This window comes from Spea bombifrons, chromosome 6, assembly GCF_027358695.1.
Source record: "Spea bombifrons isolate aSpeBom1 chromosome 6, aSpeBom1.2.pri, whole genome shotgun sequence".
NCBI classification, from domain to species: domain Eukaryota; kingdom Metazoa; phylum Chordata; class Amphibia; order Anura; family Pelobatidae; genus Spea; species Spea bombifrons.
Genome location: NC_071092.1, coordinates 46,375,070 through 46,505,006, shown reverse-complemented (window position 1 = coordinate 46,505,006; position 129,937 = coordinate 46,375,070). Strand labels below are relative to the sequence as shown.

Sequence of the window (129,937 nt, the reverse complement as noted above, 5' to 3'; positions counted from 1 at the left end):
TGGAAGCAACACGGGATTTAAAACGTCCAGTAAAATCTTTCAACGTTATATAGCTAATTTTCATTAATAAATCATATAAATCTGCATCAATCCACGCGAAAATGGAATTAGGTGATACTTTGTACTAGGCCAACATAGAGAAATAAGCCACACAGGCTTTTGGGATCTCAGAGGCCTTTTTTGCACATGGAATTGTGTGTAACAGGACCTGTCATGTTACTATTGTGTTATTATAATATGTTATAATTATTAATATGTCTTTGTCTCCCAAGAGCGATTTGGACCTTGTTCTTCATGATCTGGATGTTAAGCTGCTCCTTCACATTTATTTGTCTCATTCTCTGGGACAGGACGGTCCTGTCTCTTCCAGGGAAGATTATTCAAGCTGTTGGTGAATGATAGTCGGGAAAGAACCCACCATTGACCTTAAGAGCTCATTCTACTCGGAGCCAAAGTGGCGGAAAAGGCTGACGCTGCTCCTGACCAAATACGCGAAGGTCCTGCTTCTCTAGGCATTATGGATGTTTCCTCTTCCTCCTCCTCGGACACGGCCTTCAGCAGTCCAAGCGGCAGTCGTTTCCTGATTCCAACCCTCTGTTATCTTGCTGCACAGGATGACGAAGGAATTGTGAATTCTTACCTGGGAGTTAATTTTCCTTGTCTATCCTTTCCCACCCAATACATTATTTTTATGCCTGTAGGTCTTTATTATTACACTGGGTGTATAGGAGGGGATGGTTTTTTTCCCCCCTTATAGCCATGATCTTCTTGTCATTCCTCAGATGGGAGACTCGCCTGTGCGGCCAAAGGATAGATGATGAAAAGGGATTCCCAGGTGTGAATTTGCAATTTTTAGCCAATTAAGTAAGAATCTGCCGAAGAGGTTTCACGTGTGTATGGGACACAGGATGACAGGATGCAGTGACTAAGAGAAAAGTAACCAGAAATAATTAGATGAAATACTAATAAAGTGATTTTCAATAAAGGATAAAAGTCTCGCTGACTGTCTCAATAAATTCTTCTGTTCGGTTTTTACATAAGAAGCTAAAGGGAAGGGATCATAGTTTAAAAAAAAAAAGACGTTAAACTTGTATGTTTACAAAGAAAGATGTTCTTAAACTCAGTGAAGTAAAAGTGATAAATCCATGGGATACACAAAGTTATTAAAAGTTCTTCTGAGTGTTCTGGCAGAACCCCTAGCGGATTTATTTAACGTGTCATTGATATGCGTCATGCCAGAAATTGGAAAGTTGGCAATTGTGCAGGAGATGTGTTCTGTATTCCAGATCATTTAATACACGGTATGCATGAATTTAATGCGCAGCCAGGATTTCCCCAAATCTCCCAAAATAGTGCCTCTCTGTGGAAAATAACCAGACTCGTCGTCCTCGCCGGCCTCTTATTTGAGGTATCGTGGTCAGGTCACATCTCCGGGGCACAAGCTTGGCTCAGAGATGTGGTTCTGAGGTTAGCTGATCACATCGCGGTCGTTAGTCATCTCTTGTACATTTTAAAAGAAATTTAACCTTTTTTTTTCCTGTGCGAATGGAACACTTTAATGCATATGATAGCTGGGTGGTCCCGTTACATTTTTATATGGAGGAATTTGCAGAATCACCCCCACCCCCCCTGCAGCCAACTACTGGACCAAAGACATCAATATCCTATCCTCCTAATCACTTATCAACAAAGTGAACCATTCCGTGTAATTATCCATAAACATCCACTAGATGGCACCAGTGAAAACAACAATACTAAATATTTCCCAAATAAATGGAAGAAAAGGCTCGGCAGCGTTGTTGTTAGTTCGCTCTCTTTTTTTGAGGCTGAGTTTCCATTCGAATCTCCCAGAATCTATGGCTAACATAACCTTCGTAGTATTGGAATATGACCTTACAATAATCTACGTATACGATTTACGCAAGTAAACAGAGCAAGTAAATCAGTGGATGCTTTAACCCCTTCGCGACAAAGGGCTCACAATGTATTGTTTTTAATGGGTTTAAGGACAACCCATTATACTTAAGGAGTTAACTTAATGATATCTCGTCATTTTTTATTCTAACACCCTTGGCCGCATTGGCCATTTTTTTGAAGACGCTTCTCATTTTTAGGTGTTGTTCCCCTGTATCATCAGCATACCTGAGAACATCCAGGGTCCAGCTGGTTGCACAGAGCATAAGTGGAGGGGTATGACGTGGTGACAGGGGCTGTAAATAATAATGGTGCCCGGTAAAAATCAGAAATATTGGTGCCCGGTGTTCCACCCCATACTCCTCCTAATGCCCCAAAAGCCGGCAAGGGCCCAGACATGGGGAGCAGGCTGTGGGGGCCAATCAGTGGTCCTTTGGTAGATCAGGGATGCTGCCCCCCCCACTTGCCTGGTCTCCGGTACTGGTTGTACCCCCAGTTGGTGGCCGTGATTTGCAGGGTATATTCCCATATATAGGATCTAAATGGGATTTGGGCAACTGAATTATAGGGCATTTGACTTGGCAACATTTCCAGACAAAAACTTGCCAGCCTTCAACCCAGAAGTGTAATCAAAGACACCCTCGCTTACACATCATGCAGGAGATACCCCATGAAGATTCAATATATTTTCCAATAATAATCATTTCTTTGTATTTTAGGAAATATTTATATTTCTTGAATCTTTCCTGTAAATATTTCCTTTTAGGATACGGTCATTATATTTCAATTAGCGGCGTCCACACGGACAGAATTGTGCAGCTCTACGCCTCGAAATTCCGTGGCTCTGTTTCACCCAATAAGTATAGTAAATCTGGCTGAGATTAAATGAACTCTTTGCAAAAATAAATAAAGATAATCAAGACCATGCACTTATCGGGAGGCTGGCTCCTACGTGGAACGAGTCTGATTAAGGCTCTCTTAATGTAACCGTGATTGCGCTCACTTCCAGGACGGACTCCTTGTAATCAGGCGGTCACGTGACCTGCAGCGTAAACATCTTCCGCTCCATGTTTACATGTAAATGGCTCCAAACCAAACATCTTATTCTGAGGGTTCCGACGCCAGGCAGAAAGCCGAGATACAAGGAACTGTAGCGCTTTGATAAAGGAAGGCTGTATGCATCGCCGTACTTATTGTTTTAATGTTTCAGTGACAACTTGTTGTGCAGGCGCTCAAGGAGTTAATGCAATCTTCAACTAATAACTCCTTTCCAATCATCTGACCTGCCCGCACTGTTTGTATATTAAAACAACCACAAATGGTCTTATCACCATAGCAACCAGCAGAATGGTCCGATCGTTTGGACCATGCCATCAGACAAGTTGCACTAGAATTGCTTTTTTTATACATAATCTTGATGGGGATGGAAAATCAGACGGCAAGCAAGAGCCATTTGGCCCATGCCCGCTGCCCTTTGCTCTAGCTGCTTTCGGCCCTCGCTTCTATATCCGTCCCATAAACACTTAAAAAATGCGTTCCCTTTATTAACCTCTACCACTTCTGCTGGAATGTTGTTCCGCCCTTGATGAAACTCAATGGGCTGAAAAAAAAATAGAAAAATCTATTTTTGGGGTTAGGATCCCAATCGAAAAGTATGAAATGTTTGTAATTGTTCCTTGTTAGTACTTGAGTGTTACATTCGCAGCATTGGATTCACGAAACCAACTCCTGCATGCCGATGAGAAAATAATCCATACCAATCAGCGATTAGCGGAAACAGCCGAAGAACGCAGACCCTGTTTATTCCTCATTATCTCAGCCCAGAGAATGTTCCGGGTAAAGAGAGTCCGATCGATGGTTACTGTGTTTGAAATCCGTTTATATGTCTCAGTGTTGGTAGAACACGGACGGAACGTCGCAGGCTTAGGACACATTTTCGAAAGGCCCGTGAAAGCTTGTTTATTGAGCGAGGGTTGTCGGTTGCTAATAAAACAGGCGGGACGGCCCCACGACGTCCAAACGTTGGCTATAACTTTCAGAATTGTCCTGCCAACACCTACAACATTTAACACATAACTATAGGGAGCGGGAACGCGCCCATCCGAAAAAGAATGCAAGCTCTCCGGTGCAGACGTAAGGAACCACACCGCTCTATTACAGCCCCACAGCCTGTTCTAAAGAGCTTGCAATCCGTTTTATCGTTGTGTGTAACCGCCTGTGCCTCTGTTTTGTAGGATCACACTGAGATTGTGTTTAGAAGTTATAAAAAATGCCATCCTCCGTTACATAAATAACAGTTAACTGGTCATAAAATCATACAAAAGTGTCCCCCCCCCCTCTAGACCACGGGTTGTCCTTTATCCCATTAATTACAATGCATTGCGAGCCTGTACATGTACGGGCTTTGTCGTGAAAGGGTTAATGTACCCCATTAGGACAGAGCTGTCACAGAGACAGCTGATATTGCAAGAGAGCGTTCTGTGTGCGCATTGTGTTACGTGACCCCACTGCGTTCCTGCCCCCCCTTCACAATCGTTCACAAAGTATGTGAAAAATGACTGTTTATGGGAGTTTTAGTAAAAGCATTAAGTATGTAAAAAAAAACCCAGAAGTTCCGTTAAGGAGATGAAATGAGATTCTTTGCACCGTATAAAGAATAAGCCCTGGAATAAGAGTTTAGTAACAGTAACAGGGAATGATAGAAAAGCTGCTCGGCTGTCGACGTTTTACGAGTTCTTTCTCTGGCGGTTATTAAAAACCTCTCTCTGTGTCACATGATGAAAAAAAAAAGATCTTTCTCTCCAGCATCTGATGTTTGCAAACGTCTCTGCGGCTCTTTATATTCTGAGGAGCCTCTCCGTGCCAGTTAATATTACTAAAATATATCATTCTATCCACAAATGTGTAAACGCAAGTTTGTTTTTAATTAAACTAATTTAATTTAATTTAAAAAAAAAATGTCTTGTTTTGCCACAGTTTATTGGGAACCCTGGGAGGGCAGAAAGTCGATGTTCAGACAAAAGTTGCTATTATTTTTAGAGTATTTTTCCCCTTTTTCCGCCTCACGTTCAAAGATGGCCAGCAGTCAAATGTCTGGAACGAAACAATTTGTGTCATTTTCACATCTCCTCCAGATTCAATGTGAACTACCGGTACTTACTATGAGATGAAAGGGAAGGAAACACCACCGCCTCATCATCATCATCATCATCACCATCATCATCATCATCAATTTTAACCAACGACCATTCATCTGGTGAAACATGTAATATACGCCGTCTTCTTCTAGATTGTAAGCTCTTTTGAGCAGGGGGCCTCCTAACCTTTTGTTTCTGTAAATCCAAATTGTTGGATGATGTACCGCTTGTTATCTTCTGGTTGCCCATTGTACAGCGCTACAGAATATGATAGCGCTACATAAACCCATAAATAATATGAGGTGCTGTCTCGCTTGGCATGTTAAGCCAATAAACAGATCTGTCATTGTATTTTCTCATTTGAAGGTTTAATTATATAAAAAACAAATAAAAGTTCCTATGGCAACAACTTATCAATGGATGCGTAGGTGTCACATGACAAGTATTCTCGAGGAACAAGGCTAGGTTATGAAGGGTCCATCCCAGTGAGTGTCTCCTAATTTAATAGTCAAGCTTGCTGCACCTAATGTATAATAGCGACTTTCTAGAGCTTGATCCATTATAGGCTCCACACAAATGTCGCCCTCTGCTGATCAGGAGGGGAAATGCGTGAGCCCAGCCGCTCTGGCTACAAATACCACCCCCTCTTAACCTTTTGGGTCTTTGTAAGTTGTTCATGTCAAGAAGCGTGTGTGGCAAATCTAGCCTGGCTTGCGCATGTGCTTGGAAAGGAGCGCCAACTCAGCCACCTCTAATTCCATCTCACCGCAACACCCCTACAATCCACCAGCCGGCAAATAAACCGCATTATCTGATCAATGGGAAATAAGTGACTTGGTGAAAGGGGGCAGCGGTCAGATGGAGTAACTGGAAGGAAACGTGGTGCCTGATGACAACATATATGAGCGCAGAACATCCATGTGCTCATCCGTGTGCTCATCCATGTACTCATCTGTGTACTCCTCCATGTACTCCTCCATGTACTCATCCATGTACTCATCCATGTACTCATCCATGTACTCATCTGTGTACTCCTCCGTTTACTCATCCGTGTGCTCATCCATGTACTCATCCGTGTGATCATCCGTGTGCTGCTCCTTCAGTGCAAGATATTAAATCCCCTTTTCAGTTACGCAAAGCTTCCTTTTAGAGACGTTTTACTTATCACCTAGGAATCGTGTGCACAAAATGTATTATTCTCAGGCTAAGCGTGACACTGTTATGTGATGCACTACTCATTATGTCATTATTACCTTTTGTACGGCGCTACAGAATACGGCGGTGCCATATAAATCAATAAATAATACACCAGCGGCTTTGAAGAAAACGACTTTTTGTGCGATCTGATATTATATCAACAAAACCTACGCATTATTTCTCCCTAAATACCATATAATAAAAGGCTGGAATATTTAAAAAACATTTATATAAAGAAAAATGATGAAAACCTCTGCATTCATCCGGCTTTCCCTAAAACCTCCTGGCGCTTTAAGGCTTCGCTGAATGTTTTTTTTTTTTCCCATCTAATCTTTTTTTTGATTTCGAAATAAAAAAAAAAGAAATCCAAGCGAAGATTAGGAATGGTGCGGAGGAAGCGATACAAATAATGCGTTGTGTGGCTTCCAAGAGGGTTCGGAGATAAGAGGGGAAACATTGTTTATTGTTTTAATATTGGGAGGCAGGGAGGAGTCTGCAGACACAGGGTAAGTTTTTTTTTTTTGGTGTTTTTTTTTTTTTTTTTTGCACAAGGCACATTTCTCATACTCCTCAGGAAAGCCAGTGTCAGCATCTGGCGGGGCTGTGGAAGAATGCAGAACCACCCCACTCGAGACACAACACTCAGGGAACCGCATGCCCACTCTGCAAACCCAGCAGATCCAGCCACGCAACCCTAAGGTAAGGAGAGCTACAAGCAAATCCCCCCCCCAGTGCTCAGTGGGTCTGGCACTGCAGGGGTTAACACGGTGTGTTGCCAGGCTTTGGTGGGGTTTTTTTATTATCATCACCCCTCCACCGGCACTGAAAAGGTTAAGATCTTGCCCAATGCCCCCTTCTTAATGTATATGGAATTTTCAAATTCCTTCCCCACTCGCAATCCTGGCAAATTAACCCCTTAATGGAAGAATGGATGTTTTATATATAAAGGCTGGAAATATGGTATACTGGCAGGGATTTTGTGTTTTTTTTTAAAAAAAGGATAACTCCATCTGCTTTTTTTTGTCCAAAAACACTATTTCCCCACTATTTAGGATCTTTGTTTTATTTTATACAAAGGGGATCTTATAAAGACCCACCGTGGGCCCCCTAATGGGAAACATCTGGATCCACCGGGGTCTTCTGCGGTGCTTCGTGCCAAATGAGTCCGAGAGATGCCAATGGCATTTACTATTCCTGATTCTACATCCCGAATCCAGAATATAAAGATCTCGCTTTGGATCTGGAGGCGTATTATTAAAATCTGCTGGGTTCTGGGGGAATAAAGGTGTTTTTTGGCGTAAAAAAAGAGGTGAGTCTGCCAAGAAGGGAAGGCGGTTTAAATGGCTCTTAACAAAGGGAAACTTTGCTTTTGATGGTGGACTTCAGGAGTGGTTTGGTGGTCTTCGATAACGAGCGGTCCATGGAGGACTTCATTTTATTTTGTTTATAATAATAGAAAAAAAATATATAATATAAAAATATATAATTTTGTTTTACCTATTTTTTTTATCTTCAATTTTTACATTCATTTTGAGATGTTTGATGGCGGGGGTAAAACAATGGGGGGTATCGGCAGAACACTGATGCTTGTTATTGCGGCTTGTGGTATGGGGGCTCATGTTGGAGCCCCAAGGGGTGGGGGGGATCTGCAATAGGAGAAGCATTGTTTAAAAAGATTGCTTTGGGGCATGAAACAGAAAATCTATATTCTGAAATGTGTTACGTCAAGAATTTGTTTTTATTTTTTAACAAAACATTGCTTGTTGCACACAGAGAGATGATGCATTTTGGTGACTATTTCTGTACTTTAGGGCCACAAACCTCTCAATGAGGATAAAACCGATCGCGTAATATTGTGCACCCACCCGGCAGTGCGTTACGTGGCTCCCAGTGTGCCTGCTCAGATTGTGTCTCGTAGTTTAGGTTACCGTTATAATTTATACAGGGTCCTGGCTGTTTCTGACGTTGGTTTAAGGCTCAGTGAACGAAGCGACCCGCGCCTTGGTGGCTTTGAGGATCTGCAGAATTGATGGATTCTAATAGTCAGGGCAATGTCTCGTTTTAGACTTTGGGGTATATTCACTAAACCGGGGGTGAATTTTGGCAACTTCGCTGTGCATTATAAAGCGCCGCCCCCCCCCCTGGTTAGTTAGTCCTCTTGTCCTTTCGCTGATTTAACCATTTCCTTTTTACAGCCAGTCAGATGTTTCGATTCTTCCCAACTATTTAGTGAATAAATCCTCCGTATCACTGCTGCAAACTTAACTAAATTAGCATGAAGGGGGAATAATAATGTGGTGTTTAATTATAAAAAGAGGATCATGGGAATTATAGTTCATCAACAGCTAACGTTGCATACATCCTGTGTGTGTCTGTTTTTTTGGTCCCAAATCCATTTGTCCCATTTTTGCGCCACCATGCCCCTCTTTCCTCCCCTGATGCCCCCCTCTCCTCCGCTGATGCCCTTTTTCCCCCTCGATATCACTCTTTCCTCCCCCGATGCCCCTTTCACTCCCTCGATACCCCTTTTTCCTCCCCTGATGCCCATTTCTCCCATAGAGACCCCTCTTTCCTCTCCTGATGCTTGCTGGGTATAGGGGTTCTACTGCCCTAAAAGCCCCGATAATGTGTATAGAAACAGCAGGAAATAGCTTTATAAATTAAACGGGGTAAATAAAATCCATTATTCTTCTTCTAGATTTAATTGCAGAAATAGCTGTGTTTGGTAACAAAATTGCATAAAATATTTTGGAAAAAATCCCACTTCCAGTCACACCCCCAACCACACCCCCAACCACACCCCCTATATCAAAAGATCATTAGACACATGAGGGGTATGTGTGTGAATTTGCTGGTTTTCCATCATATATATAAAGATACAGCTTTTTCGTGCGAGCTTCTGGATTCTATGGCTGTAATTATATTTATTCTATCCGCATTTAGCTAGAAAATATTATATTTGGTGTTTATTTTGACAAACACTGCCCATTAGCCAAACTTCCACCGAGATTGTCTTCAGTCCTCCTTGTTCTGACTTGAAGTCACAATGTGGCCCTCAAGGCCACCCCATCATCACACGTGAGATAAACAATGTTCCGTTGTATCAGACCTGCCCTTTCCCAGCCCCCACATTACTGGCTTTGTGTATGAGACAACAATGTGTGTTTGTGTACACGATGACTTCATAAAACACAACCCATAGGTGATGGTGTACGGGCTCCGGTGAGAGGTGGCCAGCATCCCTCCATTTATCTCCAAGATTCCAAATTAGAACACTGTGCAACCAATAGGAGGAAATAAGAGCAGAGCTTTCTTCTCCCATTGGCTGCGCAGAGTTCCGCCTCCTTCGAAACCTTTTTTACCGCTGTATCCTTGCGCTTGAGTTTCCATTCCCCCAAAATGTTGCCATCTTCATTCTACTTTTCTTACTTTGTTGCTTATTTAAATGTTCAATTAACTGTAGCGCTTACAAATAGTTATTTAAGGGACTCTCCACTCCAGTGTCCCAGGCAGCTTCCCGAAAATAGAATGCGTATTAAAGAACTTGCGATATTTAAATCTAAAAAAAAATAAAAAAATTCTTACCTGCAGCGCTCCATCTCCTCCATGGTCCATAGTTTCCATAACATCTCCGCTACAGCAGAATGCATATGAAAGCATTATCTGCGTAACCCTAACCCTCTGTGAGTACTTTAATATGTATTCTTCACAAATAGAAATTAAAAACTCATCCGAGGGAGAAGCTGCAGCCCTGCAGATGCCCTTCTCTTCTTTTGTCCAACGATTCTTGCCATTAATTGGCTGCTTGAAGCCAACAAAAGAGCTGGAACTGAGCCCACTTGACTCTTTCCAGTAACCCACCAACTTCTACGTCAATATTTTGGCAACGGCCCACATAAAAACCCTTTCTGGTGCATATACATATTATATATATATATAGATACCGTATATAGATATATATATATATGTTGTATTTTTAACTATTTTAATAAATGGGATCTTTAAGCCTTTCCATAATGAAAACCTGGCTTCTCGATATTTAATTAACGTGCCCAAATTATTGTGCCACCTATAATGCCAGCCCACAATATAATGCATCCCATTATAATTCCCATTGACTCACCCCTTTATACAGTCACACCTCGAAAAATAATATTTTATGTAAAGCCCACGTTGTCTTTGAAGGAAAGCCAATGATTTGGTAAATATATGAAATTATTTAATATAAAAAAAATAAACAGGTGTATATTATTATACCTAATAAATATCTCCTAACAATTACAAACGCTGGTAAAAGAAAAAACACAAAAAACATACAGTAATAAAAACACATAAACATAATAAATTCATTTGATATTCATCTGTGTGAAATTCTGGAATTTGGTAAATGTGACCTAAAACAGAGCCTGAATTCTTAGCATAACCTCACATTAAATATGTTCGAAGATAAGGTATTTTTTCATCGATTTAGAATAAAACCCCCACGCATTTCGAGGAATTGTTTATATTTCAGCCCTAAAATTTTTCTTTCCCTTTCCACTGGAAAAATAAACTATGTTCGGATATGATTTATTTAAAAAAAAAAAAGGATTCGAGGAACAAAAACATGTTAACCCGAAAAAAATCCTGTAGATTGCAGATTTCCTCCGCACAACGAATAAAAAATAAAAAAAATAAAATAAAAACATTTTTATTATGTTTTAAACACATCTGATGTAATATGAATCAAACCGCAAAAACAGGGCGGAGAAGTAAGGTCAAGTATACTCACGGATTAATAAAATCAACATGGCATTTGTTTGCCTGATTTAACCCTTTTAGGGAAAGGCAGGATTTTAAAAAAAATATTTTCTTATATATATTTTTAAATCAGAGGTGAGAGGGGCTTCTAACTAAAATTTAAATTAGACCACATGAGTTTGGCTCTTAACCTGTACAGTGCCCACCCCGGCTGGCAATGACAGGGTTAAGACCACCCACCTTTAATTCTGCACCATCTGGTGTTCATAACTCAGTGAGTGACACATTCATTTGCATGGCATCTACATACAGACATATATATAATATAATATAATATAATATATATATATAGCCTGCTGTGACTATTTTATAAAATCATTTGTTTTAACTGTTTGAGAGCCAAGTTCACAAAAGTCTTAAAAAACAACAAAATAACAATTGTAGATAAAACTATATACTTTACATATTTTCCATGGTATAACGGAAAGGTTCTATGTTCTATGTTCTTGGTACTTAAGCAGTCTTTATGATGATAGACAGGGCCAGACTAAGGATGAAGAGGCGGCCCGGGCATTTTAAAGCTGACGGCCGCCAAATGACCTAAGTGTGGCCGACGGCCGCTGTATCGGCGCGCACCACGGGGACAGCGGCCAATCAGGGAAGAGGTTGTTGCCCTGATGCGCGCCGAGGCTTCGCCCTGATGCCGAATTGCTCCAGGAGGCTGGGGTAACGCAGACGGATCACCTGGGGGGAAAAAACGAAGAAAGAAGACGCGGAGAACGGGAAGAAAGAGAAGCTTTGTTTGCTTCATTGGGGTCGCTTCTTGTTTTCGGACATTCGTACAAATCAACCAAACTGGCAAATCTTATTAAAAGTAGAATTCCTAAGAATCTGAACGCACAAGTTTATTGTTTCCAGATGATGCGGTTGTTTTCCTCCATGTGATCCAGCAGCTATTTCCGCCATTGATTCCCATGTACCCAGTTGGCAGACCTCGGTGGCTTCCTACCCGCTGACCTCGGCTTGTTGTGATGACCCGAGGGCTCGCGCTCAGCTGCCCGGCTCTGATTTAGGAGACAAACTGCAGGCGATCGGCCATAACCCCAGCTCCGGGAAGTCAAGAGATTGTTATTAGCGGGAGACTTTGGGATCCCGCCGCCGGACATCTGTATCGTTACGCTTTGATTCCGAGCCACCGAGAATAAATATTATGGAGTGGCCGTGTCAACGTTTTGACCTAAATCCAAAGTACAAAAAAAGAAGCTCTTTTTAAAAAAAAAGAAACATTTCAGAGCGTAAACGAACTCCGCGCCGTCCGCCATAACTCATTATTACATTAATCGCCATAAAACACGCATCTGCCGAGGGCTGGCTGAGGGGACAGAACTTCTGCTAGCCGAACATTTCATTTTCACTTTTATGTAACTTTTACCCCCTTTCGTGCGTCAGAGAATTTTATTTACTGCAAGGCGAGTCAGACAGCTGCCTGGGGTGTCTGGATCAGGGGGCACCGGCAGTCACGATAGATACCCCCACCCCCCTAAAGCCGCTCTGGTACCTGAGAGGTGGGCAACAAAAGATTCACCATACATGGGGCAATTCACAAAAGATCCGTGCTTATTCTAGGCCACCCTAAATGTGTAAAAAAGACATGGCGTGAGTGTACTCGGGGCAACAAAGGGGCAACTAAGGGGCTACTTGCCTGGCATTAAAAAAAAAAAGAGCAATTTGACCCAAATGACCTGCCTGCCCTGCTTGCTGTAAGAGCTCTAACCTTGCTTGGCCCTTCACCCTGTCTTATACGCCTATCCAACGCTATATAATACTTTCTATAAATCACAGTGGGATCTATCTACTAAGCGCAGCGCTTTGAATAGAACGAGATTTCACGGACTTCCATCGTGGACCATCTTCAACGAGGGGCAAAAGAGACAGTGGCCCCAGACTCTGCTTACCCAAGCTTACCCTAGGGGCCCACAGCAGCTGTCCCGTTGTAGTTTTGCGTGTAGCGTCAGGGTGCGTCCTCCTCGCTCATGGCCCATTCTGTGTTTTTTTTTGTGCATGCGCAACGTCAGAGCGTGAAAGAAGGTCGTATCACCGCTGGCCACCATGCATCAGAGCGGGCTTCTTGGGGCAGGTACTGCTGGGCTGGGGGGCCCCTAGCCGGAGGGACACAGTTGGAGTGGCTTACCCCTCGCTCCATTATGGTTTCCATGCCAGCTAGTGTTGTTAGCCAGTTAGCGTTGCAAAACAAATTCTTAAAAAAGTTAGAATAAGTAACGTCTGGGTAAAATGACATTGGATATTATTTATTGTTTTATATTATTTATTGTTTTATATAGCACCATCAAATTCCGTAGCGCTGTACAATGTACAATATTCAGATAACTCGTGCATTTCCTGTATGGATCTAAATAGGTCTTTGCAATTTTCCCCTTAAAATAAATAAAAATATATAATAATATATATTTTGGTTGACTCTGGACTTTAAAGCCAAGTTCTAAACATTATTAGAAATAAACATGCAAGTTTTGGACTTCATGGTTAGGACCGGGGGCCACGTAGACAGAGGTACATATTATTATTATTATATATTGTTTTATATAGCGCCTTTACATTCCGTAGCGCTGTACAAAGAGTAGACAGGACATAACATGTATATAACATAACAATTTGACTTACAGAAACAGGTGAGGAGGGCCCTGCGCACAGGAGCTTACAATCTAGAGAAAAGCATATGAGGTCCCTTGCCCACTGAGCTTGCAATTTAAGCAAGTACACAAGACGGGTCTCACGCAGCCCCCCCCCGTGGATGAGCGTACGCTCACCCTCGAGTCCCAAGTTCAGGAACGCGGCGAACGTTCATTCACAAGACGCCGACGCAAAGTCCCCGACCGCGAATCGCAGCCAAAATAAACATTTCTGTTATTTGCGTTGGTGACAAATTAACCGGAATATTAAGAAAACGAGCAGCAGACGTCGCGAGCAAAAAAATTATAATTTTAAAACTGTCAAGAAAAGGTTATTTGGCCAAATTACATTAAATCTTCTTTTATGTTGCGTTTCCCTTTTAATTTAACACTTTATAGACCGGATTTAGTAAAATTGCTACTTTTTTGCTTCTTCTCTTTAAATGAATTTTGTATTTACATATATCTATATAATTATTACGATTATTTATTGTGTTATATATAGCGCCATCATATTCCGCAGCGCTGTACAATGGGCAAACAGTACATGACAAGTACTATATAACATAAAAGAAGGGGTGAGGAAGGAGGGCCCTGTCCCAAAGAGCTTACAATCTAGAGGTATATCTGTATAACCTCTATATATTATATTTATATAACTGAAGGAGTGAGGAGGACCCTGTCCCAAAGAGCTTACAATCTAGAGGTATATCTGTATAACCTCTATATATTTACATAACTGAAGGGGTGAGGAGGGCCCTGTCCCAAAGAGCTTACAATCTAGAGGTATATCTCTATAACCTCTATATATTATATTTATATAACTGAAGGGGCGAGGAGGGCCCTGTCCCAAAGAGCTTACAATCTAGAGGCAGATCTGTATAACCACTATATATTATATTTACATAACTCGAGAGACGTTAAACGCCAGAAGAAAGAAAAAACATTGTTTCGGGATCTGTCCAGGAAATGGATTGTCTGACCTATTTATGACACGGATGGGTTGTTTATTTTTGGGGGAAATAATGATAAAAGAGTCGTTCTCAGACAAGCAGAGGACTTTTATGTAAACGCCGTCCGCCTTCCCATTTTTTATCTTCCGCTGGGAAATTAGTCATTTTTATTACCCCTCTTATATAAATGAACGAGGAAATCGATATGAAAGCTCCCCGGCTTTGATGATTTTAATAATTCTTTGGAGCGATTATAAACATTTTTTTTTGTTCCGTTCCAAGGATTTTCGCACAGCTGCAGGGATCGTCCGAATACCGGATCTATTCCGTAACCCCGAATTGTTGCTGAAACGGAATATATTTTAACTAAAACTTTCCCTTCTCTTCGCTTCATTTGAGATTATGTTCTGGACTCAGAAAATAAATTATTTGCACAAAGAGCTACCGTGCGCTCGAGCATTTTTAACCCCTTAATGACAAAGCCCGTACATGTATGGGCTAAAAATGCATTTTTCAATGGGTTTAGGGACCGCCCATTGTCCTTAAGGGGTTAAAAAGCCTTAAATTCTTCTGGCTTTAAGCTGTAATACCTGCAAAGTGTCCCGGTTTAGTGTGGCCAGTCCCTCTTAGAAACCCCAATTCCTGGGCCTTTGCTCTAATGTCCTTTTCTAGAAGCTCGGAATGTTTTCTGAGTGTTTTACATAAAATATTGTATATTATTTCTAAATGCCTTACTTGGCTACATGATGTCATTGTGCATTAGGAAGGACCAATGAGCTTCGCCGCTGTGAGTTGGATACCAGGGAACTTTCTGGGTTTGACCCGGAGTCTCCGAGGGAAGTCCTGCTTCTCCGGGACTCTGGGTAGGTTTCCTCTTTTTCCAGGCAGGGGCTGCAATGTTTGGCCACGCCCCATCCCACCCATTTAAAGCTTCTATGTGTTGTTCGCTCCACCTCCACAGACAACTAGCTCCGCCCCCCATGAAGCCACGCCCCAGAAAAGAGAGAGAGCTCCAGATAGCCTATGATAGGAAGTTCCCAGTTAACCCTGTACAATGTATATATTATTTGGGAGATTTTGGGTTTATTAACAAACAAACAAAAAAAACAACTCGCTGGTTTAACTATATATTCAAAATATATCTGGCATTTTATTGAAAAAAATAAATATTATGTGTATTAGGAATAAACTGGACCAGAAAAAAGGCAAAAGCAGAATTTTCCACCAAAACATGCAAAATAAAAGAAGCACTTTGGGAAATCCAGTTTGGAATTAAACTTAAATTTGAGTATTTAAAAAAAATCTGCAAGAATCCATGTAAGAAAACCCTCGTTCTTGGAAAACTTTGCACATCATGATTTTGCCCGTTTTCCAGCCGTGGCGCTAAGGAGCGATGCCAATTTACGGATAAAATATGCAAAACACGGCACTGGAACATCATCCGGGATACAGAGCGGAAAGAATTCCCACCGACTAAAAAACTGAACCATCTATCCCGTTACAGCCTCCTGACTGAGATTCCAAAGGCACTTTCCGGCTCAGAGTCATGGGAGTTAATGCCTTAAGCGGCTGCGTTTTCCAGATAGAATTTTCCAGAATGTCGGAATTCTGAAGGCCGGAGCAGCGGGATAGAAAGTCCGAGAGTAAATTCCATATCCTGGAAAACGGGAACGACCCGGGAACCTCTCTGTAACCGGAGTCAGCGCTTACCTGGCAAGCGACCGATCGCGGCGTTATTTAAGCCTCTCGTTCGTTCCAAACAACTGTAGCCGGAGTTGTTCTTGGCTCGCCGGCAAAACTCCGATTACTTCCAGAAGGCTTTCGATAGGCTTGGCTTGTAACTGCGTTCACATTCCGGGGCCGTTGGGGCCGATTGAGAACACGGCACGACATTTCCTTTAAAGAGATTCCCCAAGGAGCCTGGCCGCAGCGCTCTGTACGCATCACACCCAAACCGAATGACATGTGTCCCGAGTCGTCATCGGAAGTCACGTGACATATTATATCGGGCATTATTTTTTTACGGGATACGACACCCCCACCCCAAAAATAACCGGTGAAAAAAAAAAACCCAATATACAAGTAGAGCGTCGGTTCTACCCTAATGTTCTGCTTATTTTTCCATTAAAAATTCTCCCGCATTCTCCCCGTCTTTCTCTACACTTTATGGTTCTCTATCCTCCATTCCGCCTAGATTGTAAGCTCTTGCGAGCCGGGTCCTCTTCCCCTAATGTATCGGTTCATCTCAGTAACCCTGTACATTATATACATTGTACAGGGTTAACTGTTGAATGTAGGGACTGTAAGAAGCGCTGCGGGAATTGTTGGCGCTTTATAAATAAATAATAATAATAGTGATAATAATAATAGTAATAATTATAATAATAATAATACCCGCAATAACAGCAATAATAATATAATAACAGTAAAATAAATACACTGAATCGAAATGGGAACATAAATCTATACAGTATTTTAGTTTATTTAGTCGTCGGTGTCGTCTTAGATTCAGGAGCCGGATGTCTATCCCATGCATGTTTAATACCCTCACTGTATTACCCTCTACCACTTCTGCTGGGAGGCTGTTCCACAAAAATCATATATGATAAGAGCGTGTTTCGTGGTGTATCCAGTCTGTGGCTGATGGTTGTATGGGGGGGGGGTAACTTAATTAAATGTAGGGATGGCACTTGTATAAAAATGTTGCTTAAAATCCATTTTTTCCTCCTGCCCCCGTTACACTTTTTTTTTCCTACGTGTTTAAAATCAATCAACGCGTTATAAGGTGAAAGCAGACGTGTCGCAGCGTAATTAAGCTCATTATACGCTGAAAATAAACGCGCTTCATGCAAATGAAGACGGGGAAAAAATAGCATCTCTCTCCTGCCGTGAATGATAAGCCGCGCTCGGGCAGCTGGCGGAATATTTATGAAGCCAACGACGTAAAAATAATTCTGGGCCTACCAAAAAAAAAGAGGAAAATATCTTCATTTCGACTAATTTTGAATTCTCGTTGACGGCCCCCCTGTTATCTGTGCCCCCCCGTGATCTGTTATATGCCTTCTGCTTCATCTGCTCTGCCGGGTATAACAGCTGATCGATGACATTTATTTTTTAACATTTTTTTTTATTTAATGCTCGTATGATTCTCAAAAAAGATGGCATTCTGAAGCTGCTTCCCAAATCTGTCAGATAGCAGAGTGATTTGATTATTATTATTATTATTTATTGTTTTATATAGCGCCATCAAATTCCGTTGCAGCGGCCATGCCTCCTCCGTGTAGATACTACGGGGGTTATCTTAATTATTTCCCACCTAGACTGCTGTCACCTTCTGGCCTGCGGGGCAGGTAAAGTTGAGTGACCCCCCCACACACCCCAGCTCATCCCCCTGGAATTAACGAAAGCACTAGCGCACACACACTCACGCTAACACCCATCGCACACACACTCACGCTAACACCCATCGCACACACACTTACGCTAACACCCATCACACACACACACTCACACTAACACCCATCGCACACACACTCACGCTAACACCCATCGCACACACACTCACGCTAACACCCATCGCACACACACTTACGCTAACACTCATCGCACACACACACTCACGCTAACACCCATCGCACACACACTTACGCTAACACCCATCGCACACACACACTCACGCTAACACCCATCGCACACACACTCACGCTAAAACCCATCGCACACACACTCACGCTAACACCCATCGCACACTCACGCTAACACCCATCGCACACACACTCACGCTAACACCCATCGCACACACACTCACGCTAACACCCATCGCACACACACTCACGCTAATACCCATCGCACACACACACTCACACTAACACCCATCGCACACACACTCACGCTAACACCCATCGCACACCCACATTTTTTGGCTTCCTATAAAACATTGAAAGTCCTTAAAAATCCCCCTTCGCACTGCCAGTGCTCTTCAGCTCTCCATTCCATTCCATCTCTCCTCTCTGCCGTATCCCTGCAAGCCCTCTACACCCGATCCATAGTGCTTTCTGCTCCTTTACCAGCTGCTGCTCCATCCCGTCTACAGACGTCTCCCTCGCCGCCCCGCATCTCCGCTCGCCCTCCCACCGAGCTTCACCTCTCCATAACCTTAAACGCAAACTAAAGGAACACCTTTTAGGTTTACTCTACAGTAACGTACAAACCTCGACATGACATCAGAACATGCGCACAGACACGCTTACCTTCCTGGATCTGTATGTCCACTCCCTACTCCTAATTAGATTGTAAGCTCTTAAGGACAGAGAGCCCCTTTGATAATGCATATATACTGTATATATATATATATATATATATATATCTGTGTGTGTGATATATATTTATTTGTATTTTATATATATATATATATATTACATATATTATTCTCCTTATGTGTATACCATGGGAACCGCTATCTTGACTTCCTTTTCTCAAGTTCTGCATAATTATTCCTCCCCATTAAGCTATCTCCCCTATTGTTAAGTTGCTGGTTGCTGTTGATTGGTTCAGGCAGCCTTTGTTCTAACTGCAGAAAAAGTTTGACTCACGTTCACTTAAACTTAAGTTTATTTAAACACAGAGCTTGTTTGAGTTAAAGAGCGGGCGCCCTCTCTGGCCCTCGTTCGGCCCGTGCGGCCCGCAGTCATGTAGTAAAGCACTTTATCTCTTAGCGGAGATAACGCTCTGTTATTTTAAGGTTTGAGAGCCCAGGATGAACGAGGATCTCTTGAAATAATTGTGTTTTCGGGAGGAAGGATTTTAGCTCTTTTTGGGTTCCGACCTTTTCAAACTGCAATCATCTTCTCAAACACTCACATCACTGACAGCCGGGTACAGAAATCCCACTTATCTGCCCCAAATAAATGGCTCTGCCTGCTTATCAGCCGTTTGTTTATTACTGGAGTGGGGCAACAAAAAAGGCTTCTTGCCTGGGGTGCAACTTGGTCTACAACCAGCCCTGGGCGGATGGATCTTGGGGCACGGGGGGGGGGTTGGGGCACGGGGGGGGGCATTTTGAAGCAGATGTCGTTATTCACGATCGTTTGTTATAATATCTTGGATTTCTCCAGAAACCCGAACTTTCTTTAAATCCCCGTTCTACGCATTTTTCTTATCTCTGCACTTTGGGCTTTTGTGAAATATAATTACCGTCATTCTGAAGGGAAAACGTTCCGTATTAATTATCGCTGGGATGAAATCTTTCGCGGCTTTTATACTCCTCCTGGGCTTGTTAATCGAGGAATTTTTTTATTTATTTTAATGGCAGATCCTAAAATGAAAGCCATTTATTTCACGTTTTCAGGGCGAGACCGCATTACCCTTCGCCTTGTCAGTTAAACGTTCTTACTCCAAATGGGTTAAAGCCTTTTAAATAGTAAAATGCGGCGCTCCTGGCGCTTGAGGGGTTAATTCTCCTAAACTGAATGCCTTCTGCTCCTGCGTTTCTAGGGAGGCGACTCCTCACAAATATTTGACGGTCGCCCAAATTTCATGCCTTACAGAAAATTGTGTAAAAGGGCTAAACGCGTCTTTGTTCTCCGATCTCGGAGGGGGTGACCCGCTGCTGCGTTTAAAATGTTTAAAGTATCTGCGCAGAGCCTCGCTGCGTCTCGTATTCATGTATTTCCTAAATATCAGATGTTTGGATCGTAGCAAGCGCTATTACATACCTCCCGAGTGTCCCTGTTTAGGAGAGTCAGTCACTTTTCGAGACCGAACACCCCTTATGCCCCTCTCTCCTCCCCTGATGCCCCTCTTTTCTAGGAGGTCGGAATGTTTGCTGGGTATGAGGGGATCGCAGGGTTCTACAGCCCTAAAAGCCCCGATAATGTGTATAGAAACAGCAGGAAACGGCTTTATAAATTAAACGGGGTAAATAAACCCCATTATTCTTCTTCTAAATGCCCCACTCAGTTACACAAATACCCCGCAATGTGCATACGTGGGAACATCCAGGCTCTAGCTACTTGGAACCCTCACTCTCTGGGTGGGCGGAGTCTACTGATATCAGTGGGCCCCAATCGCAGGGAAATTTAAAATAGTAGGACGCAAAGTGGGCGGAGAGTGGGCGTGCCTTGACTCTGCCCCTACAACCTAATTATTCTCTGAGGTGTCCCGGAGAAGCAGGGATTCGCAGAAAGTTTCCAGGTATGGCAATAAGGCACAAAGCCCAACCCCCAGCCACACCTCCAATCACGCCTCCTAAAACTATATATATGAATATGAGCGACGATTGGTTGGGATTTAGGAAGATACATATATTGTTTATGTTATTTTCGGAATGTATACATTCCGTATCGCTTGCTTTTATATGACTGTTACTTTCAGAGATTCGCTGGGATCCGCGTGTAAAATATAACACTTTTATTATTATTATTATTATTTATTGATTTATAGCGCCAAAATATACCGCAGCGCTGTACAATGAATCTCGTTTCACCTGCTCAGGACTTTTACATTGATCAATAAACTGTATCCACCGCGTTTCACCCGTAAAGCACTTCTGTGGGGTCGATGGAGAGACCGGGACATCGAGCGTCAGCTCCCAGCGGCCGTTAATAAAACAGACCGCGGTGATGGATGGGCTCGTCGTTAATGGGATCCCACTCGCTGCCGACGCCAGCACGTTCTCCATCTTATTACAGCTAATAAATCCTGGTGGGTTTGATGCTAACGAAGGAAACGCTGCGCCATCGCTGCTCTAATAAAATGGATGAGGCTCTGATCAGAGACCAATTTAAGGCTGTAAAAAAGAAATCACTGGCCATAGAGGGGTTAAAGTCCTGGTTGTTCTACTGAAATAGAATGTTTAAAGACATATAACAAACAAAATAACCAAAATGACCAAAAGTATAAAACGGTCGACGTCCTACGCCTTGGAAGATGGGGGGAGGGGAGGAATATTCTTTATTATAACAGATGACAAGGAATGGTGAGAAGTAGAGAAGAAGTAATCGAGCGGTTGGAGAGGTCACATGGAAGTGTTGGCCAACAAAGAAGGTCTATATGGGAGAAGATCTTGCCCCATGGTTGGGCTTAAATGGGCACCATCATTCCACTACATTTTTTTATAGCAGAGGATCATGGGTAGATGAGTACTTTTTCTTCCTAAAATATTAGGTGCCGTTACTAATGATTCTGTAAAAAAAATAAAGTAGCCATACATATACACACACGCCTTCTCCCTTACCCTTATATACACTATCTTTTACCAGAACACAAACTCACTTCTGCCTCCTGCTTAAGCATCAACCAAATTCCCCCTCTACCAAATTCACAGCCTCCAAGCTGCCCCTCCACAGCTCCAAGTCTTAATCCCATTGTACAGCGCTACGGAATTTGACGGCGCTATATAAAACAATAAAATAATAATAATAATCTCTCCACTTTCCCGCTATCCCTCCTCTTTATATTTTTTTCTCCTCTTTTTCTCTCCCCTTTCTCGCTATCATATGTCGCCATCTCTACCTTTCCCCATCTCCTTAGGTCTTGTGGAGGGAGCGCAAGGTCTGACCCTACAGACCTCTGTTTCAGTGCTCTCTCTCAGTGTGCGCGCCTTTGACATCATACCCTGGTGCGCATCTCAATAGCCGGGACACACCGCCAAGGAGCTCTGAAACCGAGATCCATATGGACAGACCTCGTGCTTCCTTCATTTTGGACCAGTTAGAGGGAGATCCATGATCTCTCCAACCACCCCGGCTCCTCTGGGGCGGGCACTTCAGGATGACGGACACCAAACACAGACGCTTTAGTGGATCAGTTACAATGTCTGAGCCTCCAGGTTGATGCCTGCGTATCGCCACGCATAGAGGAGGAGTAAAATCTAGACAGGTCCCTTTCTGCTGCTTCTTCTCAGGGGACCTTCTCTAGATTGTCCTCTGGAGGAGATGTTACAGAATTCTCTTTCTTTAACAATCACTTTCCTTTTACAAACGAATCTCTTCTTCCATCAGCCCCGCGATGCAGAAGTCATACTGAACAGAGTTAAGGAAATTCATATTTTTTGCTGAGTGCTAATTATGTAAAATCGACTGAAACTCAGACGTCTTTTGTGAAATTTCCAGTCTCTAGAATTTTCTCTGTTGAATTTTTTTTCCATAACCTTCTGTATCTCCCGTTAATAATTAAACAAACCAACTATTTTTTTTTGTTGTTGTTGTCCCGACAAATTCACCAAACCTATCTTTTTTTTTAATATCCAAGCATTCCGTTCCCACGCGTCTCAAGAAACGATGTTTATAAACAGAACCTCGTCTAAACAAATAACAAAAAAAGGGGGGGGCGGAACCTTCACTTTATGGACCTTTTATTCAAGTTTTTTTGCAACCCCCCCACCTTACTATTTTTTTATTTGCACGTCTGTGAAGGTCACTGATCACCTGACCGCTTGTAGCTAGAAAGCCCGTTTTCTGTCTGCTGTAAACATTCCGGCACGGATCTCCGGCGGAGACGTGTGTGTGCGTGTGCGTGTCCTGCGCGTTTCGGATCATGCAGGTAGGATGTTTTTGTCTCTCCACGATACATATTTTTTGCAGATATTGAGCTGTTCCTGTGAATTTTTTTTCTCCCCGATCCCACTTGCTGCAATGCAGGAGAGAAGGAGACAGCCTCCGGCATATCGACGACGTTTTAATGAGGAATTGCTGATTTTTTTCTCTCTTTTTTTTTCTTTATTCTAATTTTTTTTTTTATGTAGTCGACGACTAATTGCATCTCGTTTCCTCGCTGGCTCATTAAAAATCTCTTTTATGTGTAAATGTTATATGATCTATGCTAATGTCTGTGATTAGGGAGCCTCTGCTCGGAGAATATAAAGTGTTAGATCTTTTCCAGTCAAATTTTTATGCTTTTTTTATTTTTTATACGTTTTGTGTCTTCTGTTTGATCAATTAAGTTTCATCGACGTTCTCTCCCTCGTCCCTACATCTTCCGCTTGCATTTCAGCTCAGACCGGGGGGGGGGGTCTGGCAGACGCTGATTTTATTAACACGCTTGACATTTAATTTCAGACAGGCGTCCTGCGGTTTACAGAACGCGCATCAGTAGGCGGCCCCCGCCATTGGAAAGATATTGGACTGTAGCTCTCGTCACCCTCAGCCAGCCCTTAGTCTGCGTAGACTGTTTAGACTACCGACACCTGACATAATACGGCACATTTTATCAGCAGCTGCCAAAACTGATGTTATGGATGAGAGTTATGGGAGTTAGAGCGTGCACAAGCTGGACCCTGCTTTACATTGAGCATAAAAAAAAGAATATTTAACGTATAAAAACTATAAAAAAACGATACTTATTGACAAACGACTCCATTCAGCGAGCGACGGGGAGGGGGGTTCTGGGTGAGATTTTTTTGTATAAAAAAAAAAATACTAAAATAATAATATTAATAATTAATTTGTTTTCACTTATCTTGGTAAATGTGACGCTGTCAGTAAATATTATCGTCAGCGACCGGCAAGCCTGGGCTGTCGGCGAGTTTATAGGTCACGGACAGCCAAGAGGTGGCTTTCCAAGTGTTGCGTAACGTCGGCTTGCGTTGTAATCAGCCGGCGGTCTGCGCGCGGTGCATCATGGGAAACTCGCTGATGTTGGGACCTGTTCGCTACCCCTGGTGCAGATCAGACCATACTTTGGAGTAAATTGTTCGAGTTTCATGTCTCTGTTTTGAAGGAATGTTAGGAAATTTTAGTTTATCGGGAGAGTGATAGATAAGTGGAACAGCCTCCCAGCAGAAGTGGTAGAGGGTAATACAGTGAGGGGATTAAACATGCATGGGATAGAAATACGGCTCCTGAATCTAAGACGAGACCAACGACTGATTATGTTATAGGGGTCGCAGCACCAGAATGTATAATATGGACCTCAAGAGACCCCAAACATTTTCCCCATGATTGCAGAAATCTAGTTACCGGCCCAGGAATCTGTATGGTGGGATAAAACCCAGACATAGATTCTGTTGGGAACAGTCGGCTTTCACTAAAATGTTTCTTTTGTTTATTTTCTTTAGTGTAAAAAAACTTCAGTATAAAAATGTGAACCCAAACCTCTGCGTTCCTGTGAGCAGTAATCGTATTGTATTGCAGCGTCTCTCCGTGATGCGTTAATGGTATGAAGCGACTTTATATATTTTTTAATATCTTCTCTGCAGGTCGCCCGCTCTGGCTTCACGCTGTGGATGAAGGATTCTAGATAGATCTCAACGCAGACCCAGAATGGAGAAAACAAACGGTATGGCTTTTTTTTTTTTTTTTTAAAAAGGCTGATGGTGAGAGCATGGAATGGTGATGGGGAGAGCATGGAATGGTGATGGGGAGAGCATGGAATGGTGATGGTGAGAGCATGGAATGGTGATGGGGAGAGCATGGAATGGTGATGGGGAGAGCATGGAATGGTGATGGGGAGAGCATGGAATGGTGATGGGGAGAGCATGGAATGGTGATGGGGAGCGCATGGAATGGTGATGGGGAGAGCATGGAATGGTGATGGGGAGCGCATGGAATGGTGATGGGGAGCGCATGGAATGGTGATGGGGAGAGCATGGAATGGTGATGGTGAGAGCATGGAATGGTGATGGGGAGAGCATGGAATGGTGATGGTGAGAGCATGGAATGGTGATGGGGAGAGCATGGAATGGTGATGGGGAGAGCATGGAATGGTGATGGGGAGAGCATGGAATGGTGATGGGGAGAGCATGGAATGGTGATGGGGAGAGCATGGAATGGTGATGGGGAGCGCATGGAATGGTGATGGGGAGCGCATGGAATGGTGATGGGGAGCGCATGGAATGGTGATGGGGAGCGCATGGAATGGTGATGGTGAGCACATGGAATGGTGATGGGGAGAGCATGGAACATTTAATCCCATGTTAATGTCTGGAGATGTTTTGTTACACCATTGTCAAACTAATTTATTGGTGAATATTGGTTGCATTGTATTTTTTCCTTAAATACCATAATATGACACTAATTTCTGGGGAATAAGCTAACGTGCCATTTTTCAGTAAATTTTCTGCTAAATAAGAACATCCCAGCTACATCTAAATTCCATGGCGACCGACCAGAAATCAGCCTAGAATGTAGGCTTTGATGGCAGCCAAGAACCGCTGGGTCCATCTCATCCACGCATTTCTGTAAGATCTCAAACCTTATTGGCTCGTTGGTCTCATATTCAAGATTCATCATTCCCATCCCATACATGTTTCAATCCCCTCGCTGTATTACCCTCTATCACTCATCCACCTCCACTATCCTTCATTACAGGTAAGCCCCTTAGCTTGTATTTTCCATATATATACATTAAGGCCGCTGCTATCATTCTGCAGTCTTGACACACAGTTGACCCAGCGATGAACCCTCCATGGGGTCTGGAACGGGGCATATGGGCCTTAACTGACACCATGACGGATGCTTCTTAATGTCATTCAACCTTCTCATTACATATTGTGAGGGTCAACCAGGAGGCCACCGAGCGGAAGGAACAATGGCCGTGTTTGTGATCTGATAGGATGTTGGACCGGGACAATCTAATTTAATAAAATATACAGCAGGAGCTCCGCATTTATGTTATAACTTATCATAGATTTATAAAAATTCCAACTTATGGAACGAACAGAACCCGAAGATCCTGAAGAAGGAGAATGAACCCCGCTGGACCCCGACAACCCCACCGAACCCACATAGTGTGATGTGTATAAAATGCTACATGGCCAAAAATAACATATTTTATCTATAACGAGAACTCACAGAATGTTTAGTTTTTAGGGCAGATCCTCCAAACCTTCAATCCTCCAAAATAGGAAAAATCAAATATTTATTTAAAAATAGTACCTTACATATAAATTTATAGAATATCACCCTGGTAGTCGAGTCAAAAGAGTCCTGTAACCATCCGTGTATAAAATCAGATCACCAATCCACGTTCACCCGCGGCGCGTTCCACTTTTTCCCAGCGGGATTCGCAGCCATATTTGTAAAATATATCAAACACAAAATACACTAAATATCTTTCAGACTAAATCTGATAAAAAAATAAATGAATAAAAAACCCTTTATCGATAAATTGTGATTTCTAGTTTTACAACAATGTATGTCACCATAGCAACTGACAGAATGAAAAAAAAAACTAATAAAGTACAAATAAAATCCAAGTAACTTTATTCAACGTTACAATCAGGTGTGGACAAACTCTCCGAAAGTGGACCCAGCTCAATCTACCTACCCCTGGTTACTCTCTACCCCTGGTTACACTCTACCCCTGGTTACTATCTGCCCCTGGTTACTCTCTACCCCTGGTTACTATCTACCCCTGGTTACACTCTACCCCTGGTTACTATCTGCCCCTGGTTACTCTCTACCCCTGGTTACTATCTACCCCTGGTTACTATCTGCCCCTGGTTACAATCTACCCCTGGGCTACAATCTACCCCTGGTTACAATCTACCCCTGGGTACAGTATCCCCCTGGTTACTATCTACCCCTGGTTACAATCTACCCCTGGTTACTATCTACCCTTCCTTACAGGACCAGCTCCCACGTTAGGCAGAAGATTAGCGATAAAGCGCCGGGCTCGGGCAGACATTATTTATCTGAATGTTTTTAGCGATCGTCTGGCTGTTAATGATGTCTGCTAATGAAATGCAAAGATTGTGCCGTGCGTTGAGCTCGGGGCTTATTCTGCAGCAAAGGCGGCTAATTGTACGCGGGGGGGGCATCTGATTAATGTGCGGGGTATTTGGGAATAATATTGCTGACGGTTACCAGCGGGGAGAGACTGGCGATGGCGGCCGTGGCAATTTAATCTACCGTCTCCTCTACAATGTATTCATTTTATTAGCTTTTTATCAGCGGGCTCCGACACAGATAATCGCCATTAAATGTTTTTTTCTGACCATTTTAATCTTTTGTTGTCTTTCGTAGGCGAAGACGTTCCATCGAAGACAAAGAAGAATGAAAACCGCATGTCGTATTCTGTGGAGACGCCCTACGGGTTTCACCTAGACCTCGACTTTCTCAAATACGTCCATGACATCGAGAAAGGAAATACCATCAAGAGGATTCATATCCACCGGAGGGCAAAGCAGTCCAAATTTAGCACCCTTCCTCGTAATTTTAGCGTGCCGGACAGTGGCTCGCAGTATTACAGCTCCACCGCCAGTCGGACTTGGAGTCCCAACAGCTATAAAGCGGACGTAAAAGATGGCGGCGCCATCACACCGAGCGAGTCGTCCCTGCGCCTTCGGTACGTTCATGAGCTCAACTACAGAAGGAAAGATAATGCGCCGGATGCTCCCAGGTCCGTGGGAGACGTCTGCCCTGAGGACTTCAGCGGCTGTAGAGAAAGACCCCAATTTCTGAGAGCAACGAGTATGCCGGCGACCCTTCCTCAAAGCACAATGTCTTCCGATCACACCCAGTACCTGAAGCTTCCACAAGCGGTCAACAGCCACGGCGAAAGCAGGCAACAGCACTCTCAAGAACCCCAACCGCCATCGCATACAGGCCCCCATAACCAGATCGCCGAAGCTCTTACACGGATACAGGACCTCGAGAACCAGTTAAAAGCCATTCCGGAACTGAAGAAGACCATATCGGTTCTCGAAGGGAAGAATAACATGCTTAGCACTCGGTTAAAATCTCTTTCAGGACTCTTCACAGATAAAAAGGAACGCGACGCTCTGGAATTAACCGTTTCAGAAAGTGAACCCGGGGCTGGAGCCGTGGCCGTGGGAAATGGAGAAAGTCTTGGACAACTGAGCTCTCCCGAGTTAAACGACTCTGTGTTTTCAGGTATAGAAAGACAGATTGCGGATCTCAAGGACCGGTTACGAGACAGCACGAGGGAGCTACAAAACCTTAAGATGTTGGTGGAGAAACAAAGTAATGACATCAAAGCAAAGGACGCGCACATTGGCGACCTCGAAAAGAGGATAGGCGAAAAAGAGGAGATTATCAACTCAGGGCGAAAAGTAGAAGCACAATGCAGAGATATCGCAGTGAACACCGAGCGGGTACAGATCAAGGACCTACAGGAGACATGCGACCAAAGCATGCAAGTTAACGTCATGGTGGACACTTCCTCGGTGGGATGCGGTGAGATGACAGTGGATCGAGAAGACTCTAGGTTATGTGAGAACTGTGAAAGAATGAAAAACCACAAAGGAGAGGCTTCAGACCAATGGATGGAGACGTATATTACAGAGGATCCCATGAATGATGGACATTTGGTTTGCCTGGAAGAGGAAAGAAAGGAAGCCATAATAAGTGATGGAAGCCAAGGTCGTACCGCGGATGACCTGCTGGAGACGCATGCTGGCGGAAGTAAAGCAAGTGGCTGTGAGCAAGTCCAAGCTGAAACGAAGGACTGCCCAGTGGAGAGCCAAGGTCCACCCGATCCCTCAGTAGGGAAGTATGTCCAGAGGATCCAGGATCTCTTGCAGGAACAGTGGACGTATCTTGAAAAAGGATCCCCAGATCTAGCGAGTGCCGTGAAACAACCGGCATCAAAGCTCAGCTCTATCTATAATCAGCTGGTGAACACCCTGGATTTACTATCATCCGTCTACTCAACGCAAAGCCCATCGGAGAAGGAGAGTTCTCGGACGGGAAGCCAACCGTTGGGTAAGCAGAAAATCAAGAAAATATTTCTTCTTTTATTACGGCTGTTAAAGAAAATAGTTTAAAAACATTTTAAAAAAAGAGTTTTTTAGTAATACGTCCATAAATGAAACTATAAAACTCAGTCCCAGATGCTTCTAACATGAAAATGGTTAGCCTGAATATTATTATTTTTATTATTATTATACTTTAATTATTAAGCGCTGTACCATTTAAACGGGACGGTTAACACATACATAACAAATATACATTTGCACATACCGGCACAACAGGGGTTGTGGACCCGGCCCGTGAGCTTGCAATCTAGCCTTATGACGCTTTTATACGAAGTTTCTGGCTACGCTAGTGAGCTGACGATCTAAAGATGGCCGGCTTAGAATGTCCGGGTTAACTAATCACCTTCAGAATTTTGACCTGACTAATGATAACGGCAGTTCGGTTGTTTAGTTAACTTCTCGTCCGCTGGGCAATCCTTCTCAGTTTACAGAGATAAGGAAAGAGCGTTTTCTTGATTTATATAACGAGAGGAGCGAGTGGGGTGGAATTTAAGTGAAACGCGCAATTAATTAGGAAATTCTTTCCATTTATGAACTCCAGACCAAAAAACCTGTAATGTGATCAGCGTTTCAAACAGCTGAGACTTACTTGGCGCTCTTTTCTATGTAGCTGGCAGACCGTGATACTAATTGTATGAAAAAGCGCTGGTTACAATTGGACCTCGCGGGGTAGAAAATAAACAGCTTAGTCCAGAGCCTTTAGTCCAACTGAAGCCCCAAATTATTATGAAGTTTTATTACGGTTTAAATTGGAAGCTAAAATTGTTTTAATATCGTTTTTCTAGCTGGGGGAAGGCTTTTCCCGTTGCACTCTTTAGTTCCTTCTATGCAGCACAGGATCTCCCTATGTAGAAAAAGGCAAGTGCGATGAAAAATTCCTTCCCCCGACTCAAAGTCAGCAGTTTTTTCAGCTACCCCCAGTAGCGACTGTTACCGTCCTTATTTATATGAACACCTTGTATTTTTACAAATTTCTACCCGATTAGCTCCAGCCGAATACACAAAATAACTGGAATTTCTGCTATTTCTGGCTGATAATGGATTTGTTCCATTTCCTGTTTGCAGCAGAAGCGTCCCCAAAAAGTAGCCTGAAATCCATAATGAAAAAGAAAAGCAGCAGCTGCAGCAGCACAGGTGGTCACAAAACTCACACCAAGAAGAATCTCCAGTTCGTCGGGGTCAATGGTGGGTAAGCATCGAGAGGACACCAAGCAGTGTGACTTTGTAAAGAATTTTCCGTTTTTGTGTAACTTGCATCCTTCTCATGGCACCCAAACCCTGGAGCCCCCTGCGGAACAGACTCTGGTTGGGGATGATGAGGCTTATAGTCCGACAGACACCGGACGGAGATCTACTCTGAAAACAGTTAGGGGCTTTACGGTGTCCTTCCTTACATCCCCGGATATACGCAGCACTGTACACGAAACCTAACAAAAATATATGTCATAGCCTAAGTGTTTTTGTTTAAATCTTTAATATTTTATCCTGAATCTGACAGATGTCCTTCAAAGCCTAAAATTAACAACGCGTAACCGTGTCGTCTCCGTGCATTTAACCTCGTGTGAAAACTATTCATTTTTGGATGCCACAAAGCGGATAAGATTTTTAAACTTTAATATAATAACCTTAAACTGCAGGGGTGAACTAGAATCTGTCCAGAGACTCCAGACATCAAAAAGTAACTTATTTTAGGTAGAAGCTGCAGCTACAGATCAGTAGCTTCCCTGCTTCTCCGTGGTCTGACGATTCCCAACACTCAAGCTTCAAGCGGCCAATCAGTGCTGGGAATCGTCAGACCACAGAGAAGCAGGGAAGCTACCGATCTGTAGCTGCAGCTTCTACCTAAAATACGGTAAGTTTACTAGTAATATCGACGCTCATTACTAATAAATGTCGACTCCAATTTCATCCAATGTGCGATCAGAGATCTTTTTTAACCAATTAGGGTCTGTATCGGTCGACAACACATACCCACCCATGGGGTAACATGCCGCCTCACAAATAATTCAGACAGAGACTTGGTGAAACAAACCTTTATTTATACAAAAAGCCGTTTCTGCGGCTCAGTATCAGAAAACATAAAATATATCATTTATTTATATGGAAACACAGAACCTGTCGGCAGGTCGGCCCCCCATTCGGCCCCCGTCTAGTCGCCCGTTTCTCCTACTGTAACAACTCAAACATTAATCAGTCGTCGGTCTCGTCTTAGATTCAGGAGCTGTATGTCTATCCCATGCATGTTTAATACCCTCACTGTATTACCCTCTACCACTTCTGCTGGGACGCTGCTCCACTTATCGACCACCATCTCAGAATTTAACGAATTCCATACAAGTTCCCCTCACTTTAATGCAGCATAGCCAGGGTCGGGGTCTTTGGTCTGCAGAGGAAAAGGGCAGAGAATAAAGTGGGGTTCCTTTATACTGAGTTCCCTCCCGGGTCTCCCCCAAACAGCAGCGGATCCCGTCTAGAGCGAAAAAAAAGTACGGTAATTATCTCTGTATAATGGATGCTACGTCGTGAGTTTTATTTTTTTTCCCATAATTTCTCATTTTATTGCTTCCTATTAAAGTTTCATCTTATAAAAAAAACCACGCAAACTTTTTTAGGTGCTTTTTCAGTTTCTACGGCAACGTCCTATCAGCACTTGTTTTTATGTCACATGACAGCTAAGGATTCCCTGACATTTTAATGAAATCATTATTTTTGGACATGAAACAGTAATCGCTGCGTTTAGTTACACAAAATCTTCAATTCAGCAGAGTGAGTGGAACAGCAGCTTTACCACAGAACCAAACGCTTAAAAAAATACAAAACATGGAAGTTTGTATCAGGGGCCATAGGGGCAGCTCTGGGGGTCCAATTTCCCAAGAGAGAGAATCTAGATTTTCTGTTTGGTGTTTGGCTCTAGAACGTCACTAATCTCTTCTGGAATGTTTGGATTGTTCCGGTTCTTTCCTCTCTTTTTATATCTCGTTCCGGTGTCCTTAGTTACGAAACCACATCGAGCGAGGACTCCTCGGAAGAATACTGCGCCCCCGACAACGAGAAGGAAGAGGCTTCGGCCCCGGCGCGCCCAGGCGATGATGGCAACAACCGAACGGACGACGCGCTAGAGCCGGACCCGGAGCGTAAACCGGGAGATTCTGCGGAGTCTCCGGAACCCAACGTGTCCGAGACCCAACAAACCGCACAAAGGTAACCGCAGAATGTATCGCTCGGGGAGTCACTGGATACGCTGGGAACGCGAGCCGCGAGACCTTTAATGCAAAATTTACACATTAGATCACGCAGCGGCTTAGAACGCGATACCCAGGATTATAACGGTCGGTACGAGCAACTCTATTGGTCGCGAGCAGGGGCTCCTCTGCCATCAACCAATGAAGTGCAAGCGCTGTATACAGAAATATAACCCCCAGCGCTGTATACAGTAATATAACCCCCAGCGCTGTATACTGTAATATAACCCCCAGCGCTGTATACAGTAATATAACCCCCAGCGCTGTATACAGTAATATAACCCCCAGCGCTGTATACAGTAATATAACCCCCAGCGCTGTATACAGTAATATAACCCCCAGCGCTGTATACAGTAATATAACCCCCAGCGCTGTATACAGTAATAACCCCCCAGCACTGTATACAGTAATATAACCCCCAGCGCTGTATACAGTAATAACCCCCCAGCACTGTATACAGTAATGTAACCCCCAGCGCTGTATACAGTAATAACCCCCCAGCACTGTATACAGTAATATAACCCCAGCACTGTATACAGTAATATAACCCCAGCGCTGTATACAGTAATATAACCCACCAGCACTGTATACAGTAATATAACCCCCAGCACTGTATACAGTAATATAACCCCCAGCGCTGTATACAGTAATATAACCCCCCAGCACTGTATACAGTAATATAACCCCCAGCGCTGTATACAGTAATATAACCCCCCAGCGCTGTATACAGTAATATAACCCCCAGCGCTGTATACAGTAATATAACCCCCAGCACTGGATAGAGCAATATAACCCCCAGCGCTGTATACAGTAATATAACCCCCAGTGCTGTATACAGTAATATAACCCCCAGCGCTGAATACAGTAATATAACCCCCAGCACTGTATACAGTAATATAACCCCCCAGCGCTGTATACAGTAATATAACCCCCAGCGCTGTATACAGTAATATAACCCCCAGCGCTGTATACAGTAATATAACCCCCAGTGCTGTATACAGTAATATAACCCCCAGCGCGGTATACAGTAATGTAACCCCCAGTGCTGTATACAGTAATATAACCCCCAGCGCTGTATACAGTAATATATAACCCCCAGCGCTGTATACAGTAATATAACCCCCCAGCGCTGTATACAGTAATATAACCCCCAGCGCTGTATACAGTAATAAAACCCCCAGTGCTGTATACAGTAATATAACCCCAGCGCTGTATACAGTAATATAACCCCAGCGCTGTATACAGTAATATAACCCCCAGCGCTGTATACAGTAATATAACCCCCAGCGCTGTATACAGTAATATAACCCCCCCAGTTTTAATATTAAACCATTTAGAAGTTTTTTAAGAAGAAAAATATTAAGCAGATAATACAGCAGTTGGATCCCCAGTCGGTTATCTTAGGTGAAAAGTTTTGGGTTTTGTGTGATGAGTTTTTTAGACGATGTTATGTAATAATCTGTATAACGGGCCGGACTCTGTTACATTGTTGTTTGGAATCTCTGCTCGTATGAAGTTATTATTTTTTTTACTCTTTGCCCCCGAAGCTGCAGGTTTTCAGCGTATTTTGTAGAACGCGTTGCGGATAATACTTTCCATTTGTGTTTTTCTGGCTCGCGGGGGCCGCTGTCAAAAACGTTTCTATTTTTAAACGTTTTAATGTCAACAAAGAAGGATTTATACAGATTTAACACTTTCACCTCCAAAATTCTGAGGTCTAAATGCCTGAAGATCGGCCCCATTCGGCCACCGTCTGTCCGATTCTCCCGCATGTTGAAGACTCCAACCTTATTCAGCCGTTGGTCTGGTCTTAGATTCAGGAGCCGTATGTCTATCCCATGCATATTTAATACCCTCACTGTATTACCCTCTACCACTTCTGCTGGGAGGCTGTTCCACGTATCTACCACCCTCTCAGTAAAGTAAAACTTCCCTGCATTACACCTTAGCCTTCAATCCTCTAATTTCCATCCCTCAGGCAATGAATAGGTCTAAAAGCTGGTTAACCTGTTTGTTGCCGGTTGGTTTTGGCATAGTCCCTGCAGGCTATTGATTGAAGTTGACATTTCCGCCGTATCTCTTGTTCCTCTGCAGATTCGTGGTGAGCGACTCCTTTCGTCATGAATGCCAAATACTGAGCAGTCACCTCGAAGAACTCCAGTCTACAACAGACAACCAGCTGGTGCGGTATCCTTGCTTCTATTCTGTTACTGGCAGGAATGTTACATTGCTGATGTGCCGCGCATGTTAAAGCCGACACAGCGCTCGCGTCTCTCAACCCTTACGTCCAACGACCTTTCTCTTAACCCCTTGACTGCTAACGACGGCATGGTGCCGTCGCTAGCAGTCCCAGTCAGGTGCTAACGACGGCACCATGCCGTCGCTAGCACTCTCCTACCTTGATGGGGGTCTGTGGACCCCCATCACCACCTACCCCGGCGATCTGCCCCTCATTTTGAAGGGCATCACTGGGACCACCCGATCCGGCCGGTGACGTTGCGCGTAATGACGCGATGACGTCACCGCGCAACTTTATTGAAAACTGACAATTGTCAGTTTTCACGGTATGGGGGCATGCTGCTTAGATGCCTGTATCTCAGGCATCTGAGCAGCTACAGACCCCCAACATATACCGTTGGAAAGGTAATCGCCTCACCTTTCCAACGGTATAATGCTTGTCAAAAAAGTATAAAAAATATTATGTTAAAAAAATAAAAATGTACAAAAAAAGTAAAAAAAAATGATTTGGGGGTCTCTAAAGGCAGATAAATAAAGATCAAAGTTGCCTAGAGACCCCCAAATTAAATTATCTAAACATAAACTGGTTTAACTTTAAAAAAAAAAAAAAAGTTTAAGTATTCTAGCTAAATGATCACTGTGGTAGCCAATGTTACCACAGCGATCATATAGCTATAAAAAGTCACATTCCCTTTTTAAAAATGGCCGATACTAAATTTTAACCCCATGATCCCTTTGATCATGGAGTTAAATTTAGCCAATGGTAGAGGAAGGCAATTTTTGAAATCCAGAGGAACTGCAAAAATCAGCCGTATAGCCTGTAGTACGTAAGTTAACCATGTCATCCCTGGAGCCCCTTGCATTTTTACTGCAAAACTTATTTTTGCTGTAAAAGTGATTTTTTTCTCCCTTTACGATCATCTCTTTGGGATTGTAAGGGGAAAGAATGGTGTGTGTGCTTCTGCGAGTGAATGTATGGAAAGTATGGTGTGTGCTTCTGCGAGTGAATGGAGATATGAAAAGCGTGTGAATGGTCAGTAATTAGGGTTGAAGCCTTGACGTGGCATTACTGCTCACGTAAGAAGTTAAATTATGGCACAAAAAGTACATATTTTCAAAAACTACACCCCTCGGCGCATCAAATGAGGGGCTGCGTGTGTTTCTAGGACAAACCTGGAGTGCGCAAGACACAAATGAACATGTCGTTATGGATAGAAAAAACATATTTTCTAGCCAAAGCGACATATTCCATCATTATCTGTGAACTTAACTTTTGTCCTAGAAATACATGTAACCCCTCATTTGAAGCTCCAAGGGGTGTAGTTTCTTGAAATGTGTACTTTATGTACCCTAATTTAACTTCCCAGATGTCTCGACCACCTTAACTTCAGATATGGCAGATTGGAGAATCTTGTTAAAAAATTGTCTTAAAACATTTAGGGGTGATGGCTGCATTTAGACAGCTCTAGACAGCTGGGAAGTTAAATTATGGTACATAAAGTATATATTTTCAGAAACTACACCCCTTGGCGCATCAAATGAGGGGCTGCATGTGTTTCTAGGACAAACCTGGAGTGCGGAAGACATAAATGAACTTGTCGCTTTTAATTTTATTTATTTTTTATTTTTATTTGTGTGATATTCACTTATTTGTTGTGCAAGTCAGATTTGTGATACAAATACAAATAAGACCTCATTTGCTGCGGCTGGGGGTGTAGTTTCTAAAAATATATAGTTTTGTTGGCATATTTTAACATCCCGGGCAGCTAGAGCTGTTTAATTGACGCAGCCATGCATTAAATTTAAAGATGAATTTTGTGATAGTCTTATAAATTTAACTTTTAGCAATAAAATATTAGAAAAACACAGTCTATTGTTCTCAATGTCTGTTTATTTTAGACCGGGTACCTACTACAAATATTTAGCAACACAGGTTTTGATATTAGAGTTTAGAAAAATAACATTACAAACTAGTTTTTATTGAGTTGGAAGTGAAAAATTACACTTTTTCCCATTTTTGGTTGTATTTTGCAAATCTAATGAGACATACACATATAAAAATGGTATATTTGGAATCTGCTGGGTGTGCTGAAAAAGACAATATATGGTTTGTTTAGTTTATTCCCAAGAAATGTACTTGAAACGCCTTTAAACGTGAGATGCACCAAAATGCCGAAAACTAGCTTAGCACCAGGGTGTGAAATGGCTTAGCAGCCAAGGGGTTAAACAACCTGATTGAAGGCTGCATGCCAGGACTTGGCCACAAACTCAAGCCTTCCTAAAATGAGCCTTTAAATAAATGTAGAGTCCACATTTTATGTTTAAATCATTAATAATCTATATAACAAAACCTCAGAACAAAAATGAAATCCGACGAGGAAAAGCGAGACCATTATTCTGTAAATTGGGTTTTGACTGCAGGGTTCCTCGTTATTCTTTAGCCGTGGAGATGACTTCTGTATAACGATACAAAAGGCTCCATTATATTTACCGGTCTGCGGGACCCTCTGGGGGGGGCTCGTCGGTTAGAATGTTCCTTTTATTAATTATTTTCTAAACCTCATTTATTAAAACGTGTAATTAGCCTCCTCCGGCACGCGCCGCCGATTACCGACCGAACTCCAATTCTACAGCCTCATCCCTCTCTATAAATCTATTCGCTCTCCATCACACTGCAGATATCCGCCGAACTCTCGTTTAATTGCATTCATGTCTTCTTCTTACTTTACATTCCTCTTTAATATTTGAGGATAGTAGTGAATAAGATGCATTTCTGGGCATTTCTGTAATAACATTGATTATGGCAAATAGTTTATTTATGGTATTTTAAGAAAAAAAAAATATTATTTTCTGCAGTGTAACTAGATTGCAAATATTATTGAAAGAATGGTCATTTTTCTTAAAGTTTCTTGGATGATGATGATGATAGTGATTATTATTATTATTATCATTATTATTATTATTATTATTATTATTATCATTATTATTATTATTATTATTATTATTACCGTATTTGCTCGATTATAAGACAAGGTTTTTTTCAGAGCAAATGCTCTGAAAAATACCCCTCGTCTTCTAATTGGGGTCGTCTTCTAATCAGGCTTTTTCTTTTTTTCCTAAGTTAATATTCAGATTTTGGGGGGTCGTCTTATAATCAGGGTCGTCTTATAATCGAGCAAATACGGTATTATATAGGACATTCTGCAGTATATATATATATATATATAAAATATGTTTTAGGTCCAGATGACCTCTAGAAATGATATATAAATATATTAACCCCCCTATAAGTATATCTGATGGGAGCAGCCATATTCCTGCTCCCAGGATCACCATGATTGTCCTCCCTGTTATCTCTCCCCTACCACTAAGTTTCTGATTGTTGTTGATTGGTTACCTCTTCCCTGCTGTTAAGTTGCTGATTGGTTCAGGCAGCCTTTTTGAGAGCTCTTTCGGTCAGGAATTTGATAAGATAATGCTGGTCCTGCCACAGGCTGCCACCCATCTCAGCTTCCTGACCAGAGACCCAGATGGCAGATTTATATGTTTTTCCCTTTATTTTATACGCATTTATCTTATGTTGAACATTTTATGAATTTTTTCTGTATCCCTTTATGCTACATAAGGAGACCCCCAAGCCGCTCGGTTACTCTGCATCATGGGAGTTGTAGTCCAGAGCTGCCATGGCTGTGGCCCCCACTTCTCTTTGCTCTCATGGAGCAGGGAGTTCTCGCTCGGACCGTTTCATGCGTATTCTAGAACTATGTTCCGCGTTGGGGTTTTATAAGGGGGCGCACCGTGCTTTGGCGCCAGCGGGGTTTGCGTGGGGGTTGGGGATGTTTAAAGATCTCCATCGTGTTTTGGCAGAAGAGACCTGGTGACGTTTAATCTCCGTGCGATTGTTCTTGTAGAGACAATCCTTATACACCGTCTGCCAGGAATGGTTCCGAGTCTCCAGCCAGGACTCCTCCAGCCCGGATCTGGTTGCTGTGTATCTGGAGGACTTGGAGTCCGTCAGCCCGCGGCTCTTACAGATGGTGGTCAACATCGCCGATGAAAACGGGAACACGGCCCTTCATTACAGCGTTTCGCACTCCAACTTCGGGATCGTTAGACTCCTGCTGCGGACAGGTAGGGGAGGTCTCATCAGCGGCTTCATTCCTCCTTCCCTTTGGATAAAGTCAGGGAGGACTCGGCGGTGACTCTGTGCGGAATTCTTCATTCCCCGAGCTGCCGGCCAAGTTTTTTGCCCTTTAGAATCCGACGCAGAAGCCTCAGCCGGACGCCGGAGCAAACTTTGTAGCTAATGAGGTTTTACTGATCCCTGAGGATTTGGGCAGAACCGACCCGGTCCGTCCTGCGGAGTTCAACGTCTGACCTGCCTGCTGCTCGTTTCATTAATAAATGTCCGTTTAGTCCCACGAAACCAAACGTTAAAGTTTGTCGTTTTTGCCCCATAATATAATGTTTTCAGGCAGCTGCATATCAGCCGTTTGTATGATTCTCGCTCTGTTATCTGATCCCCGATCTACTAAACCCCCGACTACTTATCATACTGCCTGTGGGAAACAATAGAATGGCTCAGCTTTAATCACCCAGTAGGACTCTCTGAATAATGAAAGTCTATGGAGGAACAGACTTCATTAGCATCGCCATAAAGCATCAGCTCAGTGTGGTGTTTGAGCCGGGAAAGTCACCCAAAATATCACATGACTGACAGCACCGGCGGCTCCAGGTCTGCAGATAAAGGGAGTTTATTGGAACAAAATGAGATAAAAAAACAGAGTTTTGATAATCTACATTACTGTATACAGCGCTGGGGTTGAATATCGAATATTAAGCATGTTTTATAAGTTAAAAATACTCGTTTTTAGCGAACATTAAATCCACGCTGCAGCATTTGTTTTTGTACACTTGTCGTCGGGAGAGGGTCTCGTATTATCGAGCGTCTCGGCCAGATGTGCTCTTAAAATCTACATAAATGCTGTAATTACTCTCCAGATGTCGGGGCCGCTTGCCGGCGCCCTACTGCTTCCTGAATCGCCGCCGTTCACAGGCTGCAGCTTCTTTAATGAGTCTAATTAACGGAACGGAGGAGAAAACCGCGGATAAAAAGCAATTAGTTAACCCGGTTCCTGAAAATTTTCAAGAGGCAGCTGTCAGAGACGGATCTTTAGGGTTCTCCACCTCATATGCTAACTGAAAGCATTTTTATCTTTTTTTCTTTCATGAATTTCCCGTTTTTCCTCCCCAGGCGTGTGTGATGTGGACCATCAGAATAAAGCTGGCTACACCCCGGTGATGCTCACGCCGCTGGCAGCCGCAGAAACCGATGAAGATATGGAAGTGGTCCTGGAGCTTCTGAACAGCGGAGATCTTAACCTGAGCTCGAGCCCGGTATATATATATATACTCATTCGTATTATTGGGGGTGCGCTAGCCGAGGGGCAGCCGGCCAATTGGCCGCTAATGTAATTAACCTATAAATCATATGATATCCAATAAGTGCTGGAGAATGAATGACTATTTTGGGGGCAAAGCAGTGGAACTGCAGCAATCCTCTTCCCCAGAAATGGTATTTAAAGAGCGTTTTATTTCCTGGTTTATTGCGCATTTTAGTGAATATTTGATAAAAACGGAGATTTTTTCGGATCTGGCTGAAATATGTCCGGAACTATCTCCCAATGTGAATAGAGAAAGGGGGTCTATAGAGGAGAGGCGGCGGCGGGATTCTTGTGTTATGATGTCATTAATATGGATACATAGAAGATGATGTCACGTGGAAATGATACCAAGAGGCCTTTCATATGTTCGGATAATTTATTCTAATTCTAGTTAAACGGACCCATTTTTGTTACGCAGCTGATGAATTCCAGACATTTTCCAAAGAGCTAGAAATACAAGTGAAATTCACAGGAAATCAAAAAAAAATCTGTTACTTCTCTGAAAGAAAAAAGTTAATGTTTTTATCGCAAAATCATTTTTGAGATCTTTTTCTACCCCGTTTTTCTTTTGCAGTCTTTTTTTCCTTCTGTTCTAATCTTTCATTTGCTCGTCTTCTTACACACAAATATATATATATATATATATACACACACACTGCCGGTCAAAAGTTTGGGGTCACTTAGAAATGTCCTTGTTTTTGAAAGAAAAGCACATTTTGTCCATTAAAATAACATGGAATGAATCAGAAATCCAGCGCAGACGGGGTTAATGTTATAAATGACTATTGTAGCTGGAAACGGCAGATTTTTATTGGAATCTCTTCATAGGCGCACAGAGGCCCTTTATCACTCCCATCACTCCTGTGTTCCCATGGCCCTTTATCACTCCCATCACTCCTGTGTTCCAATGGCCCTTTATCACTCCCATCACTCCTGTGTTCCAATGGCCCTTTATCACTCCCATCACTCCTGTGTTCCAATGGCCCTTTATCACTCCCATCACTCCTGTGTTCCAATGGCCCTTTATCACTCCCATCACTCCTGTGTTCCAATGGCCCTTTATCACTCCCATCACTCCTGTGTTCCAATGCCCCTTTATCACTCCCATCACTCCCGTGTTCCAGTGACCCTTTATCACTCCCATCACTCCTGGGTTCCAGTGACCCTTTATCACTCCCATCACTCCTGGGTTCCAATGGCCCTTTATGACTCCCATCACTCCTGTGTTCCAATGGCCCTTTATCACTCCCATCACTCCTGTGTTCCAATGGCACGTTGTGTTTGCTGATCCAAGTTTAAGTTTAAAAGGCTAATTGATGATTAGGAATCCCTTTTGTAATTTATGTTACAGACAGAAATCTCCTTGTTTTCCATGAATACAGCTCAGTGACCCCAAACAAACAGCAGCGTACATTTACGTACACAGAGTACCGCATCCTCCACTTCCCTCCTTTATGTTCCTCGTGACTGATGGTGATTGCTGCGCGTTGCGGGACCCGGTCGTATTTACAGGTTTGCCCCCAATTAGAACGCCGGGGCTCTGGAGAAATTTCATCCCCGCGTCGGCCCAAATGGAGCGCTGTGAGGGTCAGACTGACCTCCGTGTTTGTGGAAAGCCTCGTGGGTTTAGGTGAAGCTGTAATGTATGGCGGCTTTATGTCCCCCAATGCAAATAACCCCCTGCGGATCGACGTATTCCATCAGCAGTTTCTTGTGGTGTAGTTATTACATGTTCCCGTTCCAGGGCGGACAGACGGCTTTGATGCTGGCGGTCAGCCACGGACGCTCAGACATGGTGAAAGTTCTGTTAAACTGCGGCGCTGACGCCAACTTACAAGATAAGGACGGGGAATCGGCTCTGATGATGGCCTGCCAGCTCGGCAGCTTGGAAATCGTGAAGCTCCTGGCCGCTCGTCCCGAGTGTGACTTCGACCTGTCTGACCAGGTGAGAAATGCGAGTCCTTCACAATGATGTCATCATCGTCATCACCGGCGCTTCTTCAACTACTTTTATCTTATTTTAATCTGGCAGAAAACAAAAATTTCAGAAATATTGAGCTGTTTTTTTTTTTTACCCCAGTTGTAGTTTTTGCCCCCGTAATATAATGTTTTCAGGCAGCTGCATATCAGCCGTTTGTATGATTCCCGCTCTGTTATCTGATCCCCGATCTACTAAACACCCCGACTCCTTATCATACTGCCTGTGGGGAACAATAGAATGACTCAGTCTTAATCACCCAGCCAGACACTCTAATGAAAGTCTATGGAGGAATGGACTTCATTAGCATTGCCAAAAAGCATCAGCTCAGTGTGGGGTTTGAGCCGGGAAAGTCACCCAAAATATCACATGACTGACAGCAATGGCCGCCTCCAGGTCTGCAGATAAAGGGAGTTTATTGGGTTTCTTTAAGGGTAGAAGGATGTTGATTAATGGTTACATTGTCTCTTCTACCCCCAGTGCTGTTTTTTTCCTCCCCAGTATACGGTGCGGCTCGGATTCTCCTGTTATTTGTAATCACAGAATGTTTTTATTTGTTATTCCGATGCTTTTTCTGCTGCAATTTTGCTGTTAGGTTTGTAGCTCAAAGAAATGTAATTACACGCACCGGCGCCCCAGCACTCTCAGCCGAATAATATTACCAAACATTTCATACTCACATAATACGCCGGGATTTATAACGAGTGCCGGGAATTCAGGGCCTGAACATCAAGGTGAAAAACAATGGTAACAATCTGTATTTCTGTCTGTTACCAAAATTGGTTTTATTATTATTAATTTATTGCTTTTATTTGTCAAACGCGACCGCTTCGGAGTGGTAAAGAAGTTTTACTTTACAGAGAGGGGGGTAGATAAGTGGAAGAGCCTCCCAGCAGAAGTGGTAGCGGGTAATACAGCGAGGGTATTAAACATGCATGGGATAGACATTACCCAGGGGTCCCAGCTCCAAAATGAGTGAAACGTAAGAAACGCACCCAAAAAATAACAAAGCTTTTTATACGATCGGAAAGGACAGCGGTAACGGTTGGGTAATAATAGCCAATGCCGGGAATTATTTTCTGCTATTTTTATTTTATTTCTATATTTTTTCCTCTCTCTCCCTCCATCATGGAAAAAATATATATTTGCCATTTTTCTTACATTTGGTATAATGCAAGATTATATTTTATTGAAGGTTAATAATAAATAAAATAAAATGTTTTGCACAAATGATAATAATAAAATAATATTAATAATAATAATAATACATTAATAATATAAATTATATATAGATATATAATATTTTGATTGAATAAATTGTATGGGAATTGAAATCTACTTTCGGTTGGCAGCGATTCAGGACACAATTTCCAGAAACATAACTTTCAGGAACAGGAACTTTCAGAATCTCTCGCCCCCCCCCCCCATAACTGTTTAACTCTTTAGTTTCAGACAGACGTCAAAATCGGAAATTATTTCTAGTTTTCAAAACATAGCCGCAGGAAAGAAAAAAAAACAAGTTTTACATTTATTTTTTAGGTTCCTCTCAATTCCAGATGGAATCCACTTTTAACCCTATGGGTGCTGGAAACAACACAAGGATAGCGTGAAAACTGAGAATTAATCGCGTTCTTTGTTGTCCTTTTTTTCACGCAGGTCGGGAACACAGCCCTGTCTATTGTTCTGAATTCTGCCCACACCGAGATCGCCGAATTTCTACAAGCCCACGCAGCCCTCCGCCATTCCAGCCCCCCCACGGAAACCGAAAAAGGAACCTAATTGTAAATAGAATTTGGGAACAAAAGCCCTTTTCTCCGTCTCTTCGTCTCACGGAGCATTGGGGCCGATTCTTGCATTCTTTTTAGCGAAACTATTTGCGATATATCTATACGTTTATACTCATATACGGCCTTTAGAATAATCCATTTTTGTCGTCGTTTCATATGCAAATTTTTTTTTTTCCATTGGCTTCTTCGGAAAAACGATAATCTCAGCGCAAACACAAAAAAAAGCAGCTTTACAGCATTTACACGATTAATCACCAAGCAACGTTTTCCAGAAAAGAAAAAGAAAGGATTCTCTTTAAATAATCGCAGATCGTGATCAATGAGCTCTCCCCGAAAGAAAGGGAAAAAAAGCACAAACCGAGATTTATACGGAAAACGCTGAAAAATTGGGATTCGCGCTGGAACATGTTTTTATTATAAAAGGAACGGCGTTTTATTTTATTTTTAGTGAAAATATTTTCAGGGACAAACAAAGTATTAAATGGATCTTTTGTTTGATACATTCTTACCCATAAAGCACACAGAGCTTTAAAAAAAAACTATTAAGGCTTTTATTAACACTAAAAGCGCCAAAGGCTAATAATTCAGGTTTTAAATAAAAAAAAAAAACTCTTGTCCCGGCCAAGTAGAAAATAGGAAAAAATGTTCATTAGGAACACTAATTAATAAAGCACATTCACTATTACTGAATAAAAAAGTTCAAAAGCAGGAAGGATAGCATCCCCTTAACCCCTTCATGACAAAGCCCATACGTGTATGGGCTCACAATGCATTGTTTTTAATGGGTGTAAGGACAACCCATTAAAGGGTTAAAGGCCTTTTTTTAGCTTCTCGGCTCTCAGGTGGCGACGCGTCCAAAAATAATTAAAATTCAGCATGTTTAAAAATAAATAAGGGCACTTTTCTTTAGGGGAAGCTGCAGCTCCGGAGCTGGAGTGCAGTACCCCCTCTGTGGCCACTGATTAAAGCAGCCAATCATATGAACTTTTAAAGGGACCGTTGGCTTTCATATACATTAAACGTGTCTGGAATGTGCGGTATTTAAGCAGGTATTTTTTAAGGTTAAAGTCGTTAATAAGAATAAGCCGAAGCACAACTGATAACGGCGAAGAATAAATCCCGAGCTCAGCAAATCACGAGCGAAAATCCAAAAAGCACAAACATTCAATATTTTACCCAATTGTTGGTTAGGAAATACTTTATGAAATGTTGAAAATGTTATTTTCTTAAAAAATAGAAAACAGATTTACAAAAAAAAAAAGAGAGAACACGGCTGCGTGTATCAATGCCGGATATTCTGCCGAAACCCAATAACCCTTTCTGTGCCGGAATACGATGGCTCTATATAACGCAGTAATAATAATAATTATTAGGACCTGCAAATAAATGGCTTTCCCGCTGATACGAGGGAAATCTAATCCGTCCTAAACGCCAAGAAATAATAACAGAGATCTGATTCAGAAACATAACTGTAGCAGAAGATCGGAAAACCAGGAGAACAAAGTTTCACGATGAGAGCCTCTCGTAGGCTTTAAACCACCGGGCCGATGGATAGTCCGAGCCTATGGATAGTCCGAGCGGAGGGATAGTCCGAGCGGATGGATATTCTGGGCCGATGGATAGTCCGAGCCTATGGATAGTCCGAGCGGATGGATGCACGCGGTGTCATTTGGTTTGGTGGATAACACCGTGTTCTAGGAGCTAGCGCTCTCTGGACGGTCAGGACATGAATTTCATTAGGAAGAAGCTGCATCTACAGCACTCTGCGGTCATAAAAGCTCTCCAGAGACTCCGCTCATCAAACTCTTTCGGAACAAGCGATCTCGCTACAAACACGCGGGTCCCTGTACACCGGGCGCATCGATCTGATGGAAAAGGCTCTACCTTTATAAAAGATAAAGGGCCCTAAAGCGCGGATACCGAGACCTGCGATAAACACAGCTAATTGAGAGTGCGTGCTGTGCCTTAACGTTGGGGGTAAACTGAAATGTTTAAGTGAATTGAACAGGGGCAGCTGGACTGTAGAGGTCGTTTTTTCGTTCAGGACCACATATAAAGGCTGTGAGTATATGTATCCACCGCTGTTCAAATGTTTGGGGTCACTGAGCTGTTTTAATGGAAAACAAGGAAATTTGTAAGTGACCCCAAACTTTTGAACGGTAGTGTATATAGCCCCATAACTGCACATGGCACTGTATATATATATATATCCGTACATCTTCTCAAACCACTTCCCGCTCAGAAGGCTTCTCAAGATTATGACATTTATCAGTATTCTCCGATCTTTTTGTTAATGGTTTTCAAACCGACCTGTATTTGTATTCTGAAAAAAGTGAGTTCTGCAATAAAAAAAATACATTTTCTATTAGGCTGACATTCTATTTTAGAGACGAGCTTCCGAGAGAATCAACCTCCTTGTATCAGGTGAAAAGCAAATGATAAAGGAGGCTGAGAATCTGGAAAGCTCGTCCAGAAAACAGAATGTCAGCCCAATAAAAAAGATGTATCTGTATCTCAGTACTTCTACCCCAAGCTACATGTATTACCAACCCTATTACCCCAAGCTACATGTTCTACCAACCCTTCTACCCCAAGCTACATCTTCTACCAACCCTTCTACCCCAAGCTACATGTTCTACCAACCCTTCTACCCCAAGCTACATCTTCTACCAACCCTTCTACCCCAAGCTACATGTTCTACCAACCCTTCTACCCCAAGCTACATCTTCTACCAACCCTTCTACCCCAAGCTACATGTTCTACCAACCCTTCTACCCCAAGCTACATCTTCTACCAACCCTTCTACCCCAAGCTTCATCTTCTACCAACCCTTCTACCCCAAGCTTCATGTTCTACCAACCCTTCTACCCCAAGCTACATCTTCTACTAACCCTTCTACCCCAAGCTACATCTTCTACCAACCCTTCTACCCCAAGCTGCATCTTCTACTAACCCTTCTACCCCAAGCTACATGTTCTACCAACCCTTCTACCCCAAGCTACATGTTCGACCAACCCTTCTACCCCAAGCTACATCTTCTACCAACCCTTCTACCCCAAGCTTCATGTTCTACCAACCCTTCTACCCCAAGCTACATCTTCTACCAACCCTTCTACCCCAAGCTACATCTTCTACCAACCCTTCTACCCCAAGCTACATCTTCTACCAACCCTTCTACCCCAAGCTACATCTTCTACCAACCCTTCTACCCCAAGCTTCATCTTCTACCAACCCTTCTACCCCAAGCTTCATGTTCTACCAACCCTTCTACCCCAAGCTTCATGTTCTACCAACCCTTCTACCCCAAGCTACATCTTCTACTAACCCTTCTACCCCAAGCTACATCTTCTACCAACCTTTCTACCCCAAGCTGCATCTTCTACTAACCCTTCTACCCCAAGCTACATCTTCTACTAACCCTTCTACCCCAAGCTACATCTTCTACTAACCCTTCTACCCCAAGCTACATCTTCTACCAACCCTTCTACCCCAAGCTACATGTTCTACCAACCCTTCTACCCCAAGCTACATGTTCTACCAACCCTTCTACCCCAAGCTACATGTTCCATCTTATCTAATACGCTGTAATTATTCGTAGTTTTGGTTGTTCACGCCTTTAATCTGCAATATTTATCGGCACATTCTGTCGCAGAAGCTCCTGCACTTTCCTTCGATATTCAAACCTTTATTGGACTGCAGATCGTCACTAAGGTGCCAAAGGTTTCCTACATGATATATTTTTTATGTTTTATGTCAAGAAAGTAAATCAATAAAGTGTATGTATCTTAACATTTGTGGTCTTATTTTTACCAAACCAAGATATTGAAGGCCAGTAATATTTCCTGATGTTACTTTTAAACCTTTGCCCCGTAGCTTAAGAGGTTAACAATAAGCACTGCAATTAAAGTAAAGTCCGACTGAAATTTGTATATCTTTCCCCGATTTCTTTGCTATAACCATTTTTAAATATTTTTCCTTTAAGTCATTTATAGAAAAAAATCCACAGAAGTCCGTATTGTTTTATGCAACAGTTTTATTTAGAATTTTTAAGCCTATTAAAATATTTCATCCACTTTATTTGTTTACAGAACGGTAAAAACAATGATTTTGGCTTTCCACGGAAAATGATATTTATTAAACCTCTAATCACAGAGCGGGTCACCTGAGCGAAAATAAGTCCTACAACAAAAAAACAATGGTTTCGGGTATAAAGTGAAGGAGCTGAGGGATCGGGGGTCCGCGCGGCACGAGGGGCGCCAACAATTCCCGCTTCGTCGCTTCACGTTCCGGGCTAAGAGGAATTTGGCAGAATCACTTTGAAAGCGCAGTGGGTCGGCCCTTCCGGGTATTGCGGGTATTAACCCCCCCCCCCGATGCAGCAGAATGCAGCACATGTGCAGCTGAACAAACGGTTTTGGGAGGTTTCTGGATAGCGTTCCTGAAACTTGGATTTTTACATAGAAACTTACAAAAAAATTATAATTTTATCGTATAATCGTGAAAAATGTGTATTTTTTCAGCTGAAAATGTGTATTTTTTCTGATACACAATCCAGACTTTACCAATAAAGAAAAGCTTACAACAATTTGGAAGTTAGAACTTCTATTCCTGACTATTAGCGTTAGAGTTCTAGACTACATTGAGACTAATGGCGGATTTTGCCCCAAATGGGCTTATTATTATTATTTTTTATTTTTTGAGAACGTTGAGATAATTGCGTCCCGTATTTGCTAACATTTCCTAGTAAACACAACCACTTAGCACCTAGAATCATGGCAGGTCCAATGGGAGCTGAGCTCAGAGGATCGTATCGATATTAGTAACTCATCTTGGTTGTTCTAAGTTCTAGATTCTAGATATCAACAGATACCGAGATTTGGCAGAACGTCTGTTTGGTATTTTTGGCAAACAAAACATTTCGAGAACAAACACAACGTATCGGGCGATCACCGGGACTGAATCTAGAACCGCGCAGCTCCGTCACAATGTAGCAAAAAGGAAAGAATCGAGCCCCTGGGGGCTGAGCTTTATCCCGAAAAACCGCGCTAATCGATGAAACGAGGAACAGAAAAGTCATTAATTAGTCCGCATGATCACGTGATTCCGAGAGTTAAAAATAACAACTTTACGCAAAATAACGAACCCGGAACGGTCAGAGCAGCAACGGCCGAAACATACAAAGAGCGGAAACATTGGGTTATTCTGGGTAATATTTTTGTCTCGGATACCCCTATACATTCACCTATAGATACATAAATATAGAAAGATTTCAGATTCAATTACATTGTTTTCAATACATATTAAATAATTTGCGCAGTGCTGGATTTTAAAGATGTTTTTCTCAAAAAAAAAAAAAAAAGCTTTAATGCCGGGGAGCGTCGGGTCTGCAGAGGATTTCAGGTTTTACGCTCTGTGTGGAACATGTAAGACGCAGATAATGAATTCCCGGCGGGGGGGACTGATTGCAGATGCCCCCCCCCCATTGGGTGTAATGATGCTACGGCATTAACAGGGTGACAGAGGCCGCAGTCTGCAGCCGCTGGACTCGATTTACTAAAGTGCTAAATTTCTGTTAAAATCTGAAATTTATTTCAGATTTATTTCTGGACGGCAGAATAGTGAAAAAAAAACAAAACAAAAAAAACCTGAAATTCTATCTGAATCCCCCCCCCCCCGAGTCACAGATGATGATTATGTTGTTCCGTCTGTATCCGGGGCGGCCAGTGTAGCTTCATGGCAGAAAGAGGATAATGAGAATTGCAGTCCTAAAACATGCTGACGACTGCAATTATGAGCTGGCTAGGAGTGATGGGCTGGCTAGGAGTGATGGTAGTAGTGAGCAGACGGAATTACCACCTGCTGCCAGTTTGCTAACCTTTATAAAAAAAATCAGTACCCAGACCCGGAACGTATTTAACACCCCGAGTGCCAGATAGGGAGAAAATACACCGATTGGTTTTACCTTCCAGCATTTAAAGGGTAAATAAGCAAAAAATAATAATAAAAATAATAATAATAATAATACAATTACTGAGCTTCTTTGTTAGTGCAGAAAATCACTTAAAGGGCTTAATATTGACGGCAAAGATTAACCCTTTCACCCTGAGCAGCAGCTTTAACAACCAAAGCCCAAAAATTCAAGAAAAAAGTTAACAGAATAATATATGACGTTTACAGCGCCACGGATCACTTTACGGCCGCAGGAAGACATCGGAGCGTCTGCGCTTTACTGCGGATGGAATAAAAAGTCTAACGAACGCTACAAACAGCGACGTTTCTAATGCATTTGCTGCAATTTTTGACACTTATGATCCGAAGCAGAACCGCCGCGCGCCGCGGATAAACTGCCGTTTAGTGTTAATCGGGGCGAGCCGGGGCACCGCCGGTAAATCTGGGCGTTACGACAGCACGTGGAGCGTTACGGCCCCTCTCTGGCGTTTTAGGATGGCCACCGCTTCATCGTGAGTGACGCCCTCCAGGCTCTCGCCGTTCACAGATAAAATCTGGTCTCCGCGTCTCAGCCTCCCGTCTGCGGCAGCCGCTCCCTATAAACGAGAGGGAAGAGCGTGGGTTAAACGGCGGATCGGCCCCATTCGGCCCCCGTCTAGTCTCCCATTTCTCCTGCTGTAAAGACTCAAACCTTAATCAGTCGTTTGTCTCGTTTTAGATTCAGGAGCCGTATGTCTATCCCATGCATGTTTAATACCCTCACTGTATTACCCTCTACCACCTCTGGTGGGAGGCTGTTCCACTTATCTACTACCCTTTTTGTAAAGTAAAAAGTGCCTCATTCTGAACCACATCTGAAATGTAATTGCCAGGGAACTCGTCCACAGCCCCACACAAATATCTGCTGCCTCTCTTTTCTCTGGAACATCTGTGTTTAATTATTAAAGGAACGGTTACTGTAACCGAGGACGCGCTGCGGGTTTTAATAATACTTTTATTGTTAGAGCTGAGTTGGGGAAAATCCTCGCAATGCGTATAACATCTGGTGTCTGTTATACATAAATCCGCGCGGTTACATCGCGGGACACGGAGGAAAAGTCACCGCAATTAATCATCCCGGAAGCCGCAGATCATTATTAACCGCTTGTGTGCCAGAGAGATGCACGAAACAACCCGCTCTGCGTCAAACACTCACCGGGGAAGGATTATTATATAGATTATTACATTCTGTTAACAGGGGGCGGGATCACCCCATTGTGTTAACAGGGGTTAGACCATTACATTCAGTGAATGGGGGGGGTTAGAGCATTATATCATGTTAATGAAGGTTAGATTATTAGTGTTCGCAAACAGGGGTTACATATTCTGTTAACGAGGGGTTACATTATTATAGTCTGTTAACGAGGACAGATATTTAATTCTGCTAATGAGGGCAAAATATTACATTCTGTTAACAAGGGTAGAATGTATTCTATTAAAGGGGTGAATATTATTATGTTAATAGGGGGGTTACATAATTACATCCTGATAACGGGGGTGGTTTGGAGGATTACATTTTCTTAAAGGGGGGATATATTATTATATTCTGTTAAAGGGGGGCTAGAGGATTACATTTTGATAACAGGGGTTAGATTTTTACATTCTGTTAATGAGGGCGGTTTGGAGTATTACATTTTGTTAACCCCTTAATGACAAAGCCCGTACATGTACGGGCTCAAAATGCATTGTTTTCAATGGGTTTTGGGACCGCCTATTGTCCTTAAGGGGTTAATTACGGTTAAATGACTACATTTTATTAACAGGGTTATATTATTATCTTTTGTTAAAGAGGGCGGATTATCTTCTGGGTTAGATTACTACATTCTGTTAACAACGGCAGATTATTACATTCTGTCAATAAAGGTTAGATTATTACATTTTGTTAACAGTGGGTGGGATCACCCCATTGTGTTAACATGGGTTAGACCATTACATTCAGTGAATGGGGGGGTTAGACTATTACATTATGTTAATGAAGGTTAGATTATTAGCATTCACAAAGAGGGGTTACGTTATTATATTCTGTTAACGAGGGGTTACGTTATTATATTCTGTTAACGAGGGGTTACATTATTATATCCTGTTAACGAGGACAGTTTATTTCATTCTGCTAACGAGGGAAAATTATTACATTCTGTTAACAAGGGTAGAATGCTATATTCTGTTAGGGGGAAAGATTATTATATGATGTTGAGGACAGATCGTTTCACCCCGTTAATGGGGGAGATTATTACATCTTGTTGACGGAGGGCAGGATTTCTTGTTTGTGTTCGCACCGAGCAGCAGGTGAAAGGTTTAACAGAACGACGAACTGGAGAAAACATGAATCCATCAAATATTTACCTTTGAAAATATTGTCTTGACATAAATTGGCAGGTCTCCGTGGGGGCTTCCGTAGCCCCCCACAATGCTGAACCCAAGCCCCTCTGCACCTTTCTCCAAATGGATAACTTTGGGGACGGGGGATCTGAAAGACAAAAGAACATTAGTTATTGTCGTTCATTTCTTAAGCAATAAAGTAGACTTTACCCAGTTCCTCATTCGACACGCCGGGGTCCCGCCGCTGGGCGTCCAAAGGAGAATCCTTTACTTTTATTACATAAAGCACAACGTTCCGGAACAGAGAGCCTTTCCAGGGTGCGGGCGACGCGTCCGGGTCCCGGAGGGCCGAGAGGAATCCATATGCTTCACACGAAAGGCGGCTGGTGCCCGGACCATCTTTGTGATGGACAGATGATTGCGCGTTGTGAGTATGAGTGCGTGAGACACGTTAGGGGGTCTCCTGCGTCTCCCCTGATCTATGCGCTAATGATTGGTTATAGAATCAGACGATACTCACTCTCCTTCTTCTGAGTGTTGATCGGAGGTCACACTTTGACCCGGGGACATACTCTCCAGCTGGCTGGCGATGGCGCTGATATTGGTGTCGGCTACGACCTTGAACAGAACATACACAAGAATATTTCTTACAAATAGAATGACACACCAACGTGGATCCGAACGGCGGGCAACAAGGATCCAGGATAAATTACGGATATCAGCAAGGCCGAGGAAAGAGCCGGGAAATTGACCGGATTACGCTAGTTCTGCCCAGATTTCCCCGAGATAACCCAAATATCCCCTAAACAGCGGCCGAAAAGCAAAAAGCACAAGGTGTAGGTGGCTTTAATAGATGAACGTTTTACTAAATGTTACAAAACCAACGGTTCCTCTTTAAATACGGTGATGAAAACAATGAGGGATCTCGAGCTCAGAGATGACTTTGTTGGAAATGATAAATAAATAATCCACCTTTACGTCCCCAAAAAAGTCTGATACGGAGCATTAAAGGAACCTCGCTATCTGTATCATTTCTTCGGCAATCTAACATTCTGGCCTCCAGAAGATGATTTCATAAAGCCTTTCTTGGTTTTTTCCCCCCCGATTATACGGGAAGACGACAGACAGCTCCGATTGGTTTTGTGTTGGTTCCTCGTCGGGTATCCCGCCGCGTTCCGCGAATACAGCGAGGGCGCAGGGAGTCATCATCGCCCGCCACATCGTGTACGTTTGCCTCGGGCGTCTCTGTTGGTTCATTCGAAGATTCCCTCCTGCTTTCCCGTCATGAACTTTCTGATTATCTCAGCATCAAAGAGAAAGAAAAGTGTGACCGAGACTCGCTGGGGGGGGGGATTTATCCGTCATAAGTCTTTGTTGTGGAATTACTCCTGTCTGGTAGAGATTTACGGCGTCGAGAAGACCGTGGAATTCTAATGTACGAAAAGCAAATAATGATGAGACGGCAGGAAATCGAACCCCGACGGACAATGTATCCGCCTAGTTATTCTCAGGCATATCTGTCGGCTGGATACAAAATGTTTGTCATTTACGCGTTTCCCACGGAAAGTATATTTTTGGCCCCAAAAGTATTTATTCTATCTGCCGTCACCTGAAACATAGACAGTCTCACATTCCACAACGTGGATCACATTCTTGTCATTGACGGCATCCAGAGTAACCTTTTGAAAAAGAAACGATAGATATCTAACGATGTAAAGCACGTTGAACACCAAATGTTATCGATTCCCGCGTGTCAGGCCGGCCAATTACTCCGGTTTCTTCCTTTCCGTTGAAAGGATTGAGGACACGATGAACGCGCGGTCGCTCTTGGCTCCTGAAGACCGCAACGAGACAGCCTCCTCTTATCTCATCCCAACACCTGCGGACGGCCGATGGAAGCGACGCGAGGCGGCCGCTCATCTTCCATTTCCCAACAGCATCTGTACGACCCTAAAGCGCTCAAACAGGCTAATAATCAGCCTATCTACCCCAGCGAACACAATTATCGGCCGTCTCACTGCGGTCGGCGCCTCTCGTCAGGAAGGGACATAACCAACAATTCCGTCGTGATCGATAAACTAATACATTTGTTTACTTTATTCCTCGGAAACGGAACATAAAAAAATTATCTTCTAATCTAGTGGTGGAGGGATTTAAACATCCGCGGGACAGACATACGGCCCCTGAATCTAAGACGAGAACGGCGACTGATTAAGGGGAAACGGGCAGTTTCGACGGGCTGGATGGGTCCGATCTGCCGGCCGGAGTCGATGTTTCTATACGCTGAGTGGAGATATACAGAGACTCGCGTTTATTAAATGTACGGTTTAATAATACGATCGCGGAGGCTGCTACAGTGTATCTGGAGAAGAAACTTCTGAGAAACTTCCAGAAAGCGTATGTAGCTATTCATCGTTCACTAAGTTGGCCGGTTAAAAAGGTAACAACTTCGACTACAACGTATCGCATCCGCATCACCAATAGTGAAACGCTCCAATGCATATATATACCTTATCATTTAAATAATACATAGTAACCTACATAGTTGTTACAGTTGATAAAAGACCGAAGTCCATCAAGTTCAACCCTTCTACCGATCCTTCTTGCTTTTGATCCAAAAGGACCCCCCCCCCAAAAAAAAATTAAGCTATTTTTTGGATTTTGCCACTCAGGGGAATAATCATTAGTGACTCCAAGAGGCGATCAGATTTCTCCGTAGATCGATAAGCTCTAAAATATTAATTTATTCTATCACTTACAGCCCTGTATACCCCGAAGAACAATGAAACCGGATATTGTAGGTTCTTGAGGTTCAGCCGTCTTCAAGCGACGCGTACGATGAAGATGTTAGCGCGCGGCGCGTCCGGCTGTGCCGATTCATTTCACGCCGGCCGGTTCGCTTATCAGCCGCACTAAACACTGAATTTGGAATCTGTTCTTAAGGAAAGTTTAGGGGCCCTGGTGGGAAAAGCCTGGATACCCGCAATGAGCTTCCCCACCAATTACACCGAGTCTCTCCGAGACCTCGTTATCTCCGCTCCCCGGCTGGCTCTCTATTAATCTCCGTACCTGCAGGATTATCGAGCCGTACGCGTTCTTCAATATATTGACGACGTTCGAATGAGAAAGCCCGTCCAGCGGCTGCTGGTTGATACTGACAATGCGATCCCCGACCTACATGCGCAGGAGGAGAACAGAACAGGTATTACAGACAACACGAAGCCTCAACAGTAATTACGCCTTGAAGGTAGCGACCTAATATGTGGGTGCCGTAGGCAGGTTAATAGACATCACTGAGTTGTACGCCTGCGCGGCGGTGCCGTTACCGCAGAGGTCTTTTCTCAGGACCGCATTGCAGTTGTATAGGAGCGCGTTTAGTATTTAGCTCTATACTCACTTTTAGTTTGTTGCTGCGCGCTGCCACTCCGCTCGCTTGTATCATAGCGATAAAGACAGGAACGTCCCCCAGCGGACTGCCCTTCCCTCCAGCTATGCTGATCCCAAGGGCGTCATTTGGCCCCTGTCAAAAAAAAAATATTCTTAGGTGATAAGTCCCAATAACGATAAAAAAAAAAGGATTAAAATAATGCTCATTTATTCTCTGCGCTTACCCTGTTTATCTCCACAATCCTGGGTTCCATTTCGGTTCCTGTCGGGATAAAAGCATTTCAATGTATACTCGACGCAGCGGAACCGGAACGCGCTGTAAAACCCCACAGAGAAGAGGCGCCTTCTAGCAAACGGCACGGGTATTACAAGATCATCCCACCGGTCGACTGACCCGATTCTCTGCAGCTGCGTTTAGGTACATTAGTATAACAGGCACTGGACATGCGGGGGTTAAACCCGTAGAGTAAGATGTGGCATTAAAGAGGGTACTATCACCAGACCCAATCTCATCGGTAGGAAAGTCCTGGTTCTAGAACTTTAGATATTACCTGAATTTCTTTGAGAAGAGTCTGGGGAGGATTTCATGGAGCTAACAAAATTTTGTAGAGTGGAAACGGCTGGAGCGAGCGATGGCCGCCCAGGAGATGGAGATCTCTGCCGACTGACCTGGAAACATACAAGACCCGTAGAATAATTATAAATGTCCCGCCTGTATAACCATTTAGTTACAGTCAGCTTAGACTAGTATTAAAGTTCCGCACTAGTCTTATGTTCTAGAGAAATGCATATAGGAAACCCCCTCCCCGGCCGCCTCTGCTGAAAACAGGAAGCATACTTGAGTACACTTCCTGCTCGTGGTTCATTATCATTCTCATGCTACTCAACTGGAGCTGAGCTTCCACTGAAATCAAAGGGAGTAACAGCAGCCAATCACATGCAGGTTATTCTTGTAAACCTCTCTTCTGTGCTCGGTGGCATATTGTGGCTGGGGGTGCTAGCATGACTCCTGCCCCCCCACCACTGACCTCCACGGCCGCTGCTGAGGGCCGGGATAGGACGTCATATGGTGGCGCACTCCATTTGAAGGCCAACTAACTTTGCTATGGAGGCTGGGCTGGCTACGCACCCAACGATCCCAACTGGTCCATAGAGAGTCCCATCAGCCAATAGAAAGGAGGTAGGATGTATAGAATTTTATGGGATTGGGAGGGTTCTGGGCACAGTAAGAGTTAAACATTCCATTGCGTGTAGATGGAAGACGATGAATCATTACGGGTCACCTTTAAAAGAAGCTTTTTAATGCCATGTTAATAAACTATTTTAAAGAGGTAGATACTAAAGTCTGGATAAAACGGGGTTATTTACATGCACTTAGTGATTCTAATATTTCTCGCTGCTACACGATAGAATTTAAAAACATTTCTGTGCCGAAAAAAAGCCTGAGGTCTCCCCAGAAAGATCAAAGGATCCTCGCGAGGCAGAGCGCGCATCTCTACGGATTCTTTATGGTCTGGAAATCCAGACGGCGAGACCTCTGCATCTCCGCGAAAGGCAGACGGAAAGGTTTACACTGCTGAACCGCAGCAACAGAAATAAAATAGCGCGACCTTTTATTAAAAAAAAATAAAAATAAAAAAATTATAAAAAAAAAAAATATATATATATATAGCATGCTTAAAATCTAATTAAAATAACGTAAATAAGATAAAAATAAAGATCAGTTATTCCTTCCTAAAAGTGATTTGCGCACATTCTTAGTTGATGTTAATAAACATTATTTACAGAGAGAATGTAATCTTTCGCTATGTTTGGGAGAAGTAAATGAATGAGACGGTTTAACGATCTCGGTGGAGTGAAACCATATGATTGTCTCTCAGTCAGAGGGTTTCGAGGCTGTGCACACGTTAGCACACCGGGTAGTAGCGTGTGTGCCGATGTTAGATAATCGATGGTTTATTGTTCCTTGGTGGATAAAGGAGACGCGTTCTGCCGTAATTCCTATTGATCCAAGGAACGCCGAGATCCGAGGCATGAAATCGGTGACAATTACATTAAGACTTCACCGGCTCTGGGTTTTTACGATGAGCAATTATCTGAAGAAGGTCGATAATTCATCCTTTCTAAGTGAAGCGATGGTCCAAGGGACAATCCATGAATAATGGTCGATAAAGCACATCCGAAGTGCGCTTCGTACCGCTAAACAAACAAAAAACTCTGTTTCTTAAGCTGAAAATATCCCTAAATGATATAAAATCGGAGAGGGCGGCTGGCTGGTGTTGCTCTGGGTCAGGCTTAGGGGCAGCAAGCAAGGTAAATAAATTCCTGGCTATGACATCATATGTAAGGGAACTGCTTCACCGAGACCTGAACCGTACGCAGGCGCACACAGGATAAATGAAGCAATTCTATAATATCGTAAAGATAACAAAACCTCACTAAAAAGACGAAAAATCTGCCTTCCTACCCGCCAGGAGGAACGGTTCTTGCTTACAAGATAATCCGACACAGAGAAGGAAGCCGTTCATAAATCAGAAACAAACAGAGTCTCCGACCTGACTGCCTTCGTAGGATTTTCTGGATGACGGCCAAGACCCGACGCGCAGTCTTCCAATCTCCAGATGCACGAGTCCTTGCGCACACTGACATAAAGAGAAGAGAGAGAATCCAACACACTGAAACATGGACTATACCGGCCCCTTTTGGCCCCCGTCTAGTCGCCTGTTTCTCCTGTTGTAAAGACTCAGACCTTAATCAGTTGTCGGTCTCATCTTAGATTCAGGAGCCGTATGTCTATCCCGCGCATGTTTAATACCCTCACTGTATTACCCTCTACCACTTCTGCTGGGAGGCCGTTCCATTTATCTTACCTTACATTCCATCTAAGCCTCTGACTCTTAACATATGAACTGTGCATTATGAAGGGCCGGCCATAATGAGCTCTGCTGGTCGCATTTAATTCTCAATTAATGGTGCTGTTCCACCTTCTCTGCTTATTGTAAATTTTTTGTAAATAAATGCTGCATTAACAACATCCCTGGTGTCTGCCGACAGAGGAGGGAACGGGGAAGGGGAATACAGAGTGAATTTAGGGACATTAAAGAAATGGTTCTGATGATAAAAATAATTGTATTCATCACCAGATCTTTGAAGCGCATCACGAATACTAATTAATGGCGACTCGAGGCTGGCTTTGCCGTCCTTCACATCAGCATCCTCCTCCAATACACATTTAAACCAGGAGCCATTTCTCTTAAAGGTAAAGTGTTACTTATTATTAATATAATATCGTACGCCGTGCTGTCTGGCCAGTAAGGATATGCCTTGGGGCAACTTCTATTCTCTGCGCCATTTTACCTCACACGCCGAGATCGATTCCCCAAATATTCCTCCAATCCCCCCCCCATAAATAATCTCCGACGTCTTCCGATACCTGGAACACAGTCACAAAGTTTGCTCTCACCTTTAAAATGGCGGCGACGACTTCCTGCGAGGCGATCCGCACGTCCTCCCCATTGACCGAGAGGATCTGGTCCCCCTGCATTAATCTCCCGTCGTAGTCCGCGGCTCCTCCTTTCACGATGTCGGAGATGAAAACTCCGCTGCCGTTCCTGGGAGGGAAGGGATAGGAGATTCGTCAGGGACCACGAAACGCCCCGTAGGATTTATACCTGTAACCACGCGGTGCAACGCGGCACATATAACCAGCTTTACCGGCCTTTATAGACGTCGAGGGTCATTAGTGGGATACTTTGTGACAAACACCACCAGATATCAGTAAGCCATACGTGCCGAAATGTATACGTGTATAATGCGCGTGTTTTGCTAATTTAGGGGAAACGGCGTACCTTTTACCAACAATGCTCAGTCCCAGACCCCGGCCGGCTTTCTTCTGAAGTTCCACGTGGAAGGTCTCCAGGTTCTCCTCGTCTTTGTACTGCCCCTCATCTCTGTACACCACCAGCTGGACCTTCTGCGGAGTCTGCCGGAGCGCAGTGATGGCTTCCTCGTGAGACGCACTTCTTAAATCAACGCCGTTAACCTGCGACGGCAGCGGCCATGTTACCGTCACAGCCCCATTTAGCAGGCAACGTTCAGGTTTACGTTCTATACCAGGGCTGTCCAGCCTGCGGCCCTCCAGCTGTTACAGGAATACATCTCCCATGCTCCTCTATCAGCCCCTTAGCTGAAAGAGCATTATGGGAGATGTAGTCCTTCAGCAGCCGGAGGTCCGCAGGTTGGACAGCCCTGTTCTATACCAAACCTTTTCTGATAAATGAATAATATTAATGTAGGAATAATAAGCCGCGCTTGGCCCCGTGGGGTATCACTATTATATAGACGCATTAAAGGGAAGGTTTACTGTCCCTGATCCCAGCGCTGGAGCGGAGGGACGAGGGGCGAATGCACATAGGAAGATTCTGGAAACCCCCCCCCATGCATTTGCCAAATGAGATGCCCTGGACATTTAAAGGGATCGTATGCTGTGATATGCAATAAAACGATGGCTGGAGAGTCCCTTTAAGCAGCCGTTTAGATTCTCCCCTCGGTACGCGGGATCGGCAAGAACCATTTCTATTATTTGCGGGGACCCCTGAATAACCGGGGCTTCTGACAACTTATTTATAAGGCAGCGCTGACGGCTAATACGGGAAATCATGTCGAAGCCGCGGTGCGGAGTAACATCTGATCTGAAAGATAAATCTCGCTTCCGCGGCTATAAATCCACACAGCGGACGCGACACTCGTTCCCAAACGGAGTTTGCCTTCTGCGGCGGAATAAAGTCTAATACGGTTACACGGGGAGGATGTGGAAGTAAAAGGCTTGATCCGTGTGATTGTGTGGGTACGAAAAGGCAGAATATTCAAATTAAATTATTTTAATAATAAAAAAAACCTCAAGGATCTGATCCCCGGCCCAGAGCCTCCCATCCCGGGCTGCAGCTCCTTCTTCATACACTTCATGGATCACGATGGCTTCCTGGCGGAAAACAGAGAAGACGATCTAAGAACCAAGCGCAGGCGCGTAATAATACTCTGTATCTTCACCAAGACGTCGGAGATACGGTCAGGGGGTGATTAATGCGTATAGGGACCATAAAACATACATACTTTATACGTACTTTAATATGCATTCTTTAAAAGCACCTATCTTAGGGAGAAGCTGCAGACACACAGCTGCAGCTGCCCTCCTCCATGGACTGATAATTCTCACCACTGACTGGCGGCTTGAAGCAACCAATCAGAGGCAGGGCCATGCTCGCCTTGGAATCAATGGACATCCTTTCCTTATCGCTATAGGAACCTATAAGGATATTCCTGTTGATTGGACCATTCTGTTGGTTGCTATGGTGACAAGACCACTTTCTCAAACATCGCTCCAGAATCCCTTTTGATAAATGACTCTTTAACACGAGGTTTAGGACCTCGTCAGAAACGCGCTACAGACCCGCAGCGCAGTCCGTGAGGAGACCGAGGAGTCCGCGCCACGTTTTATTCACGTGGCGGAAGGCGTCTCTATGTACATAACGCATTCTTACAAGCGGCGTGTCTTTTCCACCCACGATACTGAGCCCGAGGCCCGAGCGGCCCTTGGAGATCTCAATAGTCATTTCTTGGCCCGGAATGACGGGACACGTCGCGGGATCGAAGGAGACGTTCCCTAAACAGGAGACATCTGTGTCAATTACAGAGACGTAAATATAATATCTATACAGTGTATCTATTTATAAACATATACATGGCTACAAATATATCGATCAATACCTCACTGATTTAACTATACATTGTACAGGGCATCACACTGATTTAACTATACATTATACAGGGCATCACACTGATTTAACTATACATTATACAGGGCATCACACTGATTTAACTATACATTATACAGGGCATCACACTGATTTATCTATACATTATACAGGGGACCAGCTCACTGATTTAACTATACATTGTACAGGGGGATGGCTCACTGATTTAACGATACATTATACAGGGCAGGCTCACTGATTTAACTATACATTATACAGGGGCATCTCACTGATTTAACTATACATTATACAGGGGGCCGGCTCACTGATTTATCTATACATTATACAGGGGGGCGGCTCAGCTTTTCCTGCAGGAGAAGCACCTGGGGTTGGACCCTCATAACGCAGAATGAGGCCAGGTATATCATGATTTTATATGTAAATGTAAATGTTTGTCATGTAAGAGAGGCAGCGGTTACACGGGGGCAGCGAAGAGATCATACTCTGGCTGACTATCTCGGGTTCCGCTGCTGCGTATGAAGGAGCCGGTGCCCGGTGTACGTCCTGGGGCAGGAACGGGACATTACTGCTCACTGTGGATTGCTTCAGCTGGCTCACAATCTAGGAAAGAAAAACAGAGAAACGGCCTGTAACAATGTATCTGCAGCAATGGCATTGTACCGCGCCGCAGAATACGATGGCGCTATATCAATCAATAAATAATAATCAGAAGACATATCGCAGAATCACGTATACACGAGCAACCCTGATCCAAAAGGCAACCCAAACGTTCCACTGATTGCTATGACGACTGCACCGTTTTTATCACATGGCACCAGAAACGTTCAATAAACATCTGTGTGAGAGAGACTTCACATAAACTGCCGTCAGTCTCAGGCGCTGGAGTGCTGGGGGTTGAAGTAAATACCGTCTGACGCCTGAATCTTACTCCGTGCCGTTACCACGTCTGCTCCCCATGCATTGATTGGACAATGAAGCTTACACATACATGACCAACATGTTTACACGCAGCCCGTCATACCTGGTCCAGCACGTTATTTTCGGCAGGGTCCAGCACCTGCTTCCTAAATCTGATTTTAGTTTCCTGCAATAAAACACGTGAGATTTTATAATAATGAGGCTGTGACTGAGTGGCCTGTAGCAGTCCCAGGGGGCCGAGAGAAATCACGGTTCCTAGATACAGTGGCCCTCTCTAATCTCCTGGATGATAATGAAACACAAAGACAATCACTTTTTCTTTTTTTTGACTTTACTGAGAGTGTGGTAGATAAGTGGAACAGCCTCCAAGCAGAGGTGGTAGAGGGTAATACAGTGAGGGGATTAAACATGCATGGGATAGACATACGGCTCCTAGGACTGATTAAGGTTTGAGTCTTTACAGCAGGAGAAACGGGGTACTAGACGGGGGCCGGATGGGGCCGATCTGCCGGCGGGTTCTGTGTTTCTTGAACGTCTATTGTCACCGTCTTTCTCTATAACGCTGTTGTGTTTACCGCTCTCCCTGGCTCGGGGGTAATACTTTATGTGCAATAGATTTCTATTATAAGGAGGAGACTCCCGCCGCTCCTCACCTCAGCCTCTGTTATGAGATCCTCGATGCCGGCGTCTTCTCCTCTGTTGGAAATTTCCGGTCCGGCCGTCTCCTGGAAATGAAGATTGGGTTAATATCCCCGGCAGGTGTTAATACGGCCTCCAGCAGAGAACGAGGAGACGAGGACTCCGTGAAAACCGATTACGTTTTCCCGGCAGCGATAAGATTTTATTAACTCGCCGGGAAACTCGGGAACAAAACCCAGGATGCAGAATTAATGCTTAATATTTTTTTTAATCATTTTTAAAATATTAACACAGTTAAAAAAAAAAAAGAAAAGTTACTGAGAGGGTGGTAGATAAAAAGAACAGCCTCCCAGCAGAAGTGGTAGAGGGTAATACAGTGAGGGTATTAAACATGCGCGGGATAGACATACGGCTCCTGAATCTAAGACGAGACCAACCACTGATCAAAGTTTGGCTAAGGCAGACGAGATGCTCCAAATGGTTATCTGCCACATATATATAATCTTTAAACTCCATTCTAAAGGTTTGGGGTCACTTAGAAACGTCCTTGTTTTTGAAAGAAAGGAAATTTGGATTTCGGATTCCATTTCATGTTATTTTAATGGATCCGAAATCCAGCGCAGACGGGGTTAATGTTGAAAATTACTACTGTAGCCGGAAACGGCTGATTTTTAATGGAATCTCTTCAGAGGCGTACAGAGGCCCTTTATCACTCCCATCACTCCTGTGTTCCAATGGCCCTTTATCACTCCCATCACTCCTGTGTCCCAATGGCCCTTTATCACTCCCATCACTCCTGTGTTCCAATGGCCCTTTATCACTCCCATCACTCCTGTGATCCAATGGCACGTTGTGTTCGCTGATCCAAGTTTAAGTTTAAAAGGATAATTGATGGTTAGAACCCCTTTTGTAATTATGTTACAGACAGAAATGTCCTCGTTTCCCATGAAAACAGCTCAGTGACCCCAAACTTTTGAACGGCCCGGTGTATCTGAATTGAAGCAGCTGTTCGGAGGAATTTTCGGCAGAAATCTCCCAGCCAGCGAAGGTTAAATGAAGGTTAAAAACGTTGAGGCTGATAAAGAAAAAAGGGAAGAAAAGAGAGGGACCGGAACGCTGCGTTCTCTCACCTGATCATATAACGGGGGGCCGGCCGGTAACGGTGGCGGATTAATGGCCATCTGCAGAACGGCATCTTTATTCCTGTTAAAATATTCACATTAAATGCGTAGAAATCACTTTAATGGGAACTTTCCTCAATCAGCTTCGTGCTCGGAACGTTCCGGAAAGGCTCGGTTTATTTATATGTTTCAAAGGCTCCTCCGCGAAAATTAAAATCCTATCACACACTGCTGCAAATGCCAGACTCTAATAGATTGTAAGCTCTTGTGATCAAGGTCACCTTCTCTGTCAGCACCAGTATGTCTTTAATTGCATTAATCAGACTGTCCTCTTTGAATTTTTATGTTGTTAATCTTGACTTTTTTTTGTAACACCGCTACTACGTATTAAAATGTCAAGTAATTCCAGATTTTTCTGTTAAGGAAATATATAGATTTTTAATTATTACAGTCGGATTATTTAGGTGTCTGCGCCGCGTACTCCTTATCTACCCTCTTGGTGTCTTAAAAAAAAAGAATATAACATATTAAATTATTGCACATAAAATATATTTATATACATATATATAATTAAACCCCTCAATGCACTTGTAAGGGGGACAAAACGAAGATGTGAAGGGGGTCCTCAGCTATCACACGCAGTAAAGCCGATTTAAACTTCTCTGCACGACCTCTATATAACGCGCCGATATCCTGCACATTTTTTAGCCGCACTTTTTAAGTCAGACACAAAAGGCCGCGCGTGAGGACGCCGGGCAATTTCACAGCCGACAAAGCCGACCAAAATCAAACAGGAACTGGAAGCGGCTTCTCGCCGAACTCACAGAGAGGAAAATGAATTCGTTACGCGGAACATCGACTGAGACGCCGGGAAACGCAATCAACTCCACATCACAGCGAAACCCTCTCCCCAAACACCCAGATCTTCAGAGGGCTGGGGGTTATATTACTGTATACAGCGCTGGGGGTTATATTACTGTATACAGCGCTGGAGGTTATATTACTGTATACAGCGCTGGGGGTTATATTACTGTATACAGCGCTGGGGGTTATATTACTGTATACAGCGCTGGGGGTTATATTACTGTATACAGCGCTGGGGGTTATATTACTGTATACAGCGCTGGGGGTTATATTACTGTATACAGCGCTGGGGGGTTATATTACTGTATACAGCGCTGGGGGTTATATTACTGTATACAGCGCTGGGGGGTTATATTACTGTATACAGCGCTGGGGTTTATATTACTGTATACAGCACTGGGGGGTTATATTACTGTATACAGCGCTGGGGTTATATTACTGTATACAGCGCTGGGGGGTTATATTACTGTATACAGAGCTGGGGGGTTATATTACTGTATACAGCGCTGGGGGTTATATTACTGTATACAGCGCTGGGGGTTATATTACTGTATACAGCGCTGGGGGTTATATTACTGTATACAGCGCTGGGGGTTATATTACTGTATACAGCGCTGGGGGTTATATTACTGTATACAGCGCTGGGGGTTATATTACTGTATACAGCGCTGGGGGGTTATATTACTGTATACAGCGCTGGGGTTTATATTACTGTATACAGCACTGGGGGTTATATTACTGTATACAGCGCTGGGGGGTTATATCACTGTATACAGCGCTGGGGGGTTATATTACTGTATACAGAGCTGGGGGTTATATTACTGTATACAGCGCTGGGGGTTACATTACTGTATACAGCGCTGGGGTTTATATTACTGTATACAGCACTGGGGGGTTATATTACTGTATACAGCGCTGGGGTTATATTACTGTATACAGCGCTGGGGGGGTTATATTACTGTATACAGCGCTGGGGGGTTATATTACTGTATACAGAGCTGGGGGGTTATATTACTGTATACAGCGCTGGGGGTTATATTACTGTATACAGCGCTGGGGGTTATATTACTGTATACAGAGCTGGGGGGTTATATTACTGTATACAGCGCTGGGGGTTATATTACTGTATACAGCGCTGGGGGTTATATTACTGTATACAGAGCTGGGGGGTTATATTACTGTATACAGCGCTGGGGGGTTATATTACTGTATACAGCGCTGGGGGTTATATTACTGTATACAGCGCTGGGATTTATATTACTGTATACAGCGCTGGGGGGTTATATTACTGTATACAGCGCTGGGGTTTATATTACTGTATACAGCACTGGGGGTTATATTACTGTATACAGCGCTGGGGGGTTATATCACTGTATACAGCGCTGGGGGGTTATATTACTGTATACAGAGCTGGGGGGTTATATTACTGTATACAGCGCTGGGGGTTATATTACTGTATACAGCGCTGGGGGTTATATTACTGTATACAGCGCTGGGGGGTTATATTACTGTATACAGCGCTGGGGGTTATATTACTGTATACAGCGCTGGGGTTTATATTACTGTATACAGCACTGGGGGGTTATATTACTGTATACAGCGCTGGGGTTATATTACTGTATACAGCGCTGGGGGTTATATTACTGTATACAGCGCTGGGGGTTATATTACTGTATACAGCGCTGGGGGTTATATTACTGTATACAGCGCTGGGGGTTATATTACTGTATACAGCGCTGGGGGTTATATTACTGTATACAGCGCTGGGGGTTATATTACTGTATACAGCGCTGGGGGTTATATTACTGTATACAGCGCTGGGGGTTATATTACTGTATACAGCGCTGGGGGTTTATATTACTGTATACAGCGCTGGGGGGTTATATTACTGTATACAGCGCTGGGGGTTATATTACTGTATACAGCGCTGGGGGTTATATTACTGTATACAGCGCTGGGGGGTTATATTACTGTATACAGCGCTGGGGGTTATATTACTGTATACAGCGCTGGGGGTTATATTACTGTATACAGCGCTGGGGGTTATATTACTGTATACAGCGCTGGGGGTTATATTACTGTATACAGCGCTGGGGGGTTATATTACTGTATACAGCGCTGGGGGGTTATATTACTGTATACAGCGCTGGGGGGTTATATTACTGTATACAGCGCTGGGGGGTTATATTACTGTATACAGCGCTGGGGGGTTATATTACTGTATACAGCGCTGGGGGGTTATATTACTGTATACAGCGCTGGGGGGGTTATATTACTGTATACAGCACTGGGGGGTTATATTACTGTATACAGAGCTTGGGGGTTATATTACTGTATACAGCGCTGGGGGTTATATTACTGTATACAGCGCTGGGGGTTATATTACTGTATACAGCGCTGGGGGGTTATATTACTGTATACAGCGCTGGGGGTTATATTACTGTATACAGCGCTGGGGTTTATATTACTGTATACAGCGCTGGGGGGTTATATTACTGTATACAGCGCTGGGGTTATATTACTGTATACAGCGCTGGGGGTTATATTACTGTATACAGCGCTGGGGGTTATATTACTGTATACAGCGCTGGGGGTTATATTACTGTATACAGCGCTGGGGGTTATATTACTGTATACAGCGCTGGGGGGTTATATTACTGTATACAGCGCTGGGGTTTATATTACTGTATACAGCACTGGGGGGTTATATTACTGTATACAGCGCTGGGGGTTATATTACTGTATACAGCGCTGGGGGGTTATATTACTGTATACAGCGCTGGGGGTTATATTACTGTATACAGCGCTGGGGGTTATATTACTGTATACAGCGCTGGGGGTTATATTACTGTATACAGCGCTGGGGGGTTATATTACTGTATACAGCGCTGGGGGGTTATATTACTGTATACAGCGCTGGGGGGTTATATTACTGTATACAGCGCTGGGGGGTTATATTACTGTATACAGCGCTGGGGGGTTATATTACTGTATACAGCGCTGGGGGGGTTATATTACTGTATACAGCGCTGGGGGGGTTATATTACTGTATACAGCGCTGGGGGGGTTATATTACTGTATACAGCGCTGGGGGGGTTATATTACTGTATACAGCGCTGGGGGTTATATTATTGTATACAGCGCTGGTGGGTTATATTACTGTATACAGCGCTGGGGGTTATATTACTGTATACAGCGCTGGGGGGTTATATTACTGTATACAGCGCTGGGGGTTATATTACTGTATACAGCGCTGGGGGGTTATATTACTGTATACAGCGCTGGGGGTTATATTACTGTATACAGCGCTGGGGGTTATATTACTGTATACAGCGCTGGGGGTTATATTACTGTATACAGCTCTGGGGGTTATATTACTGTATACAGCGCTGGGGGTTATATTACTGTATACAGCGCTGGGGGGTTATATTACTGTATACAGCGCTGGGGGTTATATTACTGTATACAGCGCTGGGGGGTTATATTACTGTATACAGCGCTGGGGGGTTATATTACTGTATACAGCGCTGGGGGGTTATATTACTGTATACAGCGCTGGGGGGTTATATTACTGTATACAGCGCTGGGGGGTTATATTACTGTATACAGCGCTGGGGGTTATATTACTGTATACAGCGCTGGGGGTTATATTACTGTATACAGCGCTGGGGGGTTATATTACTGTATACAGCGCTGGGGGGTTATATTACTGTATACAGCGCTGGGGGGTTATATTACTGTATACAGCGCTGGGGGTTATATTACTGTATACAGCGCTGGGGGTTATATTACTGTATACAGTGCTGGGGGGGTTATATTACTGTATACAGCGCTGGGGGTTATATTACTGTATACAGCGCTGGGGGGGTTATATTACTGTATACAGCGCTGGGGGGTTATATTACTGTATACAGCGCTGGAGGTTATATTACTGTATACAGCGCTGGGGGTTATATTACTGTATACAGCGCTGGGGGTTATATTACTGTATACAGCGCTGGGGGTTATATTACTGTATACAGCGCTGGGGGTTATATTACTGTATACAGCGCTGGGGGGTTATATTACTGTATACAGCGCTGGGGGGTTATATTACTGTATACAGCGCTGGAGGTTATATTACTGTATACAGCGCTGGGGGTTATATTACTGTATACAGCGCTGGGGGGTTATATTACTGTATACAGCGCTGGGGGGTTATATTACTGTATACAGTGCTGGAGGTTATATTACTGTATACAGCGCTGGGGGTTATATTACTGTATACAGCGCTGGGGGTTATATTACTGTATACAGCGCTGGGGGTTATATTACTGTATTACTGTTTTGCTATCTTGTCATTGATTTAATCACTAAATTCAGTTTTCTGATCTCACAGATATTTTAATATTTAATCTCTGACACAGAAGGTAGACATTTAATTTTAATAAATAATATACACAAAGTCTTGAAACGAATGAAATCTGATATTAAATGTCTTTAGAAACTTATTGAAAAATATAAAATGTTAGAACATCAAATTTAAAACATCAAGTAAAAAAAAAATCATTAAGGACGCCGAGAACGGGCTTCCTTATTCATATTGTGTGTTATGTGATGCGCTACTCGTTTTCTTCTGCCTATTGTACACCCCTGCGGAATATGATGGCGCTATATACAATAAATCTATCATAATAACGGATAGGACCTTGCAAGAACCTTACCTTATAAGCACCAGTTTCATCCTCGAGGGGGCCGCTTTGATGATCGCCGACGCGTTTTGGTGGCTTTTTCCAAACAGGACTTGGTTGTTCAGCTATAAGACAGCATATTTCTATTAGTCAAGGATGTGACCTCGCTTACACTTTGGAATTTAGTGATTTCTGGGTTTTGCTGGGATGTCACAAGTAATATATACAAGAGAACAAATGGATCCATGAATCCTACCAAGTGCCATAAAATAACAATGAAAATAAATAATAATAATAAAAATAAATAATAAAAAATAAATAATAATAACAATAAATAATAACGATGAATCATAACAATAAAAATATAAATAAATAATAACAACAATAAATTATAACAATAAAAATAAATAATAATAATAATAATAAAAATAATAGTTAATAATAATAATAAATAATACATTATAAAAATAAATAAAAATAAATAATAATAAAAAAAAATAATAACAATAAAAATAGTAATAAATAATAAAAAATAAAAAAATACAAATAAATAATAAATAATAATAATTATATTCCAGCCATAATATGGCTTTTTATGCACAGAATGGCAGAGAGTCCCCTTTTCTTGTTCCCTTTGTAAATTCATGGAAGGATTTACTCAAATCCCCTCCCCATTCATTTCCCCGCTCCAGCTCTTGAGCCCAACAGAGCAAGTGAGCTTGCACTCTAGTCTAGGTTGCTTCGTCCGATTACCTTTTACTAGACCCCCGATGACGGCGCGTACGCACAGAAACACCCTCTTACCTCTAGGAGCTCATCTCCTACGAGAATGCGGCCATCTCTTCCGGCGGGTCCCTCCGGGTTAACGGCCACCACAAAGATACTCATGGTAGAGCGGTCTTTGTTCCCCGCCAGACTCAGTCCCAGTCCGTTCCGATCCTTCTCCAGTTCAACGATAAGCAGCTCGCCGGGGAGCTCGGCGTACCGCTGCCGGATCCTCTCTGCCAAAGAACAGAGCAGCTGTCATAAAACTCTGTATTAAGCCTTTTTTATTATATAACGTGGTTTTGTGCAGAAGTGTACAGCGCTGCGGAATATGGTGGCGCTACATAAATCAATAAATAATATTAAAAAATAATAATAATAAAAACAATCAGTCTGGGACAGCGTGGATCTTCCAAAGCTTCCATTTTTACACCAATAAGAGGTTACGAGTTTTGTATAAAGGGCAATTCTGGTTCAAAGTTTTAAAGGTGAATCACAAACGTTCCATCGGTTGCTATGGTGATTTCCCCACGTTTATCACTTGGAACCAGAATTTTACTTAATACACAAAAATGTTTATAAAAAAATATATATATATATAATAAAAAAAAAAAAATAATAATAATACGTAACATAAAAGAAACATAACAGAAACTAAGTGTTTCTGAGAATAAATATACTTCTATATGATGGAATTTTAGAGATTACTGAAGAATTAACCAAAAATGATGAAACTATGAGACGGAGCGCAGCTGTGGGTTGGTAACACTGCGGCCGGAGCCGGACCTGGAGGGTAAAGGGGTGAAAGGTGCAGATTTGCTGCTCTGTAAATGATTACCCCGGCTGCATGCGCCGTATTACTGAGCGCCACACAGACCCCCCGTATCTGCTGTATTCCCCGTGACTCCCGCTGGACGCAGAGGACTCGTTGGTCTCGTGTAAACTGCTGCGCTGGCCAATTACCCCGCGGGGAGGACAGAAAATACAAACCGCTAGCAGAAGCTTCTTAATAGATGCTTTGATCTTCTTATTGTTTAAGGTGAGACGCGCTCCCGAGAAGCGCTGCGGACTATGACAGCGCTATATAAACCCATTACATAAAAAATAACAATGCAACAAAAGCCACATATGCATAGACAACAGATCGGCCCCATTCGGCCCCCGTCTTGTTGCCCGTTTCTCCTGCAGTAAAGACTCAAACCTTAATCAGTCGTTGGTCTCGTCTTAGATTCAGGAGCCGTATGTCTATCCCATGCATGTTTAATACCCTCACTGTATTACCCTCTACCACTTCTGCTGGGAGTCTGTTCCACTTATCTACTACCCTCTTGTTAAAATCTATCACCCTCTCTGTTACATACAGACATTTCAGTACCGGGCAGGACACAAAGATAAATCCTTAAAGGAGGAGATCACTGTCTGCTACAATAAGTCTCTTCCAATCTGAAGCTCGGATAACCTGCGCTCGGCTGGGAGTGATCGGCAGGAGGTGGCACAGAATTAATTCTGTCCCCGGATATCTTAATTTATCACCAACGTTAATTAACCCAGCCTAAGGGAGGACATTATATTTTTTTGCTGCTGCTGCTTTTTTGCATTATTGACTAATTCTTTATAAATTGAAGTCAGGGTGATGTCGGCCGCGTCCGACGGGCCGGCTCCGAGCCGCGGGCTGAATGTCAATGGCTTAGCAAACGAGAAAGGTTAATGCGACGTTACAGGGAGCCGGTAATGGAGAGAGGGGGGAGCGGGCTGCAAACGGAAAGGATAGCGCAGAGCGTGATCTCCGCCAGTCTCATTAAACCATCAGAGCCGCCCACAACGCCAGGACTGGTGATAAACTTCACTTCCTATCCGCCTGGATGATTATATTCAGCGAAGGCCGCAGGGCCGGGCTCAGATGTTCTTAAATAAATGGGTAATATCACCCCCCCAAACCCATAAACTTCAGAGTGAAACTGCAGCTTCAGAGCTGTAGCAGAACGCTCCTTAGTGGTGGAAGGTTGAAGCAGCCAATCAGTGTCATTCGTACATCCGTGTATTAAATGCTGTGTTTGGATCATGATTAATGGACTATTATCTCTCAGGGAAGCATTGATCTGCGTCAGAATTTGACAAAACATTATCCAATCAATTTGCTGCCCTGACACCCCCCCCCACCAAGGCCTGAGCCAATCAACAACAATCAGCAACTCAATGGGGAGGAAAAATCACACAGATCCTGAGAACAGGACGTTAAGGCGGCTGCTCACGCGGCATACAGGTTTCTAACACATAAATATATTTATTGCCGTATGTGGGAGCTCTCAGGGTCTGCCCCTGACTCAGACTCTGGGGGTCTCACAGCCCGACTCCTTCCTATTCTCCCCGCTGCGGTCATATATAAGACTTCCAATTGGTGCTTTTAGCCAGTACATAGAATCTTCCTGATGGGCTATTAAAGGGTTAATATTTCAAGGGTCCCAGGGTCCGCTCAAGAAGAAAGTTCCGGGGTCCGTATGCTGCATTTATATAAAATACAGACCCCCCCCCCGGCGCTAAGATACACGATGCAGAAGAACGTTAAAGCGTAATAAACTTCCGCAAACGCCGATTACAGACCTTTTTTTGTTCTTTTTGCGCAGAGGGTTTATTAAAACATGAAGTCTGTGAATTATTGATGGCGTCTGAAAAAATACAGAATGATCGGGACCCGCGGGCCGCGCCGGGTGAACTAAAAACCGCGGCGGTTACAGCAAATTCAAAACGTATGTTTTGGGGTTTTTTTAACGAATCAACACCAAATCGATATGTTACTTTTTAAACAATTAATCACCTGTTAAGGTTCCTTTCATTAGAAAAACATGTATGCTTGTTTTTTTTACTTTACTGAGACGGTGGTTCATAAGTGGAACAGCCTCCCAGCAGAAGTGGTAGTGGGTAATACAGTGAGGGTATTAAACATGCATGGGATAGACATACGGCTCCTGAATCTAAGAGGAGACCAACGACTGATTAAGGTTTGAGTCTTTACAGCAGGAGAAACGGGCGAATAGACGGGGGCCGCAAATAATTATTAAAATATAATCGATAATAATGGGATAAGTAACTTTTTACCCATTTCCCGTTAGTTAAGTCCTGTTAAGTATTACTTCAAGTAATAAACATATATATATTATAATGATATATATAGCGCATATCATGTGATATTATCCGTCCGCTGAGCGCAGGGCGAGATAATCGCGAAAAATGACACAAAGGGACACAAAATGACCAAATATTAAAAATAAACATAAAAGAAACAAACAATCCTCCCATCAGCCTGTGACAGAGCTGAACACGCGACGTTGCGATTAGTATCCGACACGCGCATCGTCCTTTCGTTACATTAAAGCTTCTTTTATAATCTCCCCAAATTCCAACAGATTAACCCAGAAAATAAATAAATAAAACCGAAATCTCTCTATTTTTTATTTTCCTTACCTGGACATCCTCCTTGCACCATCGCTTACAATCAAACGCCTTTCATCCAACGCCTTCTGCTGACGGAGGCGAAAAAAGATTCGCGCCCCGCAAAACATTACTCTGCTTCTGTTTCCGCGGACGACCTTGGGCCTGTCATTTATTCCTCCCCGGGAGCGGACGTCGCGCTGCTGCTTCGGGTTATCGTCAATCACGCTGATTTCTTTTTTTTCTCTCTCTTTTTAAGCCCGGCGCGGGCTGAGAGTCACATCTGCCGGCAGACGAGACGCGCCGGTGGGAAGTGCGGCTGGATGTCCGTCCCGGAGACGCCGCGATACCCGCCGACTGCACGCTGCACCGGCTTATGATCCCCCTCCGACGTCGTTTAAAGCCCCCCGGGGGATTACTGCAACGCAGCGCGGGAGCCAAATTATTTTATCAGATCCCCCAATTATTATTACCTACTGATTTATATAGCGCCATCATATGCCACAGCGCTGTACTTCACCCCACCCCCATTTAAAGGCATTTAAAAAATAATAAAGTAGATTTTTAGTAATACGGTCTGGTGTTAAACATTAATATGACATCATCAACACCTACCCCAGCCATACATCAAGGCTATACCCCCAGAGGGCTGATAAACCCAGAGCCCCAGCCCTAAGTACGTTTATAACGGGGAAAAAAAGGGATTTCTGTGCATTAATATGAAAAAGGAATAATTTGACCCCAAGTTTAGTAATTCAGACAGTGGCTTTGCAAATTATGTATAATAAATGTATAACGACAGATAAGTTATTTCATATGGAAGAAGCGAAATCTGCTTTTTTCATGGAAAACGAGGAAATTTCTGGCTGTAACATAATTACAAAAGGGTTTTCTAACCATCAATTAGCCTTTTAAACTAAAACACAACATGCCATAGGAACACAGGAGTGATGGGAGTGATAAAGGGCCATAGGAACACAGGAGTGATGGGAGTGATAAAGGGCCATAGGAACACAGGAGTGATGGGAGTGATAAAGGGCCATAGGAACACAGGAGTGATGGGAGTGATAAAGGGCCATTGGAACACAGGAGTGATGGGAGTGATAAAGGGCCATTGGAACACAGGAGTGATGGGAGTGATAAAGGGCCATTGGAACACAGGAGTGATGGGAGTGATAAAGGGCCATTGGGACACAGGAGTGATGGGAGTGATAAAGGGCCATTGGAACCCAGGAGTGATGGGAGTGATAAAGGGCCATTGGAACACAGGAGTGATGGGAGTGATAAAGGGCCATTGGAACCCAGGAGTGATGGGAGTGATAAAGGGCCATTGGGACACAGGAGTGATGGGAGTGATAAAGGGCCATTGGGACACAGGAGTGATGGGAGTGATAAAGGGCCATTGGAACCCAGGAGTGATGGGAGTGATAAAGGGCCTCTGTACGCCTATGAAGAGATTGCATTAAAATCAGTTGTTTCCAGCTACAATAATCATTTACAACATTAACCCCGTCTGCGCTGGATATTTGATCCATATCATGTTATTTAAATGGATAAGATTTGCTCTCCCCCCCCCCAGAAAACAAGAGGCCCCAAACTTTTGAACAGCATCGATTGAAGCAGAGAATATATACGGTAAATAATATACCTTGAGTGTTATTTAGTTTAGATCCGCTGAACATTGGTTTTGGGGAATTAGATTTAAAAAGGTAACTACTGGTGCCACCTAATGGTGAAAGAAGGAATAACTTTTCTCAGAAATAGCCGAGATGGATAATATAGAATATACAGTTTATTACTATACACAGATATTATATATTTTATTATTTCATGTTTCATATAGCACCATCATATTTTTCAGCACTGAACAATGTTTGAAATTAACTTTTTTTTTTTAATTTTTCGATTTTTTTTATTTTAGAGAATAAGCAAAACATGCAATTTTTATATGGTTAGCACATAAGAGTTTAAACAAAGCAAAATAATATCTGCAAAAATGACCATACTTTTTGCTATGCAACCTTTTCAAAAGAACCGTCCAACCGACACATGATAAACAAAATAAAATAATTGAAACTTGAAGTAGAGAAAACCTGTCACCCACATAAGATATGTAAAGAAAATCATATTACAACCAGTGAGAGAGTGGTAGATAAGTGGAACACCATCCCAGCAGAAGTGGTAGAGGGTAATACAGTGAGGGGATTAAACATGCATGGGACAGACATACGGCTCCTGAATCTAAGACGAGACCAACGACTGATTAAGGTTTGAGTCTTTACAGCAGGAGAAACGGGCGACTAGATGGGGGCCGAATGGGGCCGATCCGACGGCAGATTCTGTGTTTTTATAGGTAACTGGTCATTGCCATGAAACATATGAATGTATGGAGACTATTTAGGGTTTAGTAACAGATAACAGAGGATATTATTTTTCTTTCAATCATTTCATAACACGATTGGAGGAAACCGTGAAACTTTAAAGGTCCAAACACGCTGTCCAGAGTAAGAATATATATTTCCACTCTAAAAAAAATCTTTGCTTTAAACACCGCTGCAGCTCATCGCTTAGTGACCCTACTTTAAAATACATGAAATATAAATACACTTTTCCCCCCTTGGCAAAATCATATTAAAAAAAAAAAAAATGTAATTTAGAATTTTACCGTCACTGTCGTCTGCTTCTGCATCGGGTTCCGATGTCGGAGAACCGGCGCGCTCTTTGTAAGGTGGAGGGAGTTTCATGGGAGGTGGAGGTCCTCCGGTAACAGGTACTGGAGAGGGGCTCTGGGGGGGGGGCATACAAAATATGCTCAGAATAATAAAAAATTATTTTTATTATAATATATATATATGTATATATTATAATTAATATATCAGATATACCAGTTGATTAAAAAAATAAATAAAATTGCTTTTCAAAGATTAACGAATTTAAATCTGTAAATTGTTCCTGTATTGTGAGATGAAAGACAGCGCACCCCCCCAAAAAAAAAAAACGCCGACTTATTATAACATCCTCTTCTCGGACAGCAGATGCAAGGATTTAACAATCATCTTAAACAAGAAAAAAAGCAAAAATAAAAAAAAAAGGTATTTTTAAATAAATTCTCAACTTATACCCCTAGTAACGATTTTACTAATAAATTGCGCGTTAAAATTTGACAGAAATAAATAGGATAATGACCATAAATATGAAAACATCCATGTGTAAATTAGATAAAAAAAAATAATAAAACAAAAAATAAGGATACAGGTTATAAAAAGGTTAATTGGGAAGATGTTTACTCCATAAAAACCCGCCAAGAAAAATAGCAAATTTAGCACAAAAAAAAAGATGAAAAAAGATGAATCTGTCATTACCTCACATAGCTGAAGGCAGCGAGCGCAGTAGGACAGACGAGCGTCGAAAGGATTCAGCATTGTGTACTTTACAAGAAGAGCACAAAATGCGTTGGTTTTGTATTTCAGGAGACATAAATTAGCTATTAGTAGCCGTCTTTGGAACAAAATAGAGCGCTTTTATTAAATTATGCACTTTATCCCATAACTGCTAATAGCGGAATGCACTCAGGGCGCAGATCGGCATCAGCACAAATTGCTCGTAATGCGCTTTTATGTGAGCAGAACGAATTTGGGGAGAAAGTGGACATCCTGGTCATTTGGGAGGATAAATGCTATAACAATAATAAATAAAAATAAGGAAATCGAGGGGGGGTGTAAGCAGAAAAAAAACGGAATATAGAACTATTTCAGGAATACGGGCACATCGGGGGTGCGAGAGACGTCCGCTGCGAGGCTTATAGTTATCTACGTTCTGGAAAAACATCAATAAACAATTAAAAAAAAAGAAAAAAAAGCATTCTTCTTGATCTAAAGAAAGAACGTTCCGCGATAACCCGCTGGTTGTATGATGGGGGGCGCTTTGCTATCTCGCTCCATTTAAGAGCCCAGTAGGAACGCCCCCCCAAGTGCCCTACGGCCAGCTGAGGTCTCCACCGAAGCGGCTCGTTGGTAACGCGGCCCAGAAGCGTTCCGAGTTCCGTAACCTTATCTGATCTCAAGCAGGGCTAAAAAATCATTAAGAAGCGGTCAGGGCTTGGGACACCTGGGCGGGATGAGGTTCCTGGTAGATGAAGGGGACAGAGAACCTACATCAGGAACCAAGTCATAGCCAAGGAACAGTCGGGAAGGGAGGGAACCGGAGAGAAGGACGAGCCAGGTCACAACAAGACGCCAAACTGGATAACGGAAGTACAAGCCCGATGCTGCAGGACCACGTAGTGGATTCATTTATGGCTTTCGAGTCATCGATGATGCCAAAAGTGGGGTAAGTGAGCGCCAAGATGCCTGTCCGTGGGGGTATAAATGAATGAGGAGCGGCTGTCACTGGAAGTAGAGGAACTAGAAGTAGCATGGAGGTCATCAGCCAGCGAGACAACGCTGCTGACTAACAGGTGAGGAGGGCCCGGCTCAAAGAGCTTACAGTTTAGAGGATACTCTATGCAATAAACGGGACTGTAATTCGGCAACAAAGTATCCACAAAAAATAAGTTATTGAGACGGTTATTATTCTCACTGCTCATGATTTTTTAAGCAGTCTTGGCCCGTGTTTAAAATGTCCTTGGTCTCGTCTTAGATTCAGGAGCCGTTTGTCTATCCCATGCATGTTAAATCCCCTCACTGTATTACCCTCTACCACTTCTGCTGGGAGGCTGCTCCACTTATCTGCCACCTTCTAAGCCTCTGACCCTCTAGTTTTAGATTACGGTCCCTTGATCTTACATTTCTCCTTCTCTGAAACAAACTTCCCTCCTGTACTATGTTATATCCACTTTAAATGTTTAAATGTCTCTCTCCCGTCCCGTCTCTCTCTTCTCTCCTCCAAGCCGGACATTTTGAGAGGCCTTAGTTTTTCCTAATCGTTTTTTAAAGCCGTCCATCCCTCTTCCTCGGCTCTCCAGAGCTTTGAAATCTGGACCCTCTAACCTGCAGACCCCGGTTAATGAGCGAATTTGTACCTTTCTGTAAATAACGAGTTATAATTTCCATCTCCTCTGCAGACTCTTTGATGGCTGAATTGTTCGGCTCTCGGGTCGGGTCGGGTTAGTTAAGGATGGCTTCGTCCCACATGTATGAGATGCCGCGCGTTCAAGCGTCCGACACGTTAAGTTGTTATTATGACAAACCATATGGGGGCGATTGAATGAGAGCAAAACACAACACCACCGATGGCGGCACGGAACAATCGGTGTCGGGTCCGGAACGTCTTTGCACAAACAAACCCGCTGAGCGTTCCGTGTCAAACAATCGAGCGGTCTGATTAGGCGGCGTAATTGCTGGTTAATTGCGTATTCAGAATCTCAACGTTACACATCGAGAAATAACTTAATTGAATAAAATCTTATTTACGTAAAAGTAAGCGCCATCTGGAGATCTTTCCTAAATGCTTCTCTGCAAGCGATTAGGAGACGTGAATGCTTTGGATGTATTATTATTCTCTCTTGGTGATTAAGAGCGTCGGTAAAACAGCTACAAAGTAACGATAAATATTTTGCACCAGGTCATAAACTGCCCCTGGACTTGCGGGGCGGCCAATTTATTCACCGCTAAGCAGGCGCGAGACCGGGGCACCAAGCAGCGATCCGTAACATGCGTTACCTAACTTCGGGGTAGTAGTGATGAGAGTAGCAGTGAAGCCTCGGCTGCCTTCAAGGTAAGAGATTGTGGGAGGGAGAGCTAGCAAGCTGCGCTGGTGATGTGGAGAGGGAGTGTGTGTGTATGTATGTATGTGTAAGTGTATGGTGTTAGCGTGAGTGTGTGCACGGCGATATGTGAGTGTGAATGTGTTGGTGTATATTGTTAGCATGTGTGAGTATATGGCGTTTGCATGTGTGAGTCTATGCTGCGGGCATTTCAGTGTACTTATTACTGTATGGTGTTAGCATGAGTGTGTGTGTGTGTCAGAGTGTGTTAGTGCGTGGCATTAGCATTTGGTGTCAGCGTATGTGTTTGTGTTATGGAGTGTCGGGGGTCAGTCTGTAGTTGGTGAGGTGAGTGAGGGGAAGGAGATAGTAAATGCATGGTGTAAGTGTGAGTTATAGTTAGGGGTGCGCTAAAGAAATATCGCTCCCGGCTGCCACACACTATGCCGGGTTCAAACTGTAAATCACAAAGCCATTACTCGCAAAGGGGATATATTTTCAGGGGTCAACTGAAGCGCAGCGTGGTGGTAACCATGGTACGGTGTCATAAAATGAATGAAACCAAAAGACATCACAGAGTTTTCGAAATACAGGAAACTAAACTTAAACTTTACATGCGGAGCCAAACGGAGGTCAACAAAACAAAAAACTAAAATGTATTTATTGAAATGAAGTTTGGAAACGTCTCACCTTTTCAGGTACGTCCTGGCTCGCGTTGCTGCGTTTCAATACCTTTGGCTGTCCCGTGGAAATTAACTGAAAGGAAACACAAAGGAATGCATCAAAGACTCGGGTTATCAAACTGTTATCAAAGCGTGGGTGACTTTTCCCGCTCAAACGCTGCACTCAGCTAATGCTTTATGGCATTGCCAATAAAGCTCTTTCAAGTGTCACAGGGTCCTTTTGGTGATTAAGACTGAGCCATTCTATTGTTCCCCACAGGCAGTATGATAAGGAGTCGGGGGGTTTAGTAGATCGGAGGTCAGATAACAGAGCGAGAATCATACAAATGGCTGATATGCAGCTGCCTGAGAACTTTATATTATGGGGCAAAAACTGTGACACAAAAACACATTTTTAAAAACTTGATTTCAATGTGACGCTAGTAATAAAAGATGGCGTACACTTTCAATAAAGAAGAGATTGGGGTATCATCTTACTAAAAGAGGAGCCACGTAAGACGATTCATTAAGAAGACTTGGAAGATTTTTTAACAAAAAACAAACAAAATCAAAATAGCATAAAACAAATAAAAAAGAATGATACAATTAAGAGGTAATGTAGTAGAAAACTACCAGCCGAAGTGTCATCAACAGTGTATAGTTTAACCATACGGCGGGGCCGAGTATTCTCCAAATGTTATCTGGGCGCCTCTAGTCCGCTGATACGAAGAACGGGAGGAAGGCGGATGCCTTCGGTGCGGGAAACGCATTTCTCTATCTCTGAAACGTGACCCTGCGGCAGTGGTGAATCCCCGATATAAAGACCTCTTACCCTCGGGGTGTTCGATAAACTCTGAATGACAAAAACCACCGGATTTCCGGAATTTTTTATCGCTTCGACAGCTTCGTCGTGAGTCGCGCTCCTCAAATCAACACCCGAGACCTGGGAATTGCATAAACGTAAGTTAGACAAAGGAGTTTAACCAGAATTAATATTGTAACGAAAAGGCTACTGCAGAATTTGTGAAGGAAATATACAAATATTTTGTTAAAAAAACTACTTAATATTGTTAACTTTTTTTTTAAATTAGTGTTTTTTCTTCTGTCAGGGGCTTCTCACGGTATACTGTATCGCATGTTAAAGCGATACTCCAGCTACCCTTCACACTTTAATGCATATGGTAGCTTAGATGTTCTTTTCCTGGTGCCCCCCTTGCAAATGCACCGGGGGGGGGGATTCTGCAGAGGCCCCCTTATGCATTTGGGAAGCTGCAGCTATGGAGCTGCAGCTTCTTCATGACATAAGTATATTCTTTTTCAGCTTTGAACAATGAATATAAAATACTTCAGGGGCAAATCTGACAGAGTCAGCAAGAATGAGAAAGCGTGAGTAAGAGTGAGTGAATGAGAATGTGAGTGATTAAGAAAATATGTTTTACGCTTCTATTAATGCATATTTTTTCGGGACAAATATGGTTTCCTAAATGGACTGTTCAGCTTGGTGTATAGGAACTTTGGAAGCACAATAAGATTTTAGGAGTTGGAATTTGAAGCCACTGTTGCATTTTTATATTTTATATTTTTAATTTATTGTTCCTTAAGCGTTAGCTGCCACTGAACCTCATCTAGGTCTAGTACTCCATTTTTCAACTGTACAGTAACATAATAACACTTTCAGAACCCACCTCTAATATTTTATCTCCAGTTTTCAAAGCATTTGCTCTCCCGGCAGGGCTGCCCTCCAAAACTTGTTTGATAAATATCCCCTTGAGCTCTTCCCCGTTCTTCAGCCGGGTTATGATGGTCTGTCCCCCGACGATACTGATCCCCAGGGAAACGTTGGGTTCTTTCCAAATTTCAACACTAGATAACAACAACAAAAAAAGGTAAACTGCTCTGAGAATCTGTAACACTTCTATATTTAACCCCTTCGTGACATTGGACGTACTATTACCTCCTTGGGGGGAAAAAAAACCCCTAGGTGACAAGGATGTAATAGTTAAAAATAAATGAAAAAGAAATAAAATTTAAAAAAAGGTATCTCCCCGTCAAAAAATATACAATTAAAAAAAATGTAGAAATAAAAAAAAATTAAATGTCAAAAATGTAAATATGTCCCAAACACCTTGTGCCCCTTCCAATGGAAATATAAATAAATAAAAAAACTATTTCTCGCCCCGATCCAAAGTTCAAACATAAGGAAAACTAGTGTAAAATATAACGCTACTTTTAACACTAATGTAAATACGACCTAATAAAATATATTTTTAAAAAAAAACATAAATGCAGGGAATTATTGTTGAACATAAACTAGGATTTTTGGTGATCAGTGGGGCCTAACCTAGTGGGAAGAAATTGAAGCCCAATATATCATTTGTGGGGGTCACTAAACGCAGGAAAAGAGGAGCCACGAGGGAACAAAGATACACTAAAAATGACAACCCCGGTATCGTGAAGGGGTTAAGCCGTGAAAGACACCCAGGTGGGACGGGAAACAGGAAGGTAACGTACGCGCGAGGCGCCCCCCAGTGGCTGAACGTTGGCGTCTCCTCGCCCTCGCCCTCCTCTCTCTCCGGTAATTCGCTCGTGTTAGCGCTGGAATATCTGCGGAAACATTAAAAGAAATCGTATGTAAACTAGAAAGAACTTCCATATAAATAAAGACTCTGATGTTACTAATTACACTTAAATTAACCATTTCCATGGAAAGTATTAAAAAAAACATTAAAAAGCTGGGTAAGCTTAACAATAAATGCAATAAAATCACACGGCTATAATAATAACCGGCAAAATGAAATAAAGTCCCATAAAACTTTACAGCAAACGGAAACGAAACTTCTAGAAGTTGTTTTCTGCTGAAAATGGGGGCAATATTCGCATAACTTCGCACAACTCCCATTCTGAACTCCCCTTTCCACAATGGGGAGGAATAATTCAGCAGATCATGAGAACAGGGAGTTAAAGCGATAGTCTAGCGTCCCACCAACAAAGACCGCGTATGAAAGCAGACAATCCATGGCAAGAAAGTGCTCCCCTCGAAATCAATGAGAACACTTTCGGGCGCACGCCCACCAGGGGTCGTATAAGACCCCTGCCGAGCCAGCGCTGGAGCGGACTGGTGGAGAATACGCCATGCGGGCCCAGATTCTGCAGAATCCCACCATATGTGTTCATATGGTGGGATTCTGCAGAATCCCCCCCATGCATTGCCAAGAGGGGCTACATCAAAAAACCAACAGGGCAAAGAAACGAGGACACTATAAGAGAAACCATCATTCAGACTAACAAGGGCAGCCATATTTATGTCCTCCCCGACAAATATTATCTGTATCGTGGTCACGTGACCCCCGTTCCCCGCACGCCAAGATCGTTAAGTTCCAACTCCATGAATTCCAAGGCGTTTTAATGGTCACGGGGGTTAATAAAATGACGTGACTTCCTAAGCACAAAATGTATGTTCCTGCGCAAGATCTTCGGCTGCTAAACTGATAAAAAAATATATATATAATAAAAAAAAAAATTCCGATCGCTACCCGGAGGACGCGGGGCCGTAAAAGCTGATTGGAAAGAAGCGTTAATGGAGCTTCACGCTACTCTTCACCAACCCGATTTATCATTCCATTATATAGTCAGGAGCGCTCGGCTAATTATATCGCCATCAAATTATAACGCGTCCTAAAATCATCCAAAAGAAAACATTCTAAGCTTTTATGTCTGAACCTATAATAAAAAAACAAAACAAAAACCCAGGCGACGGTATCCGGGCCGACGGGCGACTCCAGCCATATTACCTTAAAACTGCATGCAAAGTAATAAACGCCGAATAAACACCGAATAGGTTACGATAAACGGTATATTAAAGGAAAATTCCCACCGGCGTTATCCGTTTCTTGTGCGTTAAACATGACCCAGCATGCACCTCACCTCTGCTTTCTGATTGGCTGATTGTAAACCTTTAAAACTACATAAAGGGGGGGAGGTTAAGACATTTAAATACATAAAGGGAGTTCAAGTACGGAAGGGAAGTTTATTTCAAAGGAGAAGAAATGTTACAACAAGAGACTAAAACTAGAGGGTCAGAGATGGAATGTATGGAAGTTTTACGTTACAGTGAGGGTGGTAGATAAGTGGAGCAGCCTCCCAGCATAAGTGGTAGAGGGTAATACAGTGAGGGTATTAAACATGCATGGGATAGACATACGGCTCCTGAATCTAAGACGAGACCAACGGCTGATTAAGGTTTGAGTCTTTACAGCAGGAAAACCGGGCTAATAGACGGGGGCCGAATGGGGGCCGATCTGCCAACAGGTTCTATGTTTTACAGGACAAAAAACCACCCCAAAGATTAATCTTTTGGGTCCAGAAATCTAGTTTCGCTATAATATGGATTTTTTGCGAGCTCCTCCCCTGAAAAAGTTTCTGAATTTCCTTTTTTTCTGTAAGGAGTTTCAGGCACTCGTTGAGGACCCCCCGACCCCCCCCCCCACGTGAGCCGCAGCTCCTAATGAGGCTGATATTAAAACGGTTTAATCCTTCACCTCAATTTGTAAATTGAAAACAGGCCAAGTCCATTTTCAGCCCGAAATTGGTAATAAAAAAACCTCAGTCCTATTAAAAACGTCGATGCGTTGAGCGGCGTTATTTTCAGAGGTCGCGCCCGGTCGGGGGCTTTAGGCGCGTCGAGTAAAATATATACAGGAATATTTTTTGTTTAAACACCCAAAAGCACAACGGGATTTTTATTGCTCGCTTTCAAAAAAAAAAAAATCAATGCTTATTATTTAATGCACATAATTCAAGGCTTTTCTCATTTGGGATCTGATCTTTCGGGCATAAATAAAGTTTTTCTCAAATCGAAACGACTATGAGAGCCGCCGCTCGCCCCATTAATGTCGGCCGTTCCAGATTCATACATTTATAGCATTAAAAAGGAAGTTTGAGGCTTTATCGCAGGTGAATGGGTCTGATCTGCCGACGGATACTACGTTTCAACGTGTTTTTAACAGGATTGGGGTGCTTTTGGGAAGAAGGTCCATTGAAAGAATTAGCAAAGCATCTCACGGCGTGGATTTCCACTCCAAAAGGGAATCTAAGAGTGATTTAGTTAAGCTCTCCTTGATTAAGTGTGAGTGCCCTTTCTCTCATCTTTTGATTTTATCTGTTGATCTGTATTAATAGGAAACAAAGCGCGTATTCCATTAAACCAGGAATATCACGCGGTAACATACCGTTCAAAAGTTTGGGGTCACTCAGCTGTTTTCATGGAAAACAAGGACATTTCTGTCTGTAACATAATTACAAAAGGGCTTCTAATCATCAATTAGCCTTTTACACTTAAACTTGGATCAGCGAACACAACGTGCCATTGGAACACAGGAGTGATGGGAGGGATAAAGGGTTATTGGAACACAGGAGTGATGGGAGGGATAAAGGGCCATTGGAACACAGGAGTGATGGGAGGGATAAAGGGCCATTGGAACACAGGAGTGATGGGAGGGATAAAGGGCCATTGGAACACAGGAGTGATGAGAGTGATAAAGGGCCATTGGAACCCAGGAGTGATGGGAGTGATAAAGGGCCTTTGGAGCACAGGAGTGATGAGAGTGATAAAGGGCCATTGGAACCCAGGAGTGATGGGAGTGATAAAGGGCCATTGGAACCCAGGAGTGATGGGAGTGATAAAGGGCCATTGGAACACAGGAGTGATGGGAGTGATAAAGGGCCTCTGTACGCCTATGAAATCAGCCATTTCCAGCCACAATAGTCATTTACAACATTAACCCCGTCTGGGCTGGATTTCTGATCCACTTCATGTTTTTTTTAACGGCCAGAATTTGCTTTTCTTTTAAAACCAAGGACATTTTTAAGTGACCCCAAACTTTTGGATGGCAGGTTATGTCTAGTGTATTCATGAGAAGAAGAAAGGAACAAGAAGACGTTTATATTTAGGAGGAGGCGAGAGCGCTCAGCGCGGAGGGCATTTAAGTAAATACACCAAGTGTACCCCTCGCTTCCTTGTTAAAGACTCTGGTCGACCAACACCCTTGGCTAACAGGACATTAGAAACGGACCCAAATGAGACAGCAGCCAGCGCCGCGGTACGCTGTACCCCTGTAACCCCCGCTGGATAAATTCCATGTACCTGGATGACCAGATCTGGGTACGCGGCATTTCTTGTCTCGCGGCCGTGGGATGACTCTTCTCCTTCGCAATGCCGGCTTGTAACGCTATACTGTCTGGATCAAAAACGATTTCAGGTTCTTTGAGGTTCCTAACGCGACCTAATATCAGTCAAACGGGTAAATGGATAAACACACAAGAATTACAAAATAAAAACATTTTTTGTAACGCCATTTTCTCGGTTTAGGGTAGAACATTGATACATTATATCATCTGATCCGTCATACCTTCGCGTTGAGCCTCCTCCGTTGCAGTGTTCAGGTTCAAACGCTCCTCATCCCACCTGTTATTCTCCCGTACAATGTGATCGGAGAATTGCCCTCCTGTGTCCCGGTCTTCCGCAAACTTGAAACATAAAAACTGAATTTTTAACAAAAATTATTTTGGATCCAGCTACATTAAAAAAAAAAAAAAAAAAATCTAGTGGTAGGTTGGTCAGCGTGGACCAAAGCCAGAGACCCCCATCGCTGGGTCCCCAACAGAAAGATGCCCATAGGGCCGGCCCGACAATGGAGCCGAGTGGGGCAACCGCTCCTTTGCCGCCCCAAGCCCCTTTTTTTTTTTAAAGCGAAAGATAGAGAAAGGGCCGCCGAGTAGTCAGTACCCGCTCGGCGCCCCTCTCTCTCTCCTCTGCGGCGAGTCTCCCTGTTAGGGGGAGGGTAGCTAATGGGGCGGGGGGGACGGCAGGCACGGAGGGAGAGGAAGGGTAGATAAGGGGCGGGGGCGGCATTTTAGAATTCGCCCCAGGCGGCATTTTGCCTTGGGCCGGCCCTGGATGCCCATAAGGCTCAGTGCCTCCATGTTCCAAACTAACGCAGGCTTCCCACCTAAAGACCAGCATCTCTATTCTTTATACTATATCGCAAAAGGTCACAACATTTACAAGGGAATATTTACAGACGTACAGAAGTTTTGAAAAAATGACCAGGCTGTTAAAGTCATGCAAGAAGTCGCAAGCCACAGGGGAAGCTTAAAGCCCACCCCGCGTTATGTGTAAATGCAGGGCCGGCCCAAGACAAAATGCCGCCCCCCCCATTATCTACCCTTCCTCTCCCTCCCTCCATATTATCTACCCTACCCCCCCTTGTACTTCCCTTTCAGCAGTCCTGCGGCGAGTCTCCCTGCTCGGTCTCAGTGCCGGCTTGTAATGCTGAGCGCCGGAAATGACGTCATCTTCCGGCGCTCAGCATTACAAGCCGGCACCGAGACCGAGCTAGAGGGCTCGCAGAGGAGAGAGAGAGGGGCGCCGAGTGGGTACTGACAACTTGATAAGCGAAAACCACTCGGCGCCCCTCTCTCTTCCACTTAAAAAAAAAAAAAAAAAAAAAAAAAAAAAAGGGCTTGGGGTGGCAAAGTGCCGCCCCTTCAAAAGTGCCGCCTGGAGCGGTTGCCTCACTCGGCTCCATTGTCGGGCCGGCCCTGTATAAATGTCTACAGGATTCTCTAACATGACACAGGCCAACGGACTGGTGAAAACGTCCAGACCTATAAAAGTAAAGCGATGTCTTTGTAGCTGGAAGGAAGATACTTTGTCGCAACAAACATGTGAATAACTTTTGTCTGTACCAATAAATTGGGTATCCCTCATAGGAAGCATTTACGGTATTTAAGCATAAGAGGGAAAAAATGGCTTCCCCCAGGTGGCTTCTAGAATTAAAACACCATTTTTACTTGGTTTCAAAATAAAATATTTACAGTTCGTAATAGGATTATTTTTCTATTGCCTTAAACAGATTAAAAAAAAGGTTTTCACGGGAAGGAATTACACAGTGAGTGCACTCAGGCAGTTATAAGAACTAAATAATAAAAATAATAATATTTATAAATTAGTTCTAAAATTATCATTTTTATTTGATTAGCACGATACGTACGGCTTCCTCCTCCCACGGCCGATCGTAGCCAGGCTCCTGTCTCAGCGAAGGCAGAATTCCTCCGTAACGCAGAATGGAATCATCATCGTGTGGCCGGGAACCTTCCTGTTCTGGATAAACCTCATCCACAAGCATCTCTCGCTCTTCAACAAACCCCTCCAGCTCATGCATTTCCCACGAGTCCCGTACAGGTTCGCGGTCATCGCGTGATGTATTAAAAACTCTTCCCATCGCCAACGACGGTTCATCGACCGGCTCCTCTTGCTCCTCTTGAACCAACGCTTCATATTTTGGCTGAGAAGGGAAGTAAGCCTGAATTACACGCAAGGTTACATAGCGAGACACCGCGTCGGGTGGCCCACTGAAGGCCCATTTTGCTCCACCAAGGCGGAGGTGAAGTGGTCAGTAAAGGACCATGGGATCGGCATAAACCCAACAATAAAAAAGAGCCCCTCGGATTTATACTAACGGGGAGCACCCAAGAAACACAAGGACCGGCTGGATAAGAGTGTAGAGGAGCCTTCAGAGGTTTGTGGGGTTTCAGTAAGAAGTGGTTTCGGCTTTGCTCACTTTGACAATTTAATACATTCAAAGCAAGACATAGCATCTTCTCTCACCGTTTACTGTCCCTTTAAATGCTTAAGCATGATAACTTTATAGACGGTTACGGGGACAAGGACAGAGCATATGGCTGGAGGAACCAATCGGTGGAGAGGCCACGAAAACTAAAACTTACAAGAAATGTATCTACGAAAAAAAAAGAAGTTTTCATAATGTCACCGGACTGGAAGTTACTGAAACCCCGTCTCTGAGCGAATGGAATGTATTATCGTTCCCGGAGAGATGCTGTCACTCTCCACCTCGCGTTACGAAGGGTTAACCTAAGTGACTTTCTCCTGCGAGGAGGGACGAGTTGGCCCGATATTATCTACAAATATAATCTACAAATATAATCTACAAATTATACGGTGAAATAAAACCCCCGCAACGTCAACGCAACGCTTAGCGAGTAAGTCACGTGACGTCAGCCGGTATCCTACTAATAAATTGTCATCGGTTGGTGCGCTTCCATGTGGCGTTAATTTTATTCGTAAAAATAAGTGTTCCCTTTGGGTATTTCAACAAACGATGGTCTAGAAGGTTAAGGGGGTCTTTCTTTTTGGGGTTCCCACTAGACATATATATTTGTCATATTTAAATATTTTTACACCTAGCAGCACTCAGCGCATGTCCGGCAGAACTGCGACCCGGGAAGATTAATAATATTAATAATAAAGTTAATAATATTGTTCATGACAAAGTAGCTCAGAATGGCAATTATATGTATAGTAAATTTATTTTTTAATTATATATATATATTTATTAATATTATTTCCTTTTTTAAATTATCTCGTTAATTAATTGGCTACTAATTTTTTTTTTAAAATAAGAATCTTGGGCCTTACATGGAAAACATAACTTTCTGCTCTGGAATCTGTATTAATCAGCTCTGGGGACTCTTCTGGTTCATTTTCAATAAACATTCCAGTTTCTTCTTTGAATTCAGTCTGGAAATAAAGAAACCAAATTTTGGGCTAAATGATGAGGGTTCGATGCTAATAAATTTTCGATACGAAAATATATAAAAGTGCTGAAACTGAATGAAAGTTTGGGAATTCGCAAAGTCGTGGGTTCCACCCAAATTTATTACGGCATTTATAGAAATTGTAACTGCCGATGGGTTATAATCCACTGAAATGAGTGATCTTCAAAATTGGTTTAAATCAGTTGGAATTGATCCTGTTGCTAGAAATAGCATATATTATTTATTTTTATTTTTTAAACACAGATTAGAAGCTACTTTAAGCTCTTTTTCCGCTCCCCGGGAGTTCTTACCACCAGTGGCTTGCAGATGCCCAGGTGAGTGTTCCCGCGGGGAGCGGATGTTAGGATCTCCACCGCGTCGTCCAGCGTGACGTTGTCCATGTAATGGTCGTTAACGAAGACCAATCGGTCGCCGGGTAAGATCTGGCCGCTCTCCTCGGCCACCCCACCGGATACCAGAGACTGGATAACGATGACGGTCTGCGCAGGGTCTAAAGGATCCTGAAGATGGAGCCAAAAGCACAAACGGTGAGTGAGATATCAACCTCGTCCAGATCAAACCCAACCGCGACGCCTTTTCCGTGGCTGGCGTGGAACCGGAACAAAAAATATCTGAAGGTGCCATGAAAACAAGAGAAAGAGAAAGTAACGGAGACGGAACTAAAGCTCATAATTCATACGCATCGCCCGGATATATTTTAGAATGTAAGCTTATGAGTGGGGGGGGTCTCACTATTCTTATCAGGAACCTTCCAGCTCACAAGCAGGGCCCCCAACCCGGACCTGTTCTGTCTTTGGTTCTAGAGGTGAGCAACAGTCTGAAAAGTGCTCCCGCTCGAGGAAACGCCAGTATCTGCTTGATGTGGAGATATTGCTTATAATTTTGGTTGCGCATGCATAACGCAACCGGCAACGGAGATCCAAGAGCAGATACACCGTTTTCCCTTCCATGTTCCTGTTTTTTTTGGTTCCGGACAAAAACTGTTTGTTGCATCTACGTCCTGCGCGTTCATATAGCGTCTGCCAGCCCGCCTGACACTGCGTGTACTAAACAGCGAAGCAGGACCCTGACAAAGAGGACATATGTGCTTACAGCAGGACTGCTCCTGGATACTTGGGGACACCTGTCAGCTCTGATCCAAACACCACTAAACAGTTTTACTTCTTTTAGTAAGCAGTCTCTGTATAATCTTGTTTTGCTACCGTTTGATGCATAAAGCAAGGGTCCCCTTTAATTAGTACTTGTTCCGTGCAGAGAGGGACTCGGCAGAATCCCACCCTCAAGAATTTGCCCTCTTTCCCCACCCAGCGGATAATTGGCCTTCAGAGTTGCCCCATTTCTCAAGGTGAGAGAAATAAAAACACAGGAGATGCCTGGATACTACGGCCGAAGTCTCTGCCCAAGGTCGTTCCGGACACGTTCTAGATTGCCTGTGTTTGGCCTGTGTCAGGGAGGGCTCTAGAACGTCTCGGTAAGCATTGTCCGTGTGAAATAATCTTTAGTTATTTAAAATACATTTCTTAAATCACAAGCAAGGTCTCAGAGAACGGGATTCTAGTACTGCTTATTACAGATTCCTCTGCTCTTCCTCCCCGAACGCAGCCCGGAAAAAAAGAAAATAATAAAGTGCTGCCTACAGCCGCGCCGCGCGGTAGACGGAATTGATCCATTAGGTTGATGGAGAACTTAAGAGTATTTGCTGATTCAGGACAGCGCCGGAATATTCTCGCCGAGAAGATATATGGGTATTGGCCAAGAGAGGGCAGTAAAGATCAATAATTCCCAAACAAATGTGGTTGCAGCAGCCGTCACGTTTGTGATGCGATCAGCAAAAAATCCGGTGAAGGACACACTTTTCTTGAAGAATACGTTCTTATGCTTCGTTATAAGGCGCCGGAGACTCTGCTGGGTGCGCTCGACAGAGACTTAGAAACTCAAAGGGTTGCCGTCACAAAAAAACTGCTTAATACTGGTGTGGGGGGGGTTGAGCAGTAGACGCAGAGCTGGGTGTCTGGGTGGATGGGGATTATAAAAAAAAAAAAAAAAAAAACACAAGAAGAACTTGTTTCATTGCACAGAAGAGGGGCAGGCATCGTTCTTCTCTTAAATGGTTCTTTGAGGCTTAGCTGCAATGTAGGGAATTCACTAAGAGGGTGGTAGATAAGTGGAGCAGTCTCCCAGCAGAAGTGGTAGAGGGTAATACAGCGAGGGGATTTAAACATGCATGGGATAGACATACAGCTCCTAAATCTAAGACGAGACCAACGACTGATTGAGGTTTGCCGGTAACGAGATTCAGCCATCTAGTTACTCTAACACCGAATTATTTGCACGTTTTTTTCAATGCAGTTTTCTGACACGTTATGTCCCTGAACGTGGGTCAAAATTCTCAACGTGAAACAGAGCTTTTTGTTACTTTCTTGCCAACGTTGGGAAATCAGAGAGCGCAGGTGGAATTCGAGGCACGCGGCTCCGATATAACCCGGGTCAAATAAACGGTTTCCTAAAACAACGGGCGATGGCGAGCGGTTAGACTGGGGGAGCGGCGTCTCTCCAGGTGGAGAGAGCTTGGAATTTAAAGTATAATAAGAAACGAAGAGATCTTGCTATTTATTGACCCGTAGCCAAGGATTTCCATGATGGATTTTAGATCCAGCCACCCCCCCCCCAAAAAATAAAAACGCACAGATGGCAGTTATCAAACCTGTACGTGGGGGAGAGAAGCTGCTGGGTTTATTAAGCCAACTTCCTCTGAAAATTCCTTACAAATTGGGTAAAGGGTTAACTCTACCAGTTATAACCTACACATGAGGGTAAAGGGTTCATTCTCCCAAACATACCCTACCTGTGAGGATAAAGGGTTAATTTGCCCATTTACACCCTACCAATGGAGATACTGGACGTATTCTCCTAGATAATCCCCACCAGTCAGGGTAAGGGTCTCATTCCCTGCCCATCTGAATCACCCCCTGCCCAGGATCCGGTTACTGATACCCGTGTGCTGCCAACAGATTCTGCGCAATCATTTAAATAACGTTTATTCAAACAGAGAAGGCGCGGCAGCTCTTTCTCTAAATATATTTCTGTTTATGTCTGGAAACTCCAGATTTGACCCAGAGTCTCCGGGTGAAGTGCTGCTTCCAAGGGTCTCTGGGTCACTCTCCCCGTTCTCCGCTCGAACTCTCCCCGTTCTCCGCTCGCACTCTCCCCTTTCTCCGCTCGCACTCTCCCCGTTCTCCGCTCGCACTCTCCCCTTTCTCCGCTCGAACTCTCCCCGTTCTCCTCTCGCACTCTCCACGTTCTCCTCTCGCACTCTCCACGTTCTCCGCTCGCACTCTCCCCTTTCTCCGCTCGCACTCTCCCCTTTCTCCGCTCGCACTCTCCCCGTTCTCCTCTCGCACTCTCCACGTTCTCCGCTCGCACTCTCCACGTTCTCCGCTCGCACTCTCCCCTTTCTCCACTCGCACTCTCCCCGCTCGCACTCTCCCCTTTCTTCGCTCGCACTCTCCCCGTTCCCCGCTCCCACGTACTCTCCCCTTTCTCTGCTCGCGCCCATTTTACATTCCCGGATGCTGCTACCTAAGCATCGCATTAAAGGGACAGTCAAGTCTCCCAGGAATTCTCTAAAGTGCTTTGTAATGACTTCAATATGAATTCATTAAACCCAGAGGAAAAAAAATAAAACCACTTATATTTAGTAGAAGCTGCAGCGCAAAGCCTTCTCTCTGTGGTCCAGTTCTCGGTAAAACCAGCCAATCGGTGGCAAGAAACCCTTCCACTGAAATGAATGGAAGCGCTTTCTGTGCATGCTCGTGAAGAGGGTCTCATTAGACCCCTTTGAACACTCTCTCAGCCAGCGCTGGAGCTGAATGGCGGCGAGTTCACCACGTGGGCACAGGCTACGGGAAATGTGTTCAGCCGAATACACCCCCTCCAAGCCAAGAAAACGGAGGGGGGGGAAGAAAAATGCATATGGGGGATTCTGCATGGGGACCACATGGCAAGTTAAAGGGACTGCCCAGCTATGCATTAAAGCGTATATGACGGATGGAGTATCCCTAATGTTTTGGAGACACAGGTTCAGGGGTAATAGCACTTTATGAGTTAAATTTTAAAACTGCTCAAAGCGGCAAGTAAAACATATTCCTCGAGTCAACGCAAGAGCAGAAAGATCCCGATGTTATAATCCATTATCTCCGATACAAAAGAGCCGTAAACGGTTGTTATGTTGATGCGCGGGTAGATCCTCGATAAGGATAAAGACCCCTCCGCTGTTATAATGCAGCCTCGTAGCTCCGCGCCGCTCTATAATCACATGTGTATTTGCGAAAGTTCACGAATAAATTTGAATGTGATCAGCAAATCAGACAATTCCCCGAGATGAATGATGGCGCGCAGGGTCCATTTGTCGCCCCGGGCGCCGGCTCCTGCATGAATGGCAATCATGTTTATGGGCAATAACTTTGAAATGTAATGTCATGCTTTAAAACGCCACTGGCAGCAGATATATCACGTTTATTTTATAGTCAGGAGCGGAGGAATAAATAAATAAAAAAATGGAGGAACGGAAGAGAGGGAAAAAAAAAAATTTGTAAAGATAGGGCATCGAAATAAGTTCGTGGAAGTTTTAAATCCACAATTCTGACAATACGGATGAATTAAGCGTAAGATAAAATTACTTTATTAAAAAATAAAACGTGTGATTATTAGGAAGTGGGAAAAATTCCATGGAAAAAAAAGAAGATTTGAACGGGGAGAAATTTTGGGTACGGAATGGAATGTTATGGGTCACTTTTTTTCTTTTTATCGATCATCAGTTTTAATCAAATTTTTTAATAACAAATAAAAACACAGCAGAGCGAATAACAACAATAATAAAAATAAAAAAAATAATAAGAGCCTTCTACAAGGGGTTAACCCCAGCCATTGCTTGACAACAAAAATATATAAGGGGTGACATTTAAATTAAAAATGCTTCACTCAAATAATATGTGACTGCTGTATAAAGAAAAGTGAAAAATAGCACATTTGTGCCAACACATTTTGATTAAACGCATCCCATGGAAGCATCTGGAAGCAAAGTATGCGGCTTTATGGCATAAAATAGACGCACATTTTAAGTGAGACTTTTGACATCACGCTGACATCATGTGTTGCACATACAGTTACGTTTACGCTGCTTCTGGTCGCATGGTGGACAGGGTTAGCACCTTTCCAGCAAGCCCGTCAAACATGTCTACACACCATGGGCCATTAAGTAACGAAATACATTTAAACAAGTGAAAATAAACGGCATTAACAGGGGAACTAGAGGGGCCAATCGGGCCCTTCTACCTTCAAATTCTACCACTTTAAAATGATGCGGTTTGGATTAAACATGACCAATAACCCTTCCATTTGGGGATCTTATCGGGGGCATCTACCATCTTAAATCACCACAATGACAGTAAAATGTACCTGGTAGTCCAATATGCTAAATCCTAGCCCCCTGCCGTCCTTCTCAAGTTCCACCACTTTCACTTCTGATGACCACATGGCCAGCTCTCCGTCATCTTCATCGGTGGCCAAGTCTACAGCCGGTGTCACCTAAAACAACCAAAAGGCTTATTTGAGTTCACGAATACATGAACCATCGCACCACCAATAAAATATATAAAACACATAACTGCTTGCATTGTATGAAGGCAAACAGCGCACAGAGGACCCTGTATGAAACATAAAACGTCATAAACTCATTTCCTAAATACTTTGCCTGAAAATCATGACACTAAAGCAATAAGGAAAACATCTGTATGTGATATTTATATGTTTTAGGAGAAGCTGCAGCTTGAGAGATGCAGCGGAACGCCTCCTCTATGGGCCAATATTTCTCGCCACCGATTGGCCGCTAGAAACAGCCAGAGGCAGGAAAGTGCGCCATCAAACATAAAATAAAGAGAGATCAGAATGTTAATAGAGAAATAAAGAGAGGGGTTTATGAAGAGTAGTCTTTAGAACGCGCAGAGTCCAGCTGACCTGCCGGGTAAACCACAGATTCTGCTCGGCAGCCCCGGCAGCGCATGGATTCTGCCAACGGGTGATAAATTCACAGCAGAGTGACAAATGTCAGTTTAACGCTCGGAAAAGAGCAATTTCATTAAAGAAGCTGATCTATGAGTTTTATTTTATGGACGTTTCCATCTGAATTGCTTATTAAGTGAAGCTGTAATAAGGAAATCAATACGCGCCGATCATAAAATCCCAAGACTCTGTTTTATTACCTTCTCATAGTCCGTGTCGCTTCTCGTCTTGGAGACCTGAACCCTGTCGTCTTCACGCTGAGCGTAAAAATAAAAAAAAGAAAAGTGACCGGGAACCTCAACAATGCGGTAAACCAAAAATAATAATTTCAAAATGGTTCATAGCAAAAAACCTAAACCGTGCCATCCTAAACCTAAAGTATGGAACGCGGTGTCTCCTCTCTAATATAGTCAGATGAGAAAAAGCACATGTAGAAGTATGGTGGGGTATGAAAAAGGCTGGAGAATGGAGAGTGGGGAAAGAGGCCAAGAAAAGGGAAAAATGGTAGATGTTGGAGGGGTGGTTGGAGAAGGGGGTAAATGGGGGAAAATGATGGGGCGGGGAGGGCTGGAGGGGAAGAGAAAGGGAAAAAGGATGGATATTGGAGTGATGATAGGGAGAAGGGAAATGAAGGAGGTTAGAGATGAAAAACGCTCAGGGGAGGGAAGCAAAAGGCTGGCGGGTGGGGATGGAGAGAAGATATGGAAGTCAAGAGAAGAGAAAAAAGGCTGGATGATGGAAAGGAGGATAGGGAGAGGGTAAAAGTAAAAGGTCGGAGATAAAACAGAATATGGGGATGGAGAAAAGGGCTGGTGTCCAAAAAAGGGGGAAGGATGGATGTTGGAAGGGGGAGATTGATGGTGGGGAAAAAAGTGAAGTGGGAGATGAAACATACGGAGGAGAGAAGCAGAAGGTTGGTGAGGATGAAGAGTGGAGATCGAGACCAGGAGATGGGAAAAAAGGCTGGAAGGTCAACATACATTATACATGAAGCTGCCGAGTTCAGCTGCACTCAGCAGGACATTGAAGCTCCCGGGTTTAACAAATGCCCTCAGCCCCCGCTAAGCACCCATTAGAGGAGCTCCAACTCCGGCGCTATTAATGAGATAACGTTAATTACCGTTGGCGATCCTGCCGTAGGATACCTCACCTTCTCATCTTCAACGTCAAGCACGTTTGGATCCTCGGCAAACGATCCGTTTTCGTCATCAACCAGACGCCGGCAACAGACTAACGTGAAGGGCGGAGGGACTTCTTTGAGGAACGAGACAGCCTCGCGCCGGGATTTTCCATAAAGCTGTACCCGGTTCACCTGGAATCAAAGAACGGGAATCTAAGGTATTGGAAAGGAACGCAACACCATGATCTACAAACGCAAAGGTTCCATATAGGAAATTACCGGACCGGTACTGGGTCCGAGTTGTATTGTTCTTAAATTCACATAAATACGAGGGGAATCATTACAGAGACTGTAAAAGGACAGTCAAAATTAGAATGTTATTCATTCGGAACCCTAACAAATTGTTAAAAAAATGCTTTTAACAGCATGATAAATTCTTATATTCTTAATTTATATATATATATATTTTTGTTTTTGCTCAAGGGCCCCGTTACTTTTCCACAGCTTTAAATGCAACGGAGCAAAAATTGAGATTTCTTTCCAACAAGAGTCACTGCAATAATTGTTAGAAACACAGAATCTGACTGCAGAAAAATTCTGTCCAATCTCCAAACTTTTCATTAAACTTAAAAAGTCAGGAGAACTGTCCTTACAGACTGTAAGATCAGGCCCTCTCTCCTTCATCGGTTCCTTTTAGCCTGTTAGGTCTGGTTTTGTCAGACCCTTTGAATGTAAGGACTGTAAAAAGTGCCGTGGAATTGTTGGAGCCATAAAAATAAATAATAATAATAATAATAAATATCATATTATTATTAATTATTATTTTATATGTTTTTATTTATTATTTTAGAAAATAGATTTGATTTAAAAACCTTGAACCTTTAAATATATAGAGAGGCGCACGTGTGTTTTTTGGGTGTAGCGGCAATCCAGCGCAGCAATACTAGAAGACTGGAAATCAAACTTTTTACCATCGCTGTCTGCGTCGGTTTAAACAATACCACGTCTTGACTTTATATATATATTCTTTTTTTTCCCCGTTTCCTTAAAAAAATGTAATTTTTCCAGAACATGATTACATTTTGTACAAAAGCAGATTCTACAGCCTTTTGGAGGTTATTAAATTATGTGTACATGGAGTACTGACATGGTAGTTCAGCTCTTTAGGTCAAAATGAACGTGAGGAGAATGAAAATATGATTTTTTTTTTTTTTGCTGTTCTAAAAAAGTGTATTTCTGTTGATAAGCTCTATGATAAAATGACATTTGTTGTAACCTCTCTTTTCATGGTCATTAAGCCTCGTCGTTAAGTATAATTTACCTCTAAGAGTTCATCTTCTGGTTGCAAAATCCCGAGTTTTGCTACTGGACCTTCTGGGGCGATGGTGGAAATATAGTGATGGCCATCAAACGAGTCGAGCTCCACTCCCAGCCTCATGGTGTGGATAGGTAGCAGCTGTTGGGAAACCAAAGCATCATTTTCAGGTGAAACACTTAAAAAGTTGCAATAAAAAAACAAGAACATGCAATGCTACCCATCATGAGAACCAGCGTTAAAGGGACAAGAGAGTAGCCCTTCCCCCAAAAAAGTCTACTTATTGCGAAAAAGTCCCATTAAAGAGTATTTTGTAGAATTTGGAATTGTCTATAAATCATTGCATTCTGGAAACGACATTAAGATCATTCCGAAGGCTCATTCTAACCCACGGCTCTCGACGTGTGGGTAATTTTTATGGTAACACCACGCACCTTGGAGTATTTCTGAAGTTCCGCGTCGTCTTCGATCTTGGCATCTAAATCAACGACCTAATTGTTTAATTTGAAAACGAGAGAGTCAGGGATTTCAGAAAATCTGACTGCATTTCCACCAAGATATACCCTTAAAAGACTTTCATTACCATGCATCTATTAACTCTTACAGTCAGATGGAACCCATACAATACATGCATCCTCATAGCCATAGTTTTTTTGGAAGGGATAGGTCTGGGCGTCTACGGTAGACGTCAAGAGGAGATACCCCAACCCCTGAAATTCCCTGGCAATGCCTATTCTGCCGATACCCCGTGCATTGCATAGGGCCAATATTCTGCCCCTCCAGAATTCTGCGCACACCCAAGCTGATAAGAAGAGTCCACTGGATACTTGATTTTGAATAGAAGTAAGATTGATCCCCGAAGTCTTTGAAGGAGGACCATGAAAGTTGGAGTGGACCCTGGCAGAAGAACTCTAGACCATTTGCGTTTAATACATCCAGCCCATGATTCGAGAAAAAAATATACATATTAAAGATTAGTAAACTCTGACGCCTACAACATTCTACCAGAGGCTGCCTCGTCCTTTCAAACTGAATATTAAAATGGAGAAAGACTTTTCACACTGATAACCCAATGAGACTTACGATCCAATACCCATCCTGACGTTCTACTGAATGAACTGCAAATAAACTTCATAGGAATTTCATCTTAAAATGTATCCAGCACCCTAAATTGTTTGCCTTTTTTTACAGGTCGGTATTTACACCTACAGAAACAATGTTCTGAAAATACACTTGCAACAAAGACATCATTAATGCAGCGATGGAATCCAACTGGAAAAAAAAGGCTTAAAATATATATATATTTTTTTTAATTTTAAATTCTATACCATGACAAGATAATCCGGTCCCAGACTTTTCTCCCACTTGGCTTTCAATGCTTCAAATTCAGGGGAAACCGGAGCTGAGCGGATAAAAAAAATAAAATAAAAAGATATTATTATATTGTCGGACAATCCACAAATCCAGAAATCTGCTTTTGGAGAGGAAAAAAACAGAAAACTGCGGTATGGTCACATCTGGCGAACTCCGATCGGCTACAAAAGGGGGAATCCGGGGTAGGAAAGAGGGGCATCAAAGATTTTGGGTCCTAAAGAGATACTGACGGGTATAAAACAGGGACAGTTGGGAGGTATGCCAGCCTAACATGACTCAAAGAGATGTTCCGCTTCATACAGCTACGTTTGTTACACTATTTAGGACGGTTGTATCCTTACGATAAAATACCCCTTAAATCCTTATAACTCTAGCTCTCCTTAGTGCAGGAAAGCCCTCCTCACCTGGTGAATTATGTTATATCCTAATTGTTACGTTCTGTCTACCCAAGAGCTCCCGCAAGCCTCGTCATGGACACTGGTGCTTGCGTGTCGTTACTACGTAAGGCCCACGCTGGACGCATGTTTCTGTTGTCGACCTCACATCCCGGCCAGACTTTATTATTTATTTTTCTACAGAGACATCTAAATACCTGGGACCTTGCGGGGTTTGGCCCCGAGTCTCTGTGTGCTTTCCTGGAGACCAGGGTTGGCATCTCCAACCTCCAGGCCATTTCCCATCCGTTTAATGTATAAACGGGGCTATCCCCGCTCCCTGCCTCGCTCCGCAGAGACGGAGATCTCAGCCAAACCCTGGGAAGTTTCCAGGTATGTCAATTAATCTCAAATCCACGAACTCTTGCATTCATCCATTTACACTCCGTGTCTGTAGAACAGGTTCCAATCCCAAATCACCTGCTTAATTACTCCTCGGTTTTTTAATAAATCTCACAGTTTTTAAGTCATTATTGTCCTTGGCTTTTACATTTGGGACAAAAATGAAAAAGGAAAAAAAAAAGTTTACATTTCATTAGGTTAAAAGTGAATTGTGGCGTGATTTAGGCAATCATCCCCTTCCAGCTGCACGCTTCCTTTTGGGAAATAAACGTCGGGGAAGGGGGCCGATCAGAAGATCGCGATGGCGGACATTATTTATACGCTTGGCAGGTATGAAAGCTTGTCTGCTTTAATTAGGCCAGTGAGTAACTTGATCCGTGATATAAGCTCCAGTTCTAAACCAGTCTTCCGTGCGAGCGCAAACTATCTTGACATTTCTATCTTTTCGGCTTTCTTACACGGCTGTAATACTGCCCTCTCCGAATTAATAAGTCGCTTTGACAGCTTGGATGGCATGCGGCTGCTGGCTGTCCCTCGTTTGACCCAAGTCAGAAGCTTAGTTCCGATATTATGTTCCTACTTAAGGAATATTTAACTTGTCCGGGGCTCAAGCGCCCTTATAAAAGATTTTTTTGCTTCTTTTTTTTCTTAATTTACAGTATGGTCCCGAGGACGCTGCTCATTCGAGGTGGCGCGGCCGCCTAGGCACCTGACATACCCAGCGAGTCGCTGTCTGCCGTGGCATTCTTACGTTACATTTTTAAAGGTTCAGGGGGGGTCGTGATTTAAAAAAAAAAATTATAAAAATAAATACTGAATGGGAAATTTAATTCAAAGAGGTAATAGGAAAAAAACAATATTACAATAAATTATTCGCACCAATTAAAAAATAATAATATTCACTGTAATATATGCTATTATATTACTGTTATTAGCATTTTTATTTTATTTTTATCTAAATAAAATACAATAATAATAATAAACAAGATTATACATTCAAATTATTATTGGTTATATATAAAAGATTATATATATATTACAATATTTTAATTAATAATAAAAATAATATTGCAATAATTACCTTTAATTTATATCGCACCGACAATAATATTTTTATTACTATCTTTTTATTTATATAGAACCAGCAATTCCCGCAGCGCTTCTTACAGTCCCTACATTCAAAGGGTCTGACAAAACTAGAACTAGACGAAGCGATACATGGAAAGAGGACTCAACAAGCTTACAACCTATAATATCCGCACGATTTACGATAGCAGCTGTTGGATGTCCCCGGCACGATCGCATAACTCCTGCAGTTATTATAACACATGCGCTACGTGAAGATGTAAACGCTATTAAAAGAAGAGGCGCAACCAAAGTCTCCCCGTCAAATTCTGTGCTGAAACAGTTAAAAGGGCAGAGGCTAAATTGTATGTAATTGTTTAATGTAGCAGCGAGTGCGTTATGTTTTAATTACTGTATTATTAGTGTATTATTAGTATTATATGCCACATTTGACATTTTTTTTTAATTTTAGAGATCTCTATTATATGCACACCGTGGAAGCAGCTCGTCTTAACTTCTTGTTCTCAGGATCTGCATGATTATTCCTCCCCATTAAGTTCTCTCTCCCTTGTTTTTGATTGGTTCGGACATCATTTGTAAAAGTGTAGGAAAGAGAAGGAAGTCAACCTCAGAAAATGTAATTTTCACTACAAACGGATACAAATCTCATCTTTCATCAGGTGAACTGAAACTTTTTCACCCAAACTTCCCATTCAGTGATCACCAGACTTTAAAATATGTTTTTTCCCCCAATTCCGGTCTCAATCTTTCTGGATTAAAAAATGAGATAAACCCAGGTTTTATCTTCTGAAATCTTTTAAAAATAATAAATAAATAAATAATAGTAATAATAATTCTGAGCCCAAAGGGGGAAAAAAAAGCCATATCTGACCGGCCATATTTGAAGGACTGGCACGGGAGGCAATTACCCTGCTGCCCCCTGAACCAACCCTGCCCCAGATCTCTGCCTGCAGAACAACGGGAATAAAGAGAAGATGCGAGGAGGGAGAATTTATTTTATGGGGCGATCAAAGGAGCCCCCCTGAGACCAAAGTAGAGAAGAGGAACATTACTAAAAATATATATATACAGATGAATGGCAAAGAATGGCCGCTGCTGAATAATGTTTAACATAGAAACGATGACAATACCTGTTCTCAGTTCATTCCGGTAATTATCCACAAGCTCCTGAATTCCCGGAGACGCCGGCTCTCCCGGAATCTTCTTCATTTCAGCTATCGGGGGCACGGGGGGCAGCGGTGGCGGCGGTAATCCCGACACAAATTCTGGATTAAAGAAGAAAAAAGTAGGGAGGTTTTTTCCTTCATACAAAGAATGATCGGCGAGCGAATACAATTCCAAAACATAGAGAACAATACATGACGATGAGATGTTTAAATAAAATGTAGTAGCCAACAGAGACGGGTTCCTGAAAGAATGATTAGCTTCATGTTGCTCCAAAAAAATGAGTACCCGTTTTATGTTTCTTGGACCCTGGTGTTATTTGTCAGGATATTTCAGAACTTTCCAGTACAGAACCACACCGGACCCTCACTAACAGAGCAGAAATACTTACCGGCGGCGAGGGATCTTTCTTGGGGGAAGGAATCAATGGGAATTTTGTTGCGCGACAACGTGAGACGGACGGTTTGACCGGTATTTCTCAACGCCGTGACGACGTCTTGATTGGAGAAGCCCTGGATGTTGACGCCATCGACCTGCGGTGTAAGTGATACGGCCTATAAGCATCTTTAAAACTCTTTATCCTTTTGAACTATACACCAGCTTGCAATCAGCATTTCGGGCAATATACATAATTTTATTATTATTAATAATAATAATCTATACGTTACCCTAATAAGGGAGTACCCAGCACATTTAAACATTTTATTCTATACAATGGCTAGCAATAGCACTGATATAATAATAATAATAATAATAATAGTAATAATATTCTACCTCCATTAAAGACACGAGAAGGAACATAACCGATTCCCGTTTTACTCACAGCCACTATCCGGTCGCGAACCTGGATGCACCTACTGTGCTCGGCGGCGCTGCCCGGTATAATACTCTTCACGAAAATTCCAGACGAGCCTAAAAAACCGGAAAAGGACGTTTAATGTCAGTATTTGGCGCGGGGTGATCCAAGCAGACAGTTAGTACGTCGGAGGTTAGGCATTCAGGGATTCCAGCCACGTTGATATGAGTATGTAGGTTGGTTACGGCACACAGGTAACTCCCATCATGCAGTGGGAAGAAGATAACATGACGTAGGAAGGGACGAGCTGCCGACATGAGAGGTGGACAGGGCTGTACCGCAGGCATCTCAAAGGACAGGCGACAACGAGAAATGAAAACCTGCATACCTGCCTTATAGCGAACGTTCTGCTTCAACGTCATGGGGGGGGATAAAAATTAAAAGAAAAAGTAATTTAACGTTCAACAGTGCAGAGAAAATATCCGTACCCTCGACTATTTCACTATAATGATTGAATCTGTCCGGCATGACATCACACGGCTGACCTCGTAACCCACAGCCTAATCAGTCTTGATTAGGAGGGACTGTTGGACAAAAATCCAGCATTTTTTCGTAGTTTTAGAAAATAACACTGAATAAGTGAAGCGGTGATCTAAATAACATTCAACCACCTAGATTTACAGCACACAGAATAATGTTTCACAGCCATGTTGGTCAAACTCAGAAAGCACTTCCTAGAGTCTCAATCACACATGGAAACACAGAACCTGCCGGCGGATCGGCCCCATTCAGCCCCCGTCTAGTCACCCGTTTCTCCTGCTGTAAAGACTCAAACTTTAATCAGTCGTTGGTCTTGTCTGATCCCATGCATCTTCTAAACCTAAGTCCTCACTGTATTAACCTCTACCACTTCGGCTGGTAGGCTGTTCCATTTATGTGCCACCCTCTAAAGTAACACTTCCTAAAATCTGTTTTAATACAAATTGCACTGAAAGCCTAAGAAGGGCTTAAAATTTACAGAAAACCACAATTAGGCCCGTGCACATGGATTCAAATTTTTGTTTCCTTTTTGATTCATTTGTTTTTATTCTTATTCAAATCAAAGCACACTCAGCAACCACACACCGCACTCAGCAACACACACCACACTCAGCAACACACACTGCACTCAGCAACCACACACCGCACTCAGCAACCACACACCGCACTCAGCAACCACACACCGCACTCAGCAACCACACACCGCACTCAGCAACCACACACCACACTCAGCAACACACACTGCACTCAGCAACCACACACCGCACTCAGCAACCACACACCGCACTCAGCAACCACACACCGCACTCAGCAACACACACTGCACTCAGCAACACACACTGCACTCAGCAACCACACACCGCACTCAGCAACCACACACCGCACTCAGCAACACACACTGCACTCAGCAACACACACTGCACTCAGCAACCACACACTGCACTCAGCAACCACACACCGCACTCAGCAACACACACTGCACTCAGCAACCACACACCGCACTCAGCAACCACACACCGCACTCAGCAACACACACCGCACCTTAACCAAACTTACCTAAGCACTCCTACTCGGAGGCAGCCTCTTAGACTCTAGCGATGAACGTGGCGGATCGCTCTCCCCTCACTAACCCACGAGTGCAGCCGGACCACACACCGGGCTTACCTTTTATCTGCTGGCTGGATTACAGCCATAATTGCAAGATCCTCCCAATCATGACTCCAATTTCGGGCCCAGATAATGTTGTATCAGCAAAAAGATTTTTTTTTATTAGAAAATAAGCAACAAATAAGCCTCATACCTCTCAATTTTAAATGCTCAAAAGGGGGCACTTTCGTTTTGGGGGGTTGGCTGGGTACTAAAGGGCACTTCTTTTGTAGCAGGCTAAAACAGATCTAAATATCAGCAATATGGTTCAAAGGGTAACAAGTATATGAACGTTCACGTCTATGTTAATCAAAAAATGATTTAAAATTTTAACCAAATAAATAAAATAACGCAAATCCCTGCCCCACCGCAAAAAAAACAATTAATGTTCCTGACTTTCACCAATTAGTACATCTGGTTACAAAACTAGATACATTCTTTACAATCTCACCTCCTTTAGCAGCTTCTGTAAGACCAACCACCGTTATCCCTAAGCTTTGACCTTCGTTCTTGGTGAGAGTGATGTCATAGGTGTCATGATCAAGGTTTTCCTATAAAAATAAACAAATTAAAAATATTAATTTATTGGCCATAAGACATAAACACGACCCCACTTGACTTCTTTACCTGGATTGCTGTTGCTCTACTCTCCTTAGGTGAGGTGGGGGGTAGGTGTTAAGCCCCTCGAGTGTTAATGCAGTGTCCTATACTCTGTATAATGACATCGAGATATTCCACCGGTGCAGAAGATGCCTCGCATGAAAAATAACAACCGGCTGGTGGAGCGGGGCAGTGGAAGATTATACATTAGGTGCGCTTAGGCATGTGCCTATTGGCCCTAGGCTCTTGGAGGCCCTGATTTACTGAATGATAATGCCACCGCAGCGCCATCAGCCGCATAGCAGTAGCCGTACAGCATCTCAGCGGGGTCACGAAACGCGAGGGGCCGTGGTATTATTAGTGTGTGTGTGTGGGCACCCTGGAGGGTCTTCATGGACATGCGGTTGGCAGATAGAACAGAGAACGGGTTTAAGAATGAAAACAGCACAATATGTCGGAAAACCTATTTTTACTCTGATAATAAAAACAAATAGTTTTTTTTTTACAGGATATCATGAAGATTTGTACTCACAATGTGGCCGCTTTGCGTCTCCCGCGGAGGCAGAGAGCCCACCGGCAAGGTGGCGGGTGCAGGGGGCTTCACCGTGGTTTTCCCGACGGGATCTCTGGCTACAACCATCCGAACTGAATTCCCACAGTTCCTCAAGACCTGAGCAACTTGATCACTGGACATTCCCTGGACGTCGGTGTCCCCGATCTGCAAGATGTGGTCTCCTGTCCGTAATCTGCCATCCTTAATAATCGTGAAATAATTAAACCCATCATTATTGTAAATCTCAGAATGTATCCTGGGTTTTCATTCCTAAATAAATAATTTAATTAATAAATGAGCATTTAATAAAAGCATTCTGCCGGTTGCTATGGTAACTTCACCACGTTACCAGAATCGCTCCTGATATATACCCTAAGTTAATTTCCTAAACAGCAAATCTGTTTCAAACTGCTACATGTGCTGCTGGAACCATGGGGATTGCCCAACATTTAAAACTTTGCCCCCAAACTGCTGTTTGCAAAGAGAGTAACTGATAAGTCGAAGAGCATCCCAGCAGAAGTGGTAGAGGGTAATACAGTGAGGGTATTAAACATGCATGGGATAGACATACGGCTCCTGAATCTAAGACGAGACCGACGACTGATTAAGGTTTGAGTCTTTACAGCGGGAGAAACGGGCGACTAGACGGGGGGCCGATCTGCCGGCAGATTCTATGTTTCTATACGTATGGGCCAACCAGTTGTAAGTACTTCAAAAAATTGTAATTTTCATTTAAAAACATTGTTTATGGGCAGTTTTTCAACAAGCTTATTAAACGCGGTGATTTGGATCAGTTTTACAAACTCCCACGCAGCAGGGTTATTGTTCTTCATTAAGTCTTACGTTATACTTGGTATTAATCGAAGTATTAATTCTCTATGAGTTCAGGCAAAAAAAACAGGCCCCCCCCCCCCCCGCGTCGGACACTGCTTTTTAATTACATTCCAATTTTCTCGCAAGCTTAAATTCTTTATTTATCTCCGGCGTTAAATTGATGGTTTCTATTTATTTTCGCAATTAACCAGCCATAAACCCCTTTAAATTCCAGAAACAGATAGTTTGTGAGCTCATTTACAGCCGAGAAAGTTTAAATGAAAAGAAAAGAAGGCAAAAGGTCGCTCCACGACTGGGAGGAATTATAGCAACGGCTAATATACGGCATCAAAACTTTAAGATACAACGTATGGTTCCAGAAAATAGTTTTGATTCCGATCCAGGAAAAAATGATTAAGACCGGATTTAAAAAGAAAAGAGAAAAGAAAAATCAGCAACTTAACCGTAGGCGAGAGATAACGTATTTGCAAAAAAATAATCATAAACTATAAAACTGTAACATGTAGGATTTGAAAAAGTATCTTGACATGTGAGTATTTACTGAGAGGGTGGTAGATAAGTGGAACAGCCTCCCAGCAGAAGTGGTAGAGGGTAATACAGTGAGGGTATTAAACATGCATGGGATAGACATACGGCTCCTGAATCTAAGACGAGACCAACGACTGATTAAGGCTTGAATCTTTACAGCAGGAGAAACGTGCAGACGAGACTGGGGCCGAATGGGGCCGATCTGCTGGCAGATTCTGTGTTTTTTATGTATTATACATCACATGACGGTGCTCTTTGATTGAGGGCTACAGTCGATATTATTTTAAAGAATTTGACTTGGAAAATGGAACATAAATGTGGATGATGGGGGGGGAGCGATATAATTCCTGGTCCGAATTGCTAGATGTGATTATAAATGTTCCATAATCCCCACATTGGCCTTATGTGACCTCGTAAGTCAGCGTCTCCGTTCACATTCATCCAGGAGTAGCGTTTGTTACAGTAGTTACGGAACGAGGTAACCAAGGAATGGGTAACGTCGTACACAGCGAGAGTCGATCTTCCCAGCATGTTGGACCCGTTCGAGTAAATGTATCTAATTTTTTTTTTCTTCTCCCCAATACTCCATTTTTGTAATAATATGTTGTATGACCCGTCTGGTGCTTTATCGCAAGTTCATCTAAAGACCTCTTGGTGCAACGTATAACAAAACGAAGAGCAGATGCTTTCGGTGCATTATCGTTACATACACTACTGTTCAAAAGTTTGGGGTCACTTAGAAATCTCCTTGTTTTTAAAAGAAAAGCACATTTCGTCCTTTAAAATAACATGAAATGGATCAGAAATCCAGCGCAGACGGGGTTAATGTTGTAAATGACTATTGTTGCTGGAAACGGCTGATTTTTAATGGAATCTCATAGACGTACAGAGGCCCTTTATCACTCCCATCACTCCTTTATCACTCCCATCACTCCTGTGTCCCAATGGCCCTTTATCACTCCCATCACTCCTGTGTCCCAATGGCCCTTTATCACTCCTATCACTCCTGTGTTCCAATGGCCCTTTATCACTCCTGTGTTCCAATGGCCCTTTATCACTCCCATCACTCCTGTGCTCCAATGGCCCTTTATCACTCCCATCACTCCTGTGTTCCAATGGCCCTTTATCACTCCCATCACTCCTGTGTTCCAATGGCCCTTTATCACTCCCATCACTCCTGTGTTCCAATGGCCCTTTATCAATCCCATCACACCTGTGTCCCAATGGCACGTTGTGTTCACTGATCCAAGTTAAAGTTTAAAAGGCTAATTGATTGTTAGAAAACCATTTTGTAATTATGTTACAGCCAGAAATCTCGTTTTCCACGAAAACAGCTGAGTGACCCCAAACTTTTAAAGGCTAGCGTATAAATCAGAATAATTCAGAGCACTCCTGATAATATAGAATAGGAGAAGAAATTACCCGATCGGCTAATCCCCCAGGCAGAATCGTCCTCACAATCACACCACTGGCTTTTCCACCAACGATTCCAAATCCTAACCCGGAACCGTCGTTAACGAGTTCAATCTCTTCCACGTGGCCCCAGCAGACCTGCAAATGAGAAAAAAAAATGTAATTCTGCCGAGTTCCAGCTGTCATATTTATTAGCGGCCATGGACGGGTTCCGCGGACGCAAACGTTTCAAAATAAATGGTGTTTAGTTTTGTTTAATAATGATTTATTTGTTACATTTCCATCACAGTAATGGGAAACGCTGAATGTGGAACGTTCCGCGTCGACCGCTTCGGAGGCAGAGCCTGTGGTCATTCCATATGGCATCCATTAGCCTCGAAAACATTTTCCATTCTTCATTTTATTAATTGCCCACCCTTGAAATCTACATATGCTACTCGTCCGCTGTACAAACGCAGCAGAGGCTTCCCGTCGGCCCCAGGACGGTCTGATTAACTGTGCTGATGGGTCCACTTAGAAATTAAATTACTCATGTTCTTCTGACAGAGGATTCAGATGCCCTTGTCCTTAAACTGAGATATAAGTTATCCCCCATATGTTAAAAAACAAAAAGAAAAAGTGCTGCCTCTTGAGCAGTATCATCTGCAACGAGACCTTAAAACTTCTAAAAAAATATGTTTAAAAAAAAAAATGCATGCGCGACCCTTTTATAAGCGCCTGAAAGAGCGTTTTCTTACAAGTTTTGTCTGCGGGGGTCACTGAAATACTCTCACAAACTTCTCCGTGTGCTATGAATTCCTAGCCGTCACCCGGGGGAAAGGCTGGAACGGACCTTCAATAATCTAGATGATAGATTCTTGCAGTCATAGACCACGTATCTGTCTGTCAATCTCTACGGATCCGCAGAATAAGCCAGACTCTTTGGTTCTGGTCGGCAAAGCATAATATCGGTAAGATTAGTTGGGTGCACCCAAGCATCAGTGAAAACGGTTAAAAAAAAAATGGCTATGGTCGACGGGCTGCGTCCAGAGTGTACCCTGGGCCATTTGCGAGTACAAGTTCAACAATGAGGTGGCTCAGTTGGAAATCCAGCTCTACCTGGCAGGTTCCTTCAGCTTCCGGGACCGCCAGATTTCACTGGAATCTAGATATGGGGCAGATTTGTTACAAATAGCACTGTCCTTTTGATTGCGGAAAAGCTTCTAAGCTTCGATACTTACAGACTGCTCCATGTGATGGACTTGTGTTTCGACCTCGCTTGGAAGAGGTTGCTTCGCCATCACTAGATAGATGGAACCTGATGACTGCTGAAGCAAAGTGATCGCTTCCTGGTGGGACACGTTCATGTCCAATGGAGTATAGTTAATGGCCAGGATCTGGTCACCCTTTTTAAGCCGTCCATCCCTATAAAGGATCCAAAGCAAAAAAAATTAAAGATACATAAAATGTTCTAGGGGTGGAACTATGACAGCCGAGGGGAGATCAGAAAATAATCCTTCTGAGACGTTCAAATGAGGTCCTCCAGGCAAAGCTCACCTTTAAATAAAACAGCTTTACCTATAACAGGTGTATCACAGGCTTATACCAAAACAAATACATAAAGGCGATAAAAATATGCAAACACAAAAGGAATACGGAAAAACAGTCATCATTACAAATATCATTCCCTTAAACCGTCATAAATATAATGGTTTTCCCTAACTCTGAACAGTGTAGGGTTAGTTAGCATGCCCCTGACAACTTTAAATTATTAAATTACTTTTTTATACTCCAGTCTCATAATGACATCATCATCACCAAGGTTTGTGCCCCAAAATTTCATTTTTATCCCTGGAATAGAACAAAACGCTCTAGAATATCTTAAATATTTTTTATTCAAAACATATAAATTGACTTTTTTTTTTTTTTAAATAAAAAAAATATATAACTGGATTCTGGAACCTTCGCTTAGAATCTTTCGCTCTTTTCATATCGGTTCCCGAAAAAAAAAATGACGGGAATACTTCACCATCTGGTATCCATGACCAATGTGAATAGGAAAGTTGCCTTGATTGACCCGGCAGATAATTATTCACGTTACTAAAGGCCCCCGTTAGGCACAAAAGCTGCAGAACGTGGTCGCGGTACATTAGCCAAGTCAATTTGCCTCCCATACGTTTTCTATAACGCTAATATATGGAGGGCTGTGTTCACTAAACGATGGGAATCTGTCAAAGTTACATAAACAAAAGAAAAAAAAAAATGGAAAATTGATTTCGAAGACGAAATACTTTGGGATTGTACCTGTCTGCTATGCTTCCTGGTTGGACCTCTTTGATGAAGACCCCGGCGTCTCCCGCGGTGGGATTCTTCATGGCAACGACGCTGAAACCCAAGCCTCCTACGGAAGGCTTTTCTATATCAATATATTCAATTTTCCTGCCCTAATGAAGAACGAAACAAATAGAATTTTTGATTTGTTGAGTTTATTGTCTCTGCCAGCGCGCTCAATCTCCTCCAATGAGACCCGGGGAACCCGGGGAAAATGTATCGCCTGTTAGAGAGACAAACGCGGCGCTTTGCTAATAAATTAATTCTGTGGAGGATCTCACTTCATTACTTTCATTGAATCTGCGAGCACCGCATGCAGCCGGCTCGGCGCACAGAATCCTTGGGGAGTTTCAGAGTTATTTTCACACTTCATTCTCCCGCTAAATAACTTACAAGCCAGGACCCTGCGAGGACGAAAGACCCAACGGAAAGCTGCTTGGCAATGTATAGACGCACAGCTCGGAAAATAATGAACGTACCAAGAGAGATTTATTATACAGATTATATATATATATATACACACACACACATATTATATACATATATATAATACTGTTCAAAAGTTTGGGGTCACTGTTTTTATGGGAAACAAGGAAATTTCTGGCCGTAACATAATTGCAAAAGGCTTTTCTAACGATCAATTAGCCTTTTAAACTTAAACTTGGATCAGTGAACACAACGTGCCATTGGAACACAGGAGTGATGGGAGTGATAAAAGGTCATTGGAACACAGGAGTGATGGGAGTGATAAAGGGCCATTGGGACACAGGAGTGATGGGAGTGATAAAGGGCCATTGGGACACAGGAGTGATGGGAGTGATAAAGGGACATTGGAACACAGGAGTGATGGGAGTGATAAAGGGCCTCCCAATAGTCATATATAACAAACATTTCATGTTATTTTAATGGACAGAATTTCCTTTCAAAAACAAGGAAGTTTCTGAGAGACCCCAAACTTTTGAACAGTAGTGTATATATTTTAAGTCACTTTAAGAATTTTTCGTTGAGGCAAACGCATCTAGATCCATAGATCTTCTCTAAACGCATGGGAAAATGGTGGTGATTGGGTCTACTGGGCTCTTTGATGGCATTGGCTTAGGGTATCCGAGTGCAGGGGCACGAAACTAAAGGGGATCTCCCACCATACTAGTATATCCTTTAGCGAGTGTCTTATGGGTGTAAGGATCATGTATGTAATATTTGTCACAAAAAGTCTAATTAATAGTAACTTTATTATCTACCTCTATGTTTTAATCGCGTGTTCGCCTACCCATGACCCCTTGCTATTTGAGAAGCTAGCTCATGGGCTTGAAGACTTTTGGAAGCCAAAACCACGGCACGGATTGGTTGACTGGCACGTGACGCAGCATGCAAGAACACGCCGAGAACGGCGTCAAGCCGATTATTGTTGAAAAAAAAGAAAAACTCGCCAACTCAGGCTTTCGGAGGTCCGGGTGGGAAAAAAATCATGCGGGAAACGGGGGACAACGGGACGCCCTGCAAAACTTAATGGGACTTTCCTGCTCTTCTGCTTCAAGGAAAAAAAACCCTAATGAGCGTCACAGTCAGGTAAAAATCAGGTAATTAAAAAAATGGTTTCGTTCCTCATTAAGGCCATTTTTTAATTAAGTGGTCTTTAATCTCCTCTGGACAACCGGCTGCCTGGTTCCGTTCTTCTTAAAAAGAATACAAAGCGCGCTATAAAAAGAGAGGTAAGCAGACAGGAGATCTGCTGCCCTGAGGTCACACCGATGCTCGGCTCAGGCACAGAAAAAAAAATAGAATTTAATGAGAAACATAAAGGTCCCAGTACAGTAATCATTTTGCAGAGGTTTGTTATCATAACTCACGCTTCCAGGCGCTTTCACAAACGAAAGTGCGGTAAACGAGCCAGCGCTTTAAATATAATCCCGCATTGGAAGACTTTTCTTAAAGCCAACAGGATATCAGTTGCTTGCGCAGGCGATCCAAAAACACAAAGGTTCTTGTAACAAAATCTAATGACAACATTTACAGTACAGCCTGCAGTCGGGACGCTTCGTGACCGGCTCGAGGGAGGTAATGTGCCAGAGAGACACGTTTTAACATACATGTATATGTACATGGTATAGAGACAGGCTGATGTGGTCACATTAAAAAAAAAAAAAAGATTTTTTTTTTTTTTTTTTTTTTACAGTTGCAGTGGATTCCACGGCCATTCCGCATGGCCTGCTGCTCATTATTCAAATTAAAAGGACAGATTAATGATGTGCGTACCTTTATCGATGAGTACTTTAATACCCACTCTTCAAAAACAGAACTGACAAGAGCACTTGAGACAGAAGCTGCAGCTCTGCTGCTGCCCTCCCCACTCATGGTCCCATAATTCTTCCCACTGATTGAAGCAGCCAATGGATGCCAGGAAAGCACTCCCATAAAGATCAATAGGATCATTTTCCCCACCATGAGCACAGGGGGGATCTAAACAGAATCCCCCCCCCATGCATTTGTAAGGGGGACCACACAGAGATCATATGCATTAAAGTGAATATGATGGCTGGAGATCCACTTAAAGGCGCAAAGACATAAAATATTATTAAAGGTTTCATTAGGTGCCAAAGATGTCCCTACACCACTCCCCCCCCCCGATTAAGACGGGAATGCAGGTTTATGCCCTCAGCCAAAAGGTTTCAGCGGTGAGGACTGCAAATCCAAACGCAGGGCAAGAACTAAATCCTGAGACTTCAAACTCATCGATATAAAGTAATAATAATAATTGAGGGAGTGACGCCGTTACGTGGAAACTTTAAAGTTCTTTTTTCCTGGTTCTTGGACTTTGTTGAACAAGAAACGTATTCCCTTCTGTTGGGGGGCCGCGCTTCCTCTTACCTTTGCCATCTGTTGGAGTTTTTGGCTAAATTCATCTCCTTTAAAGGTAGGACCGACTAATCTGGACGAAACAAAGTTGTCGAAGGACGCAGAGTTGTTCTTGTTGCTGAGTCGCACGGAAGGATCCGCTTCAAATACTAATAAACCCGTCTTCGTGAAATCGAATTCTGCGGAGCGGTCAGCTGGCATGCGGTTCAGCTAAGGAAATAGAAAGGGTCGAGGCAGGCGAAATCGAATGAAAAACTTTGTTCCTCAAACTTACTAAAATACAAGCAGATTTCACAGAAACCGAAATATCACAAAGAATGCATATTTACACCATTGTTCGAACACTTTGGGGTCACTTAGAACTGTCCTTGTTTTTGAAAGAAAAACACATTTTGCCCATCACTCCTGTGTTCCAATGGCCCTTTATCACTCCCATCACTCCTGTGTTCCTTCCTTTATTTAATACTTCAATATGGTCACCGCTGTTTAACAATTTGAAAATGGTTCAGTATTTATTTTACTTAATTAATCTTGGAAAACACTTAAAGGGACAGCACTTAAATGTGCAGCAAAAAAAAGGGACATCTGTGTTTAGCATGAGGCTAAAGGAGTGGCTGGGGGCGGGGCTTTATTTCATTTGTATCACGTGACATTTAAGTGTTGTCAGCAAAAATGATGAATCGGGCAAAATGTTACATAATTAAAATATTACTTCTGCGGAAAGTCTAAGAATGAAGTTTCTAATGCTGGGTTTAGTTACAAAATCACAAGAGGTCAAAGTTTGTTTTAATTTTAATGTTTGGGGTTTTTTTCCTTTTTTTCCTCTCTTTTAGCATTATTTCACTCTTTTGCTTTTAGTTATCCTTTCTTTCAAACACAGCATTACTACACGGCGAGTATAAGAGATCCATTCTCATGAATCATCTCTCACCATAATGCAGTGATTGGAACGGGAAAATATTGCGGAAAGGAACATTAAAGTATTATAGAGCGCCGGCCTGTAATATATCATCTGCGTGATCTCTACTGTTACACCCGCACGCAAGCAGGAGGCAATTATCTGAGCAACCAGAGGAAAGGGTGCCTTCCTAAAATAGCTTTTCTGACAACACCTTATTATTACGGAGTATCCCTTTCAGCTGAGAAAACTGATATTCTCCGAACCAACAAACCGCACAAAATGACCATCATTGTCTAAATGTACGCTACAAACAGAATGGAGGTGAGGCCGTGGGGGCCGTAAGACAATACAAGAGACCGCCAATGTTTGGTGGAGAACCAGTAGCTGCAGATTTCCGGTGTAGGTAGGGACGATAAATCCCATTACCCTCAGGAGGATCAAAAAAAAAAGACTGAGCCCCGATTGACTTCAGTCGAAGCGCTACTGAGCATGTGCAGGAAGTGTACTGGCGAATGCATCCCGTTTTCAACAGAGGCAGCTGGGGGATGAACTAATAAAACTAATTTTACTTCCAATAACTAAAGAATGCCTGCAGCGATTTGCATGCAGTAAAATGCAGTGAATTCATGAAAAATAAATAATTTCTTAAATTATATGAAAATACTTGTAAATACATTTTATTTTCCAAAAATTAAAATTACCGCTATTTATTTATTTTGATAGTAAGTCAGAGGAAATCCGCACTAACTCTGAAGTACAAACAGCATTTTCCAATGTTTTTTTCTGCCTTTTTTTGGTTTTTTACTTTGCACATACCGTAATCAGATCCACATTTTCACAAGCAGAATAGGAGCTATTCGACAAAATATTCAGTGCCCTGACATATATCCATAGAATATTTGTGCGTTAACGAATGCTTAAAAATATACTCACTTGTTCCTTTAAGTGTTTGATGGACTGCTGCACAGTTAGTATCTGGTTAAACAGGGGGCTTTTCAAGGTATCCCGTAACAGACAGAGCGTCTCGTGGTGGGCAGAGTCTCCCCTGTCTTTGAGTTTCTGTTGCAGACGATCCGCTATCTGTAGCACTTCTTGCTTGTCTATAGTGACGGTACCTACGATAAAACACCATGGATCAGTATCCCCGCTTGTATAACGCTGATTGCAATTGGCTGCCCGAGGTAATGAGAAACATACCTGCTTCAAGCATCTCTGCGATTTTTACACCTTTGGCGTCCTCAACAAGGAATTTTCTGCAAAAAAGACATTAAAAGAAAGTCAATCAGTTTTTGATCCAACGACTTGCTGGTTAACAAATCAAAAATAGTCACATCGAGCTCCGTGATTGGACTATAAATGGTTCCAGTCCTTACACGACACATGTACATTTCACATGGAAAAAAGAATCTTCCGGCAGATCGGCCCCATTCGGCCCCCGTCTCGTCGCCCGTTTCTCCTGCTGTAAAAACTCAAACCTTAATCAGTCGTTGGTCTCGTCTTAGATTCAGGAGCCGTATGTCTATCCCATGCGTGTTTAATACCCTCACTGTATTACCCTCTACCACTTCTGCTGGGAGGCTGCTCCACTCATTGGATTTTATTTTTTGTTTTACAATTTTCAATTGATTTTATTACAGTTAAATGCCATACCGCCTGTTTAAACCACCGACCCGGTACTCAGCACACTCCTAGTATTAAATTGGTTAAGATCTACAAAAAACAACCACCATCCAATGTTATAAATACTTTGGAAAACATGATAAAAAAAGGGCATTTTTTACTTCATTGGTAATTTCGCCATCCCAGTAGATAGAAGATTAGTGATCTAAGTAGATAGGTTGAAATAATCTTTCATGAACCATTCCTTGTAGGGACTAAAACCTTAATTTTATTGTTTTCTCCTTTAAACACTGAATCCAGGTGTCTGTTTTTTTAAAGATTTTTTTGCCTAATTCCTCGTGGAAGATGCTGTTTAATAAACAAAGCGTAATAGAAAAACAAGTTATCCTCTCGTCCCGATGGACTATTTATACAACATTACAAAAATATACAAATATTTATCTTGAAACAATTCTGCGCATAGAAACAATTCATAAGGCATAACCATATCTTTTATGAGCATTTTTTAACGCAGCTCCATAAACGTCTTTATATCTACCAGAGCTGTTATCAGAGGCAACCGTACATTTACTACAACTCAATAAATTATATAAAATTGTTTCTCTACGTGACGTCATATCAAGGAGTCGAGTTTTAGTTAAAGGCCTGAATATTTGAAACGCCGGGACCACCGGACCCAGCTAAGTATAAAAGAATAAATAAAAAGAATAAGTATCTTTGGGTCATACATGAAAAAAATCAGGATAACTATACAACGCTCGCTCCACTTTATGTAACCTAATACCCTAAAGGTCTCAGAAGGATGTGCATTTTGATGCAGACGCCTGGAATGCAAAGGGTTAAGTATTACTGAAGATGCTGCTTCAGGAAATTTCACCGATTTTTTAAATATATATAAATATATATATATATATGCTGCATAATATTTATTAACAAGTGATGTGCTAAATAAGTATCCACCTTAAGTAACACTCTATAGATTTTGGCCGCTATAATATTCTCAGATTAACTCTAATTCTCTATTTATTTCCTACCCGAGCAAAATTATACCTGATATTATTATAATTTATTTTTTTAGGCACCGGCCATGTCAGATCTTGTCGGTCGCACCTTTATTTTTTCCGTCACTCGTTCTGCTTCAGGTGTTTTTATATCCCCACCCGATGTCCCCCCCCAAAAAAAAAGTAATTTTTGTCTCGAAGGGGGGATCGAAAAACTTTTAACTCACTTATTTGAGCACAAAAAAAAAATTAAAAAATCACCACCGGCATTTCCCGAGACACCCCATTATTGGTAAGAACAGGTCAATCTATAAATACCAGATTTTAATGTAAGAACCGACTCCATTACAAAACTGAGTGTTTTTTTAAACACTTTCTGGATGGGATTTAGATACTTTGTCGATTAAATTCCTATAAAATGAGAGGAAATGCTGGGATTTCAGGTAAGGATCCACTTCCTGTTTTATTGAGAATGACACTATGTTGCAACATATGCATCCAGGTTCCTTAAAGGGCCAGGGTGGGGTGGGTGACCTTATGCAGGAGTTGCCCCCCTTGGGCTGGTGCTGAAGCTGTAAAAGCCCCTGCAGGGTGCAGCTGAGTGTCAGGGGCTTCTGCCTCCCCTGCCTGGGATCTGCACATACCTCGATCCCAGCTCTTCCCAATCACTCCAAGCTCCTGGCAGCTGCACTTTGGCTTGCTCTTTTTTTCTTTGAACAAACTTTATTGAAAGGTAACAAAACGCACACACAGAGTAATGACGTAGAGTTAGGTAAAAGAAAAAGGTGGTTTACAGGTTGAGGCGGAGTATAGGGAAAACAGGATTTTTTTCCCAATAAACTGAACCTTTGCACTGTTTTGTGATATGTTGGTGCTTAGAAGATCCCCTATAAAGAATGGATTAAACTTAAAAACTAAATAGTTTTTTTTATATTTTTATATTGAGCTATAAAATATAACCTATATACATATATGCATATTATACATATAAAAAAAATACTTTAAAAAAAATATTTAGAATTTTAATTGAATCCCTTATATATGGGAGATGTTATAAACACCAACATATTTTATATAGAGAGATATAGATATATATATAGGTGTGTGTATAAACATATATATATATATATATATATAAAAATATTGTAGAGAGAATGATCATCAATGCTGCAGAATTTGCTAGCGCTCTATAAATAAAAGATTGCTAAACATTTAGGAAAAATCTTATAATGTTAATTTCCAAAATAATTTTCACTTTTAATGCCTGCTGTTTCCTTTAATATAGTGTAATTGTATTGCCTCTCTAAATTAGAAATTACAGAAGTTTATACCGTTATAAATAGTAATTTTCTTTGGATGCATAAAAGGCATATAAATGAAGTTGACACCTTCTGCATTATGCAGAATCCCCCCATATGCATTTGTCAATTCTTGTGCCCCCCAGCTATCTATGGTGCAGGCAATTTCAGCTCCGGTTCTAGCTCGGTGGAAGTTGCGAGACCCCCCCATGCACAAGTGTGTGAAGAACTTTCGCTGATTTCAATGGGAGCACTTTCTTGTCATTGATTGGCTGCTTCGGATCTGGAGCTGCAGCTTCTACCTAAAGTAAATTGTTTTACTTTTTCAAGAATGCTTTTTCAAGTAGCCGATGATGATGACAGCCGAAGTGATAAATAAATTCTGTGCTCTGCTTCATTTTAATCGAGCGGCATTATAATTTTAGCTTCGGTCAGCCATAAAAGTGCTTCCCATATCCCTAATTTTATAGGTTATCGTATAACTTTGTTAAGATTCCCTGGAAGCTTTTTAATAGTTGCTGAAATAAAGCTTTGATATAGTGTTACCATTTACTTCATCCCTTCTTTTTGGGTTTATAAACAGCCAGTGTCATGAAACGGCTCCCGTGGAAACCAATGGGAAGGCTCTCTGCACGCAGGGACTCTCCTTTGAGTCAGCTTTGGAGCTGGCTGGCGGTGAGTATAGTGTGAGTGCACTTTGGCAAGTATGAGATATAGTGGGGGCGATTGCTTAGAGGAGATTTTAAAGAATCCTTCTATGCGTTTGTAAGAAGAGAATAATAATATGCAGGGTTACTCAGCTATCATATGCAGCGAATCTACAGAGTTCCCAGGTATGGTGATATATGATGTATACATTAAAGATAAAAGCAGCCAATCAGAGCCAGTATATCAGGGGCAGAACACATCTTCTGCAGGGTAATAGCAGGGAAAGAGGCAAATGCATATGGGGGGGTTACCCTTCCTCCTTTTATTCACACGGCACTGTCCTTCTTTATCCTTTACCTTTCCTCCAATCTCTAACACCATGGTTTTACCCTTCTTTCCATACCTGACGTCGCTTCCAACCGTTCTCTCTCTTCTCCTTCTAGTGGAGCCCCTCTCTGTCCTTTCCCCCTTATCATTCATGGGAAGTCTTAGGGTTTTTAGCCCATTCTCGCAGTCGCAAAGACTACAGCCGACTCCTTCATACTCTCTGATCTAATGATATCCAAGCATCTCCATAGGAGCTTTTCTCCCTGCTATATCACAGCTGGAATCCCTGCTTGAGTACAGATGACCCCATTCACAATATCTTTACTCTCTGACAAGTCATGGTTTTCACATAGACCTTTATCAGATCCATTTGGCTGCCGCCATTAGGGAATCCGTGCGATGGGCTATGGAAGGATTATATTTTCTGCTTCAGCACGCAGCTCTCTTTCTTTTTTCACCAGTCTCTCTCTGGACAGAGTACACAAGGGAACAAAACTATGTTTTTCCCTTAGATTGTAAGCTCACAAGCGGGACCCTCATAAGCCCGCCATTCCTGCCAAGAACTTTATGTAAAATTACCATAGGGCTAGATGGCAAGCAAATAACAAAAAGTAGCAAGTGGGCTGAAGCGCTGACCCAGAATAAACACTTTAAACACAAATTAATGCTGTGTTAATTAATAGCATTTAGGTCATTTTCACTGACGTACTAAATAAATTAGCTGAGGCCTGCGCCATAATAATAATAATAATAATACTTTTTGGGTTCTTTTTAGGAGCCTAGCAAGCATTTTAACCCTATGAGTGCTTGCTTTGCCAGGGCCTTGTGTAATGCATTAACAAATTTAACAATGATAGATGTTTCTTTACTTATACAGTAACACACATTCCATACATCTCCCACAGCTAAACCTTTCTCTGCACACAGCGGGAGACGATACCACTGGGTCGGCTGTACCACGTGACAAGAAGTGCGCAGCAGCGCGATTTGCCACTCTCAATATGGCTGCACGGAGTAACATCCTGTCATGTGACAAAAAAAGGCAAAGTGTCCCGCCTTCCTGGTTTGTTTTGCCAACTCCAAGATGGCGCCTTCCAGGACGGTATCGTTCTTGTTACCGGCAGTGGTCTGGGTTTGTTGTTACCTTGTGGTCGCTGACGATGGGGTAATGAAATGTGACGAGCTGCGACTGGGGCAATATCCTGAGGGAAGCTGTGTAGAGATATATATATCATTCAGTGTCTAAAGGGTGCCTATAAAAGAGCTAGATACATATAGATGTAATCTGTGTCTATATATCTATATCATTGAGTTGGTAGATAAAGGGATACCGATAATATATGTATACCTTTTATCTGCAGTTTTTGCTTCAAATATCAACATAAACAAGCAATTGTATGTATTTAGGATTTGCCACATAATTGATATTTTACAGAAAGGTTCATGTTCAGTAATATCAGTAATAGTAATAACAGTAAGGCATTATTATCATGGGAAGTATGTTGGTTTCCAGAAGAGGCACCGTCCCTAAACCGTTTCACAGGTTTGGGGTCACTTAGAAATGTCCTTGTTTTTGAAAGAAAAGAAAATTTTTTTCCATTAAAATAACATCCAGCACAATCGTGGTTAATGTTGTAAGTTACTATTGTGGCTGGAAACGGCAGGTTTTTAATGGAATCTTTTCATAGGCGTACAGAGGCCCGTTATCACTCCCATCACTCCTGTGTTCCAATGGCCCTTTATCACTCCCATCACTCCTGGGTTCCAATGGCCCTTTATCACTCCCATCACTCCTGTGTTCCAATGGCCCTTTATCACTCCCATCACTCCAATGGCCCTTTATCACTCCCATCACTCCAATGGCCCTTTATCACTCCCATCACTCCATTTATCAAGACTCTGAATTAAATAAAAGGGGGTTTTACGTTGTAACGCGACTGAATTGATGTATAGACTGTGAGCAGCCCCAGGTGGAAAAATCTTAATGCACATATTCAGTTATTTTAATATATTTATTATTTTAGTATGTAATATTGCACAGTACCGTTTGATATGCAGTAGCGTCGCTGTGTGCCTTGATTAACCGTGTTTTTATATCGTACAGTCCTACACTTGTTCGTCTAATATTATTGTGTGCCTCACAAAACCCTCACAATTTATCCTTAATTCCTTGTACATATATTTGCACCAATCCTGAAATTAATCCCGTTACTCAAGAACCGGTCCGATGTTCAAATTCTACAGCTTATGGTGAGTGTTTTTGTGATTGTGTCTGTCTCTGTTCTCATAAAATAGTCTGGTACCTGAATTCTTCATGTAAAGTGAGCTCTTAGGTATAATATGCACTGACGGATCATATGTGTGCTTGATTTAGAACTTAACATAAGGGGGTCATGTTTTTTTGCGCTTGTGTATAAAAGGCACCCTCTTCTCGTGGCTTCAAAGAGGGAAAAGGTGACAATTATGTGTGAGATTTTTCCAGGATGATATTGTTAAAGTGATTAAAAAATATCACTCAATACATGGTAACCTTTATCACTCCCATCACTCCTGTGTTCCAATGGCCCTTTATCACTCCCATCACTCCTGTGTTCCAATGGCCCTTTATCACTCCCATCACTCCTGTGTTCCAATGGCCCTTTATCACTCCCATCACTCCTGTGTTCCAATGGCCCTTTATCACTCCCATCACTCCTGTGTTCCAATTGCCCTTTATCACTCCCATCGCTCCTGTCTTCCAATGGCCCTTTATCACTCCCATCACTCCTGTGTTCCAACGGCACGTTGGATCAGCATGTTCGCTGATCCAAGTTTAAAAGGCTAATTGATTGTTAGGAAACCCTTTTTTTTCCAATTATGTTACAGAGATAATTTTCTATGAAAACAGCTCAATGACCCCAAACTTTTGAATGCTGGAATAAATATATTTGGAACTTATTTTGTCTTGCTGTGTAAGTGACTTCTAAAGAGGTGAGGGGAATTAAATTTGATCTATACATCTGATGGCGGAGGTGGCAGACAGAGCAGAACAAGCGGGATTCTTGCGTCTTTGGTTCTTCCAGCCGCATGAATACGCATCATCTTGTGACATAAATTGAGACCTCTACCGGAATTAATTATGAATTATTATGCAGTGCTGTTCTCCTAATTTCTATAACAAAGTAGATCGGGCTCAAATGTAACCAATTTTGTTTCTTTTTCTTTTTTCAAGCACCTTGTTTTCCGGCACCTGCCATCTCATGTAAAGATTATGCCGGGAACGTGTCAAACTTCACAGGAAAAGAAATCGGATTCTTTAAGCCCTTCCCCTGCCGCAATGTGTAAGCGACACGTTCTTCTTTTCAAAATAAGTAGCTGCATAAACTCGACGGTCACCTCGTCCTGCATTTCAGTGTGCATGTGTGTGGGCAGCGTACTTAAGTATGCTGCTGAACTTTATATTTAATTAAATTAAAAAATAGACTATTTTTAAGACTTTAAAGGTACAAATAGAGTGCGGAGGCTGGGGTGCTGTGTGTGAGCGGTTTGGGTTGGGCATGAGGTTGACAATGCTGGACGGGGCTCATGTTGCATCTGTCATATAGTGACATCAAGGTGAGGAGATGAGAAAGAGGATAAGAAAGAAAAGAGAAAGTGATGGGGAGATAGAGATCGAGAGGAGAAAGGAAAGGTAGAGAGAGAAGAGAAATGATGAAATAAGTGCACAACTTTCTTATGATGTCATATACGGTAGTCAACAAAACATTGAAATGTCCATTGACAGTTTATAGTAACAAAAATAAATGTTTTTTTGATATCAGCGCTAATTATAAATTCATTGTTTGATTTATTGTAGAAATGGTTACTCTTACAAAGTAGCCGTGGCCTTATCCTTATTCCTTGGGTGGCTGGGAGCCGATAGGTTTTACCTAGGATACCCAGCGCTTGGTGAGTTATTGAACTGGCGTTATGTCTCATTCCTTAACATAAAGGCTATGTTTGAGATGATATATACCAGTATTATTAGTCTTTGGGTGCAAAAGTAATTTACAGCGTAGATTTACGCAAGAACTACTTTGACTAATCCAGACATCAACCATGATTAATATGTTTAACCTGGTTCCGTAGCTTTACGTTCACTTCCAAACTTATTCACTTCTGCGTCTCTTTTCTACAGCTCCACTTCTTTTCTTGCCTCTTCTTGATCTTCTGTCTTCTTTCTTCGCCTGCTTCTTCCCGGTATTGGCTCCCTTGACCGGGTCTTCTGGAGCGCTTCCACAAAAGAGTGAAACCCTTGCCTATAGGAGAAACCGCGAGAGGCTGTCCCCGCGGGGTGCTTCGTGGTTCTGCCGTTTTGCAAAGTCCTTCATGAAGCCAGAATAATGCAGACGGATTCATGGAGAAAGAGAGGCGAAGAAATCCTTCTTTCTCTGCTAATCCACCTGCAATAGTCTTGTCTCTTGGAGGACTTCTGCAAAAAGGGAGGAGCCAAGGGGGGCAGCCTCTCACTGTTTCTCCATTTGGAGTATAGAGGGTGCATTGAAGCCCCGCCCTTTTACTGAAGCGCTCCAGGAGGTCTGGTCAGCGTAGCTGATACCAGGGAGAAGCGGCCGAAGAAAGTAGAACGAGAAGAAGCGGAGCTGCAGGAAAGGAGACGTGGAAGCACACAGCGGAGAATGTTGGGGAGACATCGAGATCAGGGAGGCGGGAGAAACCACCGCAGGAGAGGTAAAAACGCACCGCTCGCCATCCTAAATATCTAAACCCCCATTATAAGCTGCACCCCCTAAATTAGGGGGGGGGGGTGTGTGCTATAATCGACAATGAAATACTTTGCTCTTTCAATCGGTTCCAAATTATTTTTGTACAGAGTAATTTGTAGATTGTAAGCTCCTGGGAGCAGGGCCCTCCTCACCTGTTGTCTCTGTAAGTAAATAATAATAATAATGATATCACCTCAGCGCCCAGGAAAACAGTCGTTCTTTATAACTGTTATGTACTTGTATTAAAACATATTAAGCCTCTTCTTGCTGAATATGGGCCGTGGTATATTTTAGTATAGGTGGTTGTTTTGTAGGATATTATTTCTGATTGTTGGCGGATGGCTCCGTAATGTGTCGTTCTGTGTCTTTTTCTCCTAGGAATGCTGAAATTTTGCACGGTGGGTTTCTGTGGGATTGGAAGCCTGCTTGACTTTATTCTTATCTCCATGCAGGTGAGTTGCCGGTACAGTCACCTTAAATGTGTCTTAAATTAAAGTAACATTTTTATTTTTTTGGCCTGTAAAAACTTTGTTCTTCAGCCTGCCAGATAAAACAAGGACACCTATTGAGTGGTGATCATCAATCTGGCGAGTGCCTAGAATGCTGTGTATGTGCACAGCTCAAGGTAAAAAGGGCTCAAAGTTGCCCCCCGACCACGTTTCACGCCGGTATCCCTTTTATGAAGATGCTTTATATAGATACTGGTTTTGATGGCGTCTCACCATGACAGAATAACCAACAAAAGAAGACCAAAGATCCGCAGCAACTACGATTTATACATAAGTGGGTCCTCAGGAGCGATCCCTCTCTTTTATTGGATGGGACTCCCACATATTGACACTCGAGGCGACAGGCTGACCGGGAAGCTCTGGTTATTATTATTTATTGTTTTATATAGCGCCATCAAATTCCGTAGCGCTGTACAATGGGTAGACAGTTAATCTGTTGTGATTCTCGGAACCTCCAAGGAATACCCTGACTACTCTTCCCGTGCTGTTACCCGGCATTCTTCTGCGCATGTGGGAGAATAACCCCCCTCCTCTTTTGGGGAAAGTGAATATTTTCCATCGCAGGGTTCATTTACAGGACACATTTCAGTCCGTTTAGATACTGAACGTTGGCTCGGCTTCAGCACAGATCAAAGTCCCCTTTTTTGAGGTCATTGCTGTTACCAGATGTAAGTATTTAATTGGATCAAGAGAGGTGATTTCTTCAACTAAATGATGTTAGCGACTGGTTATCACAAAAGGGATCTGGTTAACGGCGAGGTCATTTAAATCGGGATTTAAAGAGAACCCGGCATCGTCAAATTAATCGCCTTCTGGCCGGCCTTTATTCGTAATGGGGGATAACCTCTGTTTTTGTTGGCTGACCCCTTTACCTTCCACCAGCAGCTGCAGATAAAAAATGAAATTCACTTTTTTTTAATCTAATTTCATTCACTTTGTGTTGCCTGTTGGAATTTATTTATAGCAAGATATTTATTTTTCGAAAATTCCTGGCATTCTATTTTTTGTACCCATTGTACAGCGCTGCGGAATATGACGGCTCTATATAATTCAATAAGCCATAATATGGACTTTAGGATGTTCCCCAGAACACTTTATTTTGTAGGAAAAAAAGTTCTTTCACTTTTACAAGCTTTTAAGCCATGCTGATGGTGAATTCTTTTTCATCTGATAGAAATAATGATAATGATAGAGACTTTACATTCTAAATATTCTCTGGTTCTTAAGGTTTATAATTAAGGTAAATCTGGCACGTTTCCCAGGCTGTATACCAACCGTGTAACAGTGTTTACCGATCAAAATAAGCAATATACCTGTATCCGGAACTCGCCTTACATGTTATTTTCATTATTTCTCCCCCTTAACCTATCGCTATCTGGTTGCATAGAATTTGTCGGCAGATCGGCCCCGTTCGGCCCGTCTAGTCCTGCTGTAAAGACTCAAACCCATGCATGTTTAAAATTCCCCCACTGTATAAACCTCTACCACTTCTGCTGGGAGGCTGTGCCACTTATTTACTACGCTCTCAGTAAAGTAAAACAAAACGCAAATTGCTGTTTGTTTCAGGCAGCCTTGGTAAGGGTTGGTGAGCACTCCAGCGCATGAAACTGATTAGATAACGCTAGTTCTGCAGATTAATGCCCCAGATTTCAGCTTCCATGAATTCAAATGGCCCATTTTTTTTTTTTTTTATTTATTTTTTTTTTTTACTAAGCATCTTAAACATTTAGTGATTGACAAACAGTAAAAGGCAATCATATTTTCAATAAAGGATTTTTTTTAGGTCCTGAGGTTCTTTGGCAACCTTTCCCTCGAGGTTGATTCCCAAATGTGTCTGTGACGTTCTAGACTAGTTTTGTCTCCACAGCCTGACTTTTTCTGAATTCCCCCAAAGGGTTAAGCGTCTATAAGTAAGATTTTAATTTGTATCCAGTGTAATTTCCATGACCTCATTGCAGCTTAATAGCAAATATTCCCTTTATATTTTTGGTGTGGGAGTGCGGTTGAACGCTCACCAAGTTTATATGTTTTGGAATGAGTTATGAAGAGTCCATAAATGTACCCGGAGTTTTACATCATACAAAGGATATGAAATAATCTGGTGTTTAGAACACTTGTTGAGTCGCCACATCCAGCCTGAAACTGATTTAATCAATTAAAATGTTCATTCATATATATATATTTTATTTTTGCCACGAACTGCAACTCGTAGATTTTGTGTCAGTTTCTTATACACAATTAAGTGAACCTTTATATTTTACCGATTCATCACCCGAGTGTGTGGATTAAAAAAAAAAAAATTATTTTTATTTTACGTCCAACTGCCAACGTTTTCCAATAAATCTTCCAAATAAAGAAAGAAATTCCAAAAGCCTCCCTACTGATCAGTCATCTTTTATCTTGTTTGTTTAAAGTCTTTGGGTTTTTTTTTAATTTTTTTTAAAAAGCTTACAATTTTAAACATTTTTTTTTTTTTACAAATTAACATTATGCAACAAGACGAATTCAATAATTTGTTATAATAACTGTCCTTTATAAAGATTCAGATACAGCAATGTTTGCTAAATCGTATTTGCTTATTTTATCTGTCTTTTTTTTTTTTTCTTGGAGGTAATTAATAAAAAGTTTAAAAAGTTTAGTTGTAACTCATTCTTTTCCTATTTTCACAGTTAATTTAAAAAAAATAAAGTTTTGTTGTACTCGCCCAGATGCTGTGATTATCTGTATAAATAAATCAAGTCCCCACGGGAGGGCTTCATTTTTAATTATTTATTTTTAATGAGAATAATGCCCACGTTTCGTTATAGTACTTATTCTTCTCTTTGTTGGCACGACATTAGACACTAGACAGAAAGTTTTAAGAGCCGCCTTAGTTTACTCCATTGAGGGCATTTTAAGAAAAGTGAAGGAATCAATACAGGATCTTTGGCTTCCTACCTCCAAGTTTACAGATCCTCTAACACTCACCCTTCTGTTTTTAAAAGTGCCGCTAGACATTAAAAACAATCTCGACATCTTCTGAAGAAGCCAAAAACTTGAGAAAGCAGCTTGCAGATTACAGGTTACACGCTGCTTTCTCAGCTAGATCATATGGTCACCTCCAAGTCACTCACGTCTTGCTTGAGTTGGTAAAGGGGGGATCATTTGGCCCCCTGGTCTCAGCTACGACATGAGATCACCGGAGCAGTTATGGTTCCCAGTTGGACAGCAACAGAAAACTGGATAGATACCTTCACCCTTTCTGAAAATTCCATCAGGAAACAAAATAGAACTCTGCCTTATCATTTGTGATAAAAAAGTCTTTATTTACTGAGAAACGTATTCTTTTCAGATCGTCGGACCCTCTGATGGATCGAGTTATATCATCGATTACTACGGAGCGAGGCTGGTCCGTCTTGGCATAAACAACGAGACCTTTCGAAAAACCCAGCTGTACCCGTAAAGTACAAGTAAGTTTAAAACCTGGGGCTGTTCTTACGTAGACAGAATGCTGACTGAAGTTGCATCCGACAAATAGAACCGAGCTTCAAGAAAATAAATAAAATCTCGCTTGCTTGCTAGGCTTAGAGCAGCGCATTGCTTTTAATCTATCACAGTGTTATCAGGATCTGCCAAGGGCAGGCAGACTGAAACATAAGGAATGAATTAGGTTTCAGACTGTTTGTATCGCCGAAGCGAAATTATTTTCCACCCTTAGATTTCAGGAGAACGTTGTATTGATTTGGAACGTGTGTTTCGAGGCCGTGAAATATCGCATACGTAAGAGTTACTAAGAACTCTACTCTCTGGTACAACATTATTCGAAGACAGACGGCGCAGCCAGCGCTTGCCAACACTTTACTCTTCCATGAACGCGTTTCTTATCCGTAAAGGGATTTCTTTTCAATTTTTTATATATTTTTTTTTTTAGCCATAGAAAATTCAGAATCGAAAAAATGTTGCGCGGCTAATCTTACGGAGCTTTACAAACAATTGCATTTGTAGCTCAGGAACTACTTAGGGCCAACGTGTTAGTCCACGGCTTGAGAATCATTTCTGGATACAAAGTTTGCAGAATATAGTTAATTCCATTCTGTAAAATGACTTGCTATGTATTGTTTGATCGGTTGTATTAAAATAAATGTTTTAAATGTTTTAAACTTTTTTTTATATATTTTTTTTTTTTTAAAGGTCCCACGGAGAACGAAGTTAAATCTGAAATTCTTTGAAAATACATCTTTACATAATTGTAATGCAGATGTTTCAACTCCTTCCTTCCTGTAAATATGTAAATATTGTAAATGACAGCATGTAAGAAACATATATGGTCCATTTCTTTCTCTTTTTTATTTTTTTTCGTCAGAAAATCCATTCTCTTAATTAAATTAGAGAAGGAAAAGGATACGCTGGATCTCTGATGTGTATATACATTTAAACTGAAACAAAGTTTTACACACAATGTGCAATAAACGAATATACAGATTTTTTCCCGCTTTATTTATACACGTGCTTTTTTTTTTCACCATATA

At 42.6% G+C, this 129,937-nt stretch overlaps 3 protein-coding genes across 6 annotated transcripts; 2 read left to right on the top strand and 1 right to left on the bottom strand.

The window, feature by feature from the left end:
- The first annotated feature begins 6,801 nt into the window (after nt 1–6,801).
- On the top strand, nt 6,802–45,161 carry KANK4 (KN motif and ankyrin repeat domains 4). Of its 4 annotated transcripts, none has more exons than XM_053469534.1 (10): nt 6,802–6,947; nt 24,827–24,906; nt 27,594–29,294; nt 30,416–30,536; nt 32,342–32,548; nt 34,684–34,771; nt 38,739–38,958; nt 40,082–40,224; nt 42,016–42,216; nt 43,906–45,161. In XM_053469534.1, exons 2-10 carry the CDS (start codon nt 24,891–24,893, stop codon nt 44,026–44,028), a joined length of 2,820 nt encoding a protein of 939 aa, XP_053325509.1. In that variant the 5' UTR covers nt 6,802–6,947; nt 24,827–24,890; the 3' UTR covers nt 44,029–45,161. The 4 variants fall into 4 exon arrangements, with proteins under 4 accessions (XP_053325509.1, XP_053325506.1, XP_053325508.1 ...); XM_053469531.1 differs by having other exon boundaries at nt 30,413–30,536; XM_053469533.1 differs by lacking the exon at nt 6,802–6,947 and adding an exon at nt 7,377–7,557 and having other exon boundaries at nt 30,413–30,536.
- Nucleotides 45,162–50,406: 5,245 nt separating this feature from the next.
- PATJ (PATJ crumbs cell polarity complex component) lies at nt 50,407–118,607 on the bottom strand. The gene is made up of 46 exons (XM_053470345.1): nt 118,550–118,607; nt 116,482–116,537; nt 116,218–116,399; nt 114,396–114,593; nt 111,501–111,640; nt 110,438–110,621; nt 109,227–109,355; nt 106,422–106,643; nt 105,741–105,840; nt 103,631–103,719; nt 103,199–103,340; nt 102,774–102,908; nt 99,736–99,809; nt 98,842–98,898; nt 98,414–98,548; nt 97,123–97,284; nt 96,173–96,229; nt 95,370–95,498; nt 90,203–90,412; nt 89,737–89,874; nt 88,328–88,639; nt 86,684–86,801; nt 86,419–86,557; nt 82,788–82,880; nt 81,962–82,139; nt 81,109–81,219; nt 80,305–80,370; nt 76,576–76,696; nt 70,521–70,717; nt 69,750–69,841; nt 64,192–64,264; nt 63,076–63,147; nt 62,526–62,588; nt 61,987–62,104; nt 61,271–61,392; nt 60,628–60,711; nt 59,579–59,772; nt 59,194–59,341; nt 58,286–58,372; nt 56,282–56,399; nt 55,955–55,992; nt 55,741–55,863; nt 55,413–55,517; nt 52,864–52,961; nt 52,368–52,491; nt 50,407–50,581 (listed from the first exon to the last, which is right to left on the bottom strand). The coding sequence occupies exons 2-46, from the start codon at nt 116,492–116,494 to the stop codon at nt 50,435–50,437; spliced, it is 5,637 nt and encodes a 1,878-aa protein (XP_053326320.1). The 5' UTR covers nt 116,495–116,537; nt 118,550–118,607; the 3' UTR covers nt 50,407–50,434.
- A 2,655-nt stretch (nt 118,608–121,262) lies between these two features.
- TM2D1 (TM2 domain containing 1) lies at nt 121,263–128,923 on the top strand. Its single transcript, XM_053470344.1, has 6 exons — nt 121,263–121,353; nt 122,237–122,428; nt 123,390–123,498; nt 124,014–124,105; nt 125,299–125,372; nt 128,761–128,923. The coding sequence occupies exons 1-6, from the start codon at nt 121,263–121,265 to the stop codon at nt 128,869–128,871; spliced, it is 669 nt and encodes a 222-aa protein (XP_053326319.1). The 3' UTR covers nt 128,872–128,923.
- The last annotated feature ends 1,014 nt before the right edge of the window (nt 128,924–129,937 follow it).

Coding starts and splice junctions, on each gene's coding strand:
- KANK4 (XM_053469531.1), top strand. Junction 34,772..38,738: donor CTACAACAGACAACCAGCTG/GTGCGGTATCCT, acceptor TTGTTCTTGTAG/AGACAATCCTTATACACCGT. Junction 42,217..43,905: donor ACTTCGACCTGTCTGACCAG/GTGAGAAATGCG, acceptor TTTTTCACGCAG/GTCGGGAACACAGCCCTGTC.
- PATJ (XM_053470345.1), bottom strand. Junction 114,594..116,217: donor TCAAACACTTAAAGGAACAA/GTGAGTATATTT, acceptor CTATTTCCTTAG/CTGAACCGCATGCCAGCTGA. Junction 76,697..80,304: donor GCCAGGACGTACCTGAAAAG/GTGAGACGTTTC, acceptor CCCCCCCCCCAG/AGCCCCTCTCCAGTACCTGT.
- TM2D1 (XM_053470344.1), top strand. CDS start 121,263: ATGGCGCCTTCCAGGACGGTATCGTTCTTGTTACCGGCAGTGGTCTGG. Junction 123,499..124,013: donor CCCTTCCCCTGCCGCAATGT/GTAAGCGACACG, acceptor GATTTATTGTAG/AAATGGTTACTCTTACAAAG. Junction 124,106..125,298: donor CCTAGGATACCCAGCGCTTG/GTGAGTTATTGA, acceptor TTTTTCTCCTAG/GAATGCTGAAATTTTGCACG.